The 144,179-nt window shown below is 44.5% G+C and overlaps 5 protein-coding genes across 9 annotated transcripts; all 5 read right to left on the minus strand.

Moving 5' to 3' along the window:
• Positions 1-2,072: 2,072 nt before the first annotated feature.
• Positions 2,073-37,313, minus strand: LOC109886019 (ethanolamine-phosphate cytidylyltransferase-like). The gene is made up of 13 exons (XM_031813810.1): positions 36,933-37,313; positions 26,232-26,320; positions 20,766-20,927; positions 17,478-17,544; positions 16,134-16,218; positions 14,114-14,155; positions 12,980-13,118; positions 11,551-11,633; positions 9,890-9,967; positions 9,622-9,687; positions 7,415-7,480; positions 5,043-5,131; positions 2,073-4,023 (listed from the first exon to the last, which is right to left on the minus strand). The coding sequence occupies exons 1-13, from the start codon at positions 37,052-37,054 to the stop codon at positions 3,909-3,911; spliced, it is 1,203 nt and encodes a 400-aa protein (XP_031669670.1). The 5' UTR covers positions 37,055-37,313; the 3' UTR covers positions 2,073-3,908.
• A 17,771-nt stretch (positions 37,314-55,084) lies between these two features.
• Positions 55,085-99,547, minus strand: LOC109883538 (transcription factor MafG-like). Of its 3 annotated transcripts, none has more exons than XM_031813829.1 (3): positions 99,376-99,547; positions 62,690-62,762; positions 55,085-62,355 (listed from the first exon to the last, which is right to left on the minus strand). In XM_031813829.1, exons 2-3 carry the CDS (start codon positions 62,723-62,725, stop codon positions 61,900-61,902), a joined length of 492 nt encoding a protein of 163 aa, XP_031669689.1. In that variant the 5' UTR covers positions 62,726-62,762; positions 99,376-99,547; the 3' UTR covers positions 55,085-61,899. The 3 variants fall into 3 exon arrangements, with proteins under 3 accessions (XP_031669689.1, XP_031669688.1, XP_020331164.1); XM_031813828.1 differs by lacking the exon at positions 99,376-99,547 and adding an exon at positions 98,734-98,989; XM_020475575.2 differs by lacking the exon at positions 99,376-99,547 and adding an exon at positions 62,928-63,063.
• A 5,503-nt stretch (positions 99,548-105,050) lies between these two features.
• pycr1a (pyrroline-5-carboxylate reductase 1a) lies at positions 105,051-114,185 on the minus strand. Of its 3 annotated transcripts, none has more exons than XM_031813813.1 (8): positions 114,023-114,168; positions 113,711-113,796; positions 112,407-112,477; positions 111,975-112,154; positions 108,808-109,029; positions 108,134-108,226; positions 107,325-107,488; positions 105,051-106,558 (listed from the first exon to the last, which is right to left on the minus strand). In XM_031813813.1, exons 2-8 carry the CDS (start codon positions 113,775-113,777, stop codon positions 106,393-106,395), a joined length of 963 nt encoding a protein of 320 aa, XP_031669673.1. In that variant the 5' UTR covers positions 113,778-113,796; positions 114,023-114,168; the 3' UTR covers positions 105,051-106,392. The 3 variants fall into 3 exon arrangements, with proteins under 3 accessions (XP_031669673.1, XP_031669674.1, XP_031669675.1); XM_031813814.1 differs by lacking the exon at positions 114,023-114,168 and adding an exon at positions 113,939-113,989; XM_031813815.1 differs by lacking the exon at positions 112,407-112,477 and having other exon boundaries at positions 105,056-106,558; positions 114,023-114,185.
• Positions 114,186-114,881: 696 nt separating this feature from the next.
• On the minus strand, positions 114,882-119,300 carry myadml2 (myeloid associated differentiation marker like 2). The gene has a single exon (XM_020475578.2). The coding sequence runs from the start codon at positions 118,206-118,208 to the stop codon at positions 117,285-117,287; it is 924 nt and encodes a 307-aa protein (XP_020331167.1). The 5' UTR covers positions 118,209-119,300; the 3' UTR covers positions 114,882-117,284.
• Positions 119,301-120,211: 911 nt separating this feature from the next.
• On the minus strand, positions 120,212-143,427 carry LOC116359892 (palmitoleoyl-protein carboxylesterase notum1a-like). Its single transcript, XM_031813790.1, is given in 11 exon segments — positions 120,212-123,082; positions 123,445-123,492; positions 124,572-124,719; positions 124,872-124,969; positions 125,705-125,896; positions 129,235-129,337; positions 129,702-129,760; positions 129,850-129,910; positions 130,675-130,823; positions 142,743-143,008; positions 143,010-143,427. Coding segments are annotated over 11 exon segments (1,491 nt in total). The 5' UTR covers positions 143,070-143,427; the 3' UTR covers positions 120,212-122,775.
• Positions 143,428-144,179: the final 752 nt, after the last annotated feature.

The following is a 144,179-nucleotide window of genomic DNA, read 5'->3' on the forward strand; positions in this document are numbered from 1 at the left end:
GGGTTTTTCACACTCAAGTTTTCCGTGTGCATCAAGAATGGTCCACCACCCAAAGGACATCCAGCCAACTTGACACAACTGTGGGAAGCGTTGGAGTCAACATGGGCCAGCATCCCTGTGGAACGCTTTCAACACCTAGAGTCCATGCCCCAACGAATTGAGGCTGTTCTGAGGGCAAAAGGGGTTGCAACAAGATATTAGGAGGGTAATGTTTTGTACACTCAGTGTATAGTCAGTGTCATAACACATTATAAAGGATATTATAATATAAAGCATTGTACAAATGTTGTCCTACTTCATAGAAAGTGTTAATTCTCCACTGTATATTCAATATATCACTTTTCTGTATGAGGAATGAGGATATACTGCACACTAATTAGGCTCTGGCTAATAAAAAATGGTCAAAGTAATGAACTGACATTTCCTGACTTTGTAGTGTGAAGTGATTGATAGATGCAATTTGACCCTAATTTAGGCTGATCAAAGGTTCACTTATCTGTCCAACACATGACCTCATACTCTTTAATGAATGATAATTATTACCTTTATAATGCCTTTGCCTATAAAGATTGCTTTACTCAAACTATCTTCAAGTATTTTGCTCATTAGTCCACTGTAGATATGGTGCAAGACCCTAAGTTGTCAAGATAGAGCACTTTTAGTAAAATGCTAAAAGTGTGATGATGCAAATCACACCATCACACTTTTATTTTTATCTAAAGTTCTCTATCTTGAAAACGTATGGCTCTATTCAATCTGTATTGCAGAAGCGTTACAGATTGCCGGATCGAAATTCACAGGTAATTTCCGATTGAGCCAACATATGCAGCCAACATATGCAGCCAACATATGCAGCCAACATATGCAGCCAACATTTGCAGCCAACATATGCAGCCAACATATGCAGCCAACATATGCAGCCAACATATGCAGCCAACATATGCAGCTTGTATGAATGCAGTCTCTGCTAACCCGTGAACATTGCCTTTAAATTGCAACCACGCTGTAACACTGAATTTCAGTGATACTGATTGAATAGAGACCTTAACTGCTGATATGAATGGTCTAATTAACAAAATACAAAAAAATATATTTTTTTTGTGGTAAATCGATCCTTTAAGAACAACGAGGCAGCGAAAATTATTGCCCTAACACACCTTCTATTAGTAAAATCAGTTTTTAAAATAAGGAGACAAGGTCAAGATGACCAACACAGTTTTTTAGATGGAGTTGTTATTATTGACAATGATAATATACTGTACCAAATTCCACAGCGTTTGTCATTTAGGAGATCAGAGTTGTCAATAACATACATAGGAGATCACTGTAGCCTATACAGTACATTGAATACATTCCAACTTTATAGACAGACAATATTTGATATGCTTTTAAAACATATGAAACCAACCAGAGTTTATGTCGAGGTGGTCTGACTGAAAAATATACATGTATGAAAAATATAGTATTTAATCCGATGAACGTTTTGAACTGGTGGTTTCTTCTCCAGAGGTTTGATTAAGACTTTTGATCATATGACAGTAAAAGGTCATTAGTTTATCTAAGTTAACAGCACCGTTCATATTTCATCATCTCCTATCGTTTAAAATCATTTGCCATTAAAAGCATCTGGTTAAAACTCAGTTCAGTGCTCTACCAGAATGTACAAGGATAAGTCGTGTCTTTTACAGAGGAAGAGGGACCTGCTGTGGTTAAAACTCAGTTCAGTGCTCTACCAGAATATACAAGGATAAGTCGTGTCTTTTACAGAGGAAGAGGGACCTGCTGTGGTTAAAACTCAGTTCAGTGCTCTACCAGAATATACAAGGATAAGTCGTGTCTTTTACAGAGGAAGAGGGACCTGCTGTGGTTAAAACTCAGTTCAGTGCTCTACCAGAATATACAAGGATAAGTCGTGTCTTTTACAGAGGAAGAGTGACCTGCTGTGGTTAAAACAAGTACTGCGCTCAAAGGTTGGACAATGGGTCCTGGAATAATAGTTTGCATTTGTTATAGTGGAGAACCGTTCTATCTATATTCTAGATTCATTCTATAACATAGAACAGTTCCAGTCAGTACGTTCTGGTAGTATTATCTACATGAGGTCCCATAGGTTGGCCCATCTACACAAAAGGTGCTATATAGAACCGAAAAAGGTTCTTCAGCTGTCCCCATAGGATAACCCTTTGAAGTACCCTTTTTGGTTCCAGGTAGAAACTTTTTGGGTTGACAAAACGGTTCTACCTGGACTCAAAATGGAACCAAAAAGGGTTCTACTTGGAACCCAAAAGGGTTCTCCTACGGGCACAGCCAAATAAGCCTTTTGGAACCCTTTTTTCTAAGAGTGTAATATTCAATTCCGTTTCTCTTCTAGAAACTGATTAAAACTGTCCGAAAGCTGAGGGTAGTCTCTGATAGAAAGCTGAGGGTAGTCTCTGATAGAAAGCTGAGGGTAGTCTCTGATAGAAAGCTGAGGGTAGTCTCTGATAGAAAGCTGAGGGTAGTCTCTGATAGAAAGCTGAGGGTAGTCTCTGGTAGAAAGCTGAGGGTAGTCTCTGGTAGAAAGCTGAGGGTAGTCTCTGATAGAAAGCTGAGGGTAGTCTCTGATAGAAAGCTGAGGGTAGTCTCTGATAGAAAGCTGAGGGTAGTCTCTGATAGAAAGCTTGAATCATTAATGACCTCAGCTTTTCCCAAGGTAAAATCGACCAATAGGCTCTCACAGAGATGGTACATTTTCAAACCCACCCCTGAACACCTCTAGTGGTTTCAACATCTTCCAGAGAGTTCTCCTGGTTAATATTAATTTATAATACATACATACAGTACATATATACAGAGATAGATAAGATAGAACTGTAAGTTGTGAGGGGATCAGCCTATTGCCACGATGACAGCAGCAACAGTCCCTTGGAGAATGACAAAGGCTGCATCTGAAATGACTTCCTATTCCCTATTTAATGCATTACTGTTGACCATCAGGTCCATGTTAAACATAGTGCACTATATAGGAAAAACGGTGCCATTTTGGATGCATCCAATGTGTTGGTTGTTCAACAATCGCTGTGCGAGGAGCAGCAGAGGTGGTTTGATGGGTCTCCAAAGCAACAAGTCCAAGCCTCGCCTGACAGACTCAACCTAACCACACTATTTCTCCCAGAAATGAATCATTCATAATTCTCCTGTTTAAATAAAGCTCAATCAACCACAAGAAAAATAACTTGCGTTATGATAATTATTTAGAAAACAAATATTAGTCTGGCGTTAACTTGCACAGCCAGATTTATTTAGACACACCTGTCTGGTTCCACAAGACTAGGCTGGGACTTCTGGTTCCCTGTCTGGCTGGCTATAACCCAGTGCCTTCTGGTTCCTTGTCTGGTTATAACTCAGTAACTATGTTGGGCCTTCTGGTTCCCTATCTGGGAACCAGAAGCAGTGACTATGTTGGGCCTTCTGGTTCCCTGTCTGGTTATAACTCAGTGACTATGTTGGGCCTTCTGGTTCCCTGTCTGGTTCTAACTCAGTGAGGAAGGGAGACAGTAAGAGGTCTATACTGTTAAGGTGGTTTGTCAAACCATAAGAAATAAAGAACATGTAAATGCATACAGCCTGTATTAAGATGTTAAGACAAAGGAAACAGCCTTACCTAACATGTTACCATGTCGAACCTACAACAGAACTCCCATTGTAAGAATACTGCATGTTGAAAACAAAGGCTCGCTGTCTGGCTGTCGGTAAGGAGACTGTGTGACCTGGAGGGTGTTGGTTGGGAGTTGGAACCCAGATGAGGTGGATTGACTGCGCTGCATTGGTGGTGGGGGTTAGATGTGTTAGGTTTAGTCCGTCTCAGATTGACCCTAAGGGTGGTCAATGGTTCCTCGTGGTGGGATTGCTCCTTCGGGCCTGTTGTCCTAGAGCACAGCCTGGGCTCTCTCCTTGCCCTTCTCCTCCTCTCTTCTCTTCATGGCCTGGATCACAGCCATCTCTTTGGCCTCTTTCTTCTGGTTCCTGGCCTCGAACAGCAGCCTACATCGCATGGGACACAGAGGGGAGGTTTCAATAGTGTGCAGAGGGCTATTGGTTAAAACCATCATGGTAACGCATGGAATATTTACCCTTCTGTGATTTAGAGTATAGTATCATTGGAATGTCTTGGTAGCGCATGATGCTTGCAATGCTAGGATAGTGGGTTCGATTCCCGGGACGACCTGTACGTAAAATGTATGCGTGCATGACTGTAAGTCGCTTTGGATAAAACAATCTGCTAAATGGCAGATAGTGTTATTATATCATTTTATAGTGGGAGCTGAAAACGCATACCCAAAATGCTGTGCAGGTTCAAACAAATGGTTCATACACTTACAAAGTAGAGAAAGGTTACTGGGAGTAATATAGTGTGTGACTTTCTTTACTTTTCCCCAATATTATCATGATGATGTGACCTTAGCATCATTGAAACTACAGCGATGTCATGATGACGTGACCTTAGCATCATTAAAACTACAGAGATATTATCATGATGATGTGACCATAGCATCATTGAAACTACAGCGATGTCATGATGACGTGACCTTAGCATCATTAAAACTACAGAGATATTATCATAATGACGTGATCTTAGCATCATTGAAACTACAGAGATATTATCATGATGACGTGACCTTAGCATCATTTAAACTACAGAGATATTATCATGATGACGTGACCTTAGCATCATTGAAACTACAGAGATATTATCATAATGACGTGACCTTAGCATCATTTAAACTACAGAGATATTATCATAATGATGTGACCTTAGCATCATTTAAACTACAGAGATATTATCATAATGATGTGACCTTAGCATCATTTAAACTACAGAGATATTATCATGATGATGTGATCTTACAACTACAGAGATATTATCATAATGACGTGACCTTAGCATCATTGAAACTACAGAGATATTATCATGATGATGTGACCTTAGCATCATTTAAACTACAGAGATATTATCATGATGATGTGACATACCAGGTTATCTCACTCATTCCTGCCCTCACCTGTTTTTGATGATCCTCTGAACAATACTATCAGTGGTGAGGCTGTTCATACTGTCCACAGTGTGCAGTATTCCTTTCTTCCTGGGCTCCTGCATTTAGAGAAACACAGTCCACACTTAAACATTCACTTAGACATTGCACGCTTAGGATAAAAGTTAGCAAAAAACGGCATATGTTATTATATACAATACTGTATATTATATTAGTCTTCCAAATACATTGTAACCACTTAGTAACCAAGTAACAAAGGCTTTTTAAATGAAGAAGTTCATCCCTACATTTTTCTGTGAGATTGCCTTGATGGGAAAAGTACTGTAAGCCCCATGATAAATTGTTCTACATTTCTCGTTTACTAAAGTGGTGGCTATTATCCCCTTTGGTTTTCTGCTAGTCATACACTACTCTTTCAAAGAGCATCTTATACGGTGGCAGGTAGTCTAGCGGTGAAGTGCATGGGCCAGTAATCGAAAGGTTGCTGGTTCGAATCTCTGAGCTGACTAGCTGACTACTAAAAATCTGTTGATGTGCCTTTGAGCAAGTCACTTTACCCTAATTGCTCTGGATAAGAGCGTCTGCTAAATTACAGTGGGGCAAAAAAAGTATTTTGTCAGCCACCAATGGTGCAAGTTCTCCCACTTAAAAAGATGAGAGAGGCCTGTAATTTTCATCATAGGTACACTTCAACTATGACAGACAAAATGAGAAGAAAAAAAATCCAGAAAATCACATTGCAGGATTTTTTATGAATTTATTTGCAAATTATGGTGGAAAATAAGTATTTGGTCACCTACAAACAAGCAAGATTTCTGGCTCTCACAGACCTGTAACTTCTTCTTTAAGAGGCTCCTCTGTCCTCCACTCGTTACCTGTATTAATGGCACCTGTTTGAACTTGTTATCAGTATAAAAGACACCTGTCCACAACCTCAAACAGTCACACTCCAAACTCCACTATGGCCAAGACCAAAGAGCTGTCAAAGGACACCAGAAACAAAATTGTAGACCTGCACCAGGCTGGGAAGACTGAATCTGCAATAGGTAAGCGGCTTGGTTTGAAGAAATCTACTGTGGGAGCAATTATTAGGAAATGGAAGACATACAAGGCCACTGATAATCTCCCTCGATCTGGGGCTCTACGCAAGATCTCACCCCATGGGGTCAAAATGATCACAAGAACGGTGAGCAAAATCCCAGAACCACACGGGGGGACCTAGTGAATGACCTGCAGAGAGCTGGGACCAAAGTAACAAAGCCTACCATCAGTAACACACTACGCCGCCAGGGACTCAAATCCTGCAGTGCCAGACGTGTCCCCCTGCTGAAGCCAGTACATGTCCAGGCCCGTCTGAAGTTTGCTAGAGAGCATTTGGATGATCCAGAAGAAGATTGGGAGAATGTCATATGGTCAGACAAAACCAAAATATAACTTTTTGGTAAAAACTCAACTCATCGTGTTTGGAGGACAAAGAATGCTGAGTTGCATCCAAAGAACACCATACCTACTGTGAAGCATGGGGGTGGAAACATCATGCTTTGGGGTTGTTTTTCTGCAAAGGGACCAGGACGACTAATCCGTGTAAAGGAAAGAATGAATGGGGCCATGTATCGTGGGATTTTGAGTGAAAACCTCCTTCCATCAGCAAGGGCATTGAAGATAAAACGTGGCTGGGTCTTTCAGCATGTCAATGATCCCAAACACACCGCCCGGGCAACGATGGAGTGGCTTTGTAAGAAGCATTTCAAGGTTCTGGAGTGGCCTAGCCAGTCTCCAGATCTCAATCCCATAGAAAATCTTTGGAGGGAGTTGAAAGTTCGTGTTGCCCAGGAACAGTCCCAAAACATCACTGCTCTAGAGGAGATCTGCATGGAGGAATGGGCCAAAATACCATCAACAGTGTGTGAAAACCTTGTGAAGACTTACAGAAAACGTTTGACCTCTGTCATTGCCAACAAAGGGTATATAACAAAGTATTGAGATAAACTTTTGTTATTGACCAAATACTTATTTTCCACCATAATTTGCAAATAAATTCATTAGAAATCCTACAATGTGATTTTCTGGATTTTATTTCTCATTTTGTCTGTCATAGTTGAAGTGTACCTATGATGAAAATTACAGGCCTCTCTCATCTTTTTAAGTGGGAGAACTTGCACAATTGGTGGCTGACTAAATACTTTTTTCCCCCACTGTACGTGAATGTAAAACATACCAAGTCCCCATGGCCTTGTAGTTTTCTGCCAGTCATAGACTACCCTTTCAAAGAGCACCTTATACCAAGTCCCCATGGCCTTATAGTTTGTATCAATTGGAGTGCACCAGCACATTGTTTTTTAGTAACATAGTTGTGTCAGAAAAAGGCACAGGGTACTCACAGCATAGGGGTCCGACCCGTCTTTGTCAGGATGCACATCTGTCTTCCCATGACACACAAGGTCCACCTGCAGAAGTAGACCATGCATGATGAGACCCAACACTAACCCACTGTAGATACCATGCAGGGTGAGACCCAACACTAACCCACTGTAGATACCATGCTGGGTGAGACCCAACACTAACCCACTGTAGATACCATGCATGATGAGACCCAACACTAACCCAATGTAGATACCATGCAGGGTGAGACCCAACACTAACCCACTGTAGATACCATGCATGATGAGACCTAACACTAACCCACTGTAAATACCATGCATGATGAGACCTCAACACTAACCCACGGTAGATGCCATACATGATGAGACCCAACACTAACCCACTGTAGATACCATGCATGATGAGACCCAACACTAACCCAGAGTAGATACCATGCATGATGAGACCCAACACTAACCCACTGTAAATACCATGCAGGATGAGACCCAAAACTAATCCACTGTAGATAGTAGATACCATGCATGATGAGACCCAACACTAACCCATTGTAGATACCATGCAGGGTGAGAGCCAACACTAACCCACTGTAGATACCATGCATGATGAGACCCAACACTAACCCATTGTAGATACCATGCAGGGTGAGACCCAACACGAACCCACTGTAGATTCCATGCAGGGTGACCCAACACTAACCCACTGTAGATGCCATGCAGGGTGAGACCAGAAAACCTACCCACTGTAGATACCATGCATGGTGAGAACCAACACTAACCCACTGTAGATACCATGAGGGTGAGAACCCCAATGCTAACCCACTGTAGATACCATGAGGGTGAGACCCAATGCTAACCCACTGTAGATACCATGCAGGGTGAGACCCAACACTAACCCACTGTAGATACCATGCAGGGTGAGACCCAACACTAACCCACTGTAGCCAGCAGCATACCACCCTGCATACCACTGCTGGCTTGCTTCTGAAGCTAAGCAGGGTTGGTCCTGGTCAGTTCCTGGATGGGAGACCAGATGCTGCTGGAAGTGGTGTTGGAGGGCAAGTAGGAGGCACTATTTCCTCTGGTCTAAAACAAAAGATCTCAATTCCCCAGCGCAGTGATTGGGGACATTGCCCTGTGTAGGATGCCGTCTTTCGGATGGGACGTTAAACGGGTGTCCTGACTCTCTGAGGTCATTAAAGATCCCATGGCACTTATCGTAAGAGTAGGGGTGTTAACCCTGGGTTCCTAGCTAAATTCCCAATCTGACCCTCAAACCATCACGGTCACCTAATAAACCCAGTTTACAATTGGCTCATTCATCCCCCTCCTCTCCCCTGTAACTATTCCCCAGGTCGTTGCTGCAAATGAGAATGTGTTCTCAGTCAACTTACCTGGTAAAATAATGGATAAATAAATAAATACCATGCAGGATGAGACCCAAAACTAATCCACTGTAGATAGTAGATACCATGCAGGGTGAGACCCAAAACTAACCCACTGTAGATACCATGCATGATGAGACCCAACACTAACCCACTGTAGATACCATGCAGGGTGAGACCCAACACTAACCCACTGTAGATACCATGCATGATGAGACCCAACACTAACCCACTGTAGATACCATGCAGGGTGAGACCCAACACTAACCCACTGTAGATTCCATGCAGGATGAGACCCAAAACTAACCCACTGTAGATACCATGCATGATGAGACCCAACACTAACCCATTGTAGATACCATGCAGGGTGAGACCCAAAACTAACCCACTGTAGATAGTAGATACCTTGCAGGGTGAGACCCAAAACTAACCCACTGTAGATACCATGCAGGGTGAGACCCAAAACTAACCCACAGTAGATACCATGCAGGATGAGACCCAACACTAACCCACTGTAGATACCATGCATGATGGGACCCAACACTAACCCACTGTAGATACCATGCAGGATGAGACCCAAAACTAACCCACTGTAGATACCATGCAGGATGAGACCCAACACTAACCCACTGTAGATACCATGCAGGATGAGACCCACCACTAACCCACTGTAGATACCATGCATGATAGGACCCAACACTAACCCACTGTAGATACCATGCAGGATGAGACCCAAAACTAACCTTGGGAGTTTCCACAAATGTTAGCATGTTCAGCCTGGTTCAAATGGCTCTGCAGAACAAGTGTAGTGTCTTGAGCCCTTACCTTGAAGTGGTCTAGTAACTCTCTCGTGACTGCATAAGGCGCACCAATCACCACCTCAGAGACATACTGCAGACAGAAACAGAACAGAAGCACATTAGATTAATATACTCATCACTTCTCATTATTTTACTTGGACCTTTATTTTAACAGTCCCATTGAGACCAAGGTCTCTTTCACAACGGAGTCCTGCATACACACAATTTACAAAATAACTCTTACAAAAGAGATGTACAGTATCTCTTATGGAAGAGAAGGCGAGAGAACTTACCCGGCAGGCCAGCACACTGAGTGTTCTCTCATGGACGTTCATAATGGGGTAATTCTTCCCTTTGTAGCGATTCACCTCCTGAAAAATTCACACAAAACCCAAAAGTAAGAATAAGATGATGCAAATGTCCACTATCAGTGCCAGGATGTAACATGACAGTGGGTTGGTTATAGGCATTGTGGGTTTTAAAAGGCTATTTCTGATTGAGTCGAAATATGCAGCGTTTACCGTGAATGGGATCACCGAGAACATTGTGGGAACATTGCCTTTGAAAGCCATCACTAGGCGGTAAATTGGTCAATAGACCAATAACAAAGAGTTCCAAACCTCTCTGTCAATAACAGCTACTTTTACATGTTCCTCTCCCCACTGAGACCACTCCTAGACAGTCCTTGCATAATTCTTGCTTGAGAAATAGTTTTTTGCTAAAAAGCCATTTTTGTCCATTTTAATGCACAATTATTACAGTAATTGTTACCCAGAATTTATACTTATTGATATATAAATGGCTGTATTAGACCTACAAATCCCAGCCTAAATGATCTATTTTACTCTCAACTGAGGAGACAATAGACCAGATTGTGTCAAAGTGTAACCCCACTATAACATATGGCTTGTCAGACTCACCTGGTCAAAGTGTAACCCCACTATAACATATGACTTGTCAGACTCACCTGGTCAAAGTGTAACCCCACTATAACATATGGCTTGTCAGACTCACCTGGTCAAAGTGTAACCCCACTATAACATATGGCTTGTCAGACTCACCTGGTCAAAGTGTAACCCCACTATAACATATGGCTTGTCAGACTCACCTGGTCAAAGTGTAACCCCACTATAACATATGGCTTGTCAGACTCACCTGGTCAAAGTGTAACCCCACTATAACATATGGCTTGTCAGACTCACCTGGTCAAAGAGTAACCCCACTATAACATATGGCTTGTCAGACTCACCTGGTCAAAGTGTAACCCCACTATAACATATGGCTTGTCAGACTCACCTGGTCAAAGTGTAACCCCACTATAACATATGGCTTGTCAGACTCACCTGGTCAAAGTGTAACCCCACTATAACATATGGCTTGTCAGACTCACCTGGTCAAAGTGTAACCCCACTATAACATATGGCTTGTCAGACTCACCTGGTCAAAGTGTAACCCCACTATAACATATGGCTTGTCAGACTCACCTGGTCAAAGTGTAACCCCACTATAACATATGGCTTGTCAGACTCACCTGGTCAAAGTGTAACCCCACTATAACATATGGCTTGTCAGACTCACCTGGTCAAAGTGTAACCCCACTATAACATATGGCTTGTCAGACTCACCTGGTCAAAGTGTAACCCCACTATAACATATGGCTTGTCAGACTCACCTGGTCAAAGTGTAACCCCACTATAACATATGGCTTGTCAGACTCACCTGGTCAAAGTGTAACCCCACTATAACATATGGCTTGTCAGACTCACCTGGTCAAAGTGTAACCCCACTATAACATATGGCTTGTCAGACTCACCTGGTCAAAGTGTAACCCCACTATAACATATGGCTTGTCAGACTCACCTGGTCAAAGTGTAACCCCACTATAACATATGGCTTGTCAGACTCACCTGGTCAAAGTGTAACCCCACTATAACATATGGCTTGTCAGACTCACCTGGTCAAAGTGTAACCCCACTATAACATATGGCTTGTCTGAAAGCCTGGAAACCGCCTCCAGGAAGTCCACATGGCCAATATCTGAGAAGACATTGGTCAAGGCCGACAACAACAACTATAGTATCTACAAACTAGGCCTCTGAGTCCAGTCTATAATCTCAAACCTCTCCACACACTGTAGATGACTGGGCCCAGGTGTTTTGGTGACCACAGGACTAGCCAGTTATAGAAATATAGAACATCTACGTCACATAAGTGTAGTGCAGCTAGGTAAGTGTAACAGTATAGCTTCCGTCCCTCACCCCTACCTGGGCTTGAAGCAGGGACCCTCTGCACACATCAACAACTGCCTCTCACAAAGCATCGTTACCCATCGCTCCACAAAGGCCGCCACCCTTGCTGAGCAATGGGAACAACTACTTCAAGGTCTCAGAGCGGGTGACGTCAATGAGTGAAACGCTATTAGAGCGCACCCCGCTAACTAGCTAGCCATTTCACATCGGTTACACTAGCATGAGTGGTGTTTGTCTTTCTATGGCCCAGTTTTTCTTGGTCAGGTCACATGGTCAGAAAATAACAACTCTTTGCTCTAACATGGTAGGTATGAGTGTATAGAGTCACCTGATATTGATGTATCCTACCATCAGGGCCTTCAAAGCTGTCAGAGAAGGCCTTAGTAATAAGTCAAACTGTTCTTATGTACATGTAACTGCCAAAATAAAGGAAACACTTGACTAAATGAGGGATACAAAGTATATTGAAAGCAGGTGCTTCCACAAAGGTGTGGTTCCTGAGTTCATTCAGCAATTAACATCCCATCATGCCTAGGGTGATGAAAAAAATGCCGGGTAAGCCATTATTTTTGGCTACCATGGCAATGCCACCATAGGATGACAATGTCCCCATCTACAGGGCACAAGTGGTCGCTGAATGAGCAGGGAAACGATGTAAACCATATGCCATGGCTGTCTCAGTCACCAGATCTCAACCCAATTGAACACTTATGGGACATTCTGGAGCGACGTCTGAGACAGCGTTTTCCACCACTATCAATAAAACACCAAATGATGGATTTTTGGTGGAAAAATGGTGTCTCATCCCTCAAATAGAGTTCTAGACACTTGTAGAATGTATGCCAAAGGGGAATGAAGCTGTTCTGGCTCGTGGTGGCCCAACACCCTATTAAGACACTTTATGTTAGTGTTTCCTTTATTTTGGCAGTTACCTGTATCAACACACTTCATATTATAGACATGGTCAGGAAAATCTCCTGGCACCAGACATGGTAAATATGAGGAGGCTGGTGGAGGGAGACATCACCATGCGGGATTCCAGCCATTGTATTGGCTGGAATGCAATGAATGGAATGGTATCAAACACATGCAATTGAAAGTAGTGCGTTCATGGAGCCACCAGACAGAGGATACGGAAGAGGTCGAAGGCTCCAGCCACATAGATGATGGTGTCCCCAGGCTGGGGCTCCTGTCCTGAGGCAAACTGGATAATCTTCTGAGACGTCTGGAGGAACTGGGACACCCCCGTCCACGGACTGTGGCCCTTAGGACCCTGCAACACCCATAATGCACAAAGTATAAATACAGTGTAGCACTTGACAAACCACGACTAAATGTTCATTCCAAGCCAGCAAAAGAATGATATCATTACACTGAGTAATAGATGATGCTGTATGTTATTCCTTACATAGGCTATACAGGTGGAACCTCTGAGGGAGCTATTGTGCCAAAAGATTTAAAGTCCCCTAAATGGAATTAAGTATTGTCCATAAATGTGTTCATTGGGCAGAAACGGGAACAACACACCATGCCAGTATGTGGCAGCTTGACTTATTCAAATCCTATAGCATTTGGTATTCAAAGTTGGTATTCAATATTCACTATGGTCTTTTCTCATAGGAGAAAATGATCACACTGCGCCACCCAGTGGCCAAATGAGTAAAACCCCATCTGAGATCCCTCTTCTTGAACATCCAGTAGCCAGTCCGTCAGCACTGTGAGGTATATCTCAATGTCCGTCAGAGCCCCCAACACATTTATTCAACACTGGCCAAATATATTTTTTCTCTCTCTTTCAACGTTTGAAAAAGAGAACATTTGTTACGTAACGGTGATCATTCCGTTCTCTTTCCCACCCCCATTCCGTTCTCTTTCCCACCCCCATTTGGGAATCTAAACGTTGTTCAAATGTAGATCCTCTGGTCAGTTTCTGCATTCAGAGGGAACAGAGGTGGTATTCATTACCACCTGGCCAGGCCCACAGTTTTGATTATCAACTGGGCACCACAATAACACCCTTTGTTTCAGAGAGAGAGTTGGCGAGAGTTGGGGGGGTACTAAAGCTGTAGCAGAGAAAGTCTACCCAGGATTTGGACACAAATAGTAGACCATGACAAAGCAGTTGCTATGGTCAAGTGCTCTCTCTTAAAGGGCACTTCAATGATCAAAAACAGACAGCTGTGCATTTCACAGAGTGAGCCTTTGTGGGATTTAAAAAATATACTTTTCTTAAAGTTGTACTTGTATGAGAGTAGACATGGGACCTACCTTGCCAAAGTTGTCTGTGTGCTGTTGATAGTCTGAATGGCCCTGAGGGGACAGATGAGAGGAAACAGGCTTCAGTTTATCTATTATTCAACTGTAACAATAGGAGCTTGGAGACATGACAGATAGGAGCATATCATGACTTCTACATTTTTGATGTCAACAGGAGACTAAGTGGAAATTCAACTGAAGTGGAAGAACTCCTAACCTATGAGGGGTTTCTATACTTACCATGGTAACCTATGAGGGGTTTCTATACTCACCATGGTAACCTATGAGGGGTTTCTATACTCACTATGGTAACATATGAGGGGTTTCTATACTCACCATGATAACCTATGAGGGGTTTCTATACTCACCATGGTAACCTATGAGGGGTTTCTATACTCACTATGGTAACCTATGAGGGGTTTCTATACTCACTATGGTAACCTATGAGGGGTTTCTATACTCACTATGGTAACCTATGAGGGGTTTCTATACTCACTATGGTAACCTATGAGGGGTTTCTATACTCACCATGGTAACCTATGAGGGGTTTCTATACTCGCTATGGTAACCTATGAGGGGTTTCTATACTCACCATGGTAACCTATGAGGGGTTTTTATACTCACCATGGTAACCTATGAGGGGTTTCTATACTCACCATGGTAACCTATGAGGGTTTTTTATACTCACCATGGTAACCTATGAGGGGTTTCTATACTCACCATGGTAACCTATGAGGGGTTTCTATACTCACTATGGTAACCTATGAGGGGTTTCTATACTCACTATGGTAACCTATGAGGGGTTTCTATACTCACCATGGTAACCTATGAGGGGTTTCTATACTCACCATGGTAACCTATGAGGGGTTTCTATACTCACTATGTTAACCTATGAGGGGTTTCTGTACTCACTATGGTAACCTATGAGGGGTTTCTATACTCACCATGGTAACCTATGAGGGGTTTCTATACTCGCTATGGTAACCTATGAGGGGTTTCTATACTCACCATGGTAACCTATGAGGGGTTTTTATACTCACCATGGTAACCTATGAGGGGTTTCTATACTCACCATGGTAACCTATGAGGGTTTTTTATACTCACCATGGTAACCTATGAGGGGTTTCTATACTCACCATGGTAACCTATGAGGGGTTTCTATACTCACTATGGTAACCTATGAGGGGTTTCTATACTCACCATGGTAACCTCTAAGGGGTTTCTATACTCACCATGGTAACCTATGAGGGGTTTCTATACTCACCATGGTAACCTATGAGGGGTTTCTATACTCACTATGGTAACCTATGAGGCGTTTCTATACTCACCATGGTAACCTATGAGGCGTTTCTATACTCACCATGGTAACCTCGGAGGGGTTTCTATACTCACCATGGTAACCTCTAAGGGGTTTCTATACTCACCATGGTAACCTATGAGGGGTTTCTATACTCACCATGGTAACCTATGAGGGGTTTCTATACTCACTATGGTAACCTATGAGGGGTTTCTATACTCACTATGGTAACCTATGAGGCGTTTCTATACTCACCATGGTAACCTCGGAGGGGTTTCTATACTCACCATGGTAACCTATGAGGGGTTTCTATACTCACTATGGTAACCTATGAGGGGTTTCTATATTCACCATAGTAACCTATGAGGGGTTTCTATACTCACCATGGTAACCTATGAGGGGTTTCTATACTCACCATGGTAACCTATGAGGGGTTTCTATACTCACCATGGTAACCTATGAGGGGTTTCTATACTCACCATGGTAACCTATGAGGGGTTTCTATACTCACTATGGTAACCTATGAGGGGTTTCTATACTCACTATGGTAACCTATGAGGGGTTTCTATGCTCACCATGGTAACCTATGAGGGGTTTCTATACTCACTATGGTAACCTATGAGGGGTTTCTATACTCACCATGGTAACCTATGAGGGGTTTCTATACTCACCATGGTAACCTATGAGGGGTTTCTATACTCACCATGGTAACCTATGAGGGGTTTCTATACTCACTATGTTGCTGTGGTGGGCTTTGGTCATCAGTAGCATGCGACCGACCAGGTCTGTGGTAGAAACTCCCTGGGTTCGCTTGCACTCCCTGGAACCACACCAGGCCATGAGATAAAATTGTACAATTGTAAACAGAGCATAACAACAGCAATAATAATATGATAATATATAAAATAATAGAAAATATACTATAGAAAATATAAACGCAAAATGCAACAATTTCTAAGATTTTGCAGCTACAATTCATATAAGGAAATCAGTCAATTGAAATACATTTCAATAGGCCCTAATCTATGGATTTCACATGACTGGGAATACAGATATGCATCTGTTGGTCACAGATACCTTAAACAAAAGTAGGGTCAGTAGAATCAGAAAACCAGTCAGTATCTGGTGTGACCACCATTTGCCTCATGCAGCACGACACATCTCCTTCACATAGAGTTTATTAGGCTGTTGAATGTGGCATGTGGAATGTTGTCCCACTCCTCTTCAATGGCTGTGTGAAGTTGCTGGAGATTGTCTGGAACTAGAACACGTCGTATATGTCGATCCAGAGCATCCCAAACATGCTCAATGGGTGACATGTTTGGTGAGTATGCAGGCCATGGAAGAAATGGGACATTTTCAGCATCCAGGAATTGTGTAACAGATCCTTGCAACATGGCGCTGTGCACTATCATGCTGACATATGAGGTGATGGCATCGGATGAATGGCACGACAATGGGCCTCAGGATCTCGTCACGGTATATGTGTTCATTCAAATTGCCATCGATAAAATGCAATTGTGTTCATTGTCTGCAGCTTATGCCTGCCCATACCATAACCCCACCATGGGGCACTCCTTTCACAGACGCACTGCCAAATTCTCTAAAACGACGTGGCTTATGGTATAGAAATTAACATTCAATTCTCTGGCAACAGCTCTGGTGGACATTCCTGCCGTTACCATGCCAATTGCACACTCCCTCAAAACTTGAGGCATCTGTGGCATTGTGTTGTGTGACAAAACTGCACATTTTAGAGTGGCCTTTTATTGTCCCTAGCACAAGGTGCACCTGTGTAATGATCATGCTGTGTAATCAGCTTCTTCATATGCCATACCTGTCAGGTGGATGAATTTTCTTAGCAAATGAGAAATGCTCACTAACAGGATATAAACAAATTGGAGCTTAAGATTTGAGAGAAATGAGTTTTTTGTGCATATGGAACATTTCTGGGATTGTTTATTTCAGCTCATGAAACATGGGACCAACACTTTACATGTTGCCTTTATATTTTTGTTCAGTGTATATTATTAATGACAGCTTTAGTTCAAGGTTCATTCCAGCTTGAGTAACTCTCACCTGTACCTCCCTGACCTCTTCACCTCTTCGTATGTGTCCTTCCCATCCACTGTTAGTGTGATGTCATCTGAAATGACACATTCAACATGTCTGCTATATTCTGATCAAGTTGACAGACATGAGATACTTTACAGGAGGTCAAGGGGCAAGATAGAACCATTAGATACTGGGAAAACACAAAACAGGATATTACCCCCAAAAATATTAAAACTAAATCAAATAAGTGTATTGGTCGCGTAAACAGTTTAGCAGATGTTATAGCGGATGCAGTGAAATGCTTGTGTTACTAGTTCCTCACAGTGTTACTATGTTAATATAATATGTTAATGGTTTATTAATGCCACTATGTTAATATAATATGTTAATGGGTTAATAAGTTACTATGTTACTATGTCACTGTGCTAATATATTACTGTGTTACTATGTTACTCTGTTACTATGTTACTGTGTTACTGTGTTAGTATGTTACTATGTCACTGTGCTAATATGTTACTGTGTTACTATGTTACTGTGTTAGTATGTTACTATGTTACTGTGTCACTGTGCTAATATGTTACTGTGTTACTATGTTACTGTGTCACTGTGCTAATATGTTATTGTGTTACTGTGTTACTATGTTACTGTGTTACTATGTTACTGTGTTACTGTGTTACTATGTTACTGTGTTACTATGTTACTGTGTTACTATGTTACTGTGTTACTGTGTTACTATGTTACTGTGTTACTATGTTACTATATTACTGTGTTACTGGGTTACTGTGTTGCTATGTTACTGTGTTACTGTGTTACTATGTTACTGTGTTACTATGTTACTATGTTACTGTGTTAATAATTTACTGTGTTAATAATTTACTGTGTTAACACTGTTAGAGTGTTAATATGTTTCTATGTTACTGTGTTACTATGTTACTGTGTTAATAAGTTACTGTGGTACTACTGTTACTGTGTTATTGTGTTAATATGTTACTGTGTTACTATGTTACTGTGTTACTATGTTACTGTGTTACTATGTTACTGTGACTCATCTCTTCAGTGGGTCATATGATTGAGTGTAGTCTGGCCCAGGAGTGGGAAGGTGAACGGAAAGGCTCTGGAGCAACGAACCGCCCTTGCCGTCTCTGCCTGGCCGGTTCCCCTCTTTCCACTGGGATTCTCTGCCTCTAACCCTATTACAGGGGCTGAGTCACTGGCTTGCTGGGGCTCTCTCATGCCGTCCCTGGAGGGGGTGCGTCACCTGAGTGGGTTGATTCACTGTTGTGGTCATCCTGTCTGGGTTGGCGCCCCCCCTTTGGGTTGTGCCGTGGCGGAGATCTTTGTGGGCTATACTCAGCCTTGTCTCAGGATGGTAAGTTGGTGGTTGAAGATATCCCTCTAGTGGTGTGGGGGCTGTGCTTTGGCAAAGTGGGTGGGGTTATATCCTTCCTGTTTGGCCCTGTCCGGGGGTGTCCTCGGATGGGGCCACAGTGTCTCCTGACCCCTCCTGTCTCAGCCTCCAGTATTTATGCTGCAGTAGTTTATGTGTCGGGGGGCTGGGGTCAGTTTGTTATATCTGGAGTACTTCTCCTGTCCTATTCGGTGTCCTGTGTGAATCTAAGTGTGCGTTCTCTAATTCTCTCCTTCTCTCTTTCTTTCTCTCTCTCTCTCGGAGGACCTGAGCCCTAGGACCATGCCCCAGGACTACCTGACATAATGACTCCTTGCTGTCCCCAGTCCACCTGGCCATGCTGCTGTTCCAGTTTCAACTGACCTGAGCCCTAGGACCATGCCCCAGGACTACCTGACATGATGACTCCTTGCTGTCCCCAGACCACCTGGCCATGCTGCTGCTCCAGTTTCAACTTCCACCTGACTGTGCTGCTGCTCCAGTTTCAACTGTTCTGCCTTATTATTATTCGACCATGCTGGTCATTTATGAACATTTTAACATCTTGGCCATGTTCTGTTATAATCTCCACCCGGCAGAGCCAGAAGAGGACTGGCCACCCCACATAGCCTGGTTCCTCTCTAGGTTTCTTCCTAGGTTTTGGCCTTTCTAGGGAGTTTTTCCTAGCCACCGTGCTTCTACACCTGCATTGCTTGCTGTTTGGTGTTTTAGGCTGGGTTTCTGTACAGCACTTTGAGATATCAGCTGATGTACGAAGGGCTATATAAATACATTTGATTTGATTTGATTTGTTACTATGTTACTGTGTTAGTATGTTACTATGTTACTATGTTACTACTGTTACTATGTTACTGTGTTACTACTGTTACTATGTTACTATGTTACTACTGTTACTATGTTACTACTATTACTATGTTACTATGTTACTATGTTACTGTGTTACTACTATTACTATGTTACTGTGTTACTACTGTTACTGTGTCACTATGCCACTATGTTACTACTGTTACTATGTTACTGTGTTACTATGTTACTATGTCACTATGTTACTACTGTTACTATGTTACTGTGTTACTATGTTACTGTGTCACTATGCCACTATGTTACTACTGCTACTATGTTACTATGTTACTGTGTTACTATGTTACTGTGTCACTATGCCACTATGTTACTACTGTTACTGTGTTACTATGTTACTGTGTTACTATGTTACTATGTTACTACTGTTACTGTGTTACTATGTTACTATGTTACTACTGTTACTATGTTACTGTGTTACTACTGTTACTATGTTACTACTGTTACTGTGTTACTATGTTACTATGTTACTATGTTACTGTGTTACTACTGTTACTATGTTACTGTGTTACTACTGTTACTGTGTCACTATGCCACTATGTTACTACTGTTACTATGTTACTGTGTTACTATGTTACTATGTCACTATGTTACTACTGTTACTATGTTACTGTGTTACTATGTTACTGTGTCACTATGTTACTGTGTCACTATGCCACTATGTTACTACTGCTACTATGTTACTATGTTACTGTGTTACTATGTTACTGTGTCACTATGCCACTATGCCACTATGTTACTACTGTTACTATGTTACTATGTTACTGTGTTACTATGTTACTGTGTTACTATGTTACACTTCACATTAAAACAATACAATGAAAATAAGTGAAGTTCTACTCTACTATTTTTGAGTCTACACTACGTGGTGTTACAGTCAATTAAAATGTTCTGTTTCAGATTTTCAGCAAACGTATCAAAGACATGGGGGGGATGTTCCTCTCTCTCTCTACAAAAACAGTTTCTGAGTGGCCTATCCTGGTTAAATAAAGATTAACTGAATATTCAGAACCGGCCCACCCATTCAAGTATCTCAGCAAACTCACCTCCGTGCACACAGAAGTCACTGGTGTACTTGTCCAGGGTCTCCAGCGTGGTGACGTAGGGCGCTCCCTCCACTATCTCATCCACCCACTTGATGGCTCTCACCATCTTGTATCGTTCATCCTGGGTGAAGACCGGGGGACCCTTGTGCTGTGAGATCTCACCTACAGGGTGAGGAGGTATTATTACTAATGGTCACTGATATCCATCAAAACACACCGACCACCAGAAGCTAATAGCTGTAGAGTGTTTTCACCTGGCATTAAAGGGAGACTTCATCTTTTAGTATTTTGTTCATTAGAACACTGTTAACATGATCCCTTAAAAAGTGTCCATATCAGCAGTTAAGTTTTCAAGATAGAGCACTTTCAGTACAGAGAAAAAGCTGTGATGATGATGAAATGAGTTGAGTGAACTATCCCTTTAACAAGTGTCCTGTGATCAGTTCCGGTCCACATTTAGATCCATGTCTGCACATTCACAGCTGACGGTAAGAGACACATTTTATGGCCATGTTTACTATCGACGAGTCATGTTGACCATATTTACTATCGACGAGTCATAATGACCATGTTTACTATCGACGAGTCATGATGACCATGTTTACTATAGACGAGTCATGATGACCATGTTTACTATCGACGAGTCATAATGACCATGTTTACTATAGACGAGTCATAATGACCATGTTTACTATCGACGAGTCATAATGACCATGTTTACTATCGACGAGTCATAATGACCATGTTTACTATAGACGAGTCATAATGACCATGTTTACTATCGACGAGTCATAATGACCATGTTTACTATCGACGAGTCATAATGACCATGTTTACTATAGACGAGTCATAATGACCATGTTTACTATCGACGAGTCATAATGACCATGTTTACTATAGACGAGTCATGTTGACCATATTTACTATCGACGAGTCATAATGACCATGTTTACTATAGACGAGTCATAATGACCATGTTTACTATAGACGAGTCATGATGACCATGTTTACTATAGACGAGTCATAATGACCATGTTTACTATAGACGAGTCATAATGACCATGTTTACTATAGACGAGTCATAATGACCATGTTTACTATAGACGAGTCATGATGACCATGTTTACTATAGACGAGTCATAATGACCATGTTTACTATAGACGAGTCATGATGACCATGTTTACTATAGACGAGTCATAATGACCATGTTTACTATAGACGAGTCATAATGACCATGTTTACTATAGACGAGTCATGATGACCATGTTTACTATAGACGAGTCATGATGACCATGTTTACTATAGACGAGTCATAATGACCATGTTTACTATAGACGAGTCATGATGACCATGTTTACTATAGACGAGTCATAATGACCATGTTTACTATAGACGAGTCATAATGACCATGTTTACTATAGACGAGTCATAATGACCATGTTTACTATAGACGAGTCATGATGACCATGTTTACTATAGACGAGTCATGATGACCATGTTTACTATAGACGAGTCATAATGACCATGTTTACTATAGACGAGTCATGATGACCATGTTTACTATAGACGAGTCATGATGACCATGTTTACTATAGACGAGTCATAATGACCATGTTTACTATAGACGAGTCATAATGACCATGTTTACTATAGACGAGTCATAATGACCATGTTTACTATAGACGAGTCATGATGACCATGTTTACTATAGACGAGTCATGATGACCATGTTTACTATAGACGAGTCATAAACAGATAGTGTCCTGAACGTCTTGACAGGATAAGGTCAAATCAAATCAAATCAAATGTATTTATATAGCCCTTCGTACATCAGCTGATATCTCAAAGTGCTGTACAGAAACCCAGCCTAAAACCCCAAACAGCAAGCAATGCAGGTGTAGAAGCACGGTGGCTAGGAAAAACTCCCTAGAAAGGCCAATACCTAGGAAGAAACCTAGAGAGGAACCAGGCTATGTGGGGTGGCCAGTCCTCTTCTGGCTGTGCCGGGTGGAGATTATAACAGAACATGGCCAAGATGTTCAAATGTTCATAAATGACCAGCATGGTCGAATAATAATAAGGCAGAACAGTTGAAACTGGAGCAGCAGCACAGTCAGGTGGAAGTTGAAACTGGAGCAGCAGCATGGCCAGGTGGACTGGGGACAGCAAGGAGTCATCATGTCAGGTAGTCCTGGGGCATGGTCCTAAGGTACACTCAGCAAGACGTTGCAACCAACAGCACCACAGATATTAAGACAAACGCAACGCTAGACTTTGCTCTCACACAGTCTCTGTGTGCTTCACATCAGTCCTGCCCCCCCCCCCACATTATTATCTGAATCAGCTGTGTAGTGCTAGGGCAAAAAAGTGCACCCGGGGGGGACCCAGGACCGAGTTTAGGAAACCCTGCTATACTGCATGCGCTGTAGCCAACTGTCATGTTGTTGTCAACCATTGGCATGACAACGAAGAAAGAAAATAGTAGGCTAGAGCATCAAAAGACTGGACCACCAGGCTGCTACAGTAGATAGTGTGATGGACTCAAATGATAACAAAGTGTGTACAACAACATAGGGGTGGATATACTGTGACCGCCAACACTTGGTTGACTGTGAACTTATTTCAATAAAGTGAAATAATCCAGCCAGGTCCCCGAACTGTTTGTGTTGTCTGCCAAATTAACCCCTGTGCTCATCGGCATGCCTTGCCATAGAAGTTGGCAAGACAGCACAAATAGATCTGGGTCCAGGCTAGAAATGATCAATGTGGGTAAGACAAGGGCTTTACAGTCTGTGTATATCTTTTAGCGAAGTCATCCAAACTGGATGTGACAATGACCTTGTCTGTTATAAACCTACGGGGGGGGGGGGGGGGGGGGGGGGGGGTAGAGAGAAATACATGACCAGCTGTATAATAGTTTTACACTGACTGTACAGTACATTATCCACACTGTAGCAGAGATAATCCATTATCACGCCTCTCGCCTCTCTCTCTCACCTCTCCCCCCCCCTCTCTCTGTGATAGAGAGGTTATAGCCTACTATATATGTGCTCCTTTGTCCCTGACAGACCACAGTGTGTGAGGCTCTAATGTTTGAGTTAAGCCATGTAGTTCTGGGTTATGGTAAACACTGACATGGCGCCCGTCGCACAGTGTGTCTGTCGGTCCCAGTGTCAGAGTGCCCTAGTGTGCCATGGGAGGCTGTGATGTGTTGTTGTGTCCCAGCCACTGTTTGGGCCCCTGTGTTACTACTGTCACAACAGTCGCAAGATCTTACAGCACACAATTGGCTCGTGTTCATTAGGAAACGCAATGAAAAACAGGTAGTCCATCCAGGTAGACCATCCAGGTAGTCCATCCAGGTAGACCATCCAGGTAGTCCATCCAGGTAGTCCATCCAGGTAGACCATCCAGGTAGTCCATCCAGGTAGTCCATCCAGGTAGACCATCCAGGTAGTCCATCCAGGTAGTCCATCCAGGTAGACCATCCAGGTAGTCCATCCAGGTAGTCCATCCAGGTAGTCCATCCAGGTAGACCATCCAGGTAGTCCATCCAGGTAGTCCATCCAGGTAGACCATCCAGGTAGTCCATCCAGGTAGACCATCCAGGTAGTCCATCCAGGTAGTCCATCCAGGTAGTCCATCCAGGTAGACCATCCAGGTAGTCCATCCAGGTAGACCATCCAGGTAGTCCATCCAGGTAGTCCATCCAGGTAGTCCATCCAGGTAGTCCATCCAGGTAGACCATCCAGGTAGTCCATCCAGGTAGTCCATCCAGGTAGACCATCCAGGTAGTCCATCCTTATTTCAGTCTGTTTTTATTTCATTTAGTGCCTAATGAACACAACTCTGGTGTCTGATGGTGATGAGTTATTAAAGCAGTGGGAGGCTGGCCACCCGACACCTCCCCATGTCAGGCTGAAGGGTTTGGGAGAGAAGGAGGAGAGAGATGGGGTCTGGTGGGAGATGAGTTATTAAAGCAGTGGGAGGCTGGCCGCCCGACACCTCCCCATGTCAGGCTGAAGGGTTTGGGAGAGAAGGAGGAGAGAGATGGGGTCTGGTGGGAGATGAGTTATTAAAGCAGTGGGAGGCTGGCCGCCCGACACCTCCCCATGTCAGGCTGAAGGGTTTGGGAGAGAAGGAGGAGAGAGATGGGGTCTGGTGGGAGATGAGTTATTAAAGCAGTGGGAGGCTGGCCACCCGACACCTCCCCATGTCAGGCTGAAGGGTTTGGGAGAGAAGGAGGAGAGAGATGGGGTCTGGTGGTGATGAGTTATTAAAGCAGTGGGAGGCTGGCCACCCGACACCTCCCCATGTCAGGCTGAAGGGTTTGGGAGAGAAGGAGGAGAGAGATGGGGTCTGATGGTGATGAGTTATTAAAGCAGTGGGAGGCTGGCCACCCGACACCTCCCCATGTCAGGCTGAAGGGTTTGGGAGAGAAGGAGGAGAGAGATGGGGTCTGGTGGGAGATGAGTTATTAAAGCAGTGGGAGGCTGGCCACCCGACACCTCCCCATGTCAGGCTGAAGGGTTTGGGAGAGAAGGAGGAGAGAGATGGGGTCTGGTGGGAGATGAGTTATTAAAGCAGTGGGAGGCTGGCCACCCGACACCTCCCCATGTCAGGCTGAAGGGTTTGGGAGAGAAGGAGGAGAGAGATGGGGTCTGGTGGGAGATGCTTTGGTGTGTGTGTGTGTTTAGGGGGTGTTGGCTCTGCGTTGAGGTGATGCAGGTCAGGTCTGGTTGGGGTCTTGGTTGGGGTAGGAGATGTAATGGGGGACTGGTAATGGCAGTTGAGGGCTGAAAGGATGAGGTCATTATGCTGGGTCTGGGCATCTGAGGGGATTGGGAGGTGGTGGTTATTCCATGGAGGTCAGGGCCACATTCATTAGGGCCCACAACGGAAATTAACAAATCTTATTGGACAAGGTAACGCCTGGTATTGGTCCAGGTAACTCCTCCCTGTTTCCATCCATTTTCTTACGTTGTGCTTAATGAATACAACCCCTGGTATGATGGAGACTCTCCTGTTGCATGTTGGGACTAGAACCCAACCCTGGTGTGATGGAGGCTTTCCTGTTGCATGCTGGGACTTGTACCCCAACCCTGGTGTGATGGAGGCTCTCCTGTTGCATGCTGGAACTGGAACCCCAACCCTGGTGTGATGGAGGCTCTCCTGTTGCATGCTGGGACTTGAACCCCAACCCTGGTGTGATGGAGGCTCTCCTGTTGCATGCTGGAACTGGAACCCCAACCCAGGTGTGATGGAGGCTCTCCTGTTGCATGCTGGGACTTGAACCCCAGCCCTGGTGTGATGGAGGCTCCTCTGTTGCATGCTGGGACTTGAACCCCAGGCCTGGTGTGATGGAGGCTCCTCTGTTGCATGCTGGGACTTGAACCCCAGCCCTGATGTGATGGAGGCTCCCCTGTTGCATGCTGGGACTGGAACCCCAACCCTGAAGCTCTTACCGTCTGTGTGTACTCCAACGATGAGGTAATCTCCCATGGCCTTGGCCTGCCGCAGCTGGTTGGAGTGACCATAATGGACCATGTCATAGCTAGAGGAAGGATAACAAAGCCATAGTTAATACTAGGGAGCATTCATAGGGTCAGTTTCCAAGACACAGATTAAGCCTATTCCTGGACTGAGAATGTTTTGTAAAATAGGAGTAGGCTTAATCTGGTTCTGGGAAACCTGTCTAAAATGTACATCTAGTACCACCAAACTAACAGTCAGAGAAACAGAGTCACTACATCCACAGTAGCCATGGAGACGAGCACTGAGCACTCCATCTGTAGCTGATTAGATTATAGCCCAGATTGGGACTCAGGTTGGTACAGAGTAATCTAGCACGGTGATGACTAACAGGTGGACATTAGCATTAGCCTGCTATCACTCAAACTGCTGACATGACAGGCCCTGCAGTGGTTTGGTGTCTGTTCCCACTTGTTGTTGATTCTTCACAAAAAAATACAGTTTTATATCTTTATGTTTGAAGCCTGAAATGTGGCAAAAGGTCGCAAAGTTCAAGGGGGCCGAATACTTTCGCAAGGCACTGTATATATATATATATATATTTGTAATAATGACAATTAACACTGAACACTTATTTTTTAACTTAAAATAATACATAAATAAAATCTATTTAGTTTCAAATAAATAATGACACGTTCAATTTGGTTTAAATAATGCAAAAACAAAGTGTTGGAGAAGAAAGTAAAAGTACAATATGTGCCATGTAAAAAAGCTAACGTTTCAGTTCCTTGCTCAGAACATATGAAAGCTGGTGGTTCAATATTCCCACTTCTTCAATATTCCCAGTTAATAAGTTTTAGGTTGTAGTTCTTTTAGGAATTATGAAGCATCGACTATTTCTCTCTATACCATTTGTATTTCATATACCTTTGACTATTGAATGTTCTTATAGGCACTTTAGTATTGCCAGCCTAATCTCGGGAGTAGATAAACAGACAAGTAGACAAGTTATAAACAGCGCTGTGTTTCAGAGCTGCTGGCAAACGCAGTAAAGTGCTGTTTGAATGAATGCTTACGAGCCTGCTGCTGCCTACCACCGCTCAGTCAGACTGCTCTATCAAATATCAAATCATAGACTTAATTATAATATAATAAACACAGAAATACGAGCCTTTGGTCATTAATATGGTCACATCTGGAAACTATCATTTCGAAAACAAAACGTTTATTCTTTCAGTGAAATACGGACCGTTCCGTACTTTATCGAACAGGTGGCAATCCTAAGTCTAAATATTGCTGTTACATTGCACAACCTTCAATGTTATATCATAATTATGTAAAATTCTGGCAAATTAGTTCACAACAAGCCAGGCGGCCCAAACTTTTGCATATACCCTGACTCTGCGTGCAGTGAACGCAAGTGAAGTAACATAATTTCCCTAGTTAATATTGCCTGCTAACATGAATGTCTTTTAACTAAATATGCAGGGTTAAAAAAATATACTTCTGTGTATTGATTTTAAGAAAGGCATTGGTGTTTATGTTTATGTACATTTGTGCAAAGATTGTGCTTTTTTCGGCAATGCACTTTTGTTAAATCATCAGCCGTTTGGCGAAGTAGGCTGTGATTTGATGATAAATGAACAGGCACCGCATTGATTATATGCAACGCAGGACAAGTTAGTTAACCTAGTAATATCATCAACCATGTGTAGTTAACTAGTGATTATGTGAAGATTGATCGTTTTTTTACAAGATAAGTTTAATGCTAGCTAGCAACTTACCGTGGCTCATTGCAGCCACAAGGTCCTTTTGAAGCTGCACTCGCGTAACAGGTGGTCAGCCTGCCAAGCCGTTTCCTCATGGAGTGCAATGTAATCGGCCATAATCGGCATCCAAACAGGTTGATTACCGATTGCTATGAAAACTTGAAATCGGCCCTAATTAATCGCACATGCCGACTAATCGGTCGACCTCTTGTCCTGTGACCTCTTTTGGATTTATCACTTTCCCCATTCCATTCCCCAGGCCCACCAGGGTTACATCTGACCCTACGAGGTCCGGAGCCTGCTGGTTCTGTTCTACCTGATCCTTATTCCACCCACCTGGTGTCCCAGGTCTAAATCAGTCCCTGGCTAGAGGGGGGAAATGGAAAAAAGCAGTGGAACTGGCTTCCAAGATTAGTTGAATTTCAGGGCTATAACTTCCATTATGTGGCAAATGACATCATAGTCTCTTCAGTAGCTTGTTATAGCGAAACTGGAATAGCACATTTGTAGTCATGTAACCTGTGTTATAGAGGCACTTGACATAAAGGCACATTGCCTACAGTAAAGTATTAGAGAGAAAGTTGAAACCTGGAGATTTCTTATCGCCAGTGTATTGTGTCAATAAAATGTGTGTTAATGGTACATCAACTGTAGTAATTTGACTGATCATAAAAATGGATCAAATCAGTCATAAACCATTTACAACTACTGTACATGACCTGATTGCTATCGCTGCTATAAAATGTCATCGAAATAGAGCTGTCACGATTTAGAGATGTCCAGCCCAGAGCAGTAAGAGAATCTCATGTTGCTAAGTAGCCTGCCTGTCTAAGGGGTAGGGCAGTGATGACACAGTGAACCCCTGAACCATGGTGTGATGTGGTCGTATCACTATACACTGCAGACTGCTCTTGTTCCTACTTCCTACTGCCCTTAAGTGAACTTTCAAGATGGACCACTTAATGTTATCACTTTTTTATCAGCTTTCTTTCCCACGTGGCTGTTCTTAAAAGCCTTTTTTATTGTTTATCTATTGAACCTTTATTTAACCTTTATTGAACCTTTATTGAACCTTTATTTAACTAGGCAAGTCAGTTATCAACGGTATTGAACGTTAAATGAACACGTTGTATTGGTGCGACCAAAAGGACATTGTTTTGTGTGTGATGACTGAACAGCATAAGCAGTCCCTGACCGTTCAGACGTTTTGTTCACACTGTCTGTTAGAGGAATGGAATCCACATGCTTGTTCTAAATAGGGGGCTTAATGTGACTACTGAGTGTGGCTGGTCAGGCCAGAAGTGAAGTGTGAGTGTGTGTGTGTGTGTGTGTGTGTGTGTGTGTGTGTGTGTGTGTGTGTGTGTGTGTGTGTGTGTGTGTGTGTGTGTGTGTGTGTGTGTGTGTGTGTGTGTGTGTGTGTGTGTGTGTGTGTGTGTGTGTGTGTGTGTGTGTGTGTGTGTGTGTGTGTGAGACTGAGACAAAGGACTACGGGTTACATAAGAGACTATGCTTGTGAGAGAGGCCCTGCAGTCCTGGTGTCCAAGTCTCTCTGCCTGCCTGTATATCTGCCTGTCTGCTTGCCTGCCCTTGGACAGTGTAACCCAGGAACGCTAGGTGGCTTGAAAGGTGGCCTGGCCTGGGGTGATGCTGCTCCTGTTGTTGTTTTTAGCAGGGTAGGAATCACCAGAGGATCACAGGACGTGATGAAATATTAAGTAGTGTGGCAAGGTCAGCTAGCAGACAGACACCCAAATAGCACCAGAGCTGTGACAATAACGCCAGCTAGGTCCTAGTAGAGAATGGTAGAGTGGTACAATAACACCAGCTAGGTTCTAGTAGAGAATGGTAGAGTGGTACAATAACACCAGGTAGGTTCTAGTAGAGAATGGTAGAGTGTTACAATAACACCAGCTAGGTCCGAGTAGAGAATGGCACAGTGGCATTGAGATAGCACAGCAAGGAGTGCACAACTAAAGAGATAAACGATAGATATACAGAATCACTATAATAAGGTAAACAGGATAAAATTGAACAAATCTGTGGTAAAAATAGTCAAATAGAATAACTATAATAATGTAAAGATATCTTTAAGTCTACGCCATGTCACATGTGTTTACAAAGTAACCTTACTGTGTGTTTTTTTAACTGACATATTTTCAAATATACAATATACAAATATACAATACAATACAATACAAAAGTGTTTGTGCACTTACTGTACATTTAAATTGATAGATTGAGCATCAATGTCTAAAATCAATCATGTACTCCATTTTGGGGCAATCATGTCATTAAGGGGATCTTTAACTGTGTTTTGACAGAGAGCACTATCAGAGGAAGTAGACAGACAACAGAGAGCACTATCAGAGGAAGTAGACAGACAACAGAGAGCACTATCAGAGGAAGTAGACAGACAACAGAGAGCACTATCAGAGGAAGTAGACAGACAACAGAGAGCACTATCAGAGGAAGTAGACAGACAACATAGAGCACTATCAGAGGAAGTAGACAGACAACAGAGAGCACTATCAGAGGAAGTAGACAGACAACAGAGAGCACTATCAGAGGAAGTAGACAGACAACAGAGAGCACTATCAGAGGAAGTAGACAGACAACATAGAGCACTATCAGAGGAAGTAGACAGACAACAGAGAGCACTATCAGAGGAAGTAGACAGACAACAGAGAGCACTATGAGAGGAAGTAGACAGACAACAGAGAGCACTATCAGAGGAAGTAGACAGACAACAGAGAGCACTATCAGAGGAAGTAGACAGACAACAGAGAGCACTATCAGAGGAAGTAGACAGACAACAGAGAGCACTATCAGAGGAAGTAGACAGACAACATAGAGCACTATCAGAGGAAGTAGACAGACAACAGAGAGCACTATCAGAGGAAGTAGACAGACAACAGAGAGCACTATCAGAGGAAGTAGACAGACAACAGAAGAGCACAAGCCCCCCCAAAAAAGTCCCAAGACCATCTAATTTCCATTACTGGCTGAGACCCCTAGTCTGGCTGATACCAGTCAACCTGACTTCAGAGTCTGGCTGATACCAGTCCTCCTGACTTCAGAGTCTGGCTGATACCAGTCCTCCTGACTTCAGAGTCTGGCTGATACCAGTCCTCTCCAAACAACCAGAGCTCTCAACCCTCAATATATATATTTTTTGAAAGAACCAATCAATATGCCTACTCTGAGACGGATCAAATATAAAACTATAACTACTGGCTTTCCATACCATTGGGGCACAGAGCACTGTGTACAACGTGGGTCTGTACAACATGGGTCTGCACAATGTAGGTCTGCACAACGTGGGTCTGTACAACGTGGGTCTGCACAACGTGGGTCTGTACAATGTGGGTCTGTACAACGTGGGTCTGTACAATGTGGGTCTGCACAATGTAGGTCTGCACAACGTGGGTCTGTACAACGTGAGTCTGCACAACGTGGGTCTGTACAACGTGGGTCTGCACAACGTGGGTCTGTACAACGTGGGTCTGTACAACGTGGGTCTGCACAACGTGGGTCTGTACAACGTGGGTCTGGACAACGTGGGTCTGTACAACGTGGGTCTGTACAACGTGGGTCTGCACAACGTGGGTCTGTACAACGTGGGTCTGTACAATGTGGGTCTGTACAACGTGGGTCTGCACAACGTGGGTCTGCACAACGTGGGTCTGTACAACGTGGGTCTGTACAACGTGGGTCTGTACAACGTGGGTCTACATGTCAGCCAGGCTAGCAACCCTCCAGCAAGACAGCCCAAACATTTGTTCTCATTTTTCTTGTTGTTCAAATCTTCGTTTGATGCCTGTGTCTAATGGTTTCTTGTATTTACCACAAATACTTCATATGATATCGCTCTCAGAAAGATAATCTATGCTATTATTAAAATGTGCTTGGATATACTATCTATACATGATATACCATGTACCATAGATACATGACACAGGCCAATAAAGGCTTCTTGTGCTATCTCTCTCAGAAAGATAATCTATGGTGTCATTACATCTAATAGGATTATTACTATTGGGGATATACTGACAGACATCATCTCAGAATGACTCTTCCCCTGACTGAGATTATTACTACTGACAGAAATCCCCTCAGAATTACTCTTCCTCTGACAGATTATTACTACTGGGGATTTACTGACAGACATCACCTCGGAATGACTCTTCCTCTGACAGATTATTACTACTGGGGATTTACTGACAGACATCACCTCGGAATGACTCTTCCTCTGACAGATTATTACTACTGGGGATTTACTGACAGACATCACCTCAGAATGACTCTTCCTCTGACTGAGATTATTACTACTGGGGATATGCTGACAGACATCACCTCAGAATGACTCTTCCTCTGACTGAGATTATTACTACTGGGGATATGCTGACAGACATCACCTCAGAATGACTCCTCCCCTGACTGAGATTATTACTACTGGGGATATGCTGACAGACATCACCTCAGAATGACTCTTCCCTGACTGAGATTATTACTACTGGGGATATGCTGACAGACATCACCTCAGAATGACTCCTCACCTGACTGAGATTGTAAACTGAATGTTTATAGGCTGTGTTCTGGGTCGTCTTCATTAGCGCACACACGTTTTCAAACATTTTGCATCAGTAAATGAAAATGAGCATCCAGGTAGTCCCTTCCTGTTTCAGTATGTTTTTTCCTTCTGATTGTTGCCTAATGAACACAACACAGCCTGGCAGCAGCTATGTGAAAGCCTGAGTGAGGAGTGTCAGTGGACTTTAGAGCTCAGTTGACGATGTTGCTAACTTGGACCCTGGCTACCTTCTGTCACTGGAAACCAATTAAGAACAGAATGTCTCAAACTTCAACCCTAAAGGCAGGACAGTGTCTAGATTAGGGTTGCAAAATAAATTCCCTGGTTTTCCAGAAACCTTGTTTGAATTCTGGATTTCCTGTTTATTCCCTCCTGATTCCATGAATCCTCCAACAGGGATTCCGGGAAAACCAGAGAATTTATTGAAAGTTCACAGAATTTTGCAACCCTACAATATCTAGTCCGGATAGATAGTCAAACAGACAAGGTCTCACTTACACTGACAAGTGACACTCCAACAATTGATAGTTTAGCAGGATTCAATCAGATCAAGTGTTAACTAGTTAACGGCACAGCTGATGTTTTGGTGGTGTCGGAGGTGTAACTGCATTAGAGCCGTCAAAGCAGAATGTCTTCTCGTGTGGTCATTGTCACACAGCCACACCCCTCCCACTCGCATTACAAGTTCAGAATGAGTAAATGTAGGCAATTTCGGAAAAAAATTACACTCAAATTGAAAATCACAAAACAAAATGATGAGGATTTCTATCAGCCGAATAGAGGGGCAGATTACAGCTCACATTCCAGTGCTCAAACTTCTAAACAAGTTAGGATTTCTCTTCATGTGAATCCATGCAGCCAATGGCAATGTCCGCTTGTGGATTTGCCACTTGTGGATTTGCCAGCTCTCACTTCCAACACTGCCAAAACAACTGCCATGTGGGTCTTGGCAAGCGCAGATCTGACAGAATCTAGCCTAAAGTCTCACTGACAAACAAATAGATATTTCCTTTCCTGAGTCAATCTGCCCAGTGCCGCTCCTAGGGCCTGCTACAGCTGATGCTGCTAGATGTCAACAAGAATATGGTGATGCTGCTGCAATGTATGGCCAAACAATGTACTGTATTTAGTGAGGACAGACGAGTGAGTCCGCAGGGAATGAACTTGCATTGACATGGCAGGTGTGGGCCGAGGGGTTAGAAGGGTTAGTGAAATGAGCTCTGTTGACACAGGCACGCTTTGGGAACTCACCCCACCGATTAATATTCTGGCATCCGAAACATTCTGCAACATTCCATCTAACCACGGCTAGGTGGCTGCACCCAAAATGACTGGAATTCTCCCAGAGAAAGCCACCGTAATGCTGATCTTCACACACATGAATTCAAAGCGTGTTTTCTTTCCTACTTTCCTGACGTGGGTCAGGTTCATGTCCTAATAGCTTCTGACTCTGCCCCAGGGGGGAGATTGTGTGTGGCGGTGTTTCTCATGGCAGAAACAGTGGACAATGTCAGTGTTTAGTTTCCACACACTACCACTCTGTTTTGAAAGAACCTCTGACCACGGAACAATGGCTTGTTAGTGTTTCCGCTGCCCGCGCGCTCGGCTGCTTCATAAGCAGGTTACAACACTGAGGAAGAGGGTGCTGTGGTTTACACGCCTACAGCACAACGCAGTGGGTGTCAGGGAGGTGCAGTGAGTTATAGTGCAGGTCTATGGGGTGCTGTTTGTAACATGCTGCATTTGGTGAAAACTATGAATTCCGTGCAACAAAATAAAAATGTAGCAACAAACGCCCTTGTTCCTGGAACGACGGACAGATGTAGAAGACTTCAGAGTGCTGACACTGTACTCTGAAGTGTGTTGGAAGGAATGTGGACTGTTGACACTGGGTATTATCTCAGAGGTCTCTCTTCCTGTCTTGAATTACCTGACTTTTGGTGGTATTTAGGTGGTATTACCTGCACTGTGTACATGAATCTACAGGTAATTCTAGATCAAATATCCGAAATCCACAGCAAAAGAAGTAGAGTCAAGTTGTACACTTGTACAATAGTGTTCAACTGCAAACCGCAATTCGAGGCATTCCTGCATGTGGGCAATCCTGTAACTGCAACCCCCCCCCCAACTGCAACCCCCCCCCCCCCAAGCATCCCATTGGTTCCTTCATGAACATCCCCCCATCGAACATCCCATTCATTCCTGCATGAACGCCCCCTTCGAGCACCCTATTGGTTCCTGCATGAACGCCCCCCTTCGAGCACCCTATTGTTTCCTGCATGAACGCCCCCCTTCGAGCACCCTATTGGTTCCTGCATGAACGCCCCCCTTCGAGCACCCTATTGGTTCCTGCATGAACGCCCCCCTTCGAGCACCCTACTGGTTCCTGCATGAACGCCCCCCTTCGAGCACCCTATTGGTTCCTGCATGAACACCCCCCTTCGAGCACCCTACTGGTTCCTGCATGAACGCCCCCCTTCGAGCACCCTACTGGTTCCTGCATGAACACCCCCCTTCGAGCACCCTATTGGTTCCTGCATGAACGCCGGGAGGCTAGGACAACACTGTGTGCTAGTTAAATAACTAGTTAGTGACACCGTGTGCTAGTTAAATAACAAGTTAGCGACACCGTGTGCTAGTTAAATAACTAGTTAGTGACACCGTGTGCTAGTTAAATAACTAGTTAGCGACACCGTGTGCTAGTTAAATAACTAGTTAGCGACACCGTGTGCTAGTTAAATAACTAGTTAGTGACACCGTGTGCTAGTTAAATAACTAGTTAGCTAGTACATGGTGTCGCCCCCGCCTGCTGTGTACCGGAGGGGTTTGAAGGACACTATCTACCGGTCGTCCAAGCCTCCCCACTAGCACAGCAGATTGGAAACTAGGGCAACACCATGTACTAGCTAGCTTGATATTCTGAACAAAAATATAAACACAACATGTAGTGTTGGTCCCATGTTTCATGAGCTAAAATAAAAGATCCCAGATTTATTTCATATGCACAAAAAACATATTTCTCTCAAATTGTGTGCACAAATTTGTTAACATCCCTGTTAGGGAACATTTCTCCTTTACCAAGATAATCTACCCACTTCACAGGTGTGGCATATCAAGAAGCTTATCAAACAGCATGATCATTACACAGTCCCCTTATGCTGGGGACAATAAAAGGTCACTCTAAAATGTGCAGCTTTGTCACACAACACAATGCCACAGATGTAGTTTGAGGGAGCATGCAATTGGCATGCTAACTGCAGGAATGTCCACCAGAGTTGTTGCCAGAGAAATTAATGTCAATTTCTCTACCAAAAGCCGCCTCCAATGGGGTTTTAGAGAATTTGGAAGTATGTCCAACCGGCCTCACCACCACAGACCACGTGTAACCATGCCAGCCCAGGACCTCCACATCCGGCTTCTTCACCTGCGGGATCATCTGAGACCAGGCACCCAGACAGCTGATGAAACTGAGGAGTACTCAGTACTCAGTTTCATCATTCTGATTGTGTAACTGAGTCCTCCTGCTGTGTAAGGGAGTCCTTCTTAGGACTAGCTGGCTAAGCTAGCACACGGTGTACTTCTCTCCCACCTGCTGAACACCTGCCCTCGCCGTCGTTACCTGAACTGCGGGAAAACAGTGCCTGTCAGGCAAGGGATGAAGTACACTAGCTACCGTTGTCACCCCACCCCTTCTTCTGTGGCGTTTATCGGTGGCTGGCATCCAACGTTATTGTGTACTGGAGCTCCCTACCTCCTGCTTCTCCCAAACTTAAACATTTACCAATATAAGTATAAAGAGGGGTTCCTGCAGATGCAGGAACGTCCACATGCAGGAACACCCCGAATTGCCGGGCACAATTGCACCCTTCTCCACTTGTATGCACACTATGCGTGAATGCAGTTTGCCTAGGCTACGGTCGCCGTGCATAGCCTACCCTATCGCTCGAATAAGATGCAAAGTGAATACCCTGGTGGCATGTCGCCATTACTGAGAGTAAGACTGGTAGGTAAACATACCTGGCATGTGATGCGGCAGCCTAATGAAACACCTTTCTGTTTTGACAGGCGGGATGCCGACGGAATGGAACAAGCATGTTTATGGCAGTATTTCTAAGTGCATTGGCTATGGACAGTTCACTGGACATCAGATACATGGTGAAATGATGCTACGTTTTCCCCACATTCAAATATACAATCTTTGAAATATACTATATTTGTGTAAGTATCATAGAGGTGGGCATGCCTCATTTAATTGTATGCATGCCCAGGGCAACAATGTAGCCACACAGGCCTTATATCTAGCTGTCACTGTAATGTTATTCTGTATCACTCACCACCCGTCACACCACACCCGGATGGTTCGTCTTCTCTTCTCCGGGCTGCAAGCTGTAGCGCCGAGGTTCGTCCCTGCATCTTTCCCTGTTGTGTTCATTGGGTGATGTCCGTTCTTGATCATTTTGTGCACGAAAAGACTACGATGATATTATATATGATATTTCAACGTAGCCTATATCCTGGACAAGCAACCCCTAATAATAGCACGAACGAAGACACAAATATACCTGCACCGTTCGATTTTATGTATAGGCTTTGTCTAGTGTATGTCCCTTTGCAGGATAGCCGGTTTCTGCATAGAAGTGACGCCTGAGCAGCAGAACCGTGGGACAACGCCTCCTATCCCGGGGAAGTGGCGTCACATGGCATTGGATCGTACGATGACTGCTAGTGGATAGCCGACATATTGTTACATAATAGAGGCATGCTCCACTGTCATGTGATTAGATCTGGATTTACATGTAAGGCTAACCACATTAAGAATATAGTTACAGTGTGAAATTAAAATGAAATAGAAGAGGACATCTGGTCCCTGTTCTTCACATTCATTGTTTAACATATAGGCTACAATAGGCTACATCCATAATCCATCAAATAGCAGGTCCCAGAGCCTGCAAGTCCCTTAGAATAGAATACAACCTACATAAATACAACAGAATAGACACATGTCGAATAGAAAAGTAACGTATAGAATATAATATACACATATAGAATATAATAAACACTTATAAAATAGAACAGAATACACATGTATAGAATAGAATAAAATATACACCTATAGAATAGAATATACACATATTCCTGTAGAATAGAATACAATATACACATATGCCTGTAGAATAGAATAGAATATACATGTATAGTATAGAATCAAATATACACATATAGAATAGAAAATACACATATACCCATAGAATATAGTATAGAATATAAACCTATATAATAATATATAAACATATGGAATCAAATTGAAAATACACACAGAATATAATATATACATATAGAATAGAATATACACTTATAGAATAAAATTTAATATATACGTATAGAATATATAGGTACAGAATATAACATACACATATACCTGTAGAATATAATATAATATACACCTATAGAACATACATATATTGAATAGAATATACACATATAGAATAGACTAGAATCTACACATATACCTGTAGAATATAATATAATATACACCTATAGAATATACACATATAGAATAGACTAGAATCTACACATATACCTGTAGAATATAATATAATATACACCTATAGAATATACACATATAGAATAGACTAGAATCTACACATATAACTGTAGAATAGAAGAAAATATATACGTAAATAATAAAATAGAATGTATACAATAGAATATACACATATAGAATAGAATATACACGTATAGAATAGAATATACTCGTATAGAATAGAATATACACATATAGAATAGAATATACACGTATAGAATAGAATATACACGTTCAGAATAGAATATACACGTTTAGAATAGAATATACACATATAGAATATAATATACACGTTCAGAATAGAATATACACGTTTAGAATCAAATATACACATCTAGAATAAAATAGAATATACATATATAGCTGTAGTTCACTGTATAACAATTCCAGTGGGTCAGAAGATAACATACACTAAGTTGACTGTGCCTTTAAACAGCTTGGAAAATTTCAGAAAATGATGTCATGGCTTTAGAAGCTTCTGATAGGCTAATTGACATAATTTGAGTCAATTGGAGGTGTATCTGTGGATGTATTTCAAGGCCTACCTTCAAACTCAGTGCCTCTTTGCTTGACATCATGGGAAAGTCAAAAGAATTCAGCCAAGACCTCAGAAAAAAATTGTAGACCTCCACAAGTCTAACGCCCGAAGGCACCATGTTCATCTGTACAAACAATAGTACGCAAGTACAAACACCATGGGACCACGCAGCCATCATACCGCTCAGGAAGAAGACGTGTTCTGTCTCCTAGAGATGAACGTATTTTGGTGCGAAAAGTGCAAATCAATCCCAGAACAACAGCAAAGGACCTTGTGAAGATGCTGGAGGAAACGGGTGAATGTATGTCCACAGTAAAACGAGTCCTATATCGACATAACCTGAAAGGCCGCTCAGCAAGGAAGAGGCCAATGCTCCAAAACCTCCATAAAAAAGCCAGACTACGGTTTGCAACTGCACATGGGGACAAAGATCGTACTTTTTGGAGAAATGTCCTCTGGTCTGATGAAACAAAAATAGAACTGTTTGGTCATAATGACCATCGTTATGTTTGGAGGAAAAAGGTGGACGCTTGCAAGCCGAAGAACACCATCCCAACCGTGAAGCACGGGAGTGGCAGCATCATGTTGTGGGGTTGATTTGCTGCAGGAGGGACTGGTGCACTTCACAAAATAGATGGTATCATGAGGAAGGAAAATTATGTGGATATATTAAAGGAACATCTCAAGACATCAGTCAGGAAGTTAAAGCTTGGCCGGAAATGGACAATGACCCCAAGTATACTTCCAAAGTTGAAGCAAAATGGCTTAAGGACAACAATGTCAAGGTATTGGAGTGGCCATCACAAAGCCCTGAACTCAATCCTATAGAACATTTGTGGGTAGAATTGAAAAAGTGTGTGCGAGCAAGGAGGCCTACAAACCTGACTCAGTTACACCAGGTCTGTCAGGAGGAATGGGCCAAAATACACCCAACTTATTGGGAAGCTTGTGGAAGGCTACCTGAAACATTTGACCCAAGTTAAACATTTTAAAGGCAATGCTACCAAATACTTATTGAGTGTATGTAAACTTCTGACCCACTGGGAATGTGATGAAAGAAATAAAGCTGAAATAAATCTCTCTCTACTATTATTCTGACATTTCACATTCTTAAAATAAAGTGATGATCCTAACTGACCTAAAACATGGAATTTTTACTATGATTAAATGTCAGGAATGGTGAAAAACTGAGTTTAAATGTATTTGGCAAAGGTGTATGTAAACTTCAACTGTACACGTATAGAATAGAATTTACACATATAGAATAAAATATAATATGCACGTATAGAAAGAATATACACGTATAGAATAAAATAGAATATACACATATAAAATAGTATATACACATTTAGAATAGAATATACACATATAGAATAAAATAGAATATGCACGTACAGTGCCTTGCGAAAGTATTCGGCCCCCTTGAACTTTGCGACCTTTTGCCACATTTCAGGCTTCAAACATAAAGATATAAAACTGTATTTTTTTGTGAAGAATCAACAACAAGTGGGACACAATCATGAAGTGGAACGACATTTATTGGATATTTCAAACTTTTTTAACAAATCAAAAACTGAAAAATTGGGCGTGCAAAATTATTCAGCCCCCTTAAGTTAATACTTTGTAGCGCCACCTTTTGCTGCGATTACAGCTGTAAGTCGCTTGGGGTATGTCTCTATCAGTTTTGCACATCGAGAGACTGACATTTTTTCCCATTCCTCCTTGCAAAACAGCTCGAGCTCAGTGAGGTTGGATGGACAGCATTTGTGAACAGCAGTTTTCAGTTCTTTCCACAGATTCTCGATTGGATTCAGGTCTGGACTTTGACTTGGCCATTCTAACACCTGGATATGTTTATTTTTGAACCATTCCATTGTAGATTTTGCTTTATGTTTTGGATCATTGTCTTGTTGGAAGACAAATCTCCGTCCCAGTCTCAGGTCTTTTGCAGACTCCATCAGGTTTTCTTCCAGAATGGTCCTGTATTTGGCTCCATCCATCTTCCCATCAATTTTAACCATCTTCCCTGTCCCTGCTGAAGAAAAGCAGGCCCAAACCATGATGCTGCCACCACCATGTTTGACAGTGGGGATGGTGTATTCAGGGTGATGAGCTGTGTTGCTTTTACGCCAAACATAACGTTTTGCATTGTTGCCAAAAAGTTCCATTTTGGTTTCATCTGACCAGAGCACCTTCTTCCACATGTTTGGTGTGTCTCCCAGGTGGCTTGTGGCAAACTTTAAACGACACTTTTTATGGATATCTTTAAGAAATGGCTTTCTTCTTGCCACTCTTCCATAAAGGCCAGATTTGTGCAATATACGACTGATTGTTGTCCTATGGACAGAGTCTCCCACCTCAGCTGTAGATCTCTGCAGTTCATCCAGAGTGATCATGTGCCTCTTGGCTGCATCTCTGATCAGTCTTCTCCTTGTATGAGCTGAAAGTTTAGAGGGACGGCCAGGTCTTGGTAGATTTGCAGTGGTCTGATACTCATTCCATTTCAATATTATCACTTGCACAGTGCTCCTTGGGATGTTTAAATCTTGGGAAATCTTTTTGTATCCAAATCCGGCTTTAAACTTCTTCACAACAGTATCTCGGACCTGCCTGGTGTGTTCCTTGTTCTTCATGATGCTCTCTGCGCTTTTAACGGACCTCTGAGACTATCACAGTGCAGGTGCATTTATACGGAGACTTGATTACACACAGGTGGATTGTATTTATCATCATTAGTCATTTAGGTCAACATTGGATCATTCAGAGATCCTCACTGAACTTCTGGAGAGAGTTTGCTGCACTGAAAGTAAAGGGGCTGAATAATTTTGCACGCCCAATTTTTCAGTTTTTGATTTGTTAAAAGAGTTTGAAATATCCAATAAATGTCGTTCCACTTCATGATTGTGTCCCACTTGTTGTTGATTCTTCACAAAAGAATACAGTTTTATATCTTTATGTTTGAAGCCTGAAATGTGGCAAAAGGTCGCAAAGTTCAAGGGGGCCGAATACTTTCGCAAGGCACTGTATAGAAAGAATATACATGTATAGAATAAAATAGAATATACACATATAAAATAGTATATACACATTTAGAATAGAATATACACATATAGAATAAAATAGAATATACACATACAGAATAGAATATACACATTTAGAATAAAATATACACATTTAGAATAAAATATACACATATAGAATAGAATAAAATATACACATATATAATGAAATAGAATATAAACTTACAGAAAATAATATACACGTATAGAATATACACATATAGAATAGAATATACACGTATAGAATAGAATATACACATATAGAATAGAATATACACATATAGAATATACACATATAGAATCAAATATACACTTATAGAATAAAACATAGTATACACGTATAGAATAGAATATACACGTATAGAATATACAAATATAGAATAGAATATACACATATAGAATAGAATATACACATATAGAATAGAATATACACATATAGAACAGAATATACACATATAGAATAAAATATACACTTATAGAATAAAAAATAGTATACATGTATAGAATAGAATATACACGTATAGAATATACAAATATAGAATAGAATATACACATATAGAATAGACTATACACATATACCTGTAGAATATAATATAATATACACCTATAGAATACACATATATAGAATAGAATATACACATATACAATAGAATACACACATATACCTGTGGAATAGAATATAATATATACCTATAGAATATACATATATAGAATAGAATATACACATATACAATAGAATATACACATATACCTGTAGAATAGAATAGACAAAGAACAGAATACAATATACACATATAGAATGGATACTTAAATGTCCCCCACACAACCTCGAAATACACACATGTTGAGAGGCACAGGGTCAGCCAATGAGCAGAGCCCCTGGCTGGAGAGCAGTTTAGTGGTGAGTGCCTTGCTCAAGGGCATAACGACAGGTCAATAGACGATTCAATAGCCTGTTTCTCTATTAGTTTCTAAGCCCGGATGGGGCTTCACAACTAAACAAGTGAGGATTTGCAGCAAAACAAGTGATAATTTTGCTACAGTGTGTAGCAAAACGTTTTTGCAAAGTAAAAACGTGTCAAATTGGACAAATTAAAGATAGTCCCTCCCTGTACCTAGTGAATACACCCCATGGCCCAGCCCACCGTTGTCACGTTCTGACCATAGTTCTGTTATTTATTCTTTGTTTTAGTATGGTCAGGGCGTGAGTTGGGGTGGGCAGTCTATGTTTGTTTTTCAATGTTGGTTTTTGTGTTCGGCCTAGTATGGTTCTCAGTCAGAGGCAAGTGTCGTTAGTTGTCTCTGATTGAGAATCATACTTAGGTAACCTGGGTTTCACTTTTGGTTTGTGGGTGTTTGTTTTCCGTGTGAGTGTTTGGTCCACACGGTACTGTTTTCGGTTTTGTATATTCACGTCATCGTTTGTTGTTTTGTTCGAGTGTTCTATTGTCTTTATTTAAAAAACATCATGGACACTTACCACGCTGCACATTGGTCCTCCGATCCTTCTCGCTACTCCTCAGAAGAAAAGGATAGGTACCCTTACAACCGTGTTTCTAGTGAATACACCCCAGGGCCCAGCCCACTGTGTTTCTAGTTAATACACCCCAAGGCCCAGCCCACCGTGTTTCTAGTGAATACACCCCAGGGCCCAGCCCACCGTGTTTCTAGTTAATACACCCCAGGGCCCAGCCCACTGTGTTTCTAGTTAATACACCCCAGGGCCCAGCCCACCGTGTTTCTAGTTAATACACCCCAGGGCCCAGCCAACCGTGTTTCTAGTTAATACACCCCAGGGCCCAGCCCACCGTGTTTCTAGTTAATACACCCCAGGGCCCAGCCCACCATGTTTCTAGTTAATACACCCCAGGGCCCAGCCCACTGTGTTTCTAGTTAATACACCCCAGGGCCCAGCCCACCGTGTTTCTAGTTAATACACCCCAGGGCCCAGCCCACCGTGTTTCTAGTTAATACACCCCAGGGCCCAGCCCACTGTGTTTCTAGTTAATACACCCCAGGGCCCAGCCCACTGTGTTTCTAGTTAATACACCCCAGGGCCCAGCCCACCGTGTTTCTAGTTAATACACCCCAGGGCCCAGCCCACTGTGTTTCTAGTTAATACACCCCAGGGCCCAGCCCACTGTGTTTATAGTTAATACACCCCAGGGCCCAGCCCACTGTGTTTCTAGTTAATACACCCCAGGGCCCAGCCCACTGTGTTTCTAGTTAATACACCCCAGGGCCCAGCTCACTGTGTTTCTAGTTAATACACCCCAGGGCCCAGCCCACTGTGTTTATAGTTAATACACCCCAGGCCCTGCCCACTGTGTTTCTAGTTAATACACCCCAGGGCCCAGCCCACCGTGTTTCTAGTTAATACACCCCAGGGCCCAGCCCACCGTGTTTCTAGTTAATACACCTCAGGGCCCAGCTCACTGTGTTTCTAGTTAATACACCCCAGGGCCCAGCCCACCGTGTTTCTAGTTAATACACCCCAGGGCCCAGCCCACTATGTTTCTAGTTAATACACCCCAGGGCCCAGCCCACCGTGTTTCTAGTTAATACACCCCAGGGCCCAGCCCACCGTGTTTCTAGTTAATACACCCCAGGGCCCAGCCCACCGTGTTTCTAGTTAATACACCCCAGGGCCCAGCCCACCGTGTTTCTAGTTAATACACCTCAGGGCCCAGCTCACTGTGTTTCTAGTTAATACACCCCAGGGCCCAGCCCACCGTGTTTCTAGTTAATACACCCCAGGGCCCAGCCCACTATGTTTCTAGTTAATACAGCCCAGGGCCCAGCCCACTGTGTTTCTAGTTAATACACCCCAGGGCCCAGCCCACCGTGTTTCTAGTTAATACAGCCCAGGGCCCAGCCCACCGTGTTTCTAGTTAATACACCCCAGGGCCCAGCCCACTGTGTTTCTAGTTTATACACCCCAGGGCCCAGCCCACTGTGTTTCTAGTTAATACACCCCAGGGCCCAGCCCACCGTGTTTCTAGTTAATACACCTCAGGGCCCAGCTCACTTTTTTTCTAGTTAATACACCCCAGGGCCCAGCCCACCGTGTTTCTAGTTAATACACCCCAGGGCCCAGCCCACTGTGTTTCTAGTTAATACACCCCAGGGCCCAGCCCACTATGTTTCTAGTTAATACACCCCAGAGCCCAGCCCACCGTGTTTCTAGTTAATACACCCCAGGGCCCAGCCCACCGTGTTTCTAGTTAATACACCCCAGGGCCCAGCCCACCGTGTTTCTAGTTAATACACCCCAGGGCCCAGCCCACCGTGTTTCTAGTTTATACACCCCAGGGCCCAGCCCACCGTGTTTCTAGTTAATACACCCCAGGGCCCAGCCCACCGTGTTTCTAGTTAATACACCCCAGGGCCCAGCCCACCGTGTTTCTAGTTAATACACCCCAGGGCCCAGCCCACTGTGTTTCTAGTTAATACACCCCAGGGCCCAGCCCACTATGTTTCTAGTTAATACACCCCAGGGCCCAGCCCACCGTGTTTCTAGTTAATACACCCCAGGGCCCAGCCCACCGTGTTTCTAGTTAATACACCCCAGGGCCCAGCCCACTGTGTTTCTAGTTTATACACCCCAGGGCCCAGCCCACCGTGTTACTAGTTAATACACCCCAGGGCCCAGCCCACCGTGTTTCTAGTTAATACACCCCAGGGCCCAGCCCACCGTGTTTCTAGTTAATACACCTCAGGGCCCAGCTCACTGTGTTTCTAGTTAATATACCCCAGGGCCCAGCCCACCGTGTTTCTAGTTAATACACCCCAGGGCCCAGCCCACTGTGTTTCTAGTTAATATACCCCAGGGCCCAGCCCACTATGTTTCTAGTTAATACACCCCAGGGCCCAGCCCACCGTGTTTCTAGTTAATACACCCCAGGGCCCAGCCCACCGTGTTTCTAGTTAATACACCCCAGGGCCCAGCCCACTGTGTTTCTAGTTTATACACCCCAGGGCCCAGCCCACCGTGTTTCTAGTTAATACACCTCAGGGCCCAGCTCACTGTGTTTCTAGTTAATACACCCCAGGGCCCAGCCCACCGTGTTTCTAGTTAATACACCCCAGGGCCCAGCCCACCGTGTTTCTAGTTAATACACCCCAGGGCCCAGCCCACCGTGTTTCTAGTTAATACACCCCAGGGCCCAGCCCACTGTGTTTCTAGTTAATACACCCCAGGTCCCAGCCCACCGTGTTTCTAGTTAATACACCCCAGGGCCCAGCCCACTGTGTTTCTAGTTAATACACCCCAGGGCCCAGCCCACTGTGTTTCTAGTTAATACACCCCAGGGCCCAGCCCACCGTGTTTCTAGTTAATACACCCCAGGGCCCAGCCCACCGTGTTTCTAGTTAATACACCCCAGGGCCCAGCCCACCGTGTTTCTAGTTAATACACCCCAGGGCCCAGCCCACTGTGTTTCTAGTTTATACACCCCAGGGCCCAGCCCACCGTGTTACTAGTTAATACACCCCAGGGCCCAGCCCACCGTGTTTCTAGTTAATACACCCCAGGGCCCAGCCCACTGTGTTTCTAGTTAATACACCCCAGGGCCCAGCCCACTGTGTTTCTAGTTAATACACCCCAGGGCCCAGCCCACCGTGTTTCTAGTTAATACACCCCAGGGCCCAGCCCACCGTGTTTCTAGTTAATACACCCCAGGGCCCAGCCCACCGTGTTTCTAGTTAATACACCTCAGGGCCCAGCTCACTGTGTTTCTAGTTAATACACCCCAGGGCCCAGCCCACCGTGTTTCTAGTTAATACACCCCAGGGCCCAGCCCACTGTGTTTCTAGTTAATACACCCCAGGGCCCAGGCCACTATGTTTCTAGTTAATACACCCCAGGGCCCAGCCCACCGTGTTTCTAGTTAATACACCCCAGGGCCCAGCCCACTGTGTTTCTAGTTAATACACCCCAGGGCCCAGCCCACTGTGTTTCTAGTTTATACACCTCAGGGCCCAGCCCACCGTGTTTCTAGTTAATACACCCCAGGGCCCAGCCCACCGTGTTTCTAGTTAATACACCCCAGGGCCCAGCCCACTGTGTTTCTAGTTAATACACCCCAGGGCCCAGCCCACTGTGTTTCTAGTTAATACACCCCAGGGCCCAGCCCACTGTGTTTCTAGTTAATACACCCCAGGGCCCAGCCCACTGTGTTTCTAGTTAATACACCCCAGGGCCCAGCCCACCGTGTTTCTAGTTAATACACCCCAGGGCCCAGCCCACCGTGTTTCTAGTTAATACACCTCAGGGCCCAGCTCACTGTGTTTCTAGTTAATACACCCCAGGGCCCAGCCCACTGTGTTTGTAGTTAATACACCCCAGGGCCCAGCCCACCGTGTTTCTAGTTTATACACCCCAGGGCCCAGCTCACTGTGTTTCTAGTTAATACACCCCAGGGCCCAGCCCACCGTGTTTCTAGTTAATACACCCCAGGGCCCAGCCCACCGTGTTTCTAGTTAATACACCCCAGGGCCCAGCCCACCGTGTTTCTAGTTAATACACCCCAGGGCCCAGCCCACCGTGTTTCTAGTTAATACACCCCAGGGCCCAGCCCACCGTGTTTCTAGTTAATACACCCCAGGGCCCAGCCCACTGTGTTTCTAGTTAATACACCCCAGGGCCCAGCCCACTATGTTTCTAGTTAATACACCCCAGGGCCCAGCCCACCGTGTTTCTAGTTAATACACCCCAGGGCCCAGCCCACCGTGTTTCTAGTTAATACACCCCAGGGCCCAGCCCACTGTGTTTCTAGTTTATACACCCCAGGGCCCAGCCCACCGTGTTACTAGTTAATACACCCCAGGGCCCAGCCCACCGTGTTTCTAGTTAATACACCCCAGGGCCCAGCCCACTGTGTTTCTAGTTAATACACCCCAGGGCCCAGCCCACTGTGTTTCTAGTTAATACACCCCAGGGCCCAGCCCACTGTGTTTCTAGTTAATACACCCCAGGGCCCAGCCCACTGTGTTTCTAGTTAATACACCCCAGGGCCCAGCCCACTGTGTTTCTAGTTAATACACCCCAGGGCCCAGCCCACCGTGTTTCTAGTTAATACACCCCAGGGCCCAGCCCACCGTGTTTCTAGTTAATACACCTCAGGGCCCAGCTCACTGTGTTTCTAGTTAATACACCCCAGGGCCCAGCCCACCGTGTTTCTAGTTAATACACCCCAGGGCCCAGCCCACTGTGTTTTTAGTTAATACACCCCAGGGCCCAGCCCACTATATTTCTAGTTAATACACCCCAGGGCCCAGCCCACCGTGTTTCTAGTTAATACACCCCAGGGCCCAGCCCACCGTGTTTCTAGTTAATACACCCCAGGGCCCAGCCCACTGTGTTTCTAGTTTATACACCCCAGGGCCCAGCCCACTGTGTTTCTAGTTAATACACCCCAGGGCCCAGCCCACTGTGTTTCTAGTTAATACACCCCAGGGCCCAGCCCACTGTGTTTCTAGTTAATACACCCCAGGGCCCAGCCCACCGTGTTTCTAGTTAATACACCTCAGGGCCCAGCTCACTGTGTTTATAGTTAATACACCCCAGGGCCCAGCCCACCGTGTTTCTAGTTAATACACCCCAGGGCCCAGCCCACTGTGTTTTTAGTTAATACACCCCAGGGCCCAGCCCACTATATTTCTAGTTAATACACCCCAGGGCCCAGTCCACCGTGTTTCTAGTTAATACACCCCAGGGCCCAGCCCACCGTGTTTCTAGTTAATACACCCCAGGGCCCAGCCCACTGTGTTTCTAGTTTATACACCCCAGGGCCCAGCCCACTGTGTTTCTAGTTAATACACCCCAGGGCCCAGCCCACTGTGTTTCTAGTTAATACACCCCAGGGCCCAGCCCACTGTGTTTCTAGTTAATACACCCCAGGGCCCAGCCCACTGTGTTTCTAATTAATACACCCCAGGGCCCAGCCCACTGTGTTTCTAGTTAATACACCCCAGGGCCCAGCCCACTGTGTTTCTAGTTAATACAGCCCAGGGCCCAGCCCACTGTGTTTCTAGTTAATACAGCCCAGGGCCCAGCCCACTGTGTTTCTAGTTAATACACCCCAGGGCCCAGCCCACCGTGTTTCTAGTTAATACAGCCCAGGGCCCAGCCCACCGTGTTTCTAGTTAATACACCCCAGGGCCCAGCCCACTGTGTTTCTAGTTAATACACCCCAGGGCCCAGCCCACTGTGTTTCTAGTTAATACACCCCAGGGCCCAGCCCACTGTGTTTCTAGTTAATACACCCCAGGGCCCAGCCCACTGTGTTTCTAGTTAATACACCCCAGGGCCCAGCCCACTGTGTTTCTAGTTAATACACCCCAGGGCCCAGCCCACCGTGTTGCTAGTTAATACAGCCCAGGGCCCAGCCCACTGTGTTTCTAGTTAATACACCCCAGGGCCCAGCCCACTGTGTTTCTAGTTAATACACCCCAGGGCCCAGCCCACTGTGTTTCTAGTTAATACACCCCAGGGCCCAGCCCACTGTGTTTCTAGTTAATACACCCCAGGGCCCAGCCCACCGTGTTTCTAGTTAATACACCCCAGGGCCCAGCCCACTGTGTTTCTAGTTAATACACCCCAGGGCCCAGCCCACTGTGTTTCTAGTTAATACACCCCAGGGCCCAGCCCACTGTGTTTCTAGTTAATACACCCCAGGGCCCAGCCCACTGTGTTTCTAGTTAATACACCCCAGGGCCCAGCCCACTGTGTTTCTAGTTAATACACCCCAGGGCCCACCCCACCGTGTTTCTAGTTAATACACCCCAGGGCCCAGCCCACTGTGTTTCTAGTTAATACACCCCAGGGCCCAGCCCACTGTGTTTCTAGTTAATACACCCCAGGGCCCAGCCCACTGTGTTTCTAGTTAATACACCCCAGGGCCCAGCCCACTGTGTTTCTAGTTAATACACCCCAGGGCCCAGCCCACTGTGTTTCTAGTTAATACACCCCAGGGCCCAGCCCACTGTGTTTCTAGTTAATACACCCCAGGGCCCAGCCCACTGTGTTTCTAGTTAATACACCCCAGGGCCCAGCCCACTGTGTTTCTAGTTAATACACGGTGGGCTGGGCCCTGGAAATACCACAGTCCATTCTGGGTGATGTGGTCAAAAGCAGGGGATTCCTCTACCATACCTCCTGCTGGGTCATGTGGGTAAAAACATGTTAAATCAAATCAAAGTTTATTTGTCACGTGCGCCGAATACAACCTTACAGTGAAATGCTTCCTTACAGGCTCTAACCAATAGTGCAAAAAGGTATTAGGTGAACAATAGGTAGGTAAAGAAATAAAACAACAGTTAAAAGACTGGCCTGGTCCTGGATGGCAGGCAGCTTAGCCCCAATGATGTACCGGGCCGTTCACACTACCCTCTGTAGTGCCTAGGAGGCCGAGCAATTTCCGTACCAGGCAGTGATGTTGCAGCTGTAGAAGCTTTTGAGGATCTCAGGACCCATGCCAAATCTTTTTAGTTTCCTGAGGGGGAATAGGCTTTGTCGTGCCCTCTTCCCGACTGTCTTGGTGTGTTTGGACCATTCTAGTTTGTTGTTGATGTGGACACCAAGGAACTTGAAGTTCTCAACCTGCTCTACTACAACCCCGTCGATGAGAATGGGGGCGTGCTCGGTCCTCCTTTTCCTGTAGTCTACAATCATCTCCTTAGTCTTGGTTACGTTGAGGGATAGGTTGTTATTCTGGTACCACCTGGCCAGGTCTCTGACCTCCTCCCTATAGGCTGTCTCGTCGTTGTCAGTGATCAGTGTCAAAACGCATATCGAATGAGATTTTGTTTTACTACAATGTAAAAACACTTTAAACTGAGCCATGTTGGTTTAAAAAGCTGACTCTTCCAATTTATCACTGTTGTGTCGTCTGCAAACTTAATGATGGTGTTGGAGTCGTGCCTGGCCATGCAGTCGTGGGTGAACAGGGAGTACAGGAGGGGACAGAGCACACACCCCTGGGGAGCCCCAGTGTTGAGGATCAGCCTGGCAGATGTGTTGCTACCTACTCTCCACCTGGGGGTGGCCCGTCAGGAAGTCCAGGGTCCAGTTGCAGAGGGAAGTGTTTAGTCCCATGATCCTTAGCTTAGTGATGAGCTTTCAGGGTACTATGGTGTTGAACGCTGAGCTGTAGTCAATGAATAACATTCTCACATAAGTGTTCCTTTTGTCCATGTGGGAAAGGGCAGTGTGGAGTGCAATAGAGATTGCATCATCTGTGGATCTGTTTGGGCAGTATGCAAATTGGAGTGGATCTAGGGTTTCTGGGATAATGGTGTTGATGTGAGTGCTACGGGTCTGTAGTCATTTTGGCAGGTTGCCTTTGTGTTCTTGGGCACAGGGACTATGGTGGTCTGCTTGAAACATGTTGGTATTACAGACTCAATCAGGGACATGTTGAAAATGTCAGTGAAGACACCTGCCAGTTGGTCAACACATGCCCGGAGCACATGTCCTGGTAATCCATCTGGCCCCGCAGCCTTGTGTATGTTGACCTGTTTAAAGATCTTACTCACGGAGAGCATGATCACACAGTTGTCCAGAACAGCTGATGCTCTCATGCATGCCTCAGTGTTGCATGCCTCGAAGCGAGCATAGAAGTGATTTAGCTCGTCTGGTAGGCTCGTGTCACTGGGCAGCTCGAGGCTGTGCTTCCCTTTGTAGTCTGTAATAGTTTGCAAGCCCTGCCACATAAGACGAGCATCGGAGCCAGTGTAGTATGGTTCAATCTTAGCCCTGTATTGACGCTTTGCCTGTTCGATGGTTCGTCGCAGGGCATAGCTGAAATTCTTGTAAATTTCCGGGTTAGAGTCCCGCACCTTGAAAGCGGCAGCTCTACCCTTTAGCTCAGTGCGAATGTTCCCTGTAATCCATGGGGAACACCTTCCTAATATTGAGTTGCAACCCCCTCCTTTTGCCCTCAGAACAGCCTCAATTCATCTGAGCACTCTACAAGGTGTTAAAAGCATTCCACGGGGCCCATGTTGACTCCACTGTCTCCCACAGTTGTGTCAAGTTGACTGGATGTCCTTTGGGTGGTTAACAATACTTGGTACGCATGGGAAACTGTTGAGCGTGAAAAACAGCAGCAGCATTGCAGTTCTTGACACAAACTGGTGTGCCTGGCACTACCATAGCCAGTTCAAAGGCACTTAAATATTTTGTCTTGCCCATTCACCCTCTGAATGGCACACATACACAATCCATGTCTCAATTGTCTCAAGGCTTAAAAATACTTCTTTAACCTGTCTCATCCCCTTCATCTACACTGGTTGAAGTGGATTTAACAAGTGACATCAATAAGGGATCATAGCTTTAACCTGGTCAGTCTATGTCATGGAAAGAGTGCCTAATATGTTGTCCACTCAGTGGGTACTGCTTCAACATGCAATAATTTCCCTCTCCCTCTCTGCACTACCTATCCATGTCCAGCAGAGGGAGCAAAGCTCCACCATATATTGTACACATGCTATCACACTATGTAGGTACTAAGAGTAGAATGTAGATTACTTGAACATATTGTGTTTAGTAAGCACTTTAAATAATACATCGATTTGTCCTTGCCTTTATTAACAGAACACATTATGAAAACCTAAATGGTCCATAGTTTTTGACTGCTGCATTAGAATAGAATATATATTTTCCATGATATCCATTTGCAATGATGATTGCTGACACAATACCCAACACATTACACACCGAACACGACAAGCTTAGGGAGCAGCACAGCTTCAGCCACAGCCCTCCCTAAAAACTGTTTCCGGTTTGCACTGGCATTCGGTTTGCACCGGCAACCCACTCGAACCTCAAGGCTACCACCACCCCCAAGAGCAGAACCAGACACCGTGGGGCTTGAAGTACTGTCTACTGCCTGGACTGCTGATGTTTTGTGCAGCTATCCGTCATGCAGCACATTACCAAAATAAGTGAGTGGACACCAGTGAGAGAACATTCAAAGAGCTTGTATTATTCAATGTATACTAACCTAAAATATAAACGCAACATGCAACAATTTCAAACATTTTACTGAGTAACAGTTCACATAAGGAAATCAGTCAATTTAAATAAATGTGTTAGGTCCTAATCTATGGATTTCATATGACTGGGCAGAGGTGCAGCCATGGGTGGGCCTGGCAGGGCATAGGCTCACCCACTGGGGAGCCAGGCCCAGCCAATCCGAATGAGTTTTTCCCCACAAAAGGGCTTTATTACCCCCCACCCCCCTCGGACGATGCCAAAGGTGAAGCAGCTGAATGTGGAGGTCCTGGGCTAGCGTGGTTACACGTGGTCTGAGGTTGTGAGGCCGGTTGGACATACTGCCAAATTCTCTAAAATGACTTTGGAGGCATTTTATGACAGAGAAATAAAACGTTCAATTCTCTGACAACAGCTCTGGTGGACCTTCCTGCTGTCAGCGTGCCAATTGCACGCTCCCTCAAGACTGGAGACATCTGTGGCGTTTTATTGTCCCCCGCACAAGGTGCACCTGTGTAATGATCATGCTTTTCAATCAGTTTCTTGATATGCCACACCTATCAAGTGGATGAATTATCTTGGCAAAGGAGAAATGCTCACTAACAGGGATATAAACAAATGTGCACAACTTTTCACAGAAATACGTTTTTTTTTGTGTGCATGGAACATTTCTGGGATCTTTTATTTCAGCTCATAAATAAGTGAGGGACCAACACGTTACATGTTGCGTTTATATTTTTGTTCAGTGTAGTTTGCTGTTTATGAACAACCCTAATAATAACTATGTTTAATAGATTTGTCCTCTAAAACGATGACATTTGGAGGAAGCGGCATGCTAAGCTTTGGCAGAGTCGGGCATGGTGGTAAATTAACACCACGGCTCATGGGGATGATGGTAACATTAATTGTGCGGTCGGTGGCAGCGGGCATCAGGCGGGTTTAGGATCTAGGACAGTGCACCTGCTACACAAGTGTCCTAGATTGCCCACCAGATCACTTTAACCCAACCCGTCAAATTAATCAAGTCTTCAGAGGCCATAGAGCCCGTTTGGGGCAGTCATCAGGGGAGGGGGGAAGGGAGGGGGGGGGTGAAGCATCTGATGAGGACAGAGAGACCGTCTGGGGCAGCCATCAGGGGAGGGGGGAAGGGTAGGGGGGTGAAGCATCTGATGAGGACAGAGAGACCGTCTGGGGCAGCCATCAGGGGGGAGGGGGGAAGGGTGGGGGAGTGAAGCATCTGATGAGGACAGAGAGACCGTCTGGGGCAGCCATCAGGGGAGGGGGGAAGGGGGAAGGGTGGGGGGGTGAAGCATCTGATGAGGACAGAGAGACCGTCTGGGGCAGCCATCAGGGGGGAGGGGGGAGGGTGGGGGAGTGAAGCATCTGATGAGGACAGAGAGACCGTCTGGGAAGCCATCAGGGGAGGGGGGAAGGGTGGGGGAGTGAAGCATCTGATGAGGACAGCGAGACCGTCTGGGGCAGCCATCAGGGGAGGGGGGAAGGGTGGGGGAGTGAAGCATCTGATGAGGACAGCGAGACCTGTATGAGCTGATAGGAGGGAATGGTTGTACAAAGAAGCAATGCTGGGTTACACATGACAGTTACACCCTGTTGGCACCATCTTTCTGAGCCCAACCACACTGTGCTGGTGTGGATATGTACCTTTCACTGTGCTTTACATCACAGTTCCCACAACTACAGTGGATGGATGTGTAACCAGGCCAGCGCAGTACCAACAGCTCTGCTCAGTTTGGTTCAGCTCAGTAGCCTAGTGGGGAAAAGGTATTAGTCTAGACTCTAGACAGAACCATTAGTTCTTTGCTAACCAGGTTCCCCACATAAAATATGTTCTGAATGTGAGTCAAGGTATAGACATTCATGTGATGGGTGATGTCTGATGTGATGAACCATGTGTTAACACTGAGGGGCCCAGGAGGCCCCGAGGGACAGGGGATGACTAACTCACTACTCTTCCTAATCTAGGACAGCTAGGCACACCGCACATCCTTCATGACTCTCATGTTTTAGTCGTGTTGGGCCAAAAATATGTCCGCCGAGGTTAGTCAAACTGGGTCGCCCGCCCGACGGCTTTTTTTGGATCACAAAAAAAAGAAGTAAATTGTGCCATCTAAATGATCTCCGCCTCCTGAAAAGCCACCCTGGACAGCAAAAAGCCTTCCCCGTCAGTTTATTTTTACTAGCATCAAAGTGGGTCAATGACGCCACAGAAAAATATGACGAAAACTCATTTCAACATTTCAACAGTGTCTGAATGGGCCACCACAGGAAGAGAGGGTCACATCTAATAGTCCTTTTCAAAACCTTTTTATTGGTCATATAGAAAATAAAGTAAGCTGTATCAACAAACATACTATATATACACACACACACATCAATAACTTAGACATTTCAGAGAACCACGGTTAAAACCACAGTCATTATATATGAATACATCATATTACTTATCTACAGATTGCAAAAAAGTACAATAATTTACAAAGTTACAATGAACTATTCTCTGTTTTCCATACAAAGTACTGCAATATCTTATTACAACCCATACAGAAAAATAACAGAAACTGTTTAATAATAACTTGATATACCATTCAGACACTTCCAACAGCTTTATTTTCAGACTTAATACCTTTGAAACATAGACCTATACTCGAGTGAGAAATACCTGCACAGTCAAATGTTCACCAAGCATAATTTGATTCAAAAAAGCCTACATATCTCTACTAGAGCTAGCAAATCGTCACACAATTGCTGATTAGTTATTCATCCTCTCCAATACAACTCGCTATTAAACAAACCGCCATAACTAAGTAAAAACAAGATCAGCTGCAGAACAAATTAATTCCAGTGTTTTTAAGATCAATATCAGATACACATTCAACGAACAAAGACAAACAAATAGAGTTTCAGGAGACAATGAGCAGTAATGATTGAATTAGCAGCATGGTAGGAACCAAACTAATCAAACCACAAATGACAACAGAAATTGCAAGTGGCCCTTATGTTACTCAGGATTGTGTTCCTGGTCACTTCTTCTACTTCAGGACATAACTTCAGCCCTGTTTTACAGATTGTATAATCACACATCTATAGACTGTATAATATCTGTAGGTTTAGTCTTTAGAACAGGTAATACCAGTCTTCTAATCTATGGAGTGATATATGTGACAACAGAAATTCAATTTGTGAATAAATATTCAGTTTCTGCTGGTTCTAATATCACTCCATAGTCTTCGGGTTTAGGGGTTTCGGTCAGGGGAAGTCTACTGTTAGAGAAGGGTTAGTCAGGCATTGGGCTACTTCCCCTAGACTAGAATCCCTTTAGACAGGCATCACAGTGAGTGAACATCTGGGGCGTGTCCAGTGAGGGTGGAACGCTCAACAACGTTGCAGATAAAAATATAAACGAATGGATGTGACACAATTCCCAATTCTATCATGACAGGTAATCATATCTGTTCTACACAATGTATTTATATCTGAACAGTTGTACTCTCTAGCAGTTCCCATGGTTTTCATTCTCCTTAACCAACATAAACTAAGGGCCAACTGCAGTTTGGTGTGTGTGGGGTAAAAGAACAACGCCACAAGAATTCCAATCCAAAACACAAGAGCTGTTGGTATAAAAATCATTAGACCACAGTCACTATTACAACAATATAGACTACTCTTCTAGCTTTACTCTCACGCCTGTCCACTGAGTTTGCATATGTATAAGGGTCACTTTTTCACGACGGTCAACACTACCTACAGTAGCTACCTACTATACACCTGTGTGTGTGTGTGTGTGTGTGTGTGTGTGTGTGTGTGTGTGTGTGTGTGTGTGTGTGTGTGTGTGCGCGCGCGCGCGTGCGTGCGTGTGTGTGCGTGACTCCCTCTCCAGAAGAGATACATGTACAATGAGCACCACATTGGACAGTGACCGTTGTTTTGTTATTTTGGTTCTGTACTCCAGCACTTTGAGTTTGAAAGGATACAATCACAATGAGGGTGAAGTGCAGACTGTCAGCTTTAATTTGAGGGTATTTTCATACATATCGGATGAACCGTTTAGAAATGACAGCACCTTTTGTACATGGTCCCCCCATTTCAAGGTAGTACAAGTGTTTGTTGAATTGGCTTCACAGATGTGTCGTTAGGCAGGTGTATTCATTTGTGTCGTTAGTGAATGCAGGAGAGCTGTTGATGAATAGTATTGATTCTAGACTGCTATTGCCTTTGGAGGTTGTTGTTGGGGTGTGACAACATGAGGAAGAGGGCAGTGTCCATGCAAATGAAGCTGGCCGTCATAAGGCTCAGAAATGAAAATCAATCAATCAGGAACATTGCAAAAACCCTGGGCATGCCCAAGTCAACCGTTTGGTTCATCATTAACAAGAAAAAAATTAACCGGTGAACTAAATTATGTCAAAAGACCCGGTTGTCTGAGGATGACCACTGTAGTGTGTAGTGGATGACCGGAGAATACTCTCTATGGTGAAGAACACCCCCCAGACAACAGCCCAACAGATCAAAAACACTCTCCTGGATGCAGGTGTAGATGTGTCAAAGTCTACCATATGTAGAAGACTACACCAGCAGGACTACAGAGGATACACTACAAGATGCAAACCACTGATGAGCCTGAAGAACAGAAAGGCCAGATTACAGTTTGCTAAAGAGCACCTAAAAGAACCCCAAGAGTTCTGGAAAAAAAGTATTGTGGACAGATGAGACAAAGATGAACATGGACCAGAGTGATGGAAAGAGGAAAGGGAAGAAAAAAAGACAGGCCCATGATCCAAAGCATACCACCTCATCCGTGAAACATGGTGGAGGGGGTGTTATGGCTTGGGCCTGTATGGCTGCCAGTGGAACAGGCTTCATCGACGATGTGACTGCGGACAGAATTAGAACAATGAATTCTGAAGTCTACAGAAATATTTTATCTGCTCAGATAAAACCCAATGCCTCCAAACTCATTGGACGGCACTTCATCACGCAACAAGACAATGACCCTAAACATACTGCTGGAGCAACGAAGGGTTTTTTATGGCCAAAAAGTGGAGAATCCTTGACTGGCCGAGTCAATCACCGGATCTGAATCACATTGAACATGCAGAAGAGGAGACTGAAGGCAATAAGTCCCTGAAACAAGCAGGAACTGAAGATGGCTGCAGTACAGGCCTGGCAGAGCATCACCAGGGAAGATACCCAGCGTCTGGGGATGTCGATGCATCGCAGACTTCAAGCAGTCATTGCATGCAAAGGATATGTGATGAAATATTAACAATGATTACTTTATTCTACATCATGTTATACTGTCCAATGTTTTTTGATGCCTGAAAATGGGGTCGACTATGTACAAAAGCTTCTATAATTTCTAAACGGTTCATCCGATATGTATGAAAATACCCACAAATTAAAGCTGACAGTCTGCACTTCAGCCTCATTGTCATTGTATCCTTTCAAACTCAAAGTGCTAGAGTACAGAACCAAAATAACAAACAAAAACATTTCACTGTCCAATGAATTATGGTGCTCACTGTACATATGCGAGAAAGGTCATAGGTCAGGATGCCTTTTTAACATTGTGAAGACACATTAAAGGTTCACTCCACAAGACTGCCACAGCAACAAGAACGACAACACCCAAACTGGGGAATGTCAAGAGTCATATATATCCATGGATTATCTTCTAGTCAATGGAAATATCGAAGTGTGTTCAGAAGACAGTGAGGATGTTTTAGCGTACATACACTATATACTAGGGCTGTGTCTGATGGCACCCTATTCCATATATAGTGCACTGCTTTTGGTAATGCAGGGAAGTGTCCATTTCAGATGCCCTGATCTGATGTGAGCTCAGAGGTGTGGGGAATAGCATGTTACACACTGGAGTGCAGACCTATTCTCTCCTGTTCAGGTCTACCTACCATACAACTTCAAGTGCTGTGGGTTCCTCCTGTTCAGGTCTACCTACCATACAACTTCAAGTGCTGTGGGTTCCTCCTGTTCAGCTCTACCTACCATACAACTTCAAGTGCTGTGGGTTCCTTCCACCTTCCTGGACTATTCTAGCTATAGGCTAACAGTCTGGGTCCTGGATCATTTGGACATATTCAGATCTCTGCTTCCTAACCTTTTCCTCTCAGCTGCTCTGTTTTAAAAGGATATGTTCATTAATTCACAACTTAATGCTCGTGGTATCCTTACCCTGATAGAAGTCTATGGGCCAGGAGAAACTGTGATGATTGGTTTTTACATTACTTAAAGGTGTTCTGGCATCACTTTTTGAACATTTGCCCCCCATCACTCCCATTGGTTTTTACATTACTTAAAGGTGCTCTGGCATCACTTTTTGAACATCCCCCCCCCCCATCACACCCATTGGTTTTTAGCTGGCAGAGGATCAAGTTAGGTGAAGTTTATATTGGTTTATTGTTTAAAGAAATTCAAACCATGGAATACAGTTTCTCCAGGCTCATATAGATATATTCAGGGCAAGGAACCATCCGACATGAAGTTGTAAAATACTGAATATATCCCATGTCATTACATAGATACTATCACCTTTTAAAAGGTAAAACTGCTTACTGATAAATCCCTCTTACAGGGTCAGAAGACAGGGGTGACACTTGGCACGTAAGCAGCATTACTGGCAGCAGGTTGATCTTCCAGATCTTCATTTGGTGCCTGAACAAAAAGTCATTTTAGAAAAATTGTTAATGAGTGACTATCAACAACAAGTGCCATCCCTAACAGCTTCTTCTCAGAGCTGCAATGGTTTATTTTTAGGGCAAACTTGTTTTCTCCTGAGCAGAACAAGCTGGAGATTAGTGCATGTTTACCCTCACAAAAACCATGAACACAACCTGACAGTCAGGAGATGACCTGTTATTAGTCACCTGTATAAAGCTGCATGCTGAGCCTCTCTTCTCATAGTTAGAATGAGAAGAAGTTATTTATTCAAGGAGAGCTTTTACAATGGTTGGCTATACGGTAAGAGAGTGTCAAAGATTTTGATTTTGCTTAGTCTTTGAAAAAGTAAATTGTGAGGCTATTATCCCTTCGCAAATTGCAAGTAGTCCCCTTTGGTAAATGGATAAGACAATAACAGTTTAATCTAAATCAGAGGTGATGTCCCCCTGGAGTTGAAACCAAAGAGAGGGGAGGAGGGCCACTTAACTGGGATTCAAAATGAACCAAGGGCCTTATCTTACCCCTATGCCTGCTCGGTCGACAGTAATAACGTCACAATGACAAAAACATTTGTGAATCACAGCTATTGGAAGAGATATCACAGATGCCAATATGGATGAAGACAATAGATGATGTTTACACCAGCTATATTATCTCTATTACAGATTCCTATAGAAAATACCACAGCATGACATCTATACAGTGAACAACACTGCCAACTGTCACTTATACACATCACGTCACGCGCTACCCCACACAGTACGCGCCTAGTCACTAGAAAAAGCTACCAGCCTTCAATAGTAAGCCACTTTTGGTACAATTGCAAAAAGGATATCACAGGTTTTTTTGTTTGAAGTTTTCTTTTCCAGTGTTTCTATAAACAACGCCAGATGCTCGTCTATGCATCAATACAAATCAAGAACTCTAAGTCAACGACTTCTAGAATACACACACGTTGACAATTAAACAGTAAAGCTTGTTGTGTGAATATTATTTTGGAATATGTGACCAGCCAGTTCACATGTTATTACATACACACAAAAAAACTACTTATTTACAAAACAGTTCCAACTTATTTACTCGATGGAGCACAAATTGAGTTTTAAATGTTTTGAGGTTCAAAAATTGTCCTCCCAAAGCATAATCATCACAAGATCTTGTAAAAACATTCTGCTTCTCAGATACTGGAGAAAGAAACAATCTTGTAATCCTGGAATGGCATTGTCAACTCCAACATCACACCTATTATTATAATAATAATTATCATCCCATACCAAGTAGGCTACCGTATTATTTTGCAGATCAGATTGACTCATTCCACTTACATTAAACTATGTAACTTCCTATTTTTCAGTGCATGTGTGTATTATTGCATCTCCTGTTGGTAAAATTCTGTGACAGGCTGACCTGAACCTAAATAAATGCTCAACTTAACAGAATTTCCTGTTTAGTTTTTTTTACCAACTAAAATCACATGAACTGGTCTGATGGGTGAGTTACTAGTCCTTACTGAAGGTTGCTCACAAGACATCAATACCATACAGTGCATTTCCCTCTTCTCATAGTCAGTGCATTCTAACAGGCCTAGGCTTGTTGCTAACTGCAATCACTCTTTCTCCACTTGTGATACAGAGAGAGGGCTAAGAACTTGAAGCATAATGCCAACCGGGTGTGGCTAGACTGTTGGTGGCTAGTCGTTATGAAAGAGTGCATTTCCACATCTAAACCCTGTGTCGGGATGGAAAAGACTCAGAGGAAACTGTAGGAAACAAACAAACACTCAAACACTTAGTACCATGTACAGAAACACACAACTCCATCGAGAGCTCGACTTCCAACACCAGATGGAGTGACATCAATTATGGATTGGGCTGCGTCGTACGACCTTCCTGGACTCACGTGACCTTTAACCTTTAGAATCAGTATGTGAAAATACACCATAGAGGAAGGATGTGTATAGTCCAGCGGAGGCTCATTGTAATGGCTGGAATGGAATTCATGGAACATGTGCTTTCCATGTGTTTGATACCGTTCTATTTATTCCCTTCCAGCCATTACAATGAGCCCGTCCTCCTATAGCTCCTCCACCAGCCTCCTCTGGTGTATGTATTTCTGCTTGTACAGTGCCAAGGCAGAATGGAAGTATGGTTTATACTACTAAAGGCTGTCTGATAAGGGTTGGTGCCAAGGCAGAATGGAAGTATGGTTTATACTACTAAAGGCTGTCTGATAAGGGTTGGTGTGGCCTCTGCTGCTGGCCAATTGAAGGGGTGTTACTAGCTGGTACAAAGGTCTGGGGGGGTTGTGTTGTGTGTTCTGGCCCAAAAGACAGACAAGGGAACTAATCCTGTGCTCCATGATGATACACTGACTATAGTACACGTTGTTTCATTAGTCTGATAACTCTCCACGCCGCCCAGCCCCGATACTACGACCTGGCTCCCGTCTTGGACTTGATGATGGTGATGACGCTGGTGGCCGTGGCCACCTTCCCAGGGACCAGGGGCCCCATGACCCCCCGACCCCCTGGGGTTAAGGCTACGGCCGGGCTGCGCGCCACAGTCCTGGCGAAGCTCTGCAGGGCCTCGTACTTGGAGCGCAGCGAGTCCAGCTCCACCTTCATGGTGGCGTTCTCTGTGGCCAGCTTGTCCACCTCCAGCTGCAGCGCCGTCTTCTGCTTCTCTAGCTCCTCCTTCTGGGTGACCCGCTTGACGCGGCAGCTGGCGGCGTAGCCACGGTTCTTCAGGGTGCGCCGCCGCTGCTTGAGCTGCAGGATTTCGTCCTTGGTGAGGCCGCGGAGGTGAGCGTTGAGCTCCCGGACAGACATGGTCACCAGTTCGTCGTCCGTGAGGCTGGTCCCATTCTCCCCTGGCTCCTTCTTCACCTGAGAGGGAAGTGAAGGGGGGGGATGATTTGATTCATTTTGAAGGTAAAACATTTTTCAGTAAAAAGTACAAAGCCCAGAGGATAACTCATGAAAGGATTATACAGCAGTTATTTTCAATGTGGTCCAAAGAGCAGGGGAAAGGGAGGGGATGTGGTCAGGAGGAGGAGGAAGGGGGGACAAAGAAGGAGAAGGAGGAAGAGGGGTGATGACAAACAAACAAGTATGACTAGAGTACAGATGGTAAGAAGAACATACCTTTTCTCCCCACACTGACAGTGTAAGAGAGACAAAGGTTAAGGTAGGGGTCTATGTACTTCTTTGGTTAGTTTACCTTCAAGGCTTTGTTTCCCTTGTTTGTAGTAGTCATGCCACGAGAGCCGCTTCCAACGACACCACTTGTTGGTCTGTGGAAGAGAAGAACTTCAATAAGAATCCATATAGCCAGAGGAGAAGAACAGTGAGGTTTCACGTCAAATAGAGAAGAACATGAGAAGAACAGGAAAGGTGATCAAAAAGATCTGTTCCTCAAACTCAGAATCCAATGGAGGAAAAGGTTATTGAGGAGGGACCTTGGGAATTCTCTAATACGGTTGAGAAGGAATGGAGGAGATAGTGCAGAATAGAGGAAAGGCTCATTGTGACGGAGCCATTCGTTTTCAGAGATGGAGCAGAGACTTCAGCTCTTCCTCTAAAAGTAACAGGCCGGCCAATCAGTAACAGGCCGGCCAATCAGTAACAGGCCGGCCAATCAGTAACAGGCCGGCCAATCAGTAACAGGCCGGCCAATCAGTAACAGGCCGGCCAATCAGTAACATGCAGGCCAATCAGTAACATGCAGGCCAATCAGTAACAGGCCGGCCAATCAGTAACAGGCCGGCCAATCAGTAACAGGCCGGCCAATCAGTAACAGGCCGGCCAATCAGTAACAGGCAGGCCAATCAGTAACAGGCAGGCCAATCAGTAACAGGCAGGCCAATCAGTAACAGGCAGGCCAATCAGTAACAGGCAGGCCAATCAGTAACAGGCCGGCCAATCAGTAACAGGCCGGCCAATCAGTAACAGGCCGGCCAATCAGTAACAGGCCGGCCAATCAGTAACAGGCCGGCCAATCAGTAACAGGCCGGCCAATCAGTAACAGGCCGGCCAATCAGTAACAGGCCGGCCAATCAGTAACAGGCCGGCCAATCAGTAACAGTCAGGCCAATCAGTAACAGGCAGGCCAATCAGTAACAGGCCGGCCAATCAGTAACAGGCCGGCCAATCAGTAAAAGGCCGGCCAATCAGTAACAGGCAGGCCAATCAGTAACAGGCCGGCCAATCAGTAACAGGCCGGCCAATCAGTAACAGGCAGGCCAATCAGTAACAGGCCGGCCAATCAGTAACAGGCAGGCCAATCAGTAACAGGCAGGCCAATCAGTAACAGGACGGCCAATCAGTAACAGGCAGGCCAATCAGTAACAGGCAGGCCAATCAGTAACAGGCAGGCCAATCAGTAACAGGCAGGCCAATCAGTAACAGGCAGGCCAATCATTTGTGCAACTGTGAACTAAAGGACAGTTGGCATTTGACGGTTTGGCACGACTACAGCAGTAGCGACTGTCACTTTGATTTATTAGAAAACAAAACCATCAGCGGGGAACTTCCTCAAGAGCAGCCACCAGGCAGGAAACACCTCAACTGAAAAAGTCCCCATCTTACTGTATGTACCTCAGACTAATACCTCAGACAAACAGCTCTAACACACACACACACACACACACACACACAACCTACTGTATGTACCAGTCCTGACACCTCAGACTAACAGCTCTAACACACACACACTTTAGAAAGAACTCAGTCTGGGGAAAATGTTTAAAACACATGTAGAAGACAAGCGTTTATTATTCGACAAGTTCAGGTAGTCCATCCCCGTTTGGTGACTGATGAATAAAAGATGACTGGGGAGGGAAACTGTATTCTAGTCAAGTCCATCCTATTCAACTATTACTGTACGTATTCTTCAAATAAAATATATATTCCATCCACAGTGTCTATACATCCCATCACACACACATACAGGGCATTCTGAAGGTATTCAGGCTCCTTGACTTTTTCAACATGTTGTTACATTACAGCCTTATTCTAAACTGGATTCAAAATATTACAAAATCCTCAATCTACACAAAATACCCCATAATGCCAAAGTGAAAACAGGTTTTTAGAATTGTTTGCAACTTTTTTCTAAATTAAAAAACAGAAATACCTTATTTCCGTAAGTATTCAGACCCTTTGCTATGATACTCGAAATTGAGGCCAGGTGCATCCTGTATCCATTTATCATCATTGATTGGAGTCCATCTGTGGTCAATTTAAATGATTAAATGATCGGACAGGATTTGGAAAGGCACACACCTGTCTATATAAGGTCCCATGTTAACAGTGCATGTCGGATCCAAAACCAAGCAATGAGGTCGAAGAAATTGTCCGTAGAGTTCCGAGACAGGATTGTGTCGAGGCACACATCTGGAGAATGGTACCGAAACATTTCTGCAGCATTGAAGGTCCCTAAGAACAACGTGGCCTCCATTCTTAAATGGGCCTTTGTCAGGGAGATGACCAAGAACCCAATGGTCACTGACAGAGCTCCAGAGTTCCTCTGTGGAGATGGGAGAGCCTTCCAAAAAGGACAACCATCTCTGCAGCACTCCACCAAATCAGGCCTTTATGGTAGAGTGGCCAGACAGAAGCCACCACTCAGTAAAAGGCATATGGACAGCCAGCTTGGTTTGCCAAAAGGCACCTAAAGGACTCAAGACCATGAGAAACAAGATTATCTGGTCTGATGAAACTAAGATTACACTCTTTGGCCTGAATGCCAAGCTTCACGTCTGGAAGAAACCTGGCACAATCCCTACGGTGAAGCATGGCGGTGGTAGCATCGTGCCGTGCGGATGTTTTTCAGCGGCAGGGACTGGGAGACTAGTCAGGATCGAGGTAAAGAGAAGAAATGGGAGAAACTCTCCAAATACAAGTGTGCCAAGCGTCATATCCAAGAAGACTCAAGGCAGTAATCGCTGCCAAAGGTGAGAGTGCTAGCCTACTGGTGGTGAAGAGATAGAAGACCGAGGAAAAGCAGGAATCCATAGGAACAGAATATTACCTGTAGTAGTCAGAAACTTTCCAGGAAATTTTCCATGGGAAGTTAAGCCCTGGAACTTTGCATAAATTATTATTTTTTTAAAGTCAGCTTATAACAGTGAACCTTTGTGGGATATACATAAGGCAATTCCAGATCTTGTGGCATATTTTGGTTAAACTATCCCCAATTCAATGGAATTGCAACCCTCTGCATGCACAGTGCATTCTTCCATCACATGTACAGCTGATTCTCAATATCTTGCACACAAATAAGATGCTAATGAGCTCACACTAATAAACTTTCTGAGCCAAGGACTACATGCTTTCTGGTAAGTTTAGATTACAATACTGTATGGGGTGAATATATTTTATGACATATCATTTTTTGGTTAACTAGTAAATAGTAGCCTACAGCAAAGTGTGTTCAAATAATTTCTAACTTGTGAACAATTTCTGCTAGCTAGTTTTTGCTACCATGTGGGTTTTAGCTTGAGCCTGCTGAGGAGTGTTAATTCACCTGTTTCCATACACGGTTTATTTTAAACAACTCCTTTTGTAAGATAAATGTTTTATCTAACTGCTTAACTATGTATCTACATGGAATTGTAGTTGTTTTTTTCCTCATTTTTCCCTAATCTTTACAGGAAAATGCCACAGGCACAATCTGATGTGTGGAGACATTTCCCTGCAGCTAATGTAGAAGGAAAAGCTGAGTACATTTGCAAATACTATGCCAAATCATATGTGAAGAAAGCAACAAATATGCTGTAACGCACTTTAGGCGTAGTGGCTGCGGAGTCAGGCGCAGAAAGCACAAGGTAGAGAACAATGTTTTATTCCGGCACAGAGAAAAATGGTCCGGCCCAAAACCAGGACCCAACCCGTCCGGAGGAAAAACAAAGGGAAACACACCACCACAAACATACACAGAGGACAAATAAGCCCGCACAAAGAGCAGGCGGGCCTTACCGGCTTAAATAGCCCAACTAAAAACCTCAACAAGAAACAGGTGTAACCAATAAGACAAAACCAACAGAAAGGAAAGGGATCGGTGGCAGCTAGTAGACCGGTGACGACGACCACCGAGCGCCGCCGAACGGGAAGAGGAGCCACCTTTGGTGGGAGTCGTGACAGATGCAGAATGATCTGGCCAAGTGCATTAAGTTCACTCAGCAATCACAACAAGCAACCTCTGACAAAAGTCCCTCTAATTCTATTCAAGGTGAAAATTATGAATCAGGCACCTTATCGATAGCAATAGCTTATGGCCCTCCTGGAAAAATATGTTGTTTTTTGACTCAATGGAGGAATGTAGTCAGAGAAATGCTGATGAATGTCTTGCTTGAGCTGTGTATGCAACTGGTTCACCTCTAATGCTTACAGGCAATGTGTATTGGAAGAGATTTCTGAATGTTCTTCGCCCAGCATACACCCCTCCCACCAGACATGCTTTATCTACTCATTTGCTGGATGCAGAGTTCAACAGAGTTCAAGTGAAGGTCAAGCAAATCGTAGAGAAAGCAGACTGTATTGCAATCATCTCTGATGGGTGGTCGAATGTTTGTGGGCAAGGAATAATTAACTACATCTCCTCCACCCCTCAACCAGTATTCTACAAGAGCACAGACACAAGGGACAACAGGCACACCAGTCTCTACATTGCAGATGAGCTGAAGGCCGTCATCAATGACCTTGGACCACAGAAGGTATTTGCACTGGTGACAGACCAAGCAGCCTTCATGTTCGCTGCATTGTCTAAAGTGGAGGAGTCCTACCCTCACATCACACCCATTGGCTGTGCTGCTCATGCATTGAATCTACTTCTCAAGGACATCATGACACTGAAAACAATGGATACACTCTACAAGAGAGCCAAGGAAATGGTTAGGTATGTGAAGGGTCATCAAGTTATATCAGCAATCTACCTCACCAAGCAAAGTGAGAAGAATAAGAGCACCACATTGAAGCTGCCCAGCAACACCTGTTGGGGTGGTGTTGTCATTGTGTTTTACAGTATCCTGGAGGGAAAGGAGTCTCTCCAAGAAATGGCCATATCAGTCTGCCAATATGGACAGCCCCATCAAGAGGAACCTCCTGGATGATGCATTTTCGGAGAGTGTGGTAGCAGCCCGAAACCTATAGCTGTAACCATTGCATGGATTGAGGAAGACAATGCCATCCTGTCTGATGTTCAGACTCTGCTTGCAGATGAAAGAGAATAAATCCGTACTGCCCTGCCCACTTCACTGTCGCTCCAAGCAGAGGAAACTGCAGATCTGAAATGCATCAAAAAGAGTGAAGACTTCTGCCTGAAGCCCATACACGCCGCAGCGTACATGCTGGACCCCAAGTATGCTGGCACGAGCATCCTGTCTGGTGCAGAGATCAGAAGGCCTACTGGTGTCATCTAGAGGTCGACCGATTATGATTTTTCAACGTCGATATCGATTATTGGAGGACCCAAAAAAAACGCCGCTACCGATTACATCGGACTATTTTTTTATATTTTTTTATTTGTAATAATTACAATTACAACAATACTGAATGAACACTTATTTTAACTTAATATAATACATCAATAAAAAATACATCTATTTAGCCTCAAAAAAATAATGAAACATGTTCAATTTGGTTTAAATAATGAAAAAACTAAGTGTTGGAGAAGAAAGTAAAAGTGCAATATGTGCCATGTAAAAAAGCTAACACTTAAGTTCCTTGCTCAGAACATGAGAACATATGAAAGCTGGTGGCTCCTTTTACATGAGACTTCAATATTCCAAGGTAAGAGGTTTTAGGTTGTAGTTAATATAGTATTTATAGGACTATTTCTCTCTATACCATTTGTATTTCATATACCTTTGACTATTGGATGTTCTTATAGGCACTTTAGTATTGCCAGTGTAACAGTATAGCTTCCGTCCCTCTCCTCGCCCCTACCTGGGCTCGAACCAGGAACACATTGACAACAGCCACCCTCAAAGCATCGTTACCCATCGCTCCACAAAAACCACGGCCCTTGCAGAGCAAGGGGAACAACTACTCCAAGTCTCAGAGCGAGTGACGTTTGAAACGCTATTAGCGCGCACCCCGCTAACTAGCTAGCCATTTCACATCGGTTACACCAGCCTAATCTTGGGAGTTGATAGGCTTGAAGCCATAAACAGCTCAATGTTTGAAGCATTGCGAAGAGCTGCTGGCAAAACGCATGAAAGTGCTGTTTGAATGAATGCTTACGAGCCTGCTGCTGCCTACCACCGCTCAGTCAGACTGCTCTATCAAATATCAAATCATAGACTTAATTATAACATAATAACACACAGAAATACGAGCCTTTGGTCATTAATAGGGTCGAGTCCGGAAAACTATCATTTTGAAAACAAAACGTTTATTATTTCAGTGAAATACGGAACCGTTCCGTATTTTATCTAACGGGTGGCATCCATCAGTCTAAATATTACTGTTACATTGTACAACCTTCAATGTTATGTCATAATTACGTAAAACTCTGGCAAATTAATTCGTAGCGAGCCAGGCGGCCCAAACTTTTGCATATACCCTGACTCTGCGTGCAATGAACGCAAGAGAAGTGACACAATTTCACCTGGTTAATATTACCTGCTAACCTGGATTTCTTTTAGCTAAATATGCAAGTAAAAAAATAAATACTTCTGTGTATTGATTTTAAGAAAGGCATTGGTGTTTATGGTTAGATACAGTCTTGCAACGACGATTGTGCTTTTTTCGCAAATGCGCTTTTGTTAAATCATCCCCTGTTTGGCGAAGTTGGCTGTCTTTGTTAGGAAGAAATAGTCTTCACACAGTTCGCAACGAGCCAGGAGGCCCAAACTGCTGCATATACCCTGACTCTGTTGCAAGAGAAGAAGTGACACAATCTACCTAGTTAAAAGAAATTCATGTTAGCAGGCAATATTAACTAAATATGCAGGTTTTAAAAAATGTACTTGTGTATTGATTTTAACTTCTTAAGGTATAGGGGGCAGCATTTTCCCTTTTGGATAAATAGCGTGCCCAATTTCAACTTCCTGCTACTCATGCCAAAAATATAAGATATGCATATTATTAGTAGATTTGGATAGAAAACACTCTGAAGTTTCTAAAACTGTTTGAATCATGTCTGTGTATAACAGAACTCATGTAGCAGGCAAAACCCAGAGGACTAACCATTCAGCTTTTCTTTTTTTGAGGTCTGTCTGTTCAGTGAGTTCTCATTGGGAAACGATATTTCTTAGGCACTTGTTTGCTGTTCCTACCGCTTCCACTGGATGTCACCAGTCTTTGGAATTTGGTTGAGGTTATTCCTTTGTGCAATGAAGTACGGCCATCTAGGAACTGGGTAACACTGTTGAGAGTTGCGCAAGACTTGAAAAGTAGCGTTGGTTTGTTGTCTTCCTGTATTGAACACAGATAGACCAGTCTTCAATTTAATCGATTATTAACATTTAAAAATACCTAAAGTTGTATTACAAAAGTAGTTTGAAATGTTTTGGCAAAGTTTACAGGTAACATTTGAGTTATTTTGGAGTGACGTTGCGCAAATTGGAAGCTGTTTTTTTCTGGATCAAACGCGCCAAATAAATTGACATTTTATATGGACGGAATTAATCAAACAAAAGGACCAATTGTGATGTTTATGGGACATATTGGAGTGCCAACAAAAGAAGCTCGTCAAAGGTAAGGCATGATTTATATTTACTTCTGCGTTTTGTGTAGTGCCTGCAGGGTTGAAATATGCTACTATCTTTGTTTACTGGTTGTGCTATAATCAGATAATAGCTTCTTATACTTTCTGCCGAAAAGCCTTTTTAAAATCTGACATGTTGGCTGGATTCACAACGAGTGTAGCTTTAATTTAGTATCTTACATGTGTGATTTAATGAAAGTTTGATTTTTATATCATTTTATTTGAATTTGCCACGCTGCATTTTCCCTGGCTTTTGTCCCCTATCCTAGAGAGGTTTTAAGAAAGGCATTGATGTTTATGGTTAGGTACACGTTGGAGCATCGACAGTCCTTTTTCGCGAATACGCACCGCATCGATTATATGCAACGCAGGACACGCTAGATAAACTAGTAATATCATCAACCATGTGTAGTTAACTAGTGATTATGATTGATTGATTGTTTTTATAAGATAAGTTTAATGCTAGCTAGCAACATACCTTGGCTTCTTACTGCATTCGCGTAACAGGTAGGCTCCTCGTGGAGTGTAACGAGAGGCAGATGGTTAAAAGCTTTGGACTAGTTAACTGTAAGGTTGCAAGATTGAATCCCTGAGCTGACATGGTAAAAATCTGTCGTTCTGCCCCAGTTAACCCACTGTTCCTAGGCCGTCATTGAAAATAAGAATGTGTTCTTAACTGACTTGCCTAGTTAAACAAAGGTGAAAAAAACTGCAAAATCAGTGTCCAAAAATACAGATTTCCGGTTGTTATGAAAACTTGAAATCGGCCCTAATTAATCGGTCATTCCGATTAATCGGTCGAGATCTAGTGTCATCACTACATTGTCTCGCCACCTTGGCCTGGATGAGGGCAAGGATCTTGGCAGTCGAAGTATACTTCCAAGCAAGGGCTTTGGGACGGAGATGCAATATGGCAGTCGTGCCAACATATCTCATCAGCCACCAGGTGGAAGGGACTTTGTGGATCTGAGGCTCTTTCCCCTGTTGTCTCCATCATCCTCCAAATCCCACCAACATCAGCCACCTCAGAGCGCAACTGGTCCTTGTCTGGGAACACACACACCAGAGCACACAACAGGCTGACCAATGCAGGGGTTGAGAAATTGGTGGCCATCCGGGAAAATGTTGGGCTTTTTGAGCATGACAACGAGCCATCCTCAACAAGGTTGGAAAGTGACAGTGAAGATGAGGCCTCAGTCTGATTTTCAAGAGGTGGACATTGAGGAGGTCCAAGGAGAAGACATGGAAGCCTGAGAGGAAGACAACCAAAGCTTTAGTCTATAAACTATCATTTTACAGATGATTGTTGAAAACGTTTCTGGGAGATGTGATGGATCATTGGGGATCATTCAATATTCCCTTCCTTTTGTTGTTCAGTGAAATCATCCCATGTGAAGAGTCAACTCATTTCATTAAAGTTCAATTCGTAACTGATTTTTTTTTCTTTTTTTCTTTTTCTGTTGAACGGATTTGAATCATTTGCAATTGTCTACTTATGATAAGGTAAAATGTTTCTGTTTCTATATGATATGGTAAATATATCCAATGCAAAAAACATAATTTAAATGCTATTAATATGAATTTGCATATATTTCTGTTAATTCCCATACATTCCCATGGAAAGTTTCCACCTATGAATTTTCCCCAAAATGTGCAACCCTAATCTGTAGTATTCCGGAACCCCTTCCAGCTGAGCTGGTCCACAGTTAGTGTGAGCCTTGTCACAGTGTCAGAGGGTAGCAGAACACACACTTGTGACTGAGTAGAGCAGTGGCCCTTGACGAACTGCTTTACTCAACACAGAGAAAAGGCTGTGTCAGCACCACGGCATGCCGAACACACACACACACACACACACACACTATAAGCTCATTTACACAGGGTGTGTGAGAGTAGTGCTTGGCTGTGTGTGTGTACGTGTAATCGTGATGGCTAACACCTCAGTTTTGCAAAGAGCTGTAAATATGTGAGACGAAGCGTGAGAGGATGTGTAGACTACACACAGCAGAGACGATGGACAAACAGAAAAAGCCAGAAAGAGAGATGAGTAGTCGTTCTGAAGTGTGGCCAAGACATTGCCATGGCAACAACGGGGTGGGGGGTGGGTGGGGGGCTACAGGTGGAAGCGACAGCTCACCTGAGCCAAACGGGATGAGACGGGCCACTTGTTAAAAATGACCTGGATACGACACCATCACACAGGCAGTAGAGAAATGGAACACAGTGGCTCACATTCTTGATGCTTCCCTTTCAAATACCCGCATGGAATAGCCTAACAGTGTTCTCTCTCCGCTAGCTAGTAGGCTAACCCCTAACAGTGTTCTCTCTCTCCGCTAGCTAGTAGGCTAACCCCTAACAGTGTTCTCTCTCTCCGCTAGCTAGTAGGCTAACCCCTAACAGTGTTCTCTCTCCACTAGCTAGTAGGCTAACCCCTAACAGTGTTCTCTCTCCGCTAGCTAGTAGGCTAACCCCTAACAGTGTTCTCTCTCCGCTAGCTAGTAGGCTAACCCCTAACAGTGTTCTCTCTCCGCTAGCTAGTAGGCTAACCCCTAACAGTGTGTTCTCTCCGCTAGCTAGTAGGCTAACCCCTAACAGTGTTCCCTCTCCGCTAGGTAGTAGGCTAACCCCTAACAGTGTTCCCTCTCCGCTAGCTAGTAGGCTAACCCCTAACAGTGTTCTCTCTCTCCGCTAGCTAGTAGGCTAACCCCTAACAATGTTCTCTCTCTCCGCTAGCTAGTGGGCTAACCCCTAACAGTGTTCTCTCTCCACTAGCTAGTAGGCTAACCCCTAACAGTGTTCTCTCTCTCCGCTAGCTAGTAGGCTAACCCCTAACAGTGTGTTCTCTCCGCTAGCTAGTAGGCTAACCCCTAACAGTGTTCCCTCTACGCTAGCTAGTAGGCTAACCCCTAACAGTGTTCTCTCTCCGCTAGCTAGTAGGCTAACCCCTAACAGTGTTCTCCCTCTCCGCTAGCTAGTAGGCTAACCCTTAACAGTGTTCTCCCTCTCCGCTAGCTAGTAGGCTAACCCCTAACATTCCATTCTACAATCAGTAGAAATAGATAAGGCGTATTTCCATCTATATATAATAGACAGTAACAAAGACACACACCAGTAGTTCCTCTACTGAGTCCCTACCAGGAAGCCTTTCAAAATACTACAGAGATAATGGGATATAGAAATATGATTAGGGTTGCAAAGGGTTGGAAACTTTCTGGAAATTTTCAATGGGAAGATAAGCCCTGGAATTTTGCTTAAATTCATCAACAACAAAAAAAGTTAAGCTTATAACAGTGAACCTTTTTTTGTGGGATACACATAAGGCAATTCTACAGAAAGTTTCCACCTCTGAATATTCCCCAAAATGTGCAACCCTAAATATGATGCACAGATAGACTAATGGATGATGAGAGACAGTCAAGTAGCCTACAGTCCTAGTCTCACTGACCCAGGGTACCTTCTCTTTACAGCTGGTGTAGCTTGGCTATACTAGTAGGGTTAGTGATGAGACATAAAGTGAAAGGCTGCCACATCTACAATCTGTGTCCTTTTGCACAGGTAACATTGTTCAAAAGCAGAGAACAGAGCAGAATTGCCTTGATGGCAACACAAGTGGACAACTAATGTCGGCCAGGTTTCCATGTTGAGGAGAATTTCGTGACACAGCCGTGCAGGGTGACAGGCCAGCACCTCATTCAGCCACACAGCTGCAGGGTGACAGGCCAGCAGCTCGTTCAGCCACACAGCTGCAGGGTGACAGGCCAGCACCTCGTTCAGCCACACAGCTGCAGGGTGACAGGCCAGCACATCGTTCAGTCACACAGCTGCAAGTTGGCAGTGAATTTGAAAAATGTATGGAATAATTCCACTAAAACTGTCCGGCTAGCATACAGTGCAGAAATATTATTCAAATTCATTTGACACAATATTTTATCACAGCACTGGCAAACCATGGTTGACCAACTCCTTGACCAAAATGGCTGACCTTTATACCCCGTCATAAGAAGGTTCATGTCCAATCTAATATTCTAATTCCATTGGTCCAAATGACCTAACATGGTAGCACAACAAAAAGTGTGCGCGCATGTGCATGCACGCATGTGCATGCACGCACACGCATGTGCATGCACGCACACACACATGTGCATGCACGCACACACACGCACACAATTCCACTAGCAGGTGCACACAAAAGACAGCAAGTGATTGGACTGGGACTAGGCGGCAACCTTGCATCTGACAGGTTCACCCTCTAACATTCACAGCAGAGGACGGAGCAGCGGGCACCGACGTCCTCCTCACACACAAATGTATTACCTCCCATAAACGATTTCACCTCATGTGTAGGCCAAGAGAACGGAGGCAGAGCCACGGCTCAGGAGTAGGGAGGGGGAGGGACAGGTGGGGGACACGGAGCGTCTTATGTAGGCGCACGCTGCATTTTTATGAATCGCCCTGGAAGAATGCTGACAAAACCAGAGCTGATTGCTTGTTGCTCGTAGAGGAGAGACATCACACCCACAGGAAATGGAAAGCGCTGAGTGTGGCCGCTCAACCCCAGTGAAAGGAGGAGAAAAAGAGATTGGGGGAGGAGAGACAGAGACACTGAGCAGAGGAGCGAGAGAGAGAGACTGAGGAATAAACAGCCTTGTGAAAAATGCACTCTCAACACATTTGGAGGAACTGAAAAGAAGATAAAAACCCTGATCTCAGCAAGGACCGACCAAGGAGCCAATTAGGACAGTTAAAGAAGTTGAACTAGCACGACTAGAGCCATCGCATATATCCCAAATGGCACCATATTCCCCATGTAGTGCACTACTTTTGACTAGGTCCCATAGGGCTCAGTTCAAAAGGAGTGCACTATATAGGGAATAGGGTGCTATTTGGAACACCACCAGTCCAACCTTCAAAACACCCATCAAGACTGTCTGCTCCTCCCTAAATCTCATCATCTCTGCATCGTATGATCACTTCTGTGACAGGAGTTCCAATAACTAACTGAATAGCTGGTTCTACTCCACGAGCGGGCAGGCTGCCTGAGATGTGCAGGAGGATTTCCTCTGCCTGCACACGTTCCAACAGCGCCTACAGGAATCACAACCACGCTTTGTGGGTTGTTTGGGAATAGCACCTGTACCTGTCCCTGTCCCTTTAGCTGCAATAGGAGCTATTTTGGTAGCTTGGGCCGCTCTCACACCAGAGAGCAGTATGGACACACACTGCACACCCTTGGGTAGGACTGACTGTGCGTCCGTCATGCTATCCATATGCTAGTCATGTAGAAATTCTATTTTTTTTTGTTAGCTTGAAGTTCAGATTGCAACTTCTCTATTTTGCGCTCTGATGTCTGGGACTTCACAGTGGTATCAAGCATATTCGTCTCTAGTTTGCTGTGTCGCAATTCGCCCCCCGAGTAAAAACACAACAAGCTCTAGAATTTACTTCTTAATTTCTTTGCCAATATATTGTCTAATCGAATCTAATGTAAGACCATTCTTGACTTTTTGATCAAATGATTAATATGAGATGATTGCCATAAGTCAAACATATTAATTCCTTGCATGTTCGTCATCACGTAAGCTACATATCTTGTTACATAAATCTGTGAATCTAATGGAATAAAGTGACATTTTGTCAAAAATGAAAGCATGTTGTTTTCCTTTGCCTCGCTACCGCAGTAAACAACTATCAAGCAGTGGTCCTGCAGTTGCAGTGCATCCTCACATACTTGACATTCGCTAACCTATCATGGATCTCAAAGTCACGACTCATCACTGGGTCTCGGATTCACTTTAGATGTCCACACTCACCAAGAATGACATTTGGTAGTTCATTACAGCAGGCTTTTCACATAGTTTTAGCATCACTGTAAAGCAGATTTTTAAAAATGTATAGCCAGAGCACTGTGTTTCCTAAGCTACAGATCCTGCTAACTTTACAGCAGGAAAGGGAGCAAGTTGAAGGAGATGGAGTCATAGATTAAGGTAGAAAAACATTTGTTATAATAGTCCATTTACACTAGAGATCGGCCGAGTAATCGGAATGGCCGATTAATTAGGGCCGATTTCAAGTTTTCATAACAATCGGAAATCTGTATTTTTGGACACTGATTTTGCCTTTATTTAACTAAGCAAATCAGTTAAGAACACATTCTTATTTTCATTGACGGCCTAGGAACGGTGGGTTAACTGCCTCGTTCAGGGGAAGAATGACAGATTTCGGGGGATCCGAACTTGCAACCTTACAGTTAACTAGTCCAACGCAATAACGACATGCCTCGCTCTCATTGCACTCCACAAGGAGACTGCCTGTTACGCGAATGCAGTAAGCCAAGGTAAGTTGCTAGCTAGCATTAAACTTATCTTGTAAAAAACAATCAATCATAATAATTAGTTAATCAACTACACATGGTTGATGATATTACTAGATATTATCTAGCGTGTCCTGCGTTGCATATAATCTGACTGAGCATACAAGCATACAAGTATCTAAGTATCTGACTGAGCGGTGGTAGGCAGAAGCAGGTGCGTAAACATTCATTCAAACAGCACTTTCGGGCGTTTTGCCAGCAGCTCTTCATTATGCGTCAAGCATTGCGCTGTTTATGACTTCAAGCCTATCAACTCCCGAGATGAGGCTGGTGTGGCCAAAGTGAAATGGCTGGCTAGTTAGCGCACGCTAATAGCGTTTCAAACATCACTCACTCTGAGACTTGGAGTGGTTGTATCCCTTGCTCTGCATGGGTAACGCTGCTTCGAGGGTGGCTGTTGTCGATGTGTTCCTGGTTCGAGCCCAGGGAGGAGCGAGGAGAGGGACAGAAGCTTTACTGGTACACTGGCAATACTAAAAGTGCCTATAAGAACATCCAATAGTCAAAGGTTAATGAAATACAAATGGTATCGAGGGAAATAGTCCTATAATTCTTATAATAACTACAACCTAAAACTTCTTACCTGGGAATATTGAAGACTCAGGTTAAAAGGAACCACCAGCTTTCAAATGTTCTCATGTTCTGAGCAAGGAACTGAAACGTTAGCTTTCTTACATGGCACATATTACACTTTTACTTTCTTCTCCAACACTTTGTTTTTGCATTATTTAAACCAAATTGAACACGTTTCATTATTTATTTGAGGCTAAATTGATTTTATTGATGTATTATATAAGTTAAAATAAGTGTTCATTCAGTATTATTTTAATTGTCATTATTACAAATAAATGAGCTTTTTTGGTCCTCCAATAATCGGAATCGGTGTTGAAAAATCAATCGGTCGACGTCTAATTTACACTACTGCTAATGGGTATATTATATATATATTTTATATAAAAAGAAATACAAATATTTTCTAAAATGTATTAGATTAGGGCCATGTTGATAATGTATTAGGGCCATGTTGATAAACCTACAGAGGACAGCGAGTGGTGTAAGGGGGTCGGCCATGTTGATAAACCTACAGAGGACAGCGAGTGGTGTGAGGGGGTCGGCCATGTTGATAAACCTACAGAGGACAGCGAGTGGTGTGAGGGGGTCGGCCATGTTGATAAACCTACAGAGGACAGCGAGTGGTGTGAGGGGGTCGGCCATGTTGATAAACCTACAGAGGACAGCGAGTGGTGTGAGGGGGTCGGCCATGTTGATAAACCTACAGAGGACAGAGAGTGGTGTGAGGGGGTCGGCCATGTTGATAAACCTACAGAGGACAGCGAGTGGTGTGAGGGGGTCGGCCATGTTGATAAACCTACAGAGGGCAGAGAGTGGTGTGAGGGGGGTCGGCCATGTTGATAAACCTGATGAGAAAGAGTCCCAATTCTCTGTCCTTTTTCTAGATGTGTGCACTTGCACACTCCCCGTCATGTATTTAAAAGCATATGATTGGTGTAAGCATTGGCAGGAGTGAGTTTCCACCATTGTTATGCTAAAACAAGTGTACACTTTGGGAGAAGGGTGGAGAATCGGGACACAGACATAAATAAATGTTGATGAGACATGATTGGTCCCCTGTCCATCTGGCATTTAGCCCCATGCCTTTAACGATGTCATCCCTTTGTAGGTGGGGCCTGGTTACAGGGACTCTCCAGGGGTGTGCCGAGGCGGAGCGCCATCAGCTGGGAGAGGGGCTTTGTTCAAGGAGCTATTGGTTACCCTACACAGTATCTAGCCTACACCATGGCGCCCTTGATGAAAATGTATCACTGTCATTCCCTGTGTGTGTGTGTGTGTGTGTGTGTATATATATATACGCACGCGTCGCTCAACACGTGTGCGCACGTGTGTTATAGTGAGTCAGATGTATGTATATACAGTATGTTGTGTGTATAACTGTCCATGGAAATAAATAAATAAATAAATATATATATATATGTCGACCGAGAGTTGTCTGTTCTATTAACCAAATCGATTGGTAGAAATTGTTAAACGTGTTTTGTTCCAAATATAGGCACATTCTGTGTTTTAATCAGATCAACAACAGAATATGCACAGAGCTTGTCTGACGCTTTAAGCGCACTGTTTGATTAAAATCATTAAGACACAAATGACGAGAGGGAGTCCGACTGCAATTGATTTGATTGTGCTCAGACTTGCTGCGCTGTGTTAAAACAAAGAAAAAGGACAGCGTGTGACTAGCACCCATCGTCTCTCTCCTCCACGCTGCAGCACCACGACAGAACTTCAGTGTTTATCACGATGTTCATGTTGCTGAAGCTGAAACATAATTACAGCCATCTGACTGAAAAGTTCTGTTAACGAAATCCCTAATTTGTTTAAGGAAAAACATTCCCTATTCCCTCAATCCTTGCTCTTTTTACGTGACACACGTATGCATCGCATGCACGTGACCAATAGGGCCTGACCTATAGCATATCATAATCACATCAATAAAGTGTTTATAAACTAACTCCGAACACGTGACAGCAAAATGGATGCAGAGGACGTGACAAAAACTGGAAACGGGAATGTTTACTGGTTGCTTAGGAGATAAAAGGGGAAGTCAGATTTGTGGGATAAATGTGATGAGTTGTGGAAAACACCGGAGATCAAGAACAATAAGGTGAGGAGCCAGCGCCAAACAGGTGCAGTTAGATTACAATATCATTTATCTGACAATTTGGAACAATGTAAACACTAAATAAATAAGCGTACAAGAGAGTCTGTTGTAACGTTGAGTTTTTTTTGTAAAGCCTTTATGACGGCAAAGACTAAAAAACAATCGCATTCATTCGTGAATGCAATTTACGAAATGGAACGGTTGATTTATTGTTTAAGCAAATTATTCAAGGGTCGCTTTAACTTTTTTTTGTTTACGAAAATGCTTGGATTGCATTTCAAATCATGAATGACTCATATGCTGTGTGATGACATGAACGGATAAATGACTGATACAGTAGCCTATAGAAGGCCTATAAGTTATGGTATTTTGGCCTACAGCTCGATGGTGGTTATACAAGGCTGCTATATTACCCTACTAATGATAACATGACTTATCAAATCAAACTTTATTGGGTCACATACACATGGTTAGCAGATGTTATTGCGACAGCCCGACAGGATGCTCTCAACTGTGCATCTGTAAAAGTTTGTGAGTTTTTTTTACAAGCCAAGTTTCTTCAGCCTCTGGGGCCCTGGGACCCCACAAGGGTGCGTTCTCAAATTAAACAACTTCTTTGCTCGCTTAGAGGACAATACAGTGCCACTGACGCGGCCCGCTACTAAAGTCTGTGAGCTCTCCTTCTCCGTGGCCAACGTGAGTAAAACATTTAAACGTGTTAACCCTCGCAAGGCTACCGGCCCAGACAGCATCCCTAGCCGCGTCCTCAGAGCAAGCGCAGACCAGCTGGCTGGTGTGTTTACGGACATAATCAATCCCTATCACAGTCTGCTGTGCCCACATGCTTCAAGATGGCCACCATTGTTCCTGTTCCCAAGAAAGCAAAGGTAACTGAGTTAAATGACTATCGCCCTGTAGAACTCACTTCCATCATCATGAAGTGCTTTGAGAGACTAGTTAAGGGCCATATCACCTCCACCCTACCTGATACCCTAGACCCACTCCAAGAGGTCCCCAGATGACACAATAGTCATCACACTGCCCTATCGAATCTGGACAAGAGGAATACCTATGTAAGAATGCTGTTCATTGACTATAGCTCAGCATTCAACGCCATAGTACCCTCCAAGCTCATCATTAAGCTAGAGGCCCTGGGTCTCAACCCCACCTTGTGCAACTGGGTCCTGGACTTCCTGATCGGCCACCCCCAGGCGGTGAAGGTAGGAAACAACATCTCCACCCCGCTGATCCTCAATACTGGGGCCCCACATGGGTGCGTTCTCAGCCCTCTCCTGTACTCCCGGTTCACTTGTGACTGCGTGGCCATGCAAGCCTCCAACTCAATCATCAAGTTTGTAGACGACACAATAGTAGTAGGCTTGATTACCAACAACGACGAGACGGCCTACAGGGAAGAGGTGAGGGCCCTCGGAGTGTGGTGTCAAACTCTCAAAAGAAAGGTGATGATCGTGGACTTCAGGAAACAGCAGAGGGAGCAGCCCCCTATCCACATCGACGGGATAGCAGTGGAGAAGGTGGGACGTTTTAATCTCTAGTAACACCCCATCCCGTGAACGGGACCGTTGTCATCATCTGACACTAATTAGCATAACGCTAAGACAATAAATATGAAAAATCACAAATGAAATATATTGAGACACAGCTTAGCCTTCTGTTAATCACCCTGTCATCTCAGATTTTCAAAATATGCTTTACAACCAAAGCTAGACAAGCATTTGTTTAAGTTTATCGATAGCCTAGCATAGCATTTTGTCCAGCTAGCAGCAGGTAACTTGGTCACAGAAATCAGAAAAGCAATCAAATTAAATTGTTTACCTTTGATGAGCTTTGGATGTTTCAGTTAGATAGCATATGTTCCCTTTTTCAAAAAATATTATTTTTGTAGGCGCAATAGCTCCGTTTGTTCTTCACATTTGGCTGAGAAATCGCCTGAAAATTGCAGTCACAAAAACGTTGAAAAATATTCCAAAGTAGCTCCATAATATCGACAGAAACATGGCAAACGTGGTTTATAATCAATCCTCAAGGTGTTTTTCAAATATCTATTCGATAATATATCAACCGGGACTGGTGGCTTCTTAGTAGGATAGAGAGAAACAATAGCCGCATTTGTCCTTTACGCACCAAACACTCTGAGAGACTTCAGCTGACCACTGACGCAATGCTGAAGTTCAGGCTCATTTTTCAAAATAAAAGCCTGAAACTATGTATTGTGACACTAGACACATTAGGGAAGCCATAGAAAAGTAATCTGGTTGATAGCCCATTCACTGCTCAATAGGGACGCATAGGAACGCAGAGCCTTCTAAATAAAGAGTCCCTTCCTGTTTTGATTTTTCTCAGGCTTTCGCCTGCAACATCAGTTCTGTTATACTCACAGACAATATTTTTACAGCTTTGGAAACTTTAGAGTGTTTTCTATCCTAAGCTGTCAATTAGTTGCATATTCTAGCATCTTGTCCTGACAAAATATCCTGTTTACTACGGGAACGTTATTTTTCCAAAAATGAAAATACTGCCCCCTAGTCACAAAAGGTTAAGTTCCTCGGTGTACACATCACTGACAAACTGAAATGGTCCATCTCTACAGATAGTGTGGTGAAGAAGGCGCAACAGCGCCTCTTCAACATCAGGAGGCTGAAGAAATTTGGCTTGTCACTTAAAAACACAAACTTTTACAGATGCAATCGAGAGCACCCTGTCGGGCTGTACCACTGCCTGGTACGGCAACTGCACCGCCCTCAACCGCAAGGCTCTCCAGAGGGTAGTGCAGTCTGCACAACGTATCACCGGGGGGGCAAACTACCTGCCCTCCAGGACACCTACAGCACCCAATGTCACAGGAAGGCCAAAAAGATAATCAAGGACAACAACCACCCGAGCCACTGCCTGTTCACCCTGCTATAGAAGGCGAGGTCAGTACAGGTGCATCAAAGCAGGGATCGAGAGACTGAAAAACAGCTTCTATCTCAAGGCCATCAGACTGTTAAACAGCCAGCACTAACAGAATGGCTGCTGCCAACATACAGACTCAAATCTCTTGCAACTTTAATAAATGGATTTAATAAATCTATCACTAGTTACTTTAAATAAACACCACTTTAATGTCTACATATCCTACATTACTCATCTCATCTGTATATACTGTATTCTACACCATGTAATGCATCTGGCCTATGTCGCACGGCCATCGCTCATCCATATATTTATATGTACATATTCTTATTCATCCCTTTACATTTGTGTGTATAAGGTAGTCGTTGTGAATTTGTGCCAAGCTTGTACCCAAGAATAATCAAGGCTGTATTCGCTGCCAAAGGTGCTTCAACAAAGTACTGAGTAAAGGGTCTGAATACTTATGTAAAAATGTGATATTTCAGTTTAAAATGTTTAATACATTTGCAAAAATGTCTAAAAAAACTGTTTTTTTCTTTGTCATTATGGGTAGTGTATGTAGATTGTTTTTTTTTATGAAAGTCATCAATTTTAGAATAAGGCTATTTGTGTTTCCCCGCTCCTCACTTAACAGCACATGCCTTAACTGTTTTCCTCAACACCAATATGCTGGTTAACTATCATACACATAGCAACATGGTCTAGGAAAAGGCGCCAATTCAACAGCGCACTGAAGTTTCAGAACCGCTGACAGTGACCACTATCCAACGAGGGAGAAAGCGCAGTCGTTATGTTGTTTTACATTTTTGTCTTGCACCATTGTTCTTATCTAACCATTTACAATTTCAGTAGCAAATGTCTTAGTGATGGACTGTGCCATCTCCACTTCCTCCACAATGGAGTAGTCCACTCTGACAGGCGTGAATCAGACAGGTGTCTTGTACACCATGAAATTATTATTTTTTGCTTCTGCTCGAACGAAAGACTTCTGCTCGACCAACAGCATATAGACCAAACATTAGACTAAATGTGATCAGCACTAGTTGTGTGTCCATTGAGCAGAGACACACCAAGAGACATGCAGGAGGGTCATTCTTCAAGGATACCTCCATCATCTGGACTGCTGGCTCAAAATGGTGGTGCTTGGGATGGGGGGTTGGGGAGGTGGGGTTGAGGGTTAGGGAGGGAGGTGGGGATCCGGTTGAGAGGTTGGGGGAAAGCCACGTCTTCCACTTGACAGCAGTGTAACAAGATTATCAGGGCTGTAAGAGCAAACAAAAACCTGCTGCAACCCGCTTTGGAATCCAGATTACAGCAGCACCTCCCTCTCTGAATACTAAACCACACTGAGGGGGACTATCATAATGGGGGCGCGTGCTTTGTTCAGATGCTGAGAGAAGACGTTATTCGTAATAGGCCTATAGAGACTCAGCCGACGGACTCACCAACACACACACAAAAATATTCACTACAGAAACATGCACACAGACAAATTGTATTAAAACAAACAGATGACTCACTAAAAACACACAATGCCTGCACACAAACATTACATGCACACCCACCCACCCAATGATTTAGCCTGTCACTGCTGATTCCTGAAAGGAAGCGTGGCGGTGCTAGGCATCGGCAGCTCCCTAATGAAGTGGATAAACTAGGCGGTGGAGGTGCATGCTGATGAAAGACCAACAACCAGCGCCACAACAGACCAACAACCAGCGCCACAACAGACCAACAACCAGCGCCACAACAGACCAGCGCCACAACAGACCAACAACCAGCGCCACAACAGACCAACAACCAGCGCCACAACAGACCAACAACCAGCGCCACAACAGACCAACAACCAGCGCCACAACAGACCAACAGCCAGCGCCACAACAGACCAACAGCCAGCGCCACAACAGACCAACAGCCAGCGCCACAACAGACCAACAGCCAGCGCCACAACAGACCAACAGCCAGCGCCACAACAGACCAACAGCCAGCGCCACAACAGACCAACAGCCAGCGCCACAACAGACCAACAGCCAGGGCCACAACAGACCAACAGCCAGGGCCACAACAGACCAACAGCCAGTGCCACAACAGACCAACAGCCAGCGCCACAACAGACCAACAGCCAGCGCCACAACAGACCAACAACCAGCGCCACAACAGACCAACAACCAGCACCACAACAGTCCAACAACCAGCACTACAACAGACCAACAACCAGCACCACAACAGACCAACAACCAGCGCCACAACAGACCAGCGCCACAACAGACCAACAACCAGCGAACGACACAACTACAGAGGCAGTAAAGGTCTGAGATATGAACAGCTATCTTAAATGATAGGTTCAATAATGATTCTCCACACCTAGGTAATAAGATCACCTGCTTAAATTCATGCTTGTAGATACTTTAAAAGGTAGACTCATATGACGTAGATGCACAAAGTAAACAGTGGGTCAATTTCAAAAACAAGTAAGAACATTGAAGCGCAACGCTAAATTTGACCTCTTTTGGTCCAGATGCTTCCACACTGTGTGAGAGCGAAGTCTTGCATCTCACAATATCTATGGTGCTGCTTGTGGCAACGTCATTTCGGTGAGTCTACCTTTAAGATATAATTATCTCACCTGCTTAAATTCATGCTCCACACTGAAGATAAAATTATATTGCACCTGGCAGCTTAAAAATCATGCTTCTCCGCATCAAACTTAAAATAAATCTCACCTGGACAAAATCATGCATTAAGACAAGATGAAATGATCTCACCCGTTTAAAACCCCTGCTTCTCCAGCATGTGTACACTAGGCCTAGACCATGTGGTCTGCTCCACCACATTACTGGTTTTGTTCCTCCCGTACATCCTCTAAAGCACTCACACAATGCATCTGCAGGTTACCACAAGCAGTAGGAAGAACAGAGACTATTGCAGCGCGATGCAAGAAGATGCACTCACACAATGTAACGGGTAGTTGACACTATGCTGCAACAAGGTGATAGCTGCCAGACAACAGCAGCAGAGGAGTTTAGCCTCGCGCTTCACGCTCTTAGTTGCTGCAGGAGTCTGTCCGGTACTACTGTTCAGGGAGTCACTGACTTTTCCTTTAAGTATAGTCAACACTACATGTCTGATAGGAGTGCCACTAGTTCCACTCCCTCCCTCCTTTGAAGAAAATTAGAAGATATTTTGACCTAATCATCCCTCCCTTCAGCTGAGTGAAGTCCATTATCAACCAAGCTGCACGTGTCGAGCGCCATTTAACTGCAAATGAAAAATCTGACTCTGCTGGTAGCTCAGGAAGAGTTACCAGGAGTCTGGCTCAATTTATGCATATAGGAAAGAAAGAGAAAGAGGGGGAGGGAGGGAGAGAGAGAGCTGTTATTCAGAGCGTGAAATAAGAGTGACAAAAGAGAGAGGGTAAATCGTTCAGCGGCTTTCAAAGGGAAAATGTGTGAGGCGCTATCAATGGTGGGAAAACATTAAGCCAACACCTTTTCCCATTAAGAGGTTGGAGTGATGAAGAGACATTTCCTAACATAACCAGAAATTGTTTGCTGAAATGAGGATGGCACCTTTTACAAGGACTGTCCCTGTAGTAGTGGGCCCTTGTATAATGATGATATGTCACCTATGCTGCCCTGCTTTCCCATGGGATAGATGAGTGGTTGATTGCAGAGAATTCAAGGGGACATTCTTCCTACTGCCTCTGAAGATCTAAATGACTTCTAGAAGCTGAGCTCGTTGTGGTTTATAAAGCGTCTCAGAGTAAGTTCTGCTGATCTAGGATCAGGTCCATCCCAGTCCTTGACCAATGTAGGCTAATCTTATTCATCATGATGTACAAGGCAAAACTGATCCGAGAACAGCACTCTTACATGGAACCCAAACCGGCTGTGTGCGTGTGCCATCGTGCATACATTTATTTTGTCCCCCTACACCAAACACGATAACGACACGCAGGTTAAAATATCAAAAACTCTGAACCAATTACATTAATTTGGGGACAGGTCGAAAAGCATTAAATATTTATGGCAATTTAGCTTGCACTTGCTAGCTAATTTGTCCTGTTTAGCTAGCTTGCGGTTGCTAGTTAATTTGCCCTATTTAGCTAGCTTGCTGTTGCTAGCTAATTTGTCCTGGGATATAAACATTAGGTTGTTATTTTACCTGAAATGCACAAGGTCCTCTACTCCGACAATTAATCCACACGTAAAAACGGTCAACCGAATCGTTTCTAGTCATCTCTCCTCCTTCCAGGCTTTTTCATCGTTTAACTTAAATGGTGATTGGCATCTAAACTTTCATAGTATTACCAGAACAACCGGCAACGGTTCGTCTTTCAATCAATGAGGAGATGGCACGTGGGCACCTGCTTCTATAAACCAATGAGGAGATGGCACGTGGGCACCTGCTTCTATAAACCAATGAGGAGATGGGAGAGGCAGGACTTGCAGCGCGATCTGCATCAGAGATAGGAATTACTTCTATTTTAGCTCTTGGCAACACAGACGCTCGTTGACGCGCACGGGCAGTCAGCTTATCAGTCTGAGCGACTTTATGAATACAGTCTCTGGAGTCCATCAGGCATGAAGCTCACGTGAGTGGGCGAGGATAGACATTTCAGAATCATAGCCGAGATCTAATCTGATTCCCAAGAAGACTGTTTATTTAATATAAGATTTATTTGGATAGCTCTCAAAAGTCTGTCAGAGTTGGGGCCTGTGGTGTAGACTAATGTGTCCCAAATGGCACTCTATTCCCTATATAGTGCACTATTTTTGACCAGAACCCTATGCAGGGAATAGGGTTCCATTAGGGATGAACCCCATGATTACTATAAACTGAGAACACATCATCACACTTCAAATTGAGGAATAAGAAACGTTTCTCCACCTGAAAGAGGAAGGACTGAGTCTTGACATACAGAACAAACCTTATCTAGAGTAAAAAGACTTCCTGTGTGCTGGTTGTTGCCATAGATTAAGAAATACTCCACATGTTCTTAAGTTGTAAAGCTTGTTTAAAACATAGGATCTGCTGTTTTAGCAGAATCAACATGTAGAACGGTTGGAAAAGTAACAAAAAGTCAGCCGATATTCTTGTCAGAGGCACTTGGTTGCAATCTGCTGTCCATCATTCAGTGTTGTACTTTAGGCCTACACCCAAGCTACACCACAGATTAGGCCTAGACAACATTTTTGTGTGAGGAAGTTCTGTCAGTTGTTCAGCATATATGTTGAAAGAAAATTGGAAAGCAATTTCAGCACACTCTTAGTACCTGTGATTTGGTGTTTTCTAAAATAAGCCAAACTTGGCTAGGCTTGTTTCCAAGTTGAATACAGTGCCGTTGTGGTCTATTGAATCGATATTGTGTCGAGAGCTGCAGTGGGACTCGGAGGAGAGCGAGGACTTCATTGGCCTTCAACGCTCTATCTGCCCGGAGGACTTGATTAAAAGGGAATCGCTCTTGATACATCAGCAGCCATAGCCTAACGCTGGCAGAGGGAGGCAGGGAGAATTGCAGGCAGCCCACACACACACTCACTGGTGAAATGTTTCAATTCATGAACTACCATTACTGGATCCTATATGTATTACTGACCTTAGGACTACAATAGAATACAACTGTATTGTCCATATTGAACAACGGAAATGTGTCCAATTTCTCTACATGAGAGTAGGCTTCTCTGGAACAGGAACAGGTCAGTCATTTGTAGTTAATTGTCTCTGTATGGTTAACAGCTCATCAGTGTCGTCAAACAGAAAGATAGGCCTACTCTGTCTGCCCAATCCACTGCTGCTTTGGTAGACTCGTTAAACAAGAAGACAATGTTGTTCGGCTACCACTGTAATGTTATGCTACAAAAATCAACTCTGCTATTTGTAGGGTTTTCAGTGATTTAGTGGACCATCAGACAACTGACTGAATTGAAAACAATTGTCTCATCATGTAGATAGGTTACTATGTACTACGCGCATACACAGGTGGAAAAAGTACTCAATTGTTATACTTGAGTAAAAGCAAAGATACCTTCATAGAGAATGACTCAAGTAAAAGTAACCCAGAAAAATACTACTTCAGTAAAAAAGTATCTGGTTTTAAATGTACTTAAGTACAGTGGTGGGAAAAGTACACAATTGTCATACTTGAGTAAAAGTTGTTTTTTTAAATGCATTACATCAAATTCCTTTATTTTGCAAACAAGACAGCATAATTCTTACATATATATTTTATTTGCAGACAGACTGGGGCACACTCCAGCATCATTTAGAAACACAGTTTTTGTGTTTATTGAGTCCGACAGATCATAGGCAGTGGGAATGACAATGCATTATTTTGATTGGTGCATGAATTGAACAATAATTCTGTCCTGTCTGAGCATTCTAAATGTAACGAGTACTTTTTGGTGTCAGGGAAAATGTATGGAGTAAAAAGTACATTATTTTCTTTAGGAATGTAGTGATGTAAAAGTATATCAAAAATATAAATAGTGAAGTACAGACACCCCAAAAAACTACTAAAGTAGTACTTTAAAATATTTTTACACCACTGTACACACACAAGGCTAAACATCAGCATTCATAATAAGTGTACAAACTCTGGTTCAGAGTGGTTGATGTTCATGTAAATGAAGCACAGGTTTTTCATATGGTACAAGTAACATTGACAAGTAAAATATTGGGAAAGTAACATTGGCAAAGCGTCATTTGATGTCACAGATGTTGCCTACTTAAAACAGGTCAACCAAGTAAAGCACATGAAAGTAAAAATGACAACACTTTGCCTGCTGTGCCTGGAGGATGAAAGAACAAAGTGCTACTTTTTCACAAGTCCAGAGAGGTAGCCTATATCGCAACACTCAGCAATCATAATAATCCCCTTCCGACGACGCCTTGCAAAGAGTTTCATCACCAACAGCCCCTCCTTCCATTAAACAGAAAACCCTATAGTCTCTCCCGAATACAGCAGCACTTCTGATTTCTGTTTCCCCATGTAGCTACAGCAGCACTTCTGTTTCCCCATGTAGATACAGCAGCACTTCTGTTTCCCCATGTAGATACAGCAGCACTTCTGTTTCCCCATGTAGATACAGCAGCACTTCTGTTTCCCCATGTAGATACAGCAGCACTTCTGTTTCCCCATGTAGATACAGCAGCACTTCTGTTTCCCCATGTAGATACAGCAGCACTTCTGTTTCCCCATGTAGATACAGCAGCACTTCTGTTTTCTGTTTCCCCATGTAGATACAGCAGCACTTCTGTTTCCCCATGTAGATACAGCAGCACTTCTGTTTTCTGTTTCCCCATGTAGATACAGCAGCACTTCTGATTTCTGTTTCCCCATGTAGCTACAGCAGCACTTCTGTTTCCCCATGTAGATACAGCAGCACTTCTGTTTCCCCATGTAGATACAGCAGCACTTCTGTTTTCTGTTTCCCCATGTAGCTACAGCAGCACTTCTGTTTCCCCATGTAGATACAGAAGCACTTCTGTTTTCTGTTTCCCCATGTAGATACAGAAGCACTTCTGTTTTCTGTTTCCCCATGTAGATACAGAAGCACTTCTGTTTTCTGTTTCCCCATGTAGCTACAGCAGCACTTCTGTTTCCCCATGTAGCTACAGCAGCACTTCTGTTTCCCCATGTAGATACAGCAGCACTTCTGTTTCCCCATGTAGCTACAGCAGCACTTCTGTTTCCCCATGTAGCTACAGCAGCACTTCTGATTTCTGTTTCCCCATGTAGCTACAGCAGCACTTCTGATTTCTGTTTCCCCATGTAGATACAGCAGCACTTCTGATTTCTGTTTCCCCATGTAGCTACAGCAGCACTTCTGATTTCTGTTTCCCCATGTAGCTACAGCAGCACTTCTGATTTCTGTTTCCCCATGTAGCTACAGCAGCACTTCTGATTTCTGTTTCCCCATGTAGATACAGCAGCACTTCTGTTTCCCCATGTAGATACAGCAGCACTTCTGATTCCCCATGTAGCTACAGCAGCACTTCTGATTCCCCATGTAGCTACAGCAGCACTTCTGTTTCCCCATGTAGCTACAGCAGCACTTCTGTTTCCCCATGTAGCTACAGCAGCACTTCTGTTTCCCCATGTAGCTACAGCAGCACTTCTGATTCCCCATGTAGCTACAGCAGCACTTCTGATTCCCCATGTAGCTACAGCAGCACTTCTGTTTCCCCATGTAGCTACAGCAGCACTTCTGTTTCCCCATGTAGCTACAGCAGCACTTCTGTTTCCCCATGTAGCTACAGCAGCACTTCTGTTTCCCCATGTAGCTACAGCAGCACTTCTGTCTCCCCATGTAGATACAGCAGCACTTCTGTTTTCTGTTTCCCCATGTAGCTACAGCAGCACTTCTGTTTCCCCATGTAGATACAGCAGCACTTCTGTTTCCCCATGTAGATACAGCAGCACTTCTGTTTTCTGTTTCCCCATGTAGCTACAGCAGCACTTCTGTTTCCCCATGTAGATACAGAAGCACTTCTGTTTTCTGTTTCCCCATGTAGATACAGAAGCACTTCTGTTTTCTGTTTCCCCATGTAGATACAGAAGCACTTCTGTTTTCTGTTTCCCCATGTAGCTACAGCAGCACTTCTGTTTCCCCATGTAGCTACAGCAGCACTTCTGTTTCCCCATGTAGATACAGCAGCACTTCTGTTTCCCCATGTAGCTACAGCAGCACTTCTGTTTCCCCATGTAGCTACAGCAGCACTTCTGATTTCTGTTTCCCCATGTAGCTACAGCAGCACTTCTGATTTCTGTTTCCCCATGTAGATACAGCAGCACTTCTGATTTCTGTTTCCCCATGTAGCTACAGCAGCACTTCTGATTTCTGTTTCCCCATGTAGCTACAGCAGCACTTCTGATTTCTGTTTCCCCATGTAGCTACAGCAGCACTTCTGATTTCTGTTTCCCCATGTAGATACAGCAGCACTTCTGTTTCCCCATGTAGATACAGCAGCACTTCTGATTCCCCATGTAGCTACAGCAGCACTTCTGATTCCCCATGTAGCTACAGCAGCACTTCTGTTTCCCCATGTAGCTACAGCAGCACTTCTGTTTCCCCATGTAGCTACAGCAGCACTTCTGTTTCCCCATGTAGCTACAGCAGCACTTCTGATTCCCCATGTAGCTACAGCAGCACTTCTGATTCCCCATGTAGCTACAGCAGCACTTCTGTTTCCCCATGTAGCTACAGCAGCACTTCTGTTTCCCCATGTAGCTACAGCAGCACTTCTGTTTCCCCATGTAGCTACAGCAGCACTTCTGTTTCCCCATGTAGCTACAGCAGCACTTCTGTCTCCCCATGTAGATACAGCAGCACTTCTGTTTTCTGTTTCCCCATGTAGCTACAGCAGCACTTCTGTTTCCCCATGTAGCTACAGCAGCACTTCTGTTTCCCCATGTAGATACAGCAGCACTTCTGTTTTCTGTTTCCCCATGTAGCTACAGCAGCTCTTCTGTTTCCCATGTAGCTACAGCAGCACTTCTGTTTCCCCATGTAGCTACAGCAGCTCTTCTGTTTCCCCATGTAGCTACAGCAGCACTTCTGTTTCCCCATGTAGCTACAGCAGCACTTCTGTTTCCCCATGTAGCTAGAGCAGCACTTCTGTTTCCCCATGTAGCTAGAGCAGCACTTGTTTCCCCATGTAGCTACAGCAGCACTTCTGTTTCTGTTTCCCCATGTAACTACAGCAGCACTTCTGTTTCCCCATGTAGCTACAGCAGCTCTTCTGTTTCCCCATGTAGCTACAGCAGCACTTCTGTTTTCTGTTTCCCCATGTAGCTACAGCAGCACTTCTGTTTTCTGTTTCCCCATGTAGATACAGCAGCACTTCTGATTTCTGTTTCCCCATGTAGATACAGCAGCACTTCTGTTTCCCCATGTAGATACAGCAGCACTTCTGTTTCCCCATGTAGATACAGCAGCACTTCTGTTTTCTGTTTCCCCATGTAGCTACAGCAGCACTTCTGTTTCCCCATGTAGATACAGAAGCACTTCTGTTTTCTGTTTCCCCATGTAGATACAGAAGCACTTCTGTTTTCTGTTTCCCCATGTAGATACAGAAGCACTTCTGTTTTCTGTTTCCCCATGTAGCTACAGCAGCACTTCTGTTTCCCCATGTAGCTACAGCAGCACTTCTGTTTCCCCATGTAGATACAGCAGCACTTCTGTTTCCCCATGTAGCTACAGCAGCACTTCTGTTTCCCCATGTAGCTACAGCAGCACTTCTGATTTCTGTTTCCCCATGTAGCTACAGCAGCACTTCTGATTTCTGTTTCCCCATGTAGATACAGCAGCACTTCTGATTTCTGTTTCCCCATGTAGCTACAGCAGCACTTCTGATTTCTGTTTCCCCATGTAGCTACAGCAGCACTTCTGATTTCTGTTTCCCCATGTAGCTACAGCAGCACTTCTGATTTCTGTTTCCCCATGTAGATACAGCAGCACTTCTGTTTCCCCATGTAGATACAGCAGCACTTCTGATTCCCCATGTAGCTACAGCAGCACTTCTGATTCCCCATGTAGCTACAGCAGCACTTCTGTTTCCCCATGTAGCTACAGCAGCACTTCTGTTTCCCCATGTAGCTACAGCAGCACTTCTGTTTCCCCATGTAGCTACAGCAGCACTTCTGATTCCCCATGTAGCTACAGCAGCACTTCTGATTCCCCATGTAGCTACAGCAGCACTTCTGTTTCCCCATGTAGCTACAGCAGCACTTCTGTTTCCCCATGTAGCTACAGCAGCACTTCTGTTTCCCCATGTAGCTACAGCAGCACTTCTGTTTCCCCATGTAGCTACAGCAGCACTTCTGTCTCCCCATGTAGATACAGCAGCACTTCTGTTTTCTGTTTCCCCATGTAGCTACAGCAGCTCTTCTGTTTCCCATGTAGCTACAGCAGCACTTCTGATTCCCCATGTAGCTACAGCAGCACTTCTGATTCCCCATGTAGCTACAGCAGCACTTCTGTTTCCCCATGTAGCTACAGCAGCACTTCTGTTTCCCCATGTAGCTACAGCAGCACTTCTGTTTCCCCATGTAGATACAGCAGCACTTCTGTTTTCTGTTTCCCCATGTAGCTACAGCAGCACTTCTGATTCCCCATGTAGCTACAGCAGCACTTCTGATTCCCCATGTAGCTACAGCAGCACTTCTGTTTCCCCATGTAGCTACAGCAGCACTTCTGTTTCCCCATGTAGCTACAGCAGCACTTCTGTTTCCCCATGTAGCTACAGCAGCACTTCTGTTTCCCCATGTAGCTACAGCAGCACTTCTGTCTCCCCATGTAGATACAGCAGCACTTCTGTTTTCTGTTTCCCCATGTAGCTACAGCAGCTCTTCTGTTTCCCATGTAGCTACAGCAGCACTTCTGATTCCCCATGTAGCTACAGCAGCACTTCTGATTCCCCATGTAGCTACAGCAGCACTTCTGTTTCCCCATGTAGCTACAGCAGCACTTCTGTTTCCCCATGTAGCTACAGCAGCACTTCTGTTTCCCCATGTAGATACAGCAGCACTTCTGTTTTCTGTTTCCCCATGTAGCTACAGCAGCTCTTCTGTTTCCCATGTAGCTACAGCAGCACTTCTGTTTCCCCATGTAGCTACAGCAGCTCTTCTGTTTCCCCATGTAGCTACAGCAGCACTTCTGTTTCCCCATGTAGCTACAGCAGCACTTCTGTTTCCCCATGTAGCTAGAGCAGCACTTCTGTTTCCCCATGTAGCTAGAGCAGCACTTGTTTCCCCATGTAGCTACAGCAGCACTTCTGTTTCTGTTTCCCCATGTAACTACAGCAGCACTTCTGTTTCCCCATGTAGCTACAGCAGCTCTTCTGTTTCCCCATGTAGCTACAGCAGCACTTCTGTTTTCTGTTTCCCCATGTAGCTACAGCAGCACTTCTGTTTTCTGTTTCCCCATGTAGCTACAGCAGCTCTTCTGTTTCCCCATGTAGCTACAGCAGCACTTCCGTTTCCCCATGTAGTGAAAGCAGCACTTCCGTTCCCCCATGTAGTGAAAGCAGCACTTCCGTTTCCCCATGTAGTGAAAGCAGCACTTCCGTTTCCCCATGTAGTGAAAAGCAGCACTTCCGTTTCCCCATGTAGTGAAAGCAGCACTTCCGTTTCCCCATGTAGCTACAGCAGCACTTCCGTTTCCCCATGTAGATACAGCAGCACTTCCGTTTCCCCATGTAGATACAGCGGCACTTCCGTTTCCCCATGTAGCTACAGCAGCACTTCCGTTTCCCCATGTAGCTACAGCAGCACTTCCGTTTCCCCATGTAGCTACAGCAGCACTTCTGTTTCCCCATGTAGCTACAGCAGCACTTCTGATTCCCCATGTAGCTACAGCAGCACTTCTGTTTTCTGTTTCCCCATGTAGATACAGCAGCACTTCTGTTTCTGTTTCCCCATGTAGCTACAGCAGCACTTCCATTTCCCCATGTAGCTACAGCAGCACTTCTGTTTCCCCATGTAGCTACAGCAGCACTTCTGTTTTCTGTTTCCCCATGTAGATACAGCAGCACTTCTGTTTTCTGTTTCCCCATGTAGATACAGCAGCACTTCTGTTTTCTGTTTCCCCATGTAGTGAAAGCAGCACTTCCGTTTCCCCATGTAGTGAAAGCAGCACATCCGTTTCCCCATGTAGTGAAAGCAGCACTTCTATTTTCCGTTTCCCCATGTAGTGAAAGCAGCACTTCCGTTTCCCCATGTAGTGAAAGCAGCACTTCCGTGTCCCCATGTAGTGAAAGCAGCACTTCCGTTTCCCCATGTAGTGAAAGCAGCACTTCCGTTTCCCCATGTAGTGAAAGCAGCACTTCCGTTTCCCCATGTAGTGAAAGCAGCACTTCCGTTTCCCCATGTAGTGAAAGCAGCACTTCCGTTTCCCCATGTAGTGAAAGCAGCACTTCCGTTTCCCCATGTAGTGAAAGCAGCACTTCCGTTTCCCCATGTAGTGAAAGCAGCACTTCTGCAGACAAGAAACCCCATAACACATGCTGTGTATTAGGTATAACTAACTAACTACTGTGTTGCGTCAGCCATACAATACATAGGCATTTGCAGAGGTGTTGGTTCATTGTCTGTGACGATGTGCAGCAGTGGATTCTTGCCCAGTGGTTCATCACGTGGGCTGGGCTGGTCGGCCTGTCCCAAACATAGCCAATCGGTGTTGCTGTAAGTAATAGCCCTCAGACGATGGTGCCGAGCCAAACCGTACCGACTCGGATGAAGTATCAAAGGTGGTCCTTTCCAGCACAGTACCAGCAACTACGATGGATGTAGCCATAACCAGGCCAGCTCCACTTGGCTCAGTAGAGTGAAATGGGCTTTACAGTCCAGTAGCTGTGTGCACCATCCAGCCACGTTCACCTCTAACAGTGGCCAGCCTTGTTTTATCTTGGCCACCTCTAGAAGGGCCATAAATCTCTGAGCTGATCTCACCACACCACCCCAATCTCATCCTGCCTGCCACCTGCTGTGGCGCTATACAAGGCCCCCTCATCTGTTCTCGTTACCTGCTGTGGCGGGATGGGAGACAGGAATTGAGCTTTATTGCAAATCTGGGTCTCTGACATGGGGCTGTAGCTATCTGCGCAGTATGTCGACCCAAACACGCTTTGCTTGCCTGCACCAACGAGGATGATGAAATAACTTGGAAATCGGAGCAAGAGAGAAACTTCAGAGACTCTACGCAGATCCTATCTGTGTACCCCTCCTCGCCCATTTAGACTACTCAACAGTTTCCAAGGTGACTGGGAAGTAGAGCTGGACGATATATCGAATGAATGTTTTTGTGAGATATTACAAATGCCTGCATCGCACTAATCATTTAAAAAAATAAAAATGTATGAACGTTTATGTCAGCATGTTGTCTTTTTGGTCTCGTCTCCTTCTCGCCTTCTGTGCTGTGCACCTAACCATTTACACCAGAGATCTGTATATAATGATGAGATGCTCATGTCTCCGTCCATAACAATGGGAGTCGTTGTCCCAAAGACACGAAAGCAGGTGACAAGCTCAGGTCCAAAATAAGCCCATAGAAACGTATTGGCCTTATTTGACAGATTTTGTCAAGTGAAACTTCTCACGTCACCTCTTCCTCTCTGTTTATACACACACACACACACAAAACCGCTCCCCCTACACTCACAACAACAAAGATGAGAGATCACTTATTCCTCTCTGACAAGAGGTTTCAACTTGCCATTTGGTCCAACAAAATGTGTCATAGGGATACCGAAACAAATTGAGACATTATTTTACTGTAATAGAGGAGAAGTTGACCTTTCTAATGATGCCCTTTTTACATCTCAACTACTCAAATTGCACACAAGGCAGACACCAGTAAAACAGGAATGAATGAACATTGATTCTGGAAAACTAATGGTCAGTTTGTCACGTGGAACCGCTAGCAGCATCTTAGCCAGACCGTTATACTAGCTGTCTAGTCTGTTTATAATACCACGTACCCCTAACAGCATCTTAGCCAGACCGTTATACTCGCTGTCTAGTCTGTTTATAATACCACGTACCCCTAACAGCATCTTAGCCAGACCGTTATACTCGCTGTCTAGTCTGTTTATAATACCACGTACCCCTAACAGCATCTTAGCCAGACCGTTATACTCGCTGTCTAGTCTGTTTATAATACCACGTACCCCTAACAGCATCTTAGCCAGACCGTTAACTCGCTGCCTTGTCTGTTTTATAAAATGTGCAATAAGCTTAAAAACACAATTATATAAGGAATTGGCAACTCCTTCTCATTCTGAGAAACAAGGTAGGTCACATGATTCAACATCTGAACAAAGTGGCCAGGCTAGCATGCTGTTCAAACAGTTGGAGATGGACAGAAGGGTGTGTTCATAACTGTTCTGCCTTGTTAGCTAGCAAATAGATCCAAGTTGGCTAAACTTGAAATATAAAGATTAGCTGGCTACTCCACTAGCACTTGGGCTTGTTTATGAGACCTGTGTTAATGTTCTAATGACTGCTACTAGTTAGTCATTATTAGTGAATATGCATTATGCATAGTTCTGGTAAAAAAAAAGATGTAACAAAAATGGCATTTTCATTGACGGACTTGAAATCCAGACAAGTGATTATTGCAAAAAAGCAAGTTAAACTATTTTGATAAAATAATACAATTATTAGTGGATCTTATGGTGGTGGAAGGCTTATATTTTGCCTAGGTATAATTTCACAAGCCCAACATTTATTTGATTATTTCTGACTGTTTTAAAATGCCTTTAAATTGTAAAACAAAGCTTAGAGAATTTTATCGATATGGATGTGATTTGTCCACAATGTTGAAAAATAAAAAAAGAGATGATTTTTAGGCCAAACCGCCCAGCCCTACTGAGAAGTAAGTAGGTAACTCAGCCTCTGAGCAACAAAAAAGGCAAAAGCATATTTTCACTGCCCACCACTAAAATAGTACCATGGCACTTAAAGTAAAAGCTATTCAAAGTGCACCATTAAGAGTTGCTGGCAACCAATCAAAAAACAGCTACATGTAACACAAATTAACCACCATTACCTAAAATAAGGACATCAGTATTAGATTAGCCTATATGCCACCAAATCATCCCATGTACATCTCATGTCCAAAGCATATTGGCTAACATTATTCAAGCAACATAAAAACCCAATACAGCAGTGATTGACAGTGCTGGATTATATTTTCTGAAACAAAAGGCATTCACTACAGAACGGCGGGTTTAATCGAAATGTGACCCAGTTTAACATTACTTGACATGGCGAATAGCAAAACGGGTTTCTTTATGTATGAAATACATTTTGGTCAATATAATAGATACAGGATATAGCACACAAAGAAATCCTATTAAATTACATTTTTAAATAGTATTCTTAAAATACTCGATTTTAGAATTGTATGATAGAACACTTGACTGCTTGCTGATGGATCCTAAAGAGAACCTTGCAATACAGAAAGCTGATCCATTTCTCCTCATCAGAATGCATTGCAGCCAGAGAACAAGGCAAATTGAATGATTTATGCTCATCCCCATCATTCCACGAGCAACAAGAGGACTGCAAATCAACACTTGACCATTTCACTACACATAATCTCTAGGATAACGACAGACGGCTCGCTGATAAATATCATCCATCCTTATCCGCCCAGACCTTTGTCCGCTGGTGGGGCCATGTTTCGGGTGGTTTCCTTCTCAGACGTCCAAATACATAATTGTGATGATTCAGCAACGTGATAAAAATTCCTAGATGGCATTTATCTACGAACATCAAACGAAACGTACAATGTGTAAGGTTAGCTATCCTGGTGTGTAAACACTGAACATTGACAGCGGAGGCTTGATAAGACATCGCGGGTGGTGACAACGTAACCACTGGCTAAATGACTTCAGCAGGTGAACCAGTTTGCTAACCTCTACCGCCATCGAACACGATTGGAAATGCCAAGCAATCGACTGTTGAGCAATGCAAACTTGCATCTATCAAATCACCAAACTGTGCACATATATACATTGTATCACAAAATACTGTCGAGCCCTTGTTTTATCGTGCTGATTTATGTCACAAATGAAGCCACCAACCTGATCGCGCTCCGACAACCGTTGCTTCGGCTCGCGCTTCCCTCAGCTCTGCAAGGCACGCTCGCACAGATATGAAGCAGCAGGTTTGAACAGCTCCAGACCTAGTTATAGTATGTGCATGACTAGGCAAACTACAAGAAGCTCAATAAGCAGTTGGATTGCAGGATATCCATTTAGCAGAAGCCACCTATATCTGGTTACACTTTTTTTTCTCGACAACCCTCAAGCTGTCACTACTACACTACACCACTGCTTGCGCGTGACTAAATACCAGTATCTGTGTAGTAGCCTACAGACTCCCGCCTGCTGAACAAGAAAGGGAATCCCCATACTCAGCTAGTTAGGAATTACAAGATACGCTTTTTTTTATTAAAAAAAAATATATATAATGTAACATGTTCATCTAATTACAAAACATGTCGTCATTCACACAGAGAGGCTAACAAGAGTTGAGACGTATACTAGAATAAATTACTTGATATTGCGCTGAGCTCAGCCAGCTGCTGGAAACCTGAGAAATTAGTTTACAGGCTGGCTGGCTAGCTACAGCATAGAAGACACGCATTGAGCAAGCAAAGCTCAGCATATCGGCATGCACGCACGCACACTCAGCATAACAACACGTTTCGCTTTTCAACTCACCAAACTTGATGTTTTTATATAGTTCTCTGTTGTCCTCTATTGTGTAATAAAAAGGTCAACTTGAACGTAGCTACTACAATTGTGACTGCCAGACAAGCATGCGTTGTAAATCCCGCTCGTCTCTCCTTGTTGATTCCTTTCTCTACATTCCCTTGTATCGCGGAGCCAGACGTCATGTTTGGTCACGTGGGTTCATTCATGAAGTATCAACAGAAGGACACTAAAAATCATATTTTCATGTGTGCAATCTCTTGCATAATGTTGCAACGCATCTGTATAAAAAATAAAAAAAGAACTTGTTCTAACGCAATATAGTTGATTTTGCAAATATGGACACTTGGATGTTAAATGTTTTTGAAAATAAAACTGATTGAAACTGCTTTTAATCCATCTGATTTGTTTTCTTTACTATGTCCGCAAACAAGATCTAATAGTGGTTGAGACCATACTATTTAAGAATATAAAGATTTGTATCGGTTTCCCCAAATAGCTGAGTTACAACGTCATAAAATGTGCTATTTTAGTTGTAAAGGAAATTACCAAAATTGTGCCATAATACAGTTGAAGTCAGAAGTTTACATACACCTTAGCCAAATACATTTAAACCCAGTTTTTCACCATTCCTGACATTTAATCATAGTAAAAATTCCCTGTCTTAGGTCAGTTAGAATCACCACTTTAAGAATGTGACATGTCAGAATAATAGTAGAGAGAATGATTTATCTCAGCTTTTATTTCTTTCATCACATTCCCAGTGGGTCAGAAGTTTACATTCACTCAATTAGTATTTGTTGGCATATCCTTTAAATTGTTTAACTTGAGTCAAATATTTCGGGTAGCCTTCCACAAGCTTCCCATAATAAGTAATAAGTGAATTTTGGCCAATTCCTCCTGACAGAGCTGGTGTAACTGAGTCAGGTTTGTAGGCCTCCTTGCTCGCACACACTTTTTCAGTTCTGCCCACAAATATTCTATAGGATTGAGTTCAGGGCTTTGTGATGGCCACTCCAATACCTTGACTTTGCTGTCCTTATTAAGCCATTTTGCCACAACTTTGGAAGTATGCTCGGGGTAACTGTACATTTGCGACCAAGCTTTAACTTCCTGACTGATGTCTTGCTTCAATATATCCACATAATTTTCCTTCGTCATGATGCCATCTATTTTGTGAAGTGCATCAGTCCCTTCTGCAGCAAAGCATCCCAACAACATGATGCTGCCACCCCCGTGCTTCTCGGTTGGGATGGGGTTCTTCGGCTTGCAAGCCTCCCCCTTTATCCTCCAAACATAACGATGGCCATTATGGCCAAACAGTTCTATTTTTGTTTCATCGGACCAGAGGACATTTCTCCAAAAAGTACGATCTTTGTCCCCATGTGCAGTTGCAAACCGTAGTCTGGCTTTTTTATGGCGGTTTTGGAGCAGTGGCTTCCTCCTTGCTGAGCGGCCTTTCAGGTTATGTCGATATAGGACTCATTTTACTGTGTATATAGATACTTTTGTACCTGTTTCCTCCAGCATCTTCACAAGGTCTTTTGCTGTTGTTCTGGGATTTATTTGCACTTTTCGCACCAAAGAACGTTCATCTCTAGAAGACAGAACGTGTCTCCTTCCTGAGTGGTATGACAGCTGCGTGGTCCCATGGTGTTTATACTTGCGTACTATTGTTTGTACAAATGAATGTGGTACCTTCAAGTGTTTGGAAATTGCTCCCAAGGATGAACAAGACTTGTGGAGGTCTCAATTTTTTCCTGAGGTCTTGACTGACTTTTTAAAATTTTTCCCATGATGTCAAGTAAAGAGGCACTGAGTTTGAAGGTAGGCCTTGAAATACATCCACAGGTACACCTCTAATTGACTCAAATGATGTAAATTAGCATGTCAGAAGCTTCTAAAGCTATGACATCATTTTCTGGAATTTTCCAAGCTGTTTAAAGGCACAGTCAACTAGTGTACGTAAACCTCTGACCCACTGGAATTGTGAAACAGTGAATTATAAATTGAATAATCTGTCTGTAAACAATTGTTGGAACAATTACTTGTGTCATGCACAAAGTAGATGTCCTAACCGACTTGCCAAAACTATCGTTTTTTAAGAAATTTGTGGAGTGGTTGAAAAACAAGTTTTAATGAACCTTAGTGTATGTAAACTTCAGACTTCAACTGTATATATAACCTTTCACATTAATTACATTTATTATTTTTTTACCATTTGGAAGTTCTTAATTATATGTATGCATCATTTATGTCAATGTCCATGTATGTCTTGATGATACTCAGAAACATGTATCTACCACATCAAAATCTTCACATTGTTCTTAAGATAATTCCTCAAATAATCATATAAGGATCACATATGGGAAAGTCAACAATATCAATTGCAATTTAATACACCTTTGCCTCAAAAATATGCACCGTGATGGTAATGACTTAGCGTTGTGGTAATAAATAAAGGCTAAATATATATATTTTTAAATGAAATTACATTTCATATAAAACTGATTTAAAATACCATTAAACATTTGAATGTCACAGTTGTAGATTGAAGATATAGAACAGACCATTCGTCTGGTGTTGAGGTCATGGTATTGTGCAGACCAATTAAGTTCTTACACACCGATCTCAACAAACCATTTCTGTGTGGACCTCGCTTTGTGATGCTGCTATTTTATTTTATTTATTTATTACCTTTATTTTACCTTTATTTTACCTTTATTTTACCTTTATTTAACCAGGCAAGTCAGTTAAGAACAAATTCTTATTTTCAATGACGGCCTAGTGGGTTAACTGCCTGTTCAGGGGCAGAACGACAGATTTTGTACCTTGTCAGCTCGGGGACTTGAACTTACAACCTTTCGGTTACTAGTCCAATGCTCTAACCACTAGGCTACCCTGCCGCCCCATGCTGCTACAGGAAAGGGCCTTCACCAAAAATGTTGCCACAAAGTTGGAAGCACAAAATTGTCTAGAATGTCATTGTACGTTGTAGTGTTAAGATTTCCCTTCACTGAAACTAAGGGGCCTAGCCCAAATCATGAAAAACATCCCCAGACCATTATTCCTCCTCCACCAAACTTCACAGTTGGCACTCTACATTGGGGCAGATTTCTTTCATCGGACTGTCAAATAGTGAAGCATGATTTATCTCTCCAGAGAACGCATTTCCACTGCTCCTGAGTCCAATGGCAGTGAGCTTTACACCACTCCAGCCAACACTTGGCATTTCAAATGGTGATCGTATGCTTGCTACATGCTTCAGCACTCAGAGATCCCATTCTGTGAGCGTGTGTGGCCTACCTCTTCGCGGCTGAGCCATTGTTGCTCCTAGACATTTCCACTTAATAATAACAGCACGTACAGTTGACCAGGGCAGCTCTAGCAGGGTAGAAATTTGACAAACTGACTTGTTGGAAAATGTGGCACCCTATGTCAGTGCTAAGTTGAAGGTCACTGAGCTCCTCAGTACGGGCCATTCTACTGCCAATGTTTGTCTATAGAGACTGCATGGCTGTGTTCAATTTTATATACCTTTTAGCAACGGGTGTTGCTGAAATTCCCGAATCCCCGCAGCATGATGCTGTCACCACCATGCTTCGCCGTAGGGATGGTGCCAGGTTTCCTCCAGATGTGACACTTGGCTCTCAGGCCAAAGAGTTAAATCTTGGTTTCATCAGACCAGAGAATCTTGTTTCTCATGGTCTGAGAGTCTTTAGGTGCCTTTTGGCAAACTCCAAGTGGGTTATCATGTGCCTTTTACTAAGGAGTGGCTGCAGAGATGGTTGTCCTTCTGGAAGGTTCTACCATCTCCACAGAGGAACTCTAGAGCTCTGTCAGAGTGACCAATCGGGTTCTTGGTCACCTCCCTGACCAAGGCCCTTTCCCCCGATTGTTCAGATTGGCCGGGCAGCCAGCTCTAGAAAGAGTCTTGGTGGTTCCAAACCTCTTCATTTTGAGGATGATGGAGGCTACTGTGTTCTTGTGGACTGTCAACGATGCAGAATTGTTTTGGTACCCTTCCCCAGATCTGTGCCTCAACACAAATCTGTCTCAGCACTCAACAGACAATTCCTTTAACCTCACGGCTTGGTTTTTGCTCTGACTTGCACTGTCAACTGTGGGATATAGACACACGTGTGTACCTTTCCAAATCATGTCCAATCAATTGAATTGACCACAGGTGGACTCCAATCAAGTTGTAGGACCGGCTCAAGGATAATCAATGGAAACAGGATGCACCTGAGCTCAATTTCAAGTCTCATAGCAAAGGGTCTGAATACCTACATAAATAAGGTATTTCTGTATTTGATTTATTTGCAAAAATGTCTAAAAACTGTTTTTCACTTTGTCATTGTGGGGTAGTGTGTAGATTGCTGAGATGTTTTTATTTTTAAATCCATTATTCAAAGCAGTAATGTAACAAAATGTGGAAAAGGGGTCAGAATACTTTCCGAAGGCACTGTATATAGTTTCCATTTATTTAACTCTTTTTTTTTTAAACAGGTGCATTAAATATTTTCTAATTAGCAAGACTTTTGTAAGTGTAATGCATAGTAGAATGTCAAAAGCCTGGGTGTGAGACAGGACAAAAACAGTGCAAAACAGTGAATTCCAGACATGAAATGCTTTATAAAATAAAGAATATTGAATGCTGAAAGAAAAAGTTTAGGTTATAGTCTCGATGTGAAGAAAAAAAATCTAAATTAACATTTTATCTTAATCTAACCCTGAGACACAAAAAGGCCAGTATTTGCAAAATCACCCATATATGCATACAGGCTACAGAAAAATAGTTTAAATAATTTAATTAATCATGAACATTTTGGAAATAACATTTAATAAAACAGATCTAGACTTTATATATTTTGTGAACAAAATGTGTAAACTCTTACACGTTCAGCATATTCATGTATTTCACTTTGTATTGGCCTAATAGTACCACTTCCACCTTGTAAACAGTAATATGCCAGTCAAATATGTAAAAGGACTGAATGTAAAATGTCTTATGTAAAATACTGTAGTCTACCTACTGTGTATGAGTAACAATGATTGCTACCATCTTGAACAAGTCTCTCACACAAAGGAGATGTGTTTGTGTGTAGCAAGTCTATCTTGCAAAAGAGATTCATCTACACTGAACAGAAATATAAAAGCAGCATGTAAAAGTGTTCCATGAACTGAAAACATTTTTTTTTAAATCACAGAAATGCTCCATATGCACAAAAATGCTTCTCAATGTTGTGCAAATATTTGTTTACATCACTGTTAGTGAGCATTTCTCCTTTGCCAAGATAATCCCTCCACCTGACAGGTGTGACATATCAAGAAGCTGATTAAACAGCATGATCGTTATACAGGTGTACCTTGTGCTGGGGACAAAAGGCCATGTAGTTGTCACAACACAATGCCAGAGCTGACTGCAGGAATCTGCACCAGAGCTGTTGCCACAGAATTTAATGTTAATTTCTCTACTGTCGTTTTAGAGAATTTGGCAGTACATCCAACCTGCCTCACAACTGCAGACCATGTGTATGGCGTCATGTGGGCGAGTAGCTTGCTGATGTCATCATTGTGAACAGTGCCCCATGGTGGCGACCCTGGTTATGGTATGGGTAGGCATAAACTACGAACAACAAACACAATTGCATTTTATCGATGGCAATTTGAACAAACAAAAATACCATGAGATTCTGAGGCCCATTGTGAGGCCCATTTTTATTAAGGCATCTTTGTCAAACAGATGCACATCTGTATCCCCAGTCATTTAAAGTCCATAGATTAGGGCCTCATGAATTTATTTACATTGAATGATTCTCTGTAACTGTAAAATCTTTGAAATTGTTGCATGTTCCGTTTATATTTTTGTTCAGTATAGATAGATATCTATATGTGTGTAACTTTTGTAACATGAATGACTCCCATCTTGAACAAGTCTATTTTAAAGAAGATATACATCAACAAGACAAACCTGGATAAAGAAAAGTTCAATAGGATTCCCATTTTGTTGTGGTTTCCAAGTGTGTCTAAACAGTGTTGCTCCTTCTACAAACTCCCTCAGTCAGGCTAAAATGATGAACATACTAAAGCTGTAATATCTCTCAATCAAGCAAAGAAAATAGCCAGAAAATGAAGAGATAAACAACAATAGAAAACAGGGACCTTTGCTGTTTAGCAACAGACCAAAATAGTTCCAGTAAGACTGTACATAATGTAGGACCTAACAATCTGTCTAACGGAACATATAGGCACACATTCTATGAAACAGAAGCTATAGATAGCTAAGCACATAAGACAGCCAACTCCACATCTGTCTCTGTGTTTCTACTGAAAGGGAGTGGGCGGCAGGTAACCTAGAGGTAAGTACGTTCCAACAGTAACCGATAGATACCTGGTTCGAGTCCCGAGCCGACTAGGTGAAAAATCTGTTCACGTGCCCTTGAGCAAGGCACTTGACCATAATTGCTCCTGTAAGTCGCTCTGGATAAGAGCATCTGCTAAATGGCTAAAATGTAAAGGAATTGTGACCTGTTGCTCATCACCATGTTGGTCCATCTTAACTGTCTATGTTCGTCTTCTTCCCCCGGTCACCTCCTACCGCTTTTCTCCTTCATCTGCACTGATATGACAACACTGGACAGGTGAAAGCCATCATGCCTATTAGGAACTTGCTTTTACCTGTCCAGATGTTTCTAGTCAGTGAACATGGAAGGAGAGCAGGAGAAGTGACCCTTCACCCTACATCCTCTATTGCTGCTTTAAGTTTCTCCTCACATTTATGAAGCTGTCATTTAGGCCCCTCCTCTCAGCTGGCATGCTATAACCATAACAAATGTTTTAGTGTTGAAATCATATGTTCAGCGGCGTTTTGAGGGTCTCTTCCTGGGGCGTATCACTAGGAAGCAAAAAGACCGAAACAGGGAGGAACTACCTGAACTTGTTTTTGCTGCTAAATGTTTTGATATGGTCTGCAATGCACAAATGAATTCACCACTGTTCTGTGATCAGAGCCACTCAGTTCAATTACTTCTTATGCCTGGGGTTGCTGCTGTTGAACAGGCTGATCCCAGATCCCGTCCGGACGCCCACCCCTGTTCCCACCCCTGGCTGCTGCAGAACCTTGTCCAGCGTAGTCTTCTTGATGGCCGCAGGAGAGATCTTCTCCTGGTCAGCCAAGAACTGGAGCTCCCTGATTGAAAGAAACAAAATAAATGTACACTACCTTTTACTCTTAACAGATCCCGACATCAAGTCAAATATTCACACACTGACACTCCCGTTTGAGCCACATCATTTAAAAGAGATGGGACTTTTCTCATGGAGTGTGTCTACCATCTGTTAGTTACAAAAAGTTCAGACATATGCATCTAGCACCCTCTGCTGTCTAAACAATAGCATCCAGACATACAACAGAGCACTATGATACAGACATTAAACAAACATTCAAATGATTATTATTTTTATACAAAACATGTCTGGTTCCCTGAACCCAGATTTAGACCAGTCCTGGACTAAAAGCACACTCAATGGAGAATCTCCAATAAAAGTGCTTGTAGGTTGTTTGAATCTGGGTTGGGGAAACCCGACCCATAGCCTAGCTGACATAGTGCTACATCAGTCTTATGTGGTTATATCAAAAAGCTACATTTTGTTAAATGCTATGTCCAGAGACCTACTGGCCTCACCATACCACCAGCCATGGCTTATCCACAAAGATCCAACATATTGAATGTTGCAGATAGAAATGTAACAGACTTGACATGGTTCTTTATTCTTCACGACAGGGGATCATGTCTACTCTACCACGCAGATTTCTATCTGCACATTCCAGTTTGATTTCCAGGACACAGACTTAGCCTAGTCCTCAACTAAAAAGCATTTTCTATGGAGATTTTCCATTGGAAGTGCTTTTTAGTCCAGGAAACTGTCTTTTTGTAAAGTGGTACCCAGCCTACCTGGTCCTAATGCACGAGGCCTCCACAGCGTTGATGAGCAGGGCGCGGAATCCCCCACTCTCCATGACGTGCAGGGCGTGAATGGTGGCGCCCCCTGGGGAGCAAACGTTGTCCTTCAGCTGGCCAGGGTGCTGCTCCGAGTCCAACAGCATTTTGGCTGCTCCCTATGGGAAAGACAAAATAGAGACATGAACATACTGTGGTGAATTTGGGCATAGCCTCGACCGGGGAACTGGAACCCGGGTCCCTGTGAGCGACAGTAACACATCTTAACTGTTACACCAAGAGATCCAAACCCATTGACGAGGTTGCTAGGTATACCAAGGTTGCTTCAATATGGTACACTCTACAGTCAAGCAAACATTTGCAAGGCTCATAGTTATAAGATGTCAAACTCAAGAGAAGAACTCTCCACATTTTTGCTCAGATGCAATAGATTTCTTTCAAGATGTTTCCAGATCAGAATGTGATGTATAATAAAAAAAGAAAGCATTCACAAGCAGTCCTCAAAAGAGATTTCTGACAGATTATATTCAGGGCTTGTCTGATTGTTAGTCTCTGTTCAGCATTTACATTCCCCTCATTGTACTCTGTGTCATTTGCCAAAGATAGCTGTGGGCGTTATCGAATCAGGATCAAATCCTCTGATCTCCTCAAGCTCATTAATGACAGAATGTTCATATTTGAAGAAAGACCAGTCTCTTTGGCAAATGACAATGTGTACAAGGAGTGTAATGTTACAGAGACTGGTACCAAGACTAATTCAGGACTAGACGTTCATAGAGAATGCATGTAGATGATGTTCTCACCAGCAGGGCCTGTGCTCCAAGCCGTATAGCCAGTCTCCTGGGCAGACCCATTTTAACCCCCCCGTCAGCAAGCGCTTCCACAGCTGTAAATGCCTATAGGGAGACAGACGAACACACACTTATCATATGCACACTCATCACATGTATAAAACACAGTTCGAAATGGGCTCTAGAGATTATAGAATAGAGAAAAGAGTTAACAGAAATGACTAGCCAGCCAGTAGTTTAAGCTGGCATAGTAGGTGTTCTCCTAGGAGCTAGGCAAGGTCCAGTTCTTATAACCAATTACTTGCATGGTCGATCATGAAAATAATGAGCTAAAATAGCTTTACAACCCAAAGGTATGGTTGTAGCCCACTGGGCTAACCTAGGCATTAGCTTGGGGAGCTAGTCTTCTGGTGTCAGGAGAGGTCAGTCATCCCACAGGCGGGGTTTACTGAACCACCTCAGTTACAGTGACAGACATGCAACGCACAATTCAAAAAAAGAGTTATCTTGTTGCAGGTGCGTGGGTATAATGTGGTATCTGAAAAGAAAGGAGAAACCTGCACACTACACCTGCTCGTACTGTATCACTTTTAATCACAGTTTATTAAAGCATGTCGGCCTCTTGGCGTTCAGAGCGTTTTTGATAGTAAATGTAAAATAGAAACTACAATAAGATAACCACTCACATAGGCAGGTCCACTGCCACTGAGTCCGGTGACGGCATCGATCAGGTCCTCCTCCACCTCCGTGCAGTAGCCCACACTGGCCATCAGCTGCTCCAGCAGCCTCCCGTCCTCTAGCTCGGCGTGGGTACCCGTGGCGTAGACAGTGGCTCCCTCCCGAACCACCACCGGGGTGTTGGTCATGCATCGCATCACCTTGGGGAACGGGCGGTACTGGAGCAGTTTCTGCAAAGGGCAGGGGGAGAATAACACTGAAGTTAAGATTACTTGATAGAAACATGAGGGAACGCTTCATGAAAACGGTCTCTGCAGTGAAACGTCCTTTTTTTACCCCCTTTTTCTCCCCAATTTCGCGGTATCCACTTGTTAGTAGTTACCGTCTTGTCTCATCGCTACAACTCCCGTACGGACTCGGGAGAGGCGAAGGTCGAGAGCCATGCGTCCTCCCGAAACACAACCCAACCGCACTGCTTCTTAACACAGCGCGCATCCAACCCGGAAGCCAGCCGCACCAATGTGTCGGAGGAAACACCGTACACCTAGCAACCTGGTCAGCGCGCACTGCGCCCGGCCCGCCACAGGAGTCACTAGTGCGGCCAAACCCTCCCTAACCCAGACGATGCTAGGCCAATTGTGCGTTGCCCCATGGACCTCCCGGTCGCGGCTGGCTGCGACATAGCCTGGGCTCGAACCCAAAGTCTCTGGTGGCACAGCTAGCACTACGATGCAGTGCCTTAGACCACTGCGCCACTCGGGAGTCCGGAAACTTCCTTTTTGAATACATTTTTTTATTTGAATTGCAATGACTTGGATATGTAGTTGTGTGGGGGCCAACCCAGATACAAGTATGTGAACACCCCTTCAAATGAGTGGATTCAGCTATTTCAGCCACACCCGTTACTGACAGGTGTATAAAGTCGAGCATACAGCCATACAAGCACCACAGAGAAACATTGGCAGTAGAATGGCGCGTACCGAATAGCTCAGTCCTTTCCAACAAGTCAGTTCGTCACATTTCTGCCCTGCTAGTGTTGCCCCGGTCAACTGTAAGTGCTGTTATTGTGAAGTGGAAATGTCTAGGAGCAACAACGGCTCAGCCGCAAAGTGGTAGGCCACGCAAGCTCATAGAACGGGACCACTGAGTGCTGAAGCGAGTAGCGTGTAAAAATTCTCTGTCCTCGTTTGCAACCCTCACTACTAAGTTCCAATATGCCTCTGGAAGAAACGTCAGCACAAGAACTGTTCGACGGGAGCGTCATGAAATGGGTTTCCATGGCCGAGCAGCCGCACGCACACAAGCCGAAGATCACCATGCGCAATGCCAAGGGTCGACTGGTGTGGTTTATAGCTCGCCGCCATTGGACTCTGGAGCAGTGGAGATGCGTTCTCTGGAGTGATACATCACGCTTCACCATCTGGCAGTCCGATGGACAAATCTGTGGGGGAAATCAACTCCATATTAATACTGGTGATTTTGGAATGAGATGTTCGACGAGCAGGTGCCCACATACATTTGGACATGTAGTGTATATCCTTACTCATCTTTGCTTACAATCATATCAGAAATAACCTGCCTAATGACTCACAACTTCAACATGCTCTAAAAGTAGGCAAGTGTTTTCCATCATTCTCTGTGCCCCAGATTACACAGGACACAGAATTCTCAGAGGCCTCATCTCGTGACAATCCAACCTTGAACAGTCTCAAACTGCTGAATCTCTCTCTACGTACTGAAAGTAGCAGATGTCTCACTGTTACCATGTTCAATTGAAAGTTGTATCAGGTTCATATCAACCAAAGTCTGTAATGATGCATGCACATGTATACAGCATTCAGAATGACTATATAATGTTGACACTCAGAAGAATCATTTGCCTTTGAGCCATGCCTTTTTCAGCCACCTTGCTATTGGCCTTTTTCACATGACCACTTGTAACCCAAAGCTCTGTATTAAAACATTTACTTCCACCAGATCCTAGAAGTCTAGTCTCCTCTTTTACCTTTTCAATGTCAACTTACTACTGCAGAATTACAGTTTACAGTTGTTTTTAACATACCACTCGCACACTGACTGGAAACTGCTCTGGATAAGAGTGTCTGCTAATGGACTAAAATGTAATGTAAATGTCACTAAGACAGGGTTAAGTTAACGACAAATACCACTGAGCTACGGAACTACAGTATCAAAGGTAGATTTTAGTTTAGAAGTAGTGTATTAGGCACATCCAGTAACTTGCAGGTGCAGCGTACAAAAGTAAAAGACAATATAGAAAGACAAGATACCCACAAACAGTTGAACGCTTCCCCAGTTTTCTTGTGCAACGTTTTGAACCAAGACCTTTCCGGCATTACAAAAAGCTGGTTCTCTCAAATATCACAGTATGAATCTATCCTGATTCTCTATTTGTCAGTGTCTTGTGAGAGCGCATGACTGTTCATCAGATTGCAGTGTGTGGCAGCTTTCCCAGTATCAGGACAGAGGGCTGAGGTATTTTCAGCGGGAACAGAATGGAAGGGCGATTCATGTTGTAGCAGCCGGAAGTTGTCCGGCTGTACGGTAGTCACTGAGGGGGCAGGGAGAGAATCTCAATGGCATTTCATTGATTTCTTGCATCCTCTCACCTCCTTCAATTGAGATTCTCCCAGGGAGAGGAGAGGGACTTCTGACCTCATCCAATGGGTTTTGAGGACGATGAGAGAGGACACGAGGAATCAAGGAAATGCAATTTACTGGAAGCCTCAGGTTAGGCTATAACAGAGGGCTGTAGCTTCATTGATCTGACAGGATGGAACAAGTTATTTCAAAGCAGGATTCCATCAGAATGCTTTCACCTATCCAATCATATCAGGGGCTTGTTCAATAGGCACCAATCGTAAGAAAACCAGTGAGTTCAATAAGAAATATACATTTCAGTTCTGTTGCAAAACGTTCTGTTCTGTGCTCTAATGAACACGACCCAAATCCGTAGTTCAGTACTGAGGAGAGAGAAAGCGAGAGACAAAGCACTAGCTAAAGTCAACTTTAATTGGATTTCACAGTATGAATCTATCTTGATTTTATATTTTTGTCACCCTTCCGTTTTCTGTTGCAAAACATTTCTAAAGATCTGTAAATCAGTAGAGAGAGAAAGCTCTAGCTAAAGTCGACTTCCACTGGACTCCAAACTGACCTTCTCAATGGAGCTGATGGTGACACCAGCTGCACAGGACACAATGAGGTGGCGGTCCTCAATGTCCGGTCCGATCTCATCCAACACGAAGGGGATGATGTGTGGTTTGACAGCCAGAAACAGAACGTCACTCTTGTTCACCACCTCCTTGTTGCTGGTTGTGAGATTGACACCCATTTTCTGTGTAGAAGAGCACAGACAGTGTTGATCGTTACCCCTCAGTATGACAGCATTTCTAAAATATAATTGAAATGAACAAATGTATTACGTGCTTTTTCTCGCTCTGTCTTTCTTTCTCAATGTATCTCACTTGTGTGTGTGGGATTTCATTTGAGTGTAGCCGATGCGAGATGGTAATAGATATGCTGTAACTGAGGAAACTTATTCCCACAAACATCCAGCACAGCCCAATGACTGATCCATTCTACTCACCCGCAGTCCAGACACTGTGGGAAGATCTGTGTCTGGGGAGCTGGCAGTGATCCTCTGTGTGGCAATGACACCTGCAGGGATGGGAGAGGGGGGGGGGGAAATCAACTGGAAAACCCTGGTGGCTGTGTTTCGGACACTGGTGGCCAGCCTTGGCTGCGTTTCAGACACTGGTGGACATTGGCTGCGTTTCAGACACTGGTGGCCAGCCTTGGCTGCGTTTCGGACACTGGTGGCCAGCCTTGGCTGCGTTTCGGACACTGGTGGCCAGCCTTGGCTGCGTTTCGGACACTGGTGGCCAGCCTTGGCTGCGTTTCGGACACTGGTGGCCAGCCTTGGCTGCGTTTCAGACACTGGTGGCCAGCCTTGGCTGCGTTTCAGACACTGGTGGCCAGCCTTGGCTGCGTTTCAGACACTGGTGGACATTGGCTGCGTTTCGGACACTGGTGGCCAGCCTTGGCTGCGTTTCGGACACTGGTGGCCAGCCTTGGCTGCGTTTCGGACACTGGTGGCCAGCCTTGGCTGCGTTTCGGACACTGGTGGCCAGCCTTGGCTGCGTTTCGGACACTGGTGGCCAGCCTTGGCTGCGTTTCGGACACTGGTGGCCAGCCTTGGCTGCGTTTCGGACACTGGTGGACATTGGCTGCGTTTCGGACACTGGTGGCCAGCCTTGGCTGCGTTTCGGACACTGGTGGCCAGCCTTGGCTGCGTTTCGGACACTGGTGGCCAGCCTTGGCTGCGTTTCGGACACTGGTGGCCAGCCTTGGCTGCGTTTCGGACACTGGTGGCCAGCCTTGGCTGCGTTTCGGACACTGGTGGCCAGCCTTGGCTGCGTTTCGGACACTGGTGGCCAGCCTTGGCTGCGTTTCGGACACTGGTGGCCAGCCTTGGCTACGTTTCATGCTCCTCAAAGCATAGCCAGCAGATATGACCTGCTTGCTTACAGCCGCAATAGGGTCAGACAGCATTCCTGTGTATATTAAGACACGGTGGAACCAGCTTGAGATAGTACCTCAATTCAGGGATGAGAAATGTGCTGTACTCCAAATTGTCAGGTTATAAAGAGAAGATTGAATGACTGCTAACAACGAGCAGTTCAATCGTTCAATCTTCTCTGTGTAAGAGTTGGGATAATTGGAACACTCAGAGTAAAAACGCGTTTCTGGATTGAGGTATGTTTTCCGAGCCATATCTCGCTCCAGTTCTGTAGTGTCTTAATATACACATGAATGCTGTCCGACCCTAGTGCAGCTGTAAACAAGCGGGTCGGATCTGCCAGCTATTAAAAACAATGCTTAGATGGTTACCTGCAGCGCTGAATCCCTTCACCAAGGCATGGGCCAACTGACCCGCTCCGATGAACCCCACGCTCATTCTGAAGTTTCTGTTGTTGCTGTGAAGAAAAAAGGACACTGGTAATATCAAGAGACATAAAGGTATACGCAATTACACCCGCCTTGTGTAAACAACAAAGAATATGTAGCATTTACAGTAAACAGTAGTTACTTCCTGATAACAAATGGAATCACAATTACATGCCGTTATGACACAGTTGAAGCAATGGCGACAGCTTCCTGCAACGAAGTAGCCTAAATATTTGACAGACGAATCAAACTTACGGGTGTTGCGACGAATGTATAAATGGTTTCCTTTTCCAATGTTGCCGCCAAACATATAGTTCAACAGAGTTACAGTTGTAACAGCGTTAACATGATTTCCACCCCAAAAACCGACTATGATAATGACATGCGAAGTGACCAATAGACTGAGAGTGTCGCTAAACGTCTAACCAATGACAGTGGCAGCATTAATTTATTGTACAGTTATGGGTGGGTTCTGTAAGGTGTGTACAGCCAGTTGCATCAGCCTTGCAAGTACAGTGGGCGTGGAGAAGAAACCTCTAGGTTACGTTCCAGATCATGCCCTTCTAGTGGCTGAATCCGGAAGAGCATTCATTACCTAAGTATAAAAGCGCCGTCCTTTTATTTACTGCCTTAACACATCGACGTGTTAGTGATAAAATATACTATCAAGGTATTTGCTTCTCTATTTCAGGACACTAATCCTAAAAGGCAGTTAGGCCTATTATAATTCACTCATACATTAGGGAATTATAATGTTGAGATGGTGTTTTCACCATTTAAACGGTAGACTAGTACCAGCATTGTTTTGGGTGTCAGTTGAGGACAGGTGAGGACAGAACAGTTTGAACAGAGCCATCATGGTTTCTTGGCCCCCATTAATCCTAATCAATTCTTCATTAATAAAGGGCATTTTAGTCCAGTAAACCAGTCCATACATCACAGGCTATAATGCTATACAAATGTAAGATCACAGATCCCCTGACAGAGCAGCATTTTGTGTCAGAAACAAAACCTAATATATCTGATTGACTAGATGCATCAGTAATGTTTATGCCTATTACTAGCTAGTCTGCAGCCCACTGTTCATGAAGGTGGAGACAAGAGGAGAGAGATGAACAAGTGCACAGACTAAACAATCTGTTCATTTTAATGACATTTTGAATATTCACAAGTTTCAGAACTTTTCTATGGGTTTAAATCATTGAGTACATCGCATGGTTGTCATTACAGTACAGTGTTCAGGGATGTTTTGCAGTGCAGACATCACATATCAAATAGTGGTAGCTGTACCTATGCAGTCAATTCCATAACCTCCCCCCCTTAACACACACACACACACACACACACACACACACACACACACACACACACACACACACACACACACACACACACACACACACACACACACACACACTATATATTACCAATTTCTTATTGACAGTTGATACACTGAACATTCAGCTCATAAGGAATCTACACACTGACTGAACTTGGACTAAAACAAGAGGAGCTGAAGTTGAAACATGCAGTTGGGTGTTAGTATAAACACCAAAAGTACTCAATGATGGAAAGCCAATTCAACACACAACACACAACACATTACATTGTTTATATATTATTGTCATTATTTTAAAAAACATCTTAGTTAAGATAAAAGTTTATTGAAACACAATAAATGAAACAGACTATTTCAAGACATGAAAACAACCCAGTGATGATTTATGACGTCCTTCGATACATAATGGCCGACATGTTCAGAGAACAAAAGCAAAGTACAGAAATGACCATGAACCTCGTTATAATCTTGAAAATGTTTTTCAACAATGTGCATTATTAGAAGGCGACTACATTTTATTGATTGCTCGGTTTACTAAACCTTATAATAGCTTCTTTATAACACAGATTGTAGAGGAAAAGTTTCAGTTTAAATCACACTGCCAGACTGAGGTTTACAGAGTTCTTTCGCATTTAGCACATCGCTTTTGCACTACGAAAATGTCGCCCAACATGTTCAAAGCTCTGAATTAAACCAATGTACTGCACCATTAGACAGAGTGCCTACAACAGTGCTGGCCCCTTGTCTCAGGTTTGTCTTAGAGATTATAATACTGATATGACTGATAATAGTGTTAAGGAATACACTGATGTTAAGACACAACACTGATGTTAAGACATAACCCTAATGTTAAGACGTAACACTGATGTTAAGACATAACCCTAATGTTAAGAGTAACACTGATGTTAACTAAAGACACAACTGTGAAGCTTACAGGGCTAAGTGCCACAAACACAGTTAACTACCCACACTGAAAGGAGGGAAGAAGGGCTACCCAAGTATGATTCCCAATCAGAGACAACGATAGACAGCTGTTCCTGATTGAGAACCATACCCGGCCAAAACAAAAAATAGAATGCCCACCCCACATCACACCCTGACCTAACCAAATAAAACGTCTCTCTAAGGTCAGGGCGTGACACACTGATGTTAAGAAAGATGTAACACTGATGTTAAGAAAGACGTAGCACTGATGTTAAGAAAGACGTAACACTGATTTTAAGAAAGACAGCACTGATGTTAAGAAAGACATAACACTGATGTTAAGAAAGACAACACTGATGTTAAGAATGACAACACTGATGTTAAGACATAACACTGATGTTAAGAAAGACAGCACTGATGTTAAGAAAGACAACACTGATGTTAAGAAAGACAGCACTGATGTTAAGAAAGACACAGCACTGATGTTAAGAATGACACAACACTGATGTTAAGAAAGACACAACACTGATGTTAAGAAAGACACATCACTGATGTTAAGAAAGACACAACACTGATGTTAAGAAAGACAACACTGATGTTAAGAAAGACAACACTGATGTTAAGAAAGACACAACACTGATGTTAAGAAAGACACAACACTGATGTTAAGAATGACATAACACGGATGTTAAGAAAGACACAGCACGGATGTTAAGAATGACACAACAAGGCACAAAGCCATAACATCATTGAGGCGATATGTAATCTGTAGTAGGCATGGGGCATTCAGAGGCACTTGAGTGGAGATGCTGTGTGTCATTTCCAGTGTGGTCTCTGTCTGTCTCTGAGGGCCAGGGGTGCAACTCAAAAGTCTATACCCTCTATTCCTCGTATCCCCTCTCCACGCCTCCTCACAACGTCAGAGCGAGGCAGAAGTCCATTCAAATATCGTATCGCCTCTTGTCTTCTCCATTGCTCTCCTCCCTTACCTCGTACGCCGTGTCCAATGAGGAACCGAGGAAAAAACTTTTGAGATTCACCCCAGGAGTGAGGAGGGTAGAGGGGTCCCCAGGACTGAGGAGGGTAGAGGAGTCCCCAGGACTGAGGAGGGGTCCTCAGGCATCAGAGTGGAGGGTGGAAGGGTCCTCAAGCAGCGGAGTGGAGTGAGGAGGGTGGAGGGGTCCTCAGGCATCAGCCATTGAGGGAGGAGGGTGAAGGGGTCCTCAGGCAGCAGAGTGCAGGGTGGAGGGGTCCTCAAGCAGCGGAGTGGGAGACAAAGCGGATCCTCTGGGAGTAGATTAGGTCGCTGAAGTACAGCACCATGTTGACATGGGTGAACACCGCCACCACCAGCTTGCTGTCCCAGGGACAGTTCTCCCAGGGACAGCCGTCGGGACGACCCGGCGTGCCATACTTCCTGTCGAAGCTAAAGATGGGCCACACCAGGGCGGCACTCAGGTACAGCAGCGTCGCCAGGAACGTGTAGATGATCACGAAGCGGTCGAAGGGGAAACGCAGGGGCAGAGCCGAGGCTTTTCCTGACACGGTCACAGCGATCACGACCACGGTGATGGAGAAGCACAGGCTGTAGACCACCACGCAGTAATGAGTGGGGATGTGGCGGTTGTACTCGCTGCCGTTGGCCAGGGCCCCAAATATAATGCAGGCCACGAAGGCCTGGACCACCTTGAGCAGGCCTGACATGGTGGCCATGTAGCCCACCACATGGCCGGGTTTGGCCCGGGTCAGGAACACCTCAGCCGCGTAGGCGAAGCAGCAGAAACTGGAGCACACGGTGACAGCGATGCGGTAGTTGCGCACCTCGCAGCCCCCGTCCGACTTGGAGCACTGAGAGCGCAGGAAGTAGACGGGGTAGACTACGGAGGCGGCGACATACATGAGTGTGGCGAGCATGGCGAACGCCACAGTGAGGTTGTCCCAGGAAATGGGCATGCAGCAGGGGAGGCGTGTCACATCCATGGTGAACACCAGCAGGGTCATGGCGAAGCAGAAGCACCACACAAACATGCAGTAGATACCATAGGCGTGGTTGTATCCGGCGCTATGGGCCACCAGGGCTATGATGGTGCAGCCCAGGAGGAGCTGGAGCATACGGGCCGCTCCTAGAGGAGACAGCACCGCCGCCTTGTTCAGGTAGTGTCCGCCTTGGGAGTCCATGGTCACACCTCCTGTCCCCTAATTACCAAAAGCTGTCTGGGTGTATCTTCTTCCCAATGGTGACTCCAGGCAGCCTCCTTCCCTTCAGGTTAGGTGTCGTTGCCCCGGCCTTGGGGGTCTGGGTGTCACTTACACTCAACAATGCCCCCAGGCAGCCTCCTTCCTATGCCCCCAGGCAGCCTCTTTCCTTTGCCCCCAGGCAGCCTCCTTCCTATGCCTCCAGACAGCCCCCCTCCCTCCCTCCCTTCAAGTTGGGTGTCCTTGGCCTGACTCTCCCCCTTTCTCTCTCTCTGTGTGGGGACCTCGCCCTTTGCCTGGCTCTTTTTATAGACAGGTCTAATTACAAATCTCTCTTTATGTTTCCCTGCATGCACCTTGTAATTACTGCAGTGTGTTGGAGATCAGGTTACAGTCGGCCACAATGGTGTTCAACTTACAACGCAGTCAGAGCCTTGAGCAGTGCTGATTTCATCTTCCCTGTCAACAGTTTAGCAATTTTGGATTCTCAAATAACATCAAATCTTGTAACTTCTTTGCTTCTCTAACGGTAATAATTGAATGTTGACCCAAGTGATCTGTCTAGTTTCTTACAGATGCTTGTATCAATAATCACATATCGAGGTAAAGTCACAGATCGAGATTGACGGTGGCCAGATATAACATTACCCTTGTGTTTTAACTGAAAAGTCCAACTCAGTCACAAAGGGTCTTGTCATTCACTTCTCCTTCAGGTTATGGAAGCGCAACAAGTTCCTCGCTCCCAACACGTCACTCCAGAGATCCAGAGCCCAACAATCCATCAACAGGCTCATTGAAACGCAGTACAGTTACATGAACATGGGGGAGTCCTCCGATAATAACCCATTATAGAACGGGGGGGGTAGGTTGTTGTTCTGGTTGTAGTCCTGTGTCCCATGTGGGCAGCTGTACTTGGCTTGTCAAGGTCCAATACTGATCAGCTCTGCCCACTGCCAGGACCTAAGCTCCCTGGAAAAGTCCTCCTCACTGTCTGATCTCTGTCTCGTGTCTCTTCTTCTCTCTCTCACACGCTATTTCTCTCTCCCTCCCTCCCTCTTTCTCTCTCTCCCACTGCCTCTCACCCTCTCTCCTGATGTGTTCTCTCTCTCTCAAATACACACACACACCCTCTCTCTCCTACATGACAGTATGTGCCCCATAGGCTGCTAGGGAAAGTTATTTAAATGACTGCTCTGCCCAGCTCAGGGTTATGGGCCAGGCCGGGTCTATAAATAGGGGACTATATTCCACAGAGGAATGGGGTGGGAGCCCACATGTCCAGGTCCGCCCCCATCAGGCACCAGCGTGGAGAGTCGTGTTTCTGGGACAGAGGGAACTTACTTAGAGTCAGACTCTCTCTCTCTTTTTCTGTTTCTCTCTATCATGCTCAGTCTCTCACTGGGAGACTGCCTGGCATTTATCCCCAACGTAATGACAGGGGAAAGAGCCCAAGACGGCCATTTGGGCCAGCAGTTATATACAGGTCCTAGGGACGATTATACATGAGATACTAGTAGCTACCAGCTTTGAGCTGAGTTTTGAGATTGAGTTTCATGTGACAGTCAAGGTATAGTAACTAATTGAAATTCATTTGTAAATCAAATAAAAGCCTGATAAGATGTTGAGTTTCTACATTTGAACCATTTAGCAGACACTTAGCCAGAGCTATGTAAGTGCATTTAGAATAAGGTAGGTAGGGAAAGTAACATCTTCAAGATAGACGCCATCTCCACTATCAGTTTCTACCCTAATACATATGTGTGTGTACTGTGTGAGTCAAGGAGTCCACTATCAGTTTCTACCCTAATACATATGTGTGTGTACTGTGTGAGTCAAGGAGTCCACTATCAGTTTCTACCCTAATACATATGTGTGTGTACTGTGTGAGTCAAGGAGTCCACTATTGGTACTGTAGATTGAGGCAGAATGGTGAAGACATCAAAGAGACAAGAAAACGTTTCTTTTGAAATAATTGTAATGTGTCCTTTCTTTAAAGTCTGATACAAAGACTTGCAATCAACACAAAGAGAAAAAAAAACAGCAATATATTTACAATTTACAAAGAATCACTTCTCTGTGAATATAGCACTTATAAATATGATTTACATAACAAAATAAATATGTAAATTATCAATGTAGCTTGAGTTTTCTCTGTTAAAAAATATGTTACAGAACAAAATGACAATGAGTAATACCTTTCCTTCTCTGGCGTCTGCTGAAAGAGGACCTTTAAAACATAGTTTATACGACTTAACATTGAGCATTACAGTACATACAACATTATCATTATATTAAAAAGTCATTTTCTATTCAAAAATATAAAGAAAAGGAGTTACAATAGTGAACACTTAAAAGTAACCTATACACTCAGACAAAAATAATCCAGTATGTGATGTTCTTCTCCATTTGAATGGAAATTGCATTGATTCTACAGTTTGTTGTTCAACAAAGCCCATCTAATGTGTAGTTCACCTTCTGATGTGATGATATACTGCATGGAAACTGTCATGGCTGACTAAAAAGGAGTATAGCTGATGATTCTGTTGAGAGGTAAAGAGGACTACATAAATTGGCACTGTGGTATAACTATTAGTGGGCCTGTGTGAGTGACCTACAGAACCTGGATTCATGCGGTTTTTGTTTCATTTTCAGATACTTTGAGTGTTTGATTGAGCCTGCGTGGAGGAGTGCTAGCTGGGGAGGGTGAGTGGCTTGCACTTTTGGGACTATTCTATTGTTTCCATTGTGCCAGACATGCTAAATCAAGGCCCACCAGCACTGAGACCCATCTGAGCACCACAAATCAGGGAGAGCACCGTAGAACTCTAGACTGGCACGGTGTGGAAATGAGATCCTACTTTATGGTCAATCATAGAATCAGAATTCCTCTAGAATTCTGTTTCTGTGTTCAATAGCTTTAGGATCTGAACCATGTATACCCGTGTCAAGGTAAGGACTGTAGTTACCGGTATAATGGACTCTTCTCTACCACAACCATCTGAATCATCATTTCTTTAGTTGGAAGCCCCATGAGAAACCTTTGTTTGAACTTTCATGATGTTCCTCCAATTGCCAATAGGTGACACCCAATCACTACCTTTGGTGGTTGTGTCAAAGTTCTCAGTGGTCCTCATACAATTCCTGCGGTTTTCAAATTAACCTGAACGTGTATTGCTCATTATATAAAGGTTCATTCCGGTTTCGCAATCTCACTGGTCAATTCCGGGTTGCAGTCGTGATGTTATGCCTTTATGATACCGCATCAAGCCATAGAGTAACAAACTGTCAGCCAGCTGGTGATTTGTTTAATGTGTTGCCTAGCATCACATTAAGAACAGTCTGATGCTGTTGTTGTTACAGTGTGCTGTGGTGACGATCTGGGGTGAGAGCTGGGTTGCTGCATTCTTCCTTTCTCATCCTCCCTCTCTCTTTCCACTCTTTCCCCTCCACTGCTTTGGAGATGAGACGGGGGTAAATACTGACCCTGTTCAGGAGGGTGCAAGGGTTACAGAACGTTCAGATAGATATGTGTTGTGTAGATGTGATATCTGGCAAGTTCCTATTGGGAATCGTGTCTGATCTATTCGTTCCAGTTCTATCTGTAACATTCTGAACGTTTCACCTCACTGAATAATCCACAGTTGTTTCCATGTTATTGTTGCATCCCAAATGGCACCCTAGTGCCTGGTCAAAAGTAGTGCACTATATAGGGAATAGGGTGGCATTTGGGAAGCAGTCACTGCCTCCTTAGAGAAGGACTACTTGTCCAGTGCTTTCCACACCTTTAATGTGTGTATTCGCCTGTTCTTGACTTGAGGAGAAAATGCTATGGTAGAAGAGACCCACAGTTAGACAGACTTAAACATTGTGTTACTTCATATACTTTACATAGACTCCTTTAAAACACTTCCTTAAGTCATTGCTGCCTTTTTTAACAATGACACAATTAAAAACAACCGACACAGGATAAAAGTTAAGGTAAAAAATAAAATAAAAACAGAGCAAATAGCAACTAAACAATGAGCATCCTTAAAACTGGATTACATTCGTGATTATTCTTTTTCTTTTCCAACCAAAAGATCATTTAAGGAGAGTAGCAGAGAGGTGTGCCTTGTCTATGTGGAGTGTTTGCCCAAGTACTCCTAAAGTACTGGGTTGTGAGAGGCTCTGTCGGGTGGGTTGGGGGTCAGACTTTAGCCCTTAGGTGTGACTGAGGTTAGGGCTGAGGTGAACGGGATGGGGACAGGGAACATGGGGAGCAGAGCTGGAGGTATCAGATGTGGGGACCAGACTTGGTGTCGAATCCTACCTTGAGATCCACACAAAACTCAAGTCTTTTGCTTAAAAGGACACTTCAAGTTAAAAATAAGCTAAACCCCCCCCCTACCCCCCCAAAAGTGAACTATCCCTTTAAATCAAACATTGATGTCAACGTGAGACTAAAACAAGTATTTAAAAAAACACATTTTTTTCTGGGATCTCAAAGTTAGGATTTGGCCCCATAGCCCCCTGGTTTAGTCTACTGTACTAAGACTTTACTCCTGTCTCTTTAGCTCCCACTGCTCAGCATCCCCAGTAGCTTGCTGGGGTCCATGCCCTGCTGCTGGGCCATCTTCTGCACGTCAAAGCCCATGTGCATGAGGAACTGGATCACGTTCATCTCCTGGCCCGTGAACTGGTCCCGGATGGTGGGGCAGGTGGGGTTGCAGTGTGGCCAGGGGCAGCTGTCAATCAAATGGACGGGGCAGCCCTTGGGCGGGGCCTTGTTGTTCCGGCTGTTGTCTTGGAGACTGCGGTCCCAGCAGTGCAGGGCTCGGGGAAGGGAGGTGCCTTTGACCTGAACGTCGATCCAGTAACTGTAACAGACCAGCCACAAGAGGGCACTGTTAGATCACGGCGAGTCACAATAAACAGCTAGCTGACACAGAATTATCTCTCTCTAATTAGAATGGTGTTCAGTAGGTAAAAAGCAGTGAAAGGTGGAGGTACTATTTAGATTTGTCCAATAACAACACAGATTTCAATTTTTTGTTCCAAAATGTTTTTTGTATATGGTGTGCCCTACTGAACGCAACCCAGGTTTGAAGAAAGTTTAAAAACTAAATGTGTCCAATTACAACACAATTTTCAGTTTTCTGTTGTAAAGCCTTTATATACGATGTGCCCAACTGAATATGACCCAGGTGGAAGATGTAAGACAGAGAGATTGATTACTTACTTCCTTGTGATGACTTCATGTGAGAGGCAAGCTGGAGCAAACATGGCCCTGGAAATGTATGCAAATACATGAGACTTGTTGAACACAGTTGGCAGCATAACCTTGACACACTGTCTGTCTGTCAATCTTTTGCTGTAAGAGTTACTTTGAGTTTGTTGTAAGAGTTACTGTAAGTTTGCTGTATGAGTAACTGTACGTTTGCTGTATGAGTAACTGTACGTTTGCTGTATGAGTAACTGTACGTTTGCTGTATGAGTAACTGTACGTTTGCTGTATGAGTTACTGTAAGTTTGCTGTAAGAGTTACTGTAAGTTTGCTGTAAGAGTTACTGTAAGTTTGCTGTAAGAGTTACTGTAAGTTTGCTGTATGAGTAACTGTACGTTTGCTGTATGAGTTACTGTAAGTTTGCTGTATGAGTTACTGTAAGTTTGCTGTATGAGTTACTGTAAGTTTGCTGTAAGAGTTACTGTAAGTTTGCTGTAAGAGTTACTGTAAGTTTGCTGTAAGAGTTACTGTAAGTTTGCTGTAAGAGTTACTGTAAGTTTGCTGTAAGAGTTACTGTAAGTTTGCTGTAAGAGTTACTGTAAGTTTGCTGTAAGAGTTACTGTAAGTTTGCTGTATGAGTAACTGTACGTTTGCTGTAAGAGTTACTGTAAGTTTGCTGTAAGAGTTACTGTAAGTTTGCTGTATGAGTAACTGTACGTTTGCTGTATGAGTTACTGTAAGTTTGCTGTAAGAGTTACTGTAAGTTTGCTGTAAGAGTTACTGTAAGTTTGCTGTAAGAGTTACTGTAAGTTTGCTGTAAGAGTTACTGTAAGTTTGCTGTAAGAGTTACTGTAAGTTTGCTGTAAGAGTTACTGTAAGTTTGCTGTAAGAGTTACTGTAAGTTTGCTGTAAGAGTTACTGTAAGTTTGCTGTAAGAGTTACTGTAAGTTTGCTGTATGAGTAACTGTACGTTTGCTGTAAGAGTTACTGTAAGTTTGCTGTAAGAGTTACTGTAAGTTTGCTGTATGAGTTACTGTAAGTTTGCTGTAAGAGTTACTGTAAGTTTGCTGTAAGAGTTACTGTAAGTTTGCGAGTAACTGTAAGTTTGCTGTAAGAGATACTGTAAGTTTGCAGGTGCTTACGGGACATCTTTGAGCGTGTTCCTCAGCTCGATGCCTAGGTTCTGGATGTACCGCCACTGCCCCTCCTGGACGGGCTGACCGGTCAGATGGATGTTGTCCACGGTCAGCTGGGCCTCGTCAAACAACCACTGGACCACGAACACTGGACCTGTGTGGAGTGAAGTTGTAATGTATGCACAAGTGAACACACACACAAACGCATGCACAGGCTGTCCATAATGAACACACTGACACACAGAGATATACACAGATATCTGTGCAAATTCACAAATGAATTCATTAACCTTTGCTAGCACTCACTCTTTATGGAGGGGAACACTCTGTAGCCAAAGAAACAGTTCCACTCCTCCCCCAGGTGGACCTGTCTACACCTCTCTGGCACAACGCTGCCCCAGTACCTGGTGACAAGAGGTCAGAGGTCAACATCTTACAGTGTCAGTTCATATAGGACCTGAAGAATAGGCTACTAAGCCTGCGTCTACACAAGAAGCCCGATCAGATCAAATCTCTAAGGCTGTATTTACACAAGCATCCCAATCAGATCAGATCTCTAAGGCTGTGTTTACACAAACATCCTGATCAGATCAGATCTCTAAGGCTGCGTTTACACAAGCATCCCAATCAGATCAGATCTCTAAGGCTGTGTTTACACAAACATCCTGATCAGATCAGATCTCTAAGGCTGCGTTTACACAAGCATCCCAATCAGATCTCTAAGACTGCGTTTACACAAGCATCCCAATCAGATCAGATCTCTAAGGCTGTGTTTACACAAAATCCCAATCAGATCAGATCTTTTGCCAATTATTGAGCTGTCTGTAAATGCAGCCTTAGGCGAGGGGGTTCAATATGTTCAATCCATTTAACAATGATGCGACACAGTACAGTAGAACTAGGGCCTATAGCTTATCCTGGTCAGGCCACTGGGCCATGAGAAACACTCTGGCCCTAACCACTCAGAAAGCAGTTCAGAATAGGAGTGCTGATCTAGGATCAGTCCTCCCTAACCATATGATCTTATTGAATATGATCTAAAAGTCGGAAAACTGATCATATATCAGCACCCCTAATCTGAGATTTGAGATTGTGAATATGGTCCCAGAGACTGCTATAGTGGTGGAGTGCTCTCTTACTTGATGCCTCTCTTGATGGCCTCCGTGGGGGCACAGCTGATGGTGTCGTGACAGTCAGTAGATCGGTACTGCTTGTTGTCCAGGAACCAGCCCGAGTCAGCCAGACCTCTCACCTGGATCCCAGGGTGCCCCAGCCCCACCAGCAGCTCAGCCACAGGGTCCACGTTCAGCAGGACCCCCGTCCCCCCCGCACTGTGGGGTAGAGAAGAGGCACACCGATAACACACACACAGGCATAGATACACACACAGGCATGGATACACACACACATGCATAGATACACACAACCACACATGCATAGATACACACAACCACACAGGCATAGATACACACACAGGCATAGATACACACAACCACACAGACATAGATACCCACACAGGCATAGATACACACACAGGCATAGATACACACCCACACAGGCATAGATACACACCCACACAGGCATAGATACACACACCCACACCCACACAGGCATAGATACACACACAGGCATAGATACACACACACAGGCATAGATACACACACACACAGGCATAGATACACACACACACAGGCATAGATACACACAACCACACAGGCATAGATACACACACACACAGGCATAGATACACACAACCACACAGGCATAGATACACACAACCACACAGGCATAGATACACACACAGGCATAGATACACACAGGCATAGATACACACACACAGGCATAGATACACACACAGGCATAGATACACACACAGGCATAGATACACACACACACCCACACAGGCATAGATACACACACACACACAGGCATAGATACACACAACCACACACACACACACACAACACACACACACACACACACAGGCATAGATACACACACACACAGGCATAGATACACACACAGGCATAGATACACACACACACACCCACACAGGCATAGATACACACCCACACAGGCATAGATACACACCCACCCACACCCACACAGGCATAGATACACACACCCACACAGGCATAGATACACACACAGGCATAGATACACACACAGGCATAGATACACACACACACACACACAGGCATAGATACACACACACACAGGCATAGATACACACACCCACACAGGCATAGATACACACAACCACACAGGCATAGATACACCCACACAGGCATAGATACACACACACACACACACACACACACACACACACACCGGCATAGATACACACACACACACACACACCCACCCACACAGGCATAGATACACACACCCACCCACACAGGCATAGATAGATACACACACCCACCCACACAGGCATGCATAGATACACACACCCACCCACACAGGCATAGATACACACACCCACCCACACAGGCATAGATACACACACCCACCCACACATAGATACACACACACCCACAGGCATACACACACACCCACAGGCATAGACACACACCCACAGGCATAGACACACACACACACACACACACACACACAGGCATAGATACACACACAGGCATAGATACACACACACACACAGGCATAGATACACACACACACACAGGCATAGATACACACACACACACACACAGGCATAGATACACACACACAGGCATAGATACACAACCACACAGGCATAGATACACACAACCACACAGGCATAGATACACACAACCACACAGGCATAGATACACACAACCACACAGGCATAGATACACACACACACAGGCATAGATACACACACACACAGGCATAGATACACACACACAGGCATAGATACACACACACACAGGCATAGATACACACACACACAGGCATAGATACACACAACCACACAGGCATAGATACACACAACCACACAGGCATAGATACACACAACCACACAGGCATAGATACACACAACCACACAGGCATAGATACACACACACACACAGGCATAGATACACACACACACACACACACACACAGGCATAGATACACACACACACACACACACAGGCATAGATACACAGGCATAGATACACACACACACACAGGCATAGATACACACAACCACACAGGCATAGATACACACCCACACAGGCATAGATACACACACACACAGGCATAGATACACACACACACAGGCATAGATACACACACACACAGGCATAGATACACACAACCACACAGGCATAGATACACACACACACAGGCATAGATACACACCACACACAGGCATAGATACACACACACAGGCATAGATACACACACACAGGCATAGATACACACACACACACACACACACAGGCATAGATACACACACACACAGGCATAGATACACACACACACACAGGCATAGATACACACACACAGGCATAGATACACACACACACACACACACAGGCATAGATACCCACACAGGCATAGATACACACACACAGGCATAGATACACACACACAGGCATAGATACACACACAGGCATAGATACACACACAGGCATAGATACACACACACACACAGGCATAGATACACACAACCACACAGGCATAGATACACACAACCACACAGGCATAGATACACACAACCACACAGGCATAGATACACACAACCACACAGGCATAGATACACACAACCACACAGGCATAGATACACACAACCACACAGGCATAGATACACACAACCACACAGGCATAGATACACACAACCACACAGACATAGATACACACAACCACACAGGCATAGATACACACAACCACACAGGCATAGATACACACACACACACAGGCATAGATACACACACACACACAGGCATAGATACACACACACACACAGGCATAGATACACACACACACATAGATACACACACACACAGGCATAGATACACACAACCACACAGACATAGATACCCACACAGACATAGATACCCACACAGGCATAGATACCCACACAGGCATAGATACACACACACAGGCATAGATACACACACACAGGCATAGATACACACACAGGCATAGATACACACACACACCCACACAGGCATAGCTACACACACACACACACACAGGCATAGATACACACAACCACACAGGCATAGATACACACAACCACACAGGCATAGATACACACAACCACACAGGCATAGATACACACCCACACCCACACAGGCATAGATACACACACCCACACAGGCATAGATACACACACACACACAGGCATAGATACACACAACCACACAGACATAGATACACCCACACAGGCATAGATACACCCACACAGGCATAGATACACACACACACACACCGGCATAGATACACACACACACACACACCGGCATAGATACACACACACACCCACACAGGCATAGATAGATACACACAACCACACAGGCATAGATACAGGCATAGATACACACACACACAGGCATAGATACACATACACACACAGGTACAAACAGACACACACACTCACTTACTATAATCTCTAGTGACACATAGTTCCAGTTCATTAAACATATTTACATTACGTTAACACACAGACACACCCACACCAACATGTGGCCCCACCCACCTGCTGCCAGCCAGTAGTAGAACCTTGGCGTTGTCAAGCCCCTTGGTCAGCAGATCCTTCACCACCTCCTGAATGATCAGAGACCCCATGAAGGCGTAGCCACCTGCACACAGACGGCACGCAGACAGACAGTCAGTCACCAACACAATACAATGAGTGCAGAGTGACCAACACAATGCACACAACATACCTACCTATCCTATGTCTATCATGGATGACTCAATGAAATAACCAATTTCCCTCTAGGAAAATATGTTTTAAGTTAATTGATTGATTGAATGATTTATTAATTTCTTGGTTGGTTGGCTGATCGGTTGCTTGTTTTATTGGTTGCTTGGTTGATTGATTTGTTGGTTGATTGGTTGATTGATTGGTTGATTGTTTGATTGATGTATTGGCTGATTGGTTGATTGACCTCCATTAGAAAATGCAAACACACATTAGTATGGCTAATAGTGATGTCTTACTGTGGTCCGTCTTGGCTGAGGCACCACTCCACACATCACTAGAGCAGTAGGGGATGAACCTGGAGAGGAAACACAACATCCGTGTCAGGTCTTCTTACACCTTTATAAAGATCAACTGGACACAGACACACCAAATCCTGGAACTTACACCATGTTGGCGTTCCACCAGTGAGGGTTTTCCTCTGGGAGTGGAGACAGAATCCCTGTGCCTACAGAGAGGAACGACACAGCAATAGAGAACAGATTACATTAACCATCATGCAACTCCCAGAAACATCACCATCTTCCTCATAATCACTGCATGAATGATGGTCCTGACAGCACATTGAGAGAGAGGCACTTCCCCTCTCACGACTGATTCAATATTTTATTCATCAAATCTTTTTTTGTTTTAAAAATGTTTAATTTGAAAATATATCACATTACACGTTTAGTAATGACAAAATGCATTTTAAACTTCACGCACAGTAACACTTTTGTATGGCTTAATACCATTTTTTTTATTGATAGGAGTGGGGAACAAGGTCCTTGTGCATTGAGAAGCACACCAAAGACGACATTAACGATACGTAATAACATAAAGACGACATTAACGATACGTAATAACATAAAGACGACATTAACGATACGTAATAACATAAAGATGACATTAACGATACGTAATAACATAAAGACGACATTAACGATACGTAATAACATAAAGACGACATTAACGATACGTAATAACATAAAGACGACATTAACGATACGTAATAACATAAAGACGACATTAACGATACGTAATAACATAAAGACGACATTAACGATACGTAATAACATAAAGATGACATTACCGATACGCAATAACAGAAAGTTCAGTTCAGGACAGTTCAGGACAAGGCTTCATTTGTGTCTTAGAGTAGTAGTGGTGGGGGGTTGGTGAACGGTAACAGCCAGACAGACACAGGCGGGTAATGTAGGCAGAGATTCTGACCTGTTTTGGTTTGAGGCCACTTGGACGAGCTCATCAGTCTCCTCATGGTGTCGTATCGGCTGTCACAGTTCTCTTTGTTGAAGCAGTACCAGCCGCCCTCCAAGAATATCAACCACCGTCTGCTTCCTCTGGACTCTTTCATGTAGTACCTAGAACGGAAAGAAAAACATTATATTTTATAAACACAAACTCACAAACCATGAACAAGAATCATGTATCCTCACATGAAACACTCAAGTTGCCCTCACCGTCTCCTGGCATCAGTGACTGTGCCAAACTGAATAAAACCTGACCTCATGTACATATTATGTAAACAAAGAATACAAAACATGTTGTTATTTTGAAGACCTTTATCTCTGTTAACAAAAATAAGCTAAAACTACTTCCCCCAGATTTGAACTCACCTAAACAATGTTTGAGTGCTGGTTACACAGAGCCATGGTGTGGACGTGGACACACACACAATCCTACCATGTGATAAAACAAAAGATAGGCGCTCATCCAGGTTCCTCCACCCTCAGTATTGAGAAAGAGAAGACTAGTGTGCTTCCCAAATGGAGCCCTATTCCCTTTATAATGCACTACTTTTGGCCTGTCAGAGGCCTGTGGTCCACTATATAGGAAATTAGATGACATTTTGGAAGCACCCTAGGTGTTACCAGTGCCCTAAAGGCCTGTGGCTGGCAACAGTGATACGGAAGTGCAGTACCATCATATTCCCTGCTACTACTCTGCTGAAGTCACCGTTCTTTAACAGTGGTCTCATACATAGGCCCTCCATCTCAGGCTGGATAAAATCTCCACTACCCTCAGTGCCGGCCGTGCAGAAATGAAAAACAGAGAGGAGATGACGTGCTGCCTGCAGCCTGCAGCAGCCAGGGATGAAAACCATGGTGAGGTCTGTGCAAACACACACACACATCTCTGTTGCCCAGGACCCATATTCACTACATCCACCCAGAGGAATGCTCCCTTTGATGCGTCACAGAAAGTCAGAGCCTACAACACTATTCTACAGTGGATTATACAGCACGACCTGAACCACCATCTGAACAGAGATCAAACACAGAGATCAATGTCTGAACCAAAACAATTAAAACAACTAACACCCTTGTCTTTCTTGGTACTGACACTCACACTGTCTCTTCTCACTAGCACTGATTCTGCTGATAGCTGCTTTATTGAGGAAAAGTAGTTCTTATTATTACTGTGATAGGAGGTTGTCTCACCATCTTAAGATGAATGAACTTACTGTAAGTCGCTCTGCATAAGAGCGTCTGCTAAATGACTGAAGTGTGAAGGTAGCTGAAATGTAAATGCGGCTGAAATGTAAATGCGGCTGAAATGTAAATGTGGATCTGAACCTGATCAAAACTGGGTCCGATGTTTTCGTTTCAGGTCGTCCTTTTCAGCACAGGTCCAGCAACTACGGTGGGCAGTTAGTTACTGCTTGGTTTGGCTGAACTTAGCTCAGTAGTGTAGGAAATATTCACTCTGAAGAGTTTTTCAATCTGGATGCATGAGTCATTCACTTTAGGAGATCTGTTCATCCTCTGACCACAAGAGGGCAATGCTATAATTAATCCCCATAGTCTCACAACCGTGAAGTGCAGAATCATCAATTCACTGCAATTGTCTACAGTCTACAGTTCTGTCAAGGCATTTTAATACAATGCAACAGCATGCTAACAGATACCCATGGACTTCCAGTCATAGTGCTAATGTTAGTTAGCCTTGGTGTGCAAATCTACCTCTTAACTTCCTTCATACTGGAAACAGACAAACAATTGTTCATCTGACTCTGGAGAAGTAGATACAAGCTCTCATTGCCAAAATCCCAAATTATCCCTTTAACTTTCTGTCACCCAACAACATTTCTACCATTTCACAGGATCAGACTAGCAGACACTACAAAAGACCATTAGAAGCAGACATGATTCTCACAATGTTTCTGAGATGGCTAGGCTTTAGCTCAGAGGGCTAACACAGACTTGTAGCACCCAGGAAGCCTGGATTCAAACCCAGTCGGCCATACAAGCAGGCATGATGCTATTATATTCCCTATTTGCTTCTGTGATGTTCAGAGACTGTTATTTCAGCAACAGACATGTTAGCCTGCTGAGCTAAAGCCTAGCTTCTAAAGGAGCTTTGTCAGGCAGCTAGAGGGAACAGCGGTATCTGAACGCTACTCTTTACCGACGACGATGCGGCTGCAGCTGAGACAGACGGCTTCTCGGACCGGAAACTCTGGCGGCTGCCAGGCATATCTCATCATTGGGGCTCCCGAGTGGCACGGCGGTCTAAGGCACTGCATCTCAGGGCTGGAGGCGTCACTACAGACCCTGGTTTGATTCCAGGCTGTATCACAACCGGCCGTGATTGGGAGTCCCATAGGGCGGCACACAATTGGCCCAGCATCGTCCGGGATAGGGTTTGGTTGGGGTAGGCCCAGCATCGTCCGGGTTAGGGTTTGGTTGGGGTAGGCCCATCATCGTCCGGGTTAGGGTTTGGTTGGGGTAGGCCCAGCATCGTCCGGGTTAGGGTTTGGCTGGGGTAGGCCCAGCATCGTCCGGGTTAGGGTTTGGTTGGGGTAGGCCCAGCATCGTCCGGGTTAGGGTTTGGCTGGGGTAGGCCCAGCATCGTCCGGGTTAGGGTTTGGCTGGGGTAGGCCCAGCATCGTCCGGGTTAGGGTTTGGCTGGGGTAGGCCCAGCATCGTCCGGGTTAGGGTTTGGCTGGGGTAGGCCCAGCATCGTCCGGGTTAGGGTTTGGTTGGGGTAGGCCCAGCATCGTCCGGGTTAGGGTTTGGCTGGGGTAGGCCCAGCATCGTCCGGGTTAGGGTTTGGCTGGGGTAGGCCCAGCATCGTCCGGGTTAGGGTTTGGCTGGGGTAGGCCGTCATTGTAAATAAGAATTTCTTCTTAACTTTGCCTAGTTAAATCACATACAAATAACAAATAAAATCACAGGGAGGACTGCCAGAGCAGGCTGAGTGGTGTGGTGTTGAGCAGGCTGAGTGGTGTGGTGTTGAGCAGGCTGAGTGGTGTGGTGTTGAGCAGGCTGAGTGGTGTGGTGTTGAGCAGGCTGAGTGGTGTGGTGTTGAGCAGGCTGAGTGGTGTGGTGTTGAGCAGGCTGAGTGGTGTGGTGTTGAGCAGGCTGAGTGGTGTGGTGTTGAGCAGGCTAAGTGGTGTGGTGTTTGCCAAGACACTGACTCACACTCTCGTCCTCAGGGATAATCTTTCATGACATGTTCAACTCATGACATAATAAACTAAGATAAAGCTTAGAATACCCAATTTTACGCTACATTTTGAGGGTACCAGTAGCATGGAGCAGACCACACTAGCACTGCAACATCTATGGAGGTGACCAGTAGCACGGGGCAGACCACACTATCACTGCAACATCTATGGAGGTTACCAGTAGCACGGGGCAGACCACACTATCACTGCAACATCTATGGAGGTGACCAGTAGTACGGGGCAGACCACACTATCACTGCAACATCTATGGAGGTTACCAGTAGCACGGGGCAGACCACACTATCACTGCACCATCTATGGAGGTGACCAGTAGTACGGGGCAGACCACACTATCACTGCAACATCTATGGAGGTTACCAGTAGCATGGGGCAGACCACACTATCACTGCACCATCTATGGAGGTGACCAGTAGTACGGGGCAGACCACACTATCACTGCAACATCTATGGAGGTTACCAGTAGCACGGGGCAGACCACACTATCACTGCAACATCTATGGAGGTTACCAGTAGCACGAGGCAGACCACACTATCACTGCAACATCTATGGAGGTGACCAGTAGTACGTTGCACTGTAACATCTACCAGGGCAGACACACCACTAACTAACATCTACCAGGACAGACACACCACTAACTAACATCTACCAGGACAGACACACCACTAACTAACATCTACCAGGGCAGAAACTAACTAACTACCATCTACCAGAACAGATACACCACTAACTACCATCTACCAGGACAGACACACCACTAACTACCATCTACCAGGACAGACACACCACTAACTACCATCTACCAGGACAGACACACCACTAACTAACATCTACCAGGACAGAAACACCACTAACTACCATCTACCAGGACAGAAACACCACTAACTACCATCTACCAGGACAGACACACCACTAACTAACATCTACCAGGACAGACACACCACTAACTAACATCTACCAGGACAGAAAGACCACTAACTAACATCTACCAGGGAAGACACACCACTAACTAACATCTACCAGGACAGAAACACCACTAACTAACATCTACCAGGACAGAAACACCACTAACTAACATCTACCAGGACAGAAACACCACTAACTAACATCTACCAGGGCAGACACACCACTAACTACCATATACCAGGACAGACACACCACTAACTACCATCTACCAGGACAGACACACCACTAACTACCATCTACCAGGACAGAAACACCACTAACTACCATCTACCAGGACAGACACACCACTAACTACCATCTACCAGGACAGACACACCACTAACTATCATCTACCAGGGCAGACACACCACTAACTACCATCTACCAGGGCAGACACACCACTAACTACCATCTACCAGGACAGACACACCACTAACTACCATCTACCAGGACAGACACACCACTAACTAACATCTACCAGGACAGACACACCACTAACTAACATCTACCAGGACAGACACACCACTAACTACCATCTACCAGGACAGCCACACCACTAACTACCATCTACCAGGACAGCCACACCACTCCATCACTAGAACAGCCACACCACTCCATCACTAGAACAGCCACACCACTAACTACCATCTACCAGGACAGCCACACCACTCCATCACTAGAACAGCCACACCACTCCATCACTAGAACAGCCACACCACTCCATCACTAGAACAGCCACACCACTCCATCACTAGAACAGCCACACCACTCCATCACTAGAACAGCCACACCACTCCATCACTAGAACAGCCACACCACTCCATCACTAGAACAGCCACACCACTCCATCACTAGAACAGCCACACCACTCCATCACTACTACAGCCACACCACTCCATCACTAGAACAGCCACACCACTCCATCACTAGAACAGCCACACCACTCCATCACTAGAACAGCCACACCACTCCATCACTAGAACAGCCACACCACTCCATCACTAGAACAGCCACACCACTCCATCACTAGAACAGCCACACCACTCCATCACTAGAACAGCCACACCACTCCATCACTAGAACAGCCACACCACTCCATCACTAGAACAGCCACACCACTCCATCACTAGAACAGCCACACCACTCCATCACTAGAACAGCCACACCACTCCATCACTAGAACAGCCACACCACTCCATCACTAGAACAGCCACACCACTCCATCACTAGAACAGCCACACCACTCCATCACTAGAACAGCCCACACCACTCCATCACTAGAACAGCCACACCACTCCATCACTAGAACAGCCACACCACTCCATCACTAGAAGTCTCTTTATTATGTTGGAGAAAAGATTTCCTGAGGCTCTAGAGATGTATCACAATAACTATAAACTACAGATGTATCACTATACAACACAGGAGGTTGGTGGCACCTTAATTGGGAAGGACGGACTCATGGTAATGGCTGGAACAGAATTAGTGGAATAGTATCAAATACATCAAACACATGGTTTCCATGGGTTTGATGCCATTCCATTTGCTCCGTTCCTGCAATTATTATGAGCTGTCCTCCCCTCAGCAGCCTCCACTGCTACACAACAACCTAAACTATCACTGTAACTATAAACGACAGATCTATCACTATACAGCTACCTAAACTATCACTATAAACTAGGGAGGGACAGAGTAAACCAGGGAGGGACAGAGTAAACCAGGGAGGGACAGAGTAAACCAGGGAGGGACAGAGGGAACCAAGGAAGAGCAGGGTGAACCAGGGGAGACAGGGTGAACCAGGGGAGACAGGGTGAACCAGGAAGGGACAGAGGGAACCAGGGAGGGACAGGGTGAGCCAGGGATGGGAAAGGTGAACCAGGGAGGGGAAAGGGTGAGCCAGCGATGGGACAGGGTGAACCAGGGAGGGGCAGGGTGAACCAGGGAGGGACAAGTTGAACCAGGGGAGACAAGGTGAACCAGGAAGGGACAGAGGGAACCAGGGAGGGACAGAGGGAACCAGGGAGGAGCAGGGTGAACCAGGAAGGGACAGAGGGAACCAGGGATGGACAGAGTGAACCAGGGAGGGACAGAGGGAACAAGGGAGGGGAAGGGTGAACCAGGGATGGGAAAGGTGTACCAGGGTGGGACAGAGGGAACAAGGGAGGGACAGAGGGAACCAGGGAGGGACAGAGGGAACCAGGGAGGGACAGAGGGAACCAGGGAGGGACAGGGTGAACCAGGCATGGACAGAGGGAACCAGGCATGGACAGAGGGAACCAGGGAGGGACAGAGGGAACCAGGGAGGGACAGAGGGAACCAGGGAGGGAAAGGGTGAACCAGGGAGGGACAGAGGGAACAAGGGAGGGACAGAGGGAACAAGGGAGGGACAGAGGGAACAAGGGAGGGACAGAGGGAACCAGGGAGGGACAGAGGGAACCAGGGAGGGACAGAGGGAACCAGGGAGGGACAGAGGGAACAAGGGAGGGACAGAGGGAACCAGGGAGGGACAGAGGGAACAAGGGAGGGACAGAGTGAACAAGGGAGGGACAGAGTGAACAAGGGAGGGCCAGAGTGAACAAGGGAGGGTCAGAGTGAACAAGGGAGGGACAGAGTGGACCAGGGAGGGACAGGGTGAACCAGGGAGGGACAGAGTGAACAAGGGAGGGACAGAGTGAACAAGGGAGGGTCAGAGTGAACAAGGGAGGGACAGAGTGGACCAGGGAGGGACAGGGTGAACCAGGGAGGGACAGAGGGGACAAGGGAGGGACAGAGTGAACCAGGGAGGGACAGAGTGAACCAGGGAGGGACAGAGGGAACAAGGGAGGGGAAGGGTGAACCAGGGATGGGAAAGGTGTACCAGGGTGGGACAGAGGGAACCAGGGAGGGACAGAGGGAACCAGGGAGGGACAGAGGGAACAAGGGAGGGTCAGGGTGAACCAGGCAGGGACAGAGGGAACCAGGGATGGACAGAGGGAACCAGGGATGGACAGAGGGAACCAGGGAGGGACAGAGTGAACAAGGGAGGGACAGAGGGAACAAGGGAGGGACAGAGGGAACAAGGGAGGGACAGAGGGAACAAGGGAGGGACAGAGGGAACAAGGGAGGGACAGAGGGAACAAGGGAGGGACAGAGGGAACCAGGGAGGGACAGAGGGAACCAGGGAGGGACAGAGGGAACCAGGGAGGGACAGAACAGAGGGAACCAGGGAGGGACAGAGGGAACCAGGGAGGGACAGAGGGAACCAGGGAGGGGCAGAGGGAACCTGGGAGGGACAGAGGGAACCAGGGAGGGACAGAGGGAACAAGGGAGGGACAGAGTGAACAAGGGAGGGACAGAGTGAACAAGGGAGGGTCAGAGTGAACAAGGGAGGGACAGAGTGAACAAGGGAGGGACAGAGTGAACAAGGGAGGGACAGGGTGAACCAGGGAGGGACAGAGTGAACAAGGGAGGGACAGAGTGAACAAGGGAGGGACAGAGTGAACAAGGGAGGTACAGGGTGAACCAGGGAGGGACAGAGGGAACAAGGGAGGGAGGGGGGGAAGGAGGGAGGGAGGGACATAGGGAACAAGGGAGGGACATAGGGAACAAGGGAGGGACAGGGTGAACCAGGGAGGGACAGAGGGAACCAGGGAGGGACAGAGGGAACAAGGGAGGGGAAGAGGGAACAAGGGAGGGGAAGAGGGAACAAGGGAGGGGAAGAGGGAACAAGGGAGGGGAAGAGGGAACCAGGGAGGGACAGAGGGAACCAGGGAGGGACAGAGGGAACCAGGGAGGGACAGAGGGAACCAGGGAGGGGCAGGGTGAGCCAGGGAGGGGCCGAGTGAACCAGGGAGGGGCAGGGTGAACCAGGGAGGGGCAGGGTGAACCAGGGAACGGTAGGGTGAACCAGGGAGGGGAAAAGTGAACCAGAGAGGGGCAGGGTGAACCAGGGAGGGACAGGGTGAACCAGGGAGGGACAGGGTGAACCAGGGAACGGTAGGGTGAACCAGGGAGGGGAAAAGTGAACCAGAGAGGGGCAGGGTGAACCAGAGAGGGACAGGGTGAACCAGGGAGGGGCAGGGTGAACCAGGGAGGGGAAAAGTGAACCAGAGAGGGGCAGGGTGAACCAGGGAGGGACAGGGTGAACCAGGGAGGGACAGGGTGAACCAGGGAGGGACAGGGTGAACCAGGGAGGGACAGGGTGAACCAGGGAACGGTAGGGTGAACCAGGGAACGGTAAAGTGAACCAGAGAGGGGCAGGGTGAACCAGGGAGGGACAGGGTGAACCAGGGAGGGACAGGGTGAACCAGAGAGGGACAGGGTGAACCAGAGAGGGACAGGGTGAACCAGAGAGGGACAGGGTGAACCAGAGAGGGACAGGGTGAACCAGAGAGGGACAGGGTGAACCAGAGAGGGGACAGGGTGAACCAGAGAGGGACAGGGTGAACCAGGGAGGGACAGGGTGAACCAGGGAGGGACAGGGTGAACCAGGGAGGGACAGGGTGAACCAGGGAGGGACAGGGTGAACCAGGGAGGGACAGGGTGAACCAGGGAGGGACAGGGTGAACCAGGGAGGGACAGGGTGAACCAGGGAGGGACAAGGTGAACCAGGGAGGGACAAGGTGAACCAGGGAGGGACAGGAACTGGCTGGGAGGAATTAGTGTTAGAATATGGTTATTTATAGACACAAAGGTGACTATTACAGAGACGACATCTGCCAACCTCTGGCCTGCTGGCCAGATCTAAAAGCCTCTGTGTCCTCACTCACACTGCGATCCTAAAGAGCTAAGAGCTTTAAGGGCTGGATGGGCCACTCTCTATGTGCCTGTCCCAAATGGAACCCTGTTCCCTATGTGGTGCACTACTGTTGACGAGGGGCCATTGGGAATAGGGGACATATATGGAATAGGATGCCATTTGGGATGGAGGATATGAGACACTCAGGTTGAATTATTTCGATGTATTTATACAGGATGCTAAATCCAGTGAGAGACATCTACATCTCCATCCCAGTCACACACTGGTATTAAAGAACCGTGTATAAACACTGTACTGTAGCCTACTGCCCAGCGATATGTCTAAGTCATAACACATTTCATGTGTTTTGTCTGTTGGGTATAAGCACAACAATCTGATATTACGAGACATACTGTACTAGACATGCAGACTTGCATCATGCTAGTGATCCATAGCAGTGTATTACACTCTGACCTTATTACATGGATCCCTCATCATTGCAGTGGGTTAGAATAGCATTCACCTCCCAATAGAGCATCTACAGGCATGCTCGCTATAAAACAAATATAGGTGATAGGGATTAGAAAGTAGGGTATGGAACATCGAGAGTACAGGGATTAGAAAGTAGGGTATAGAACATCGAGAGTATGGGAATAGAATGTAGGGTATGGAACATCGAGAGTACATGGATTAGAATGTAGGGTATGGAACATCGAGGAGTACAGGGATTAGAATGTAGGGTATGGAACATTGAGAGTACAGGGATTAGAATGTAGGGTATGGAACATTGAGAGTACGGGGATTAGAATGTAGGGTATGGAACATTGAGAGTACAGGGATTAGAATGTAGGGGTATGGAACATTGAGAGTACAGGGATTAGAATGTAGGGTATGGAACATTGAGAGTACAGGGATTAGAATGTAGGGTATGGAACATTGAGAGTATGGGGATTAGAATGTAGGGTATGGAACATTGAGAGTATGGGGATTAGAATGTAGGGTATGGAACATTGAGAGTACGGGGATTACAAAGTAGGGTATGGAACATTGAGAGTATGGGGATTAGAATGTAGGGTTATGGAACATTGGAGAGTACGGGGATTACAAAGTAGGGTATGGAACATCGAGAGCATGGGGATTAGAATGTAGGGTATTGGAACATCGGGAATACCGGGATTAGAAATTAGGGTTATGGCACATTGACAGTAAAAAACAAACATATATAGTATTCAATAGATACTGTATGTATTAGCCTTTCAATGACTTGATGTATACTACACTATACCATATTAACCATATGACTAGATGTATACTATACCATATTAACCAATTACACTGGATCTGTCTGGCAAAAAAAAATATTTGCCTTTGTACATGTGGATAGTATATTATACTTCACAAGCCACACAATCCAACATAAAAGCAGTTAGTTCCCCTGCTTATCCTCATTAATGGAAAACAAACGAGAGAGAGCGAGAGAGACAGAGCGAGAGAGACACAGAGAGAGACAGAGAGAGGAGAGACACAGAGAGACACAGAGGAGAGAGACACAAGAGAGAGAGAGACACAGAGAGAGAGAGAGACACAGAGAGAGAGAGAGACACAGAGAGAGAGAAGAGAGACACAGAGAGAGAGAGAGAGAGACACAGAGAGAGAGACACAGAGAGAGAGACACAGAGAGAGAGAGAGAGAGACACAGAGAGAGAGAGAGAGACACAGAGAGAGAGAGAAGAGAGACACAGAGAGAGAGAGAGAGAGACACAGAGAGAGAGAGAGAGAGACACAGAGAGAGAGAGAGAGAGACACAGAGAGAGAGATGAGAGAGACACAGAGAGAGAGAGAGAGAGACACAGAGAGAGAGCGAGAGAGACACAGAGAGAGAGAGAGAGAGACACAGAGAGAGAGAGAGAGAGACACAGAGAGAGAGGAGAGAGACACGAGAGAGAGAGAGAGAGACACAAGAGAGAGAGAGAGAGAGAGAGACATCAGAGAGGGAGGAGAACATCATGAGAGAGAGAAGAGAGACACAGAGAGAGGAGAGAGAGACACAGAGAGAGAGAGAGAGAGACACTAGAGAGAGAGAGAGAGAGACAGAGAGAGGAGAGAGAGAGACCAGAAGGAAGAGAGAGAGAGAACAGCAGAGCGAAGAGAGAGAGAGACACAGAGAGAAGAAGAGACACAGAGCAGAGAGAGAGAGCAACACAGAGAGAGAGAGAACAACAGAGAGGAGAGAGAGACAGGAGAGAGCAGAAGAGACACATGAAGGAGAGAGAGGAGACACAGGAGGAGAGAAGAGGACACAGGAGAGGAGAGAGAGAACGACAGAGAGAGAGAGACACAGAGAGAGAGAGACACAGAGAGAGAGACACAGAGAGAGAGACACAGAGAGAATATATATTTTAGAATTATATTTTAGAAATGCTACCATACTGAGGCTAATGAGCAACACATTGGCTGTGCTTATCTATGCAGAAAATAGGTGTCAATCTCACAACCATATTATTGGTGACAGTTTATAAATATTAGCCTATATTCCTTCATGGGTAAATGTATATGTAATTCTGACATTGGTTTGGATGAACATAAAAACAATATAAAGATCAATATAATATTTTCCATTAAAATTGGGATTGAATTTATATGAATAGGTATGTTTTCCAATATTATCTTCATTTAAAAAATACAATGTACATAAAAAAATCTCTATACACAAACATTTTGGCGCGTCGCGCACACGTAAAAATAGTGGACAAATTCGAATTGCATTGCTTGTAGAAGGATCCCAAATGTGGAAAATATATCAATCTTGATCACTTCTGCATCATGAGATTAAGATGCCCACAGGAATCAAGCACTATGCTCATTATGCACGTGCCAGGCCAGGCCGCAAATATTCGCTGAAAAGCTGCCATGACGCACAGCAGCTGTATTGGACATCTGTATAACACACGTTTTCATGTTCCTTTTTGTGATCCTATAATCTAAAGTAGATATCTCAATCACAAAAAAAACTATACTTAAACTTTAAGGATAAGCAAAATCCAATGGGCAATCATGTTTGGACTGTGCTTTCAACATGCTATATTTCTGGAAACCTCGACTGTACGAAAGAAAAAAGTCACGGATCAGATGAGAAGAGAATACAATACCCTGCTGGAGTTCCATCGTTGCACGTGACTGAAGTATTTTCCAAAAAGTGCAGCTTCATATCATAGTCGAGCTTCTGCGCCGAACACGGGTACAGGGACTGCGCCAGGTTCTTCACCTGCGTCATGAAGTTGTCCATGTTCTCTTCGACGGCGGTGAAATCCAAAGGGAAACTCTCCGTTGTGTCACCCCGGTCCCGGTATGTGGGAGAAGGCGGTGTCCGTCGTGGTTGCGGGTTGCGACCACCTCGGAATCTTCTTGCGGCAAAAAACTCCGGACTGCATAAACACCAGCAGCAAAAGCCAGGAAATCAATCTCATTGCCGTCATCTTTTCCGCGAGCCACCTGCAGTTTAGGTCTTCCTTTGATGGTTTCCGAGTTTAAGGTTTTCCTTCGGAAGAATTCTTGCTGTTTGGAGATTGGATTGGAAAAAGAAGCAGAGAATTACGCACGGTTCGAACTGTTGCACTGCTATCCGACCTAGGCTAACTGTTTTGTATCAGATGATCAAGGAAAATACTTCTTAAATGCATTTATTAAAAACAATTCAGTTGCTTCTATGGGTCGATGTGAACAATGTCTGAAATAGAAGCAATTAGTTTCCTAGATGATCTTAATCGAAGCCGTAAAACTGTTCTGCTCTCAAACCACTACCGCACTGTCACTGCTATTGAACCAAGTTTAGGGTTTGAGTTAAATGACCATACTCATCACATGCTCTGGAATTTTATTCAAACTTTCCCCCCTTCTCTCACCCGTCATCCAATCAGAGAGGAGGGCAGGACTCTGGGCTGGGCATGATCAAGCGTAGCAGACTTCCCCCCTTTTAATTTATTGAGGGGGAAAAAATGTCCGTGCTTTGGCTCTTTTGATCCGCGATGTTTCATTTGATGTGGTGTTTTTTTATTGACTTTGAAATGCCTGCTTCCCATTCCACACACATTTATAGAGTAAGAATAAGCCCCTTGTTATACACTAGCCTAAAACTCAAGAGGGGAAAAATACACAACACAAAATCTAACTCTGGCCGGAGATTAACAACCCAGTAGCAAACTATTATGTTAGACATTGATGTAACATGTTTTACACTTTGATTAAAATGAAATCGAAATTATTTATCTATTATTAGTATTATTATTATTAATAATCGTTTTTACCATGTCTCTTATTGAATTGTTGAATAGCCCTGTACATTTATTATGAATTAATGCACGGATACGGTCTTTGATCTCACATACTTTTTCTCTGAAAGCAATACTAACTTCACGCATTCTTTAATTTCCTCAAAGGTTATTACTGTGGTGGATATCTTTTACAGATTGCTATATACCGACTTCCTCTTAATTCATTTTTAATATACTGAAATGGTGCCCACAGGTGTTTCATGTTGCGAGTTGAAAGCCTTCCTGTGATGTATTGTGGCGCGCGCGGACACCCCT

Source organism: Oncorhynchus kisutch, unplaced genomic scaffold (assembly GCF_002021735.2).
Source record: "Oncorhynchus kisutch isolate 150728-3 unplaced genomic scaffold, Okis_V2 Okis06b-Okis10b_hom, whole genome shotgun sequence".
NCBI classification, from domain to species: Eukaryota; Metazoa; Chordata; class Actinopteri; order Salmoniformes; family Salmonidae; genus Oncorhynchus; species Oncorhynchus kisutch.

Bases quoted from the DNA above. Each gene is read 5' to 3' on its own strand.
- LOC109886019 (XM_031813810.1), bottom strand. From the start codon at position 37,054: ATGATCAAGAACGGACATCACCCAATGAACACAACAGGGAAAGATGCA. The intron at 16,219-17,477 runs GTGAGAGTTACT...GTGTGGTTCCAG, and splicing joins AAGAGGTCAGGGAGGTACAG to GGAGTGCAAGCGAACCCAGG. The intron at 13,119-14,113 runs GTAGGTCCCATG...TGGGTGTTGCAG, and splicing joins ACACAGACAACTTTGGCAAG to GGTCCTAAGGGCCACAGTCC.
- LOC109883538 (XM_031813829.1), bottom strand. From the start codon at position 62,725: ATGACTACTACAAACAAGGGAAACAAAGCCTTGAAG. The intron at 62,356-62,689 runs GTAAACTAACCA...CTTCCCTCTCAG, and splicing joins AGGGAAACAAAGCCTTGAAG to GTGAAGAAGGAGCCAGGGGA.
- pycr1a (XM_031813813.1), bottom strand. From the start codon at position 113,777: ATGAGCGTGGGGTTCATCGGAGCGGGTCAGTTGGCCCATGCCTTGGTG. The intron at 112,478-113,710 runs GTAACCATCTAA...CCATCCCTGCAG, and splicing joins GAAGGGATTCAGCGCTGCAG to GTGTCATTGCCACACAGAGG. The intron at 107,489-108,133 runs GTGAGAACATCA...TCTTTCCCATAG, and splicing joins TTGGAGCACAGGCCCTGCTG to GGAGCAGCCAAAATGCTGTT.
- myadml2 (XM_020475578.2), bottom strand. From the start codon at position 118,208: ATGGACTCCCAAGGCGGACACTACCTGAACAAGGCGGCGGTGCTGTCT.